Here is a 144179-nt window from a genome sequence, read left to right as displayed (position 1 = left end):
AGAGCCCCTGGATAAATTGTATTTTCCAAGGTTAATTAAGCTGTCTTGAGCTTCTGCATGAAGTGGGGGGACAAACTGGCACTTTGCAGCGTTTTCTGAAGCCTGCTGTCGACATTACAGTCCCTGCTGCTTTTAGCTGTATCGATCGGATGCCTGACCTGTAAAATCCTTGAGGGCGAAAAAGGCTGCAAGCTTACTGGAGCTTTCCATGGAAGCTTCAGGACAGCTTGTGTAGTCAAGTACAATTACCTGTCCCTCCAGGAGAGCCAATTAGTTCACAAAGAGCTGGAGCAGAACAAATGTTTGGTGTGTGATTTTAGAATCTTTACAGGGTGAAGGCAAAGGGGGACGGGAAGGGAGGGAGAGCTTTGTTCTCCTCATTCTTTTGTTTCTAATGGTATCATGATTGTCCAACTTGTGTGACAATGTCTCTCTCTCTCTCTCTCTCTCTCTCTCTCTGTGTGTGTGTGTGTGTGTGTGTGTGTGTGTGTGTGTGTGTGTGCAAGTCCTTGTGTGTCTGCAGATCTCCGAGAATCTGTTGAGCAAAAAGCTATTTAGCATTAGACACGATTAGAAGAACAACAATAACTGGTAAGAAGAGTAGTAATTGCAACAACAATGGTTTTGTTCCAAATCCCTGATGTAAGGAACACTTTACAACTAAAGAGCCGCTTGCTTACAATTCTGATATTCTGCAGAACTTCCACTGGCACTAACCTTTTGCTAATTCTCACCCTGTAGACCTGACAAGTAGGATTAGAGTGTATCAATAGCTGAAAATAAAGCTAAAAGCTAGTCCTGTTTTCTCCTTCATACTTTTGGGTAGAAAGCGGTTAATATGATTTTCTGACATTTGGTGGTCAAAATAAGAGCAGGGCACTAATAACCTTTTGAAATCCTCTACCAATTTTTTGGTAGAGAAATCAGATGGTTAGTTTTGTCAAATTCCAGGCAAAGAAGAAATTGTTCAATAATTTCTCAAGGGTTAGACCTTAGTTGTAGCAATAGTGTAACTCCTACAAAACACCAGTGGGAGACATTGTTGATGACTGGGATTTAATTGATGAATGGAGAACCAAGAAAACTGCACATCTAGAAAATAAAACTGTACAGTGAAAGGTAAGACATCATCTATCACACAGCTATCTTGGCTACTTTATAAGTAAGCAAGCACAGGAATGCAAAAGGTTTTCCCCCCCTCAATTTCTCCAAAATTTCCCTTTTTGTTACAGTTTCTAAAACACATTTTCTTTCATCAAACTGAATGAGAAAAAAACAGGAGAATTTCTTTATTCGGTCTTTAATCCAAATGCATTTCCCCAAATTTGGAGTTATATCATCTAAAATGACACAGGTCACTAAGAAATGTCTTAGTGGGGTAATGAATGATGAAACACCAGTAACTGCTTTTGAGGCTTTGAGTTTTGTCCTTGTGGAATGAGACATTCAGTTTTAATCAAAAGTTTACTGTGACTGCATTCAATAACTTTGTCCAATAGGTGGCATTATTCCATATTCTTATTTCTTAGATTCTGTGATTTTTTTTTCTCTCTCTCTCTGTGATGTTCTTTGGAGAAGTTTCTGAAAATTTCAGGCCTGTAATGGAAACTCATGGCCCTGAAACAATTTTCATATCATTAATAAAAGGTTGTTCCTTTCAGCTAGTACAATCTGTAGCTTTTAGTGTAATTAGAAATTATTCATAAAATAGACATCATGTTCTAATGCATGACAAATGTTTCCTCTTGTTCATTTTGTTTCATCTATAATCATAATGATCCTAGAATTGCATTGACTTTATGAAGGCTGTCAAGCAATCACTATAGCCAACACATCTTATATGTCTCACCCTATGATAAAATACTAAAAAAAAAAAGTGAATGTCTTTCTGTGGTATAAATACATTAATAATCAAAATCATATTAGCGTAGACAATGAGCCTTAATCTTGAGATAAAAACATTGAGTAGTAAGAAAATGAGACAGAGATTACTAAAAAAAAAAAATTCTGTAAAGATATCCCTTCTAAATCACAATAATGCAAGATGATGAAATGTATGTCATGATACCACACACTGCCTACTCTCAGAAATTCACAAATTTGAATGCAGATATATATTTTTTATATGCAAATATAAAAGGGATGGAATTTGTGTCATGATGTATCTTTATCACTTGTCCCCCAGTGATGAAATTTATCCGGCTCTATCCAGATCATGCGATCCGGTAGCGCTGGCAGTGGGAGCCTCCGCCCACCAGCCCGGACATCATCACATCCCATTTTTGGCCCTCTGTGCAAGCTCAGAAGGCTCTATGCATGTGTGGAGGAGGTGTGCAAGCTCACATTTGCAAATTGGTAGCAAAGGTAAGTGAATACCACCCCTGTTGTGCCCTCTTGTCTTCCAATTACAAGTTTAATGAATGAAGGTTCAGGATGATGTTTCTCAGGATAATGTTGTAGGCTCTGAGAGCTGAGGTGGCGCAGTGGTTAGAGTGCAGTACTGCAGGATACTTCAGCTGACTGCTAGCTGCAGTTTGGCAGTTCAAATCTCACCTCTTGTTAGAAAACAAAAAAATATTCTGGCAATATTAGCTACTGTTCAAGATATAAATACTAGCATAGAATTATTGTTTTCATCCATAATTAAATATAACATTGGGGTCAGAATGACTGTTTATTTTGTTATATAATAAAAGTTTCAATCTTAAGATAACTATTTAATATTAAAGACTGTTGTTTATTGTGTGTATGTGTGTGCATATATATGTGTGTGTGTGTGTATGTGTGTATGTGTATATATTTTATTATCTGTATGTGTATATACATGCCTACACACCAGTGGTGGGGTTGTTCCCGGTTCGGTCTGGTTCAGTTCTTGTGAACTGGTAGTAACGGCAGCGGAAGGCTCCGCCCACCCACCCGGACGTCATCATGAATGATCTGTGCATGCTCCTGTTGCAAACTGGTAGCAGAACCCACCCCTGGTACACACATACTAGCATTATTACATGTTAATAAAATAAAAAATAGATAAGCAGAAAATTTAACAGGAATTGAAATACTGAAAAATAGATAAAGAAACAAAAGTAAAAACAAATTATTGCGTTTCTAACTTCTCCCTTTATATACATCTGCTAATTTACAAAGTAAATATTTACAAAGTATAAATATTTAAATCATACTTCCAGTAGTTTTGACATTTTTCACATGGCTACAATATGTGGTAAAATGTTCTTTTTCTTTCATGACATTTCCAACATTTATTACTGCATGAGCGGTATCTCAGATATTTTAAGATTTTCTCTCTTATCCCATGGTGGCACAGTGGTTAGAATGCAGTACTGCAGGCTAGTTCTGCCCACTGCCAGAGTTTGATCCTGATCAGCTCATGGTTAACTCAGCCTTCCATCCTTCCGAGATCAGTAAAATGAGGACTGAGATTGTTGAGGGTAATATGCTGACATTGCAGACTGCTCAGAAAGTGCTGTAAAGCACTATAGAGTGGTATATAAGTCTAAGTGCTATTTCTATCTCTACCTCTAGATGCTCCTTGTGGGCAAGTAGAGGCATATTGATATGTGTGCAGAGGTAGCCTTATTGTTGTGGTTCCAGCCCACCCCCCGGCCCTGCCCCCTGCCAGAGAGTGACTCAGAGAGTGAGGGGGGAAGGGCTGTCAGGGCTCCCTTCTGCAGGGCCGGCTTCCCTGGCTCAGCTCCAGGAGCCAGAGGCAGGCCAGGTGGAAAAGGTGACAAGGCCTCTGTCTCCTGTATCTCCCTTCGCCCAGGAAACACTTCCAGACCCAGCTGGGGACAATCAGTCCTGGCTAGATCCCAGGTTTCATAGACAAGAGAGGCGGGAACAACAGAAGCAGGGGTGGGGCAGGCCGAGAAAGTGCTGAGTCACGGAGCCACACCCCACAGGGTATAAAAGCAGGAGAGGCTGCTATACTGCTTCATGACAAACAAATCAAACTGCCGAGAGAACTTGAGCTGAAGTGCTGTTTATTCCTGACTTCCTGATTGACATGCCGGCATCAAGAAAGATAACAGAAAAACTTTGGCAGACACTCACTGGGTTGCTGCCAGAGCTGATAGCTGCCGTAGACTCAATTGCTGGCTAATTGAGTCATTTCTCATGCCTCCCGGACTGCAGTGGGGGGACAGAACACTTATTGGCAAATAAGAAAGAAATAAACTTTGATTCTGCTATATAATATATATGGCTTCCAACTTTTACTATGTAGTTAATGAATTAATGAATTTCTTCATTAACAACCTCCTGGTCTTACAATAAAAACAGCATTTGGAAGCAGATGTCCCATGTGCTCCATGATCAGAAAATAAATAAGTCCTGCCCTCCCTTAGCAATCAAGAAGTTGGGTGGTAGTGGTGGGGATAAATGAAGAAGGACTTGAAAATATGGTGCTAAATACATTTTGTCCTCCCTGTTATACTTTAAACTCAGATTGATTTTGCAAAAGAGCTTCAAATCCTGAAAGATTCTGGTTGGAAACTTAATAAACGGTTCCATGGTGTGCAAATATATCTTCCTATTGAGCCTGTAGAACACTCAGTGAAAATTGAAGTAATAAATGATAGGCTCTTATGTTTTGGGCCAATTTGTGAACAAGCTCTTCTGTTCACTATTTGCAACCATAAATAATATGTGCTTCTTTATTTGGCTTTCCCTTTGCCCTTCCCTTTAGAATTGGGATGGATTGGTTTCATATCCACAATTTACATTCTCACTGGGACTAGAAATGCATTATATTGACTTTCAGGAGTGCCAAGCTCTTTTGCTTGCAAAGCTTGAAACCCCCTATCCTGGATTTCCTGCAAATTTATATTAAAAAAAAAGATTTTAGGCTGTGGCTACCCTGAATCCTTTTTTCTCTCCTCTATCCAGTTCAGGGTTGCACAGTCTCTTACCTTGGGTCCCTCTCTGGAATATCTTTCTTATTTCCTGGGAAGCCACAGTGCTCCTGTGGAGCTGCACATTCAATCACCCCTGACCATTTCAGCTTCCTTGGATCAAAAATTGTCCCATGATGTACTGTTTCATCCAACTGAAGATTACAAAAGTTTTAATTTTATATAGATCATTTTACAATATTTAAGAATTTATGAAATATTTTAACCATTTTTTTCCAAATACTATTTGGACATATTAGTATATGGATGTAGATATTGCACTGTGAACCCATAATGATCTACAAAACAAACAATCACCAGATAACATTGATGAAATCAGGCTAAAGTAATTCATGTTTTACTAAACCTTTGGTAACTGGAAGCTGTCTTTGATAGTATTATAGTAACCATAGTGCCTCTATGTAGACAGAATTTTTCTTTGGGATACAAAATATGCAGGACTGCTGTCATACTTGTGAAATTTTTTTCTTTTAGTTTTAGAAAGTTAGCCTTTTTTTAAAAAAAATGGATTGCCCCATTTTATTTATTTTTTTAAAAAAGAGATCAATGAATCAAAGCCCACAAAAACAAATAAACATGCCCTGTCTTTTGTTCAGTATCAAGATGTAATATCTGGCTGAAAGAGAAATGGGAATACAGTACTGCCATTTTCATCATGTACTTCTCCTCAGAGCAAAACCACTGTCAGGAAGAGACGGGCCAGAGGGTTTTACATAGAAGGAAGCCTTATACCAGGTCACAATATTGCTCATTTGACCTAGAATTGTCTTGCTCTGATTGGCAGCAGTTCTCCAGCTACCCAATCCATTGAACCCAGACAGGTCAGGGAATCCAGTTCTCTGCCTACAGACACTCTCTCCCATTGAGCTATCTTTCCTTCTTTTGAGGGTCCAGAAACAAGAAAATAGCTTTGTTATTTGCAGAGAATCTTTTTCACATCAGCGTGTCTGGTACAGAGCATCATGAAATATTTGGAGGCTTTTTTACAACTTATGGTCTATTTTCAGACGTACCATATTGAACTGAAAGTATGGAGAAATTCACTTGTTTGCATTTTAATTAAACTTACCTAAACAGAAATGTAAACTGGATGCAACCATCCTTCAATTGTCATACTTTTCTGAATTTTGTGATGCAAAACATTAACATTCAGGAAAATAAATGTTAGAATAATATCCTTGAACCTGAACTGAAAGTGTTTAGCTCACATCTGGTAAAGAGTCATAGAGTAACTAGCGTGTGCCTACAAGTGCCACAGGTCCATTGACATCACATCACATAGCATTTTCTTCCATTTTGTGTATCATGGGCCAGTTTGGCTTCTATCAGATTGAGTTTAACTTTCACTAAATCTTTTTCTATGTCCTTCAGCCAAGTGGATTTTTTGAAGCTCTACTTCATAACCCTCAAGACTTGATTTCCCGAGCAATCAGAAAGGAAGTTATGAAGTGGCCTTGCAGCAGATTTGTCCAAAATATCATATTTGATGCTTCTAATTTCATCAGCCACCACAGGTTGCTTGTACTGTCTACAAAAAACATGTTGTGTCCACAAACATTAGATCTCCACAACACAAACTTCCACTCCTTAAAACTTGCTGGAAGACACATCTCTGTTCTGCTCTGTGCAGATATTGCAGTAATACTTTAATGGTTTCAGGTATTTTGTGATGGATTGAAATCCTTAATATTTGGTGTAGATAATGCATTTGGGGGGAAAAAACGTTAACAGCAATCATTTTGAAGCAAGAGTCAAGATTCCATATCATAAAGGAGCGCTGCTAGTATTAATGATAGATAGATGTGCATTTCCATGCCAATGCTTATGCTTATGCTGCCTTTTTATCAAAGGCAACATACAGGAGTTTTGAAAGCTGAGGGGTAGCCTAGCTCATTGATTGTTATTAGCTGTGGCAGCTATTTTATGTTTTTGGACTACTGACACAAGGTATTTAAATTGTTGAGCTCTATCAAAATAGATGTGTGAATACCTTGGTCTTGTCTTTATTGATAGTTGAGCTGTATAGAGTTTTTACATTTGGATTCTTTTTCACTGTCTGCAAAAATCACATTGTGTCCACAAATATGAGATCTCAGTTCTGCTCTGTACAGATGTTGCAGGTATTTTAAGGATACCTATCGGCCTTAAAAGAGCATTTAAAATATCAATGCAGTACTGCAAGGAAGGCCAGGTAGAAATCAATTATCCAAAAATTAGAATCATGGCATTTGCCAAAGGCCCAAGAGCTACTCCTAGATCATAGATAGCCACTAGACTGAGCACATCTCCTCTTTCAAATATCTTGGAAAAATCCTTTTTGCTGACAATAGGAAATCCCTCAGGAACTATGCTGCTGAAAATGCACAGAGGAGATTAACTGCCATTCTTAAATTTCTTAAGTCAAGATGTAGCCTACTACTGTATATGCTGGTAGCACCATTGGAAGCCAAGCCAATAGACAACATTTTTCGGATGCCCAGCTGGGTCCCACTCTCCAATTTTGTATCATTAGAATTTATACAATCCAAAATTGTAAGATCAGCACTTCAAGACTCAAATTGTGTTTCTAATGTCACCTTGTGACATTAGACAGAAACACAAGCCTGTCTGAGACAGGCTTCATGAAAGTGGAGGCTAGAGTGTGGGTGACCATATTCACTTACTGGCTCAAATTATTCTTTATTTCTCCTTGGCTTGCCCATTAACTATGAGGGATAATTTTCATTCCACACGGAAATAGGCATTGGTATACAATCAGGCCAAAATACTCATTAAGCAGCATGTAGCAGATACAGAGTGCCCAATTGGCTCTAGTCAGGACCTCAGCCTTTACGGTCTATAAATCCAGTAGGTACTCTCCCTCCCCTGTGACATACTTAACTAAAATTGAAGTTCCTAAATACCAGAGAGCATTATCATACCCTCAGCTGTCCTTGAAGGCCAATTCAAGAAGATTCCTCACCCAGAGGTATAATACCTTGCAATTCTGGACACACAGAAACAACAGAGCATGAATTTCTCCAGTGCTTGTATTACAGAGACATTTATACTTGCATCATCCCACCATTATTAATAGCCAGGACAATTCGATGGTTCCCTGATACTTTTAGATGCCAACCATGTCACAACATACAATGCTGCCAGATTCTGTGCAGCAGCATTCCAAATTTAGGGGATGATGACTTGCCATAAACTAGGCCTAGTGAGCACCTAGTTCACAAATTGGTTATGTATCAGATATAGATATAGATATAGTCTTTCATATACTAAATTTTTATGCTTCCCTATAGTCTAAGGCTCCTGTCCTTCCTTTAAATCTTTATAAGCTTTTATGAACACATTCTGCTTTTCAAAGTTTCTTTAAGACTGATGTATCTTCTATGTTTTCAATTGACGGAACCCTACCTCCTTATGCTGAGCTTTGACTGTAATAAAGATTTGATTTGATTAGATCTGTGATGAATTCAGGTTGTCCAAAATTGACACCCTGTTGATTGGCAAGGATTTTCCACATGACTACATAAATCACAATATTGGACAGCAAGAGAGAAGTAGGGTTCCTGCCTAGGCAGGGGGTTGGACTAGAAGGCCTCCAAGGTCCCTTCCAACTCTGTTGTTATGTTATATGTTATATGTTGTCTCAACAGTAAATATGGGGAGGGATATGGACATTTGGCCATTAACATAGGCAGAACTTTGTGACCCCTATGTGTCTGCTGCAGGAAGTGTCATGTTTTAACCAGCACAACTTCTGCTGTGAGAAATTTCTCATTGGAAATGTTGCTACAAACATAATGTATACCATATAAACATGAATAATACTGCAGAAAATTGTTTGCAAAATATTTATACATCAAAGAAAAGTATATACTGTAAATGCAGATGAAGAAATGGAGTTGAAAATTATTTCTTATTTTATTATGATCCAACTTTCACTTTAAAAAAATTGCAAATGGACATACCAATGGGATGAAACAATCTTCAGAGCAGGACAAAAATATTGAAAAAAATCTGAAGGTGATAAGATTTATCAGTTCCTATATTAGGTACATCCAACACTCTTTATAACTATGTTACCTCAGAAGTAGCAGCAGGCAACCATATTTGCAGGGAATCTTGTGTACCATTAACAGTCATCTTACTGTTGATAAATGCTCAGAAAAGTCTGGATTTCCCTGGAGCTTAATTTGAACACTATTGAAAATAAAAATGGCATCAGCATTTAGGAAGAGAGAGCTTCCTAAAAAAAAAGAGAGAGAGAGAGAAAGAAGTCCTGATTAGCAATATTCTCCTATTAATGGAGTCTTTTGGTATAATGGAATATGGTATGGCCATTTTCTTTCTTCTGAGGTCCGAATCTGAAGGATGGGTATCAGATTAAGCTGATCCAGAGGTGGGCTTCACATAATTTAACAACCGGTTCACCTAGTGCGGAACCGAAAATGTGAACACGCATATGTTAAAAAAACTAGTTTCAAATTACGAGAAGCCTTAGTTTCAGTTTATTCTTCATTGTCCAGATGCCACCTCATATATACTTTGTCCACTTCTGAATACCATTGTTAAGGTATTGAGATTTAAGAGCTGACCAGCTGTAAAACTGATGCAACTGTAAAGCTGATGTGATGTAAGGCTGATGCAATGAAAATGAATCAGCATTGGTATAGCCAGTTTTAGACTATGAAGCGTCCACAAAAGTCTTTACCACTTTAAAAGGTGTTTATATAACGCAGCCAGGAGAAGACATATTCTCTCTCCTAGTGTCCAGTTTCCATTGCTAAATTCTCCGTGTAGAGTTAAGAGAAGATTGAGTGCTTGTCAGGTATTTGCCACAGATATTTTTGTATATGTCTTGTATAAAAAACCACTGTTACACGTCTTAAGTCTCTGGATGCTGTGTTTTGCTCTTGGGTTGTCTCCTACTAGCAGTCATGCTGCAAACGCTCTGACAATCATGTTTTAAGGAGGATTAGGAAATGCTGGACTAAGTTCAGGAGAAAAATGAGGATTATCAGGAAATTAACATTTAAGATTTATGAAATGATTGAAAGAAGTGGGTAACTTAAAAAAAATGCTATATGATAACAGTCCAAGGCCTACGCTTTCATTCTTGAGGGTAGTATATGGAAAAACTGGCATATACGTTACAAAAAGGCAGATTCCAAATGAATATTGGAAGATATTTCCTAATAATGTGAGTAGTTTGACAATGGAGCCAATTATCCAGAGCCAGGGTGGATTCTTCATTGGATGTGTTTAAACCAGAGGCCAATCACCTGTAGGTTGTTTTAAGTTGAATTCCTATACTGAGCAGGAGCTAAGACTTCATGGTCTAAATCATCATTTCCCAACTTTGGCAATTTTACGATGTGTGGATTCCAGTTCCAGAATTCCCCAGCCAGCATTCTGGGAGTTGAAATCCATACATCTTAAAAGTTGCTGAAGTGGGGAAACACTGGTCTAAATGGTCCCTTTCAACTTAGTGATTCTATTATCTTAAATCAATAAACTGCATGCTAATCAGGTAGAATATTACTATCACATTATACTATTGCTACTTTGAAGAGAAATTATCAATCATGATTCATTATTCATCCACATATAGTGTTATGAGACATACAGTATATTATATATGACTTACTGCAGAATTGATTTTTCCCAGGCCTCTAAATAATTATTGATTTAAGTGATTATTTCACATGTTTGGAGGTTTATATTAAAAGGATAGTAATAGAAACTATCCCTAATCATTGATATTTCTCATCAGTGCTTTCTCCTGTCCATCTTAATCAAAAACTCCTAAGATATCAAAGAGGCTGTTTTGTATTTGGCACAAAGGAAATAAAGTGATCCTACATATCAAGGGTGTTTTTTAATCCTATTAAAAATGGAAATCTCACCAATGAAGTGACAAGAGGCTAAAAATAGAGTTGTGCTCATACAATTTGCAGAACAGAATAACAGAGTTGGAAAGGGACCTTGGAAGTCTTCTAATCCTACCCCCTGCTCAAACAGGAGACCCTATTCCATTTCAGACAAATGGTTGTCCAATCTTTTCTTAAAAACCTCCAGTCCTGCAGCACCCACAACTTCTGGAGGTAAGTCGTCCCACTGATTGTTTTAACTGTCAGGAAATTTCTCCCTAGTTCTAGGTTGGTTCTCTCCTTGATTAGTTTCTATCCATTGTTTCTTCAGGTGCTTTGGAGAATAGTTTGACCTACTCTTCTCTGTAGTAGCACCTTAGATATAGAAACCCTGCATACAAATCTTTGATGGCTTCTTACTTAAATGCAGACAATAGGGTTCATCTTCTAATTCCTTAAAAACAACCTCAACTACAAAACATCACCTTTGGCTCTTTGGCAGCTCTTCCTCTTGCAGACATCCAGTGTAGATCTAAGAAAACAGGTATGAGAATGTGATACATTTTTCATTCATTATAATCTCAGATATTCAGATATTCCAGGTAGAGAAAGTGGGCAGGAATTGAAGCCATCTAGGAATATCTGTGCTATCAGGTGGTTATCCCTGCTCTTGACAAGTGGCCAAGTCCCCATTGCAAAGATCTTGTACTGCAATTTTGTTACCTGGCTATGATTTTAGCAGGGCCAGAGAATTCTTGGAGCTGGAAACAGAACACATCTGGAGAGCCTAGGTTAAAGAACATTGCTGTTCTTCAGGATGCACTACCTATCAGTGCACTGAATCACATGGACTTCTCAGAAGATATGTAGGACTCAAGTGGCATATGTATACATGTTGCATCTGTCAAAATGGTGGGGACTTTACAGCCAGATATATCAAACTAGCTTGCTGCAGTATTTAACATGATTGATTGCTGTCTTTATTTATTCTATACAAATTCCGCAACTTTTCCAAACCCTCCAAGCGGGACCAAGCAGAAGGCCATCCCTTGAATTCCTGTTTGTGTTATTACCATCTAATGAATTCGGTCCTACAGCAGGTGTCAAATCATATCCGTTGTTTTGCAATCGACTCTGAATAGAAGATGTATGACTCCTGCAAATGAATCTAATATGAATCTAATGAGCAGTAATGAGCAACTGTTTTGTCATTATTGAGGCAACCACTGTGATACTAATAAACTCTCATTTTTGCTCTTTAGAAGAAAGCACTGGCCAGGATTTATAACATGGCCTTAATGTCCCCAAAGCCTGAGGCAAAACAGCAAAGTGAAACCCCTAAACTGAGCATAATTTAGTCATTTTCTATCTGGCAGGCCTCTTATTTTGTCTTATTAAAATGAAGCCAGTTTTATGCCTTTTGAGCATCCTCTGGCTTGAAGGGGAAAGATGAAGAATGATTGTCCATTAAAGGAGCATAAAGTTAAAGAGGTGGGCATTCTGCCTTAATTTCATTTAATGTAAATATAATCATTGTCTGCCTCTGTATTCAATGGCCCTTTCAGAGCCATAAGGAAAATAGTGTGAACACACTTAGGAGGGAACATTTGGGGTCCTGTGCTTGCCTGGGCATCTTGACATGTTACTCACTGACTGGACCAGGAGAATCAGTGATAGACATCAAAGATGGATATCTGTGTCTCTCTACCACTAAATAACTATGCAGAATAGATTTAGTTGAATTATTCTGAAGAAAGAGATCGGTCTGACCAGAAAAATCTTGGTGTCTCTGGTCTGAGGTTCAAGGAATCAGCCATGTAATCCAGGGTGGAGTACCAGTACTGCATCATACTATATTATCAACATGAACTTTTCTCATACTTATGTCAGATGAAAGGTTTGTAGGCAAACTGCAAAATATTTGGAAGCTAACAATGAAAAAAACTTGAGGTCTGAAGTATTTACTTAATTTTGGCAGGGAGGGGAGGGAATATGTTTAAAAATCCCATAAAATAGCTTGATAGCAAAAATGCTGCATGTCAGTTAGGAAAGAAAAGTAAAAAAAAAGAATACGGCCATGATATCCTGCTCGATCTTATTTCAGGGAAGTGTTGGAGGTTTCTTGGGATCATGAATGAAAGCAGTGAGTTAGCTGTGATGTGCAGACACTGTGCAGTATTTTGTTGCAAATATATTTTTTAAATATATGTATTTATATGGCCACCCTATTTCCATAAATATGACTTCAGGTAGTATATAACAATAAAACCAGAGAAAAACAAAATTATTCTTAAACCAACAATATAAACAGGAACGAAGCTAAAATTGACGTAACACCAGACAGTTAGGGTTCCACCTCCCAAACAACCAGACTCCTGACACAGTGCCTGAAGGGAAAAGTATGCTTTTAGATCTTTTTTGAAGACTAACAGAGTTTGTGGCCAAACACATTTAAGAAGAGAGACTGTTCCAAAGAGAACTCATCACAGCAGAAAAGGAAATGAGGAAAAAGTAGAACAAAAATTATGTAAATAAATAAATCAAAGTGTTGTCCTATATTTTTGGAAATGAAAATAAGGTAGGGATGGTGGGCACCTTTTGAATGTTGACAGTATACAATGAGTACTCTCAGAAAATATCCGGGCAAAATATACCATTTAACACACTATAAAATAGAGGAGATTGCTCTCTGCTTCTAATCAGGATGCTCTCCTCTATCCTGTATCTTTGTTATAGGCATACTTCAACTATAGTACTGAGCTGTAGCTATCCACTCTTTTATTTTCTATGAATGAATTTGAACTTTTTAAATCAAAATAATACTAGAAGCTTGCACCTTGCTCAAGTTACATAAAAAAACCCTTAACAAACAAACAATTAAGTAAAATACTACAGATATAAATGCCTATATAGAATACAAATCAGAATCTTTACTGACTTTATGATACCTATATATATTGTTGTGACAAAATATATATATATATATATATATATATATATATATATATATATATATATATATATATATATATATATATATATTTTCTGAGGTTTTCACGGGTGTTTGTATATAGGTCTTTGGTTGTTCGGGTTTTCTCCCGTGTAAGATTGGAAGTGTCTTGGCGACGTTTCGACGAAGTCTCATTCATCATCTTCAGGCTTCAGCTTCGTGCTTCTGGGAGCAATGTGTGATCGCAGCTGTTTCTTCCTTTTAACTGCTAGTGGGGGTTTGAACTGATTGGGTGGGAGCTTGGCTGTGCTCTGATTGGATGGGGTTTTTTCTGTGCTCTGATTGGATGGGGGTGTGTCCTGTGTTGGTGGGGGCTTGGTTGTGCTCAGTCTAGTCTGTGCTGCAGGGGGATTTGAGCTGGTGAGCTGCATAGCTGTTGTTTGGCTTTGTGGTCGTGCTACATCTTCATAGTGGGTGTCAGTCTGCTGCATGAATGGATTGGAGGGGTTTGAAATGGCTAATGTTGCAGCTGCGGTCTGGCTTCTGGTCCTTGGTCGTGCTTCATGATCAGTGTGGGTTTGGGTCTGCTTTCTGGATGGATGTGCGGTGGTGACATCCTGTGTGGACCTTGTGAGTGTGGGTCTGGTGTCATTCCTCGTGTTAGGGACTCGTTTGTCAATAAGGGCGGGTTTCCAAATGGCTGGTAGGCGGGAGGTGTCATCTCGTTTGTTCATGCATGAACAAACATGAACAAACATGAACAAGCATGAACAAACGAGATGACACCTCCCGCCTACCAAATAGACTCTTAAATTAGTCTAAAAAGAGGGAGGAGCCTCTAAATTTCATAGAAAAAGAATTTGAGCGGATGTTACATTGCAATGAGAATTTTTCTAACCTGGAAGAACTTCTTCATATTTTTGTGAATACAAAAAGAGAAAGCTGCTTATTGAGTATCATTGCTGAGAACATCTAACATCCTATTTTATTTTCCAAGATGAAGAAAACTTTTGTTATAAATTATATTCAATTCAGAAGACATTAAATGCTCAAGAAACCTGCATTCTCAGCCAGGTTATTAGAAACTTTCTCTATTACATTGCATTATATGAATTATATTAATAACAATATAATTGTTATACATATTGGGAAATTGGATGGCCCGCAAATCACTTAGTATACTTATCCCACCAGAGGAAATGTTTGCATATTTACATGTGCAAAGTAAGTTTGTGTACCCATTTGCAAGGTAAAACAAAAGCTGTTGGGCATGCATACACATTAACTCTGTGGACAAACCTTTTCCAGGTTTAGGGCATAACCATGTCATACATGGCCACAACTGTCTTTACTGAAAAGATGGACAACATCCAGATTCCATTACTTTTCTGCTTATCTTGCTTCCAAGTATAAATTATATACATGATAATACAATAATGCCATGTTTTAAAAAAGAAAAGACAGCTGGGTACCCACCATTATAGCCCGCAAGTAATGTCCTCGAAATGCAGTTCCAATGGTTTTCCAAAAGCTAAGTGCTAGCCCTCCATCAAAAAAATAATGCTTGTGGATGGTGCAGAGCATTTTCCCTATGCAATAAAATGAGACTTACTGTAGAGATTTGTTCAGAAGGTTGAATGATTCCACACAGGGTACAGCTGTTTGTTTTACTGCATGATGCACTATATACACATTGAACTACTGAATGGAGAACATATTGCTGGCATTTAAGATATTATTATAGACACAGTGGTGTAATTATATGAGTGGAAGAGCCAAAAGAAGGGGGAACAGGAGGAGGTATTGCAATAACTACTTTCCAATATTGTGAATTAGAGATGTGTGAATACCAAAAGCCTTATTTGCAGCAGACATTCAGAAGTAGTGAAATTCCAGGGTAGGGTGTTCTTCATTCTCTAGATGTTAGCTTTTGTAGTCAAGAGTGGGGAAAATTACAGGATAAAGATAAAACAACATGATAAACTCGAGGTGTTGCTTAGACAACAAATGTCTCACATATAAAGGAGCATTTGAACATTTACAGAATTCACAACCTAAAGCTGCCTGAAATTGGAGAGACTTTTAGAGTTAAGTATCTGGGTATCTGGACGCGGTGGCTCAGGGGCCAGGACGTTGAGCTTGTCGATCGAATCCCTAGTGCTGCCGTGTAACAGGTGAGCTCCCGTTATTTGTCCCAGCTTCTGCCAACCTAGCAGTTTAGAAAGCACGTAAAAATGCAAGTAGAAAAAATAGGGACCACCTTTGGTGGGAAGGTAACAGTGTTCCGTGTGCCTTTGGCGTTGAGTCATGCTGGCACATGACCACGGAGACGTCTTCGGACAGCGCTGGCTCTTCGGCTTTGAAACGGAGATGAGCACCGCCCCCTAGAATTGACAGTGACTAGCACGTATGTGCGAGAGGAACCTTTACCTTTACCTTTATCTGGGTAAAACCAATCTACTTATTGCTTTCTCTTCCTTTGCACTCTTTATCCTCCACCCCCAATGAAAGGGCATTTTCTACAAAAGGACAATCAAAGCTGACACAAAGATCTTGCACTGATTGCTCCTTGATGGCAAGGAAGGTCACATCTAGCTGAGAATCATGGGGTTTGCTGTCCTCTTCAAGGAACATGAAACGAGTCATCTCATTCTCAGCCTTCCTTTCTTCTTCAGACGGCCTGGAATTAGATGGCACCACATTATTTGATTTTGGGAAAGCCATTACCATGTGGTCCATATGTCAGAAAGCCTTAGAAATAAATTTGTTCATAAATGACCTCTCCACTGATGTTCTGTATGCTTTTGCTCCTTGAGTGCTGCGGTTATGCCTATTTCTGATGTGTTGATTAATTTTTAATTTCCTTATTGATATATGTAAGAGTCACCTACTGGGGTGACATATAAATAGTAAACAAACAACAAACATCTCCAGGAGGGAAAAGAATGCAGACCAAATATTCTTTGTAGGGTTTGCATGACGTGATGGTGGTGGTATTTGAAGTGCCCACTCTGCTGTTTTAATGTGATTTTAACTGATTGCTTTTTATGATATTTATGATATAGTTTTACATGAACTGCCCAGAGTCTGTGGAATTGGGATATAAATAAAAAACCAGTATTGTTTCTAAGAAAGAAAATACTTTTTCTGAATTATTTTCAATATGGATAACAGCAATAGCGGACTTATATATGACTTCACAGTGCTTTACATCACTGTCTGAGTGTCAGCATATTTTCCCCAACAATCTGGGCCTTCATTTTGCCAACCTGAGAAGAATGGAAGGGTGAGACAACACTGAGCCGGTCAGGATCGAACTCCTGGCAATTTAAGCCTGCAATACTGGGGAAATTTAAGCCTGCAATACTGCATTCTAACCACTTTGTCACCATGGAGAATTACACATTTTAAAAACTTTATTAGGGCCTTTTTTAAACAATACCTTTGAATAAGAACTGTATTTTTCAGAATACAGTGAACCAAATTAAAATGGTTTTTTTTTAATTTTTAAGTGTTTCCTCTGCTTTCTTCCATCTATGAACTACATAGAAGACCTCTATTCCAGGGGTGGGTTCCAAATCCCATCACTACCAGTTCGCTCGTGCACACTCACGCTTCTGTGCATATGCAGAAGCATCTGGGTGGGTGGGTGGGCAGAGCCTTCCGCCACTGCTGCTACAGGTTTGCCTGATCTGGTGCAAACCGATAGCAACCCACCACTGCTTTATTCCCTGTTATCCCTCTGGGTTCCTCAGAGTGAAGACTTTATGGCTTAGGAAAAGATGAGGATGGAACATGTGAAATGGAGAGAAGGAAGCAGCCAATGTGATGGATATTGTTAACTGCTATAGAAATTGGGGAATATCCACTAAAGCCATTCTAACATGAGTAGGAGTGTTTACCTTTTCCAGCCCTTCTTCTTCAGAGAAGTAGTCCACTTTTAAGTAAGACATTTTACCGAAAGGATGCCTATTGTTGAGAAGCACCTCAGGTCTGTGAGGCTAGAACAAAAGCTAAATTGATGACTTACTTAGATAAACTTACTGTGATTATTCCCCACATATTTAAGAATTTCCTTTTCTGTCACATTAAAACTAAAAGTTGGTTTTGACCTTTGGAATGATTCTGAAATTTGGACCTCAGACTTGGGGAGGAGCACACACATTTCAGAGCCTTTCCTTCCATTAGCAGGAATAATATGTTAGGGTTAAAATCCCAATTTTCTATGACATTTTGAGTGATATTGGAAACACTGAGAAATCTGAGCTTTAAATGAGCCTGATATGAACCGATGAGACTGCACTTTTTGGACTAACATGCAGAGGACTGGAAAAGCTGTTTCTTTTCATAGGTACCAAATATTCTGACACAGTTCATGGCTCCAAATATGTATAAATATTTTTTTTAAATGCAACGTTTGAGAGAAATGTTTAGAAATACATATTTTGAGAAGAAAAAATCTTCATGCTTACTATAAAAATATTGAAATACATATCTGCAATTGACATTTTCATAGTTTTTCTTTTTTTAAAAAAAAAATACTAGAGCACTATTTTAAGCACCTGTGTTCCTAGTTGAGATCTACTTAATATAGCATGATCAAAAGAGCAACCTTTGATGATTGCAACGGTTCGGTCTATACCTTTGCAATGCACTTCTTTCAGAAATGGTTCGATATGCTAATGACTAGGTTGCTGCATTCTACATTAATATTCCACATTGGGTTTGCATGCAGGTCTAGGATTGAAATTTCAAATACAAGACAGAATCAAGAGGCAAAGCACTCTCTGGACTACATAGAACTCCTTAGATATGGCTCCTGTGAGTCTCCACATTTTTAAAGACAAGGTATGTATTTTTAAATATATGACAGAAGAGAAATTCTATTAATTGGATTTAATTTAAGGTAAAGGTAAAGGTTCCCCTCACACATACGTGCTAGTCGTTGCCGACTCTAGGGGGCGGTGCTCATCTCCGTTTCAAAGCCGAAGAGACAGCGGTATCCGAAGATGTCTCCGTGGTCATGTGGCCAGCATGACTCAACACTAAAAGCACACAGAACGCTGTTACCTTCCCACCAAAGGTGGTCCCTATTTTTTCTACTTGCATTTTTATGTGCTTTCGAAACTGCTAGGTTGGCAGAAGCTGGGACAAGTAACAGGAGCTCACCCCGTTACACGGCAGCACTAGGGAATCAAACCGCCGAGCTGCAGACCTTTTGATCGACAAGCTCAATGTCCTAGCCCCTGAGCCACCACATCCCAACTGGATTTAATTTAGTAGCATGTAAATTACAATGAAATGAAATCGAATTCTGTTTTTGTCCTGGCATAGGCAGCTAGTATTTAGAATGGAGCCCCTGTTACACCAATTATGATCAACTCCCCCAGGGGATGCACTGCCAGTTAGAGGAGAATCTTGAGCTAACTAGATCAAATGGTCTGATCTGGAATATAAGGAAGTTACCTGTTTTCTTCCTAAATAGGAAAGTAGATATATTTTTTCTGAAATGCTACAATGTTATGTACACATTATTTAGAAACACAAAAGGCATAACTGAACATTTTGACAATTATCTTTTGGGTTATCTACAGATTTATTCGTAGTTAATTGATCAGCCAGCTAAGATTTTTTGAAAGAATCCATTGACCAAGTCCTTTCTAGTCTCAATCCCTTTCTTCTGTTTTACATAAACAATCAGAGTCACACACAATTGTGTTTAGGATTCTGAATGCATAACACATCACAGAATCTAAATGATTGTCCATTTGGGATAGGGGAAAAGAATGGCGCAAGGAAGAAAAAGAAACTCTTTATAACATCGGCAAATTACTCCAGTGTGCCATTCATATTTAGTACACATTCTCCAAGACATAGTACATTAACTGACTCATTAGCTATTTCCAACCATATGGACTTCAGTTTAGATGGGTCACTTTCATAATATTCTGAGGTGAAGGTCCTTAATTATTGTAATTGCATGATCTCAATCATGAGGCCAGACATGTGAAATTGTGCCAGAGCTTTTCAAATGGGTGTCAGTGCATCCTAGACATTGACAGAAAAGCAGGGCATACTCCTTGGACATTAAAGCCCCCTTGGTACTAGAGGAGTAATTACCTGAAAAGTTTTAGAGAACTTGGTGGAAGCAAGTAAAAAAAAACACCAATCAATGAAACCAAACTGCCAACCAACCAGCATCGTATATGGACAAGGAAGAAAAAAAATCTCTTGTGATTGCCATTTTGAAGGAACACACTCCATGCTTCCCTTGTTGCAATGCTGATGTTCTTTGTACCAGGCAGTGATGTCCCTTGGTGTAATTTTAGCAATGGTATTTTAAGCGCTCTGGGGCTAAAGGGAAAAAGGATGAATAGAGAAAGTGCTGAAATGTCAGTGTTAAATACCACAAGGGTGTCACGCTAGGCAACAGTGTAAGAAGTTACACGTCACTTGCAACTGCTGTTCCAAGTGTAGGTGTGAAACGGTAAGGTTTCAAGATAATTGCACCATTCGTTGTTATCCACAGTTCCAGTCTGAAGTGAGTAGCTAAAAAGCAAAACAATATGTGTGTGTGTGTGTGTGTGTGTGTGTGTGTGTAATGAAAAATATGAAATGGGAAAGAACTTAGCTTCAATATGCTATGCTTTTAATACTGAATAATAAAACGTGTTAAATCAAAGCAACATCCATGATATTCTGTATTGCTTACTATCACCTTTTGAAGCATTTTAAAAATAAGTTATATTCTGTCTAAACATCAGTGTTAGCCAAAGTTCATACACCTGCCAATTACAGAAACATCTGGTGAAAAGAAACCTCCCAGAAGCTGTAGTGGTCACCAATCCCTAAGGCAATTATAGGCAGCTCTACCTAGAAGCTCCCTTCTAATCTTCTCTTCAGTCTCTGCTTTAGGGAAGGACAGAGCTGCTGTTGCTTACTGACCCTCATGGCAGTTCAGAGTCAACTGGAAATGAACAGAAATTTCTATATTCCCCATAGCAAAATGATATTAGAAGGTTGCTGTGCGACCAATATGCAATGGTAGCTTTTTCTTTGTGCCATATACCATTTTTCTTTCTATAGATTCTGGATTGCCTTGGGACAAAATGCCCATGTATTAAGTCTCTCATTTTTTTTATTCTGTTTAATGTTAGCCACTTTGAAAAAATATCCTTTTGTAAAGATGAAATCTAAATGTACTCGATACAACTTTTTAAATAAATTTACTTCTAAACTGAGAGTATTTACCCATAATCTGTAATCCCGAATGCTACAGGAACCAACTCATCATGTTAAGAATTATATAGTTTATCATGTAAACAAAATGTAGTTTGTTAATCCAGGTATATGATGGAACATATTGAGCAAACACAAAGAGTACATCATTTACGGAGATTCTCAGTCATCCAGGTCATGGTTGTCTCAAAGGTGCTGTTCAAAAGGCATCTTTTGCTTCTCAGTTCTTCAGAAATTTCTTGGATGAGAAACGAAATGTTTTTAAGGAAGAAAAAACCCAAGAAAGTCCAGTTGCCTTCTGAACAGCATCTTTAAGCAAAGAATACATTATTAGCTTTTAATCACATTCTTTCTTCAAAGATGGTGACTGGTTCAATCCTAGCCTGACATTCTAAGCTTACCTTTCAACCTGGCATAACTCAGATGTGTTGGGTCTCTAATTTCAAAATTTACCTGCTGGAAGTTATAGTTACAAAATAAGACATTTTTTTGGGGGGGGGAAAGAGAAACTTCTAGCTTTGCAGCAGTTTTTCTTTTCTGTTTTTATTTTTTTACACATATGAATGAATCCAAATAGCAGATAGGCTACTCAGAACTGATTTGACTGTTTATTGTTCCTGAAGCTTCAGCCAACATATATAGCACTCCTATTTCCAATTTTATCTTCACAGGAACAGCACTATGAGATACGTTGAACTAAGAGGCAGTGACTGAAGCTACCCATTCATTTCCATCATTGAGAAGAGGAACTTGGAGCTCCAGCATCTTAACCGTGAGCTAGAGGGGCAAAACAGACACATTCAAAGACAACAGGGTTTTTTACTCATAGTCTATATATAACCTTGTCAACTAGAAACACTGTTATATATTATGTTGGACTTTTTAAAGAAACACAGGGGGAAAAGAAAGAAAAATATTTTAGCCTGAGTGGGTAACATTGTTTTAGAAAATCAAAATATCTGGATTTATGAAAAACACTGAGGTCTTTTTTTTCTTCTTCTTCTCTCCTCTGCAGGGAGATAATGTAACTCAATGTAAGCAGTTGCAGCTCTGCCATCCATTTTGTACAGCCTGTGAGATCTGCAGCTGACGTTAGTGATGACCCAAAAAGCCACCATACTTCATTGATGACTAAGGATTGTCATAAAGGCATAAGCTGTGCTGGAGGTCAGAGCAATTTTTCAACAACAACAACAACAACAAAAAGGCTCTTTAGAAAAGTGAAAGTCTACAATACAAAAATGGCCATGCTGCATGTTGGAAACACATTGGGTACTATGAGTAGAAAAAATAGGGATTTCCCTCTTTTTCAAGTAAGCTATTGTGAAAGTGATCTTGCACAAATAAATTATAAAAATGAATTATCTCGTACATCATTTAGAAGGAATCCACTGTGGCATGAGGTGAAGATGGCCTCAAGCTAAGATAGCTTTAGGATTAGACAAGTTCAAGGGAGATGAACCTAAACTATTAGATACATTGGCTGCACCACGTTCAGAAGCTTTATATTTCTGTGTACTTGCTGTTAGGAGAAAGAAGGCAGATGATATCAGACTTCCTTATGTTCTTAAATGAGTGACACTAAACTACAGAGTTCTATCCCTGCCTGCTTCAAAGCCAACTGCATTGAATTTGGTGGATTGCAGCAATATTTTCAAGCAATCAACAAACCCCCATCTGACCATCATAATATATTGATTTTCACCAATTTCTTCTATTTTCTTCCAAATAACTATATGTAATACATGGAATTAAAGTATTGAAAAATATCATTTAGTCTCTCAAATTCGGCTCCCAATTGGTGAAAAATCCAAATGAAAGCAACTGTATTAGCTGGTTTCCTGCTTCTGTTTGAACAAATCCAGTAAAATTCAGTATCTCTCAATAATTAGTCCCACTGTTGACTTGTTCTATTAGTTCTTTCTTAATTTTTAACCTGTATCTTCTTTTAACCTATAACTGTAGTCTTAAAATAAAACTAACAGATCATGGCATGCTCCTTAGTAATATTCCTCTAGGTTTTTGATATCCTTTTTCTTGACTAAATGTATCCTCAGTTCCTTTAGTCTCTCTTTGTAGCACTTACAGTAGTTGCTACCCCCAATTGTAATTCTTGCAACTTTTTTACATTTTACTTTACTTTGAAATGCAATGCCCAGAAATGGGCACAGAACTTGAAAAGGGCATAAAAATAATGGAACCCATAGTTATATATCCTATGATACATAAATAGCACGTCCATTGATGCAGCTTGTAATAGATTCTTTTTAAAACTGTATCCAATTAGATTGACTCGAGAGGGGCCATTTTGTCTAGTGGTTAAGACCTCAGGCTAGAAACCAAGAGACTGTGAATTCTGGTCTCGCCATAAGCATGAATGTCAGCTGGGTGATTTCAGGCCAGTCTCTCTCTCAGCCCATGAACTCAGGCTCAGACAACAAGCTAGTCCATCAATTCCTGTGGCAAAAATGGATTAACACTCAGATGATTAAAAAAAAAGACAGAGAGCTGAATTTGCAAGAAAATGCTAGGAAGAAAAACTATTAGACTGATCCAAAATCAAAAGAGACACAAAAGTGCTGGTGGTTTCTTTAGAGCTCCTGGTAAAGGAGAGATTTTTATTTTGTAAAAATAAACTTATAAAAGTGTTGTGTGGGTGCTTTTATTGCTACTTCTAGACTAGTACTATACTATGATAATTACTCTTACAATATGCCAATCATCTTCAGTTACTGATATTAGGACAATGTTGATACGATATTATTAATATTCGATTAATATTATATATTACTCTATTGCCTATTACAATCCCCTATATACTATGCTCTATACTATTACTGTTATGCATCAATATTTATTTTTCTTAAGTCTGCCTGGCTTAAGTCCCCTGTCTTTGAGATTTATTTTCTTTTTCTATTACCAGCCAGTATGTAGAGCTCTTCCACCTTTTCTAACATTGTGCTTTGTCTTGCTGTGTTGCTATACTTTTCCTCTCTTTTGGACTGCCCACTCCTTCTGAAGGAAAATGTTTTCTTTCCTTTCTTTTTTTGCTGGTAGCTGTGGAGCTATGAAACATGTCTCCTTCCACAGCTGTGTCAAAGTTGCAGCTTTATTAGCAATTCTGCTGTGCTGATGCTGGAAAAGCTAAAATGGGAGGGAAAGAAAGCAGTAGAAGTACCAGAAATTTAGTTAAACAGCCTGCTCTTCCACACAACCTAAAACTGCATATGGCTTTATTGTAACTTTACATGTCAGTCTACAACAGCTTGTTTCACTTAAGTTTAGACAAAATAATTTCAACTTATTTCCAATGAAATTTTTTTTTTCTGTTTCTTTTGCTTTACTATATTTGTGGGTAAATATACAGGATATCAATCCTTCTTGGGCCTGCGTTCTACAAAGTTGTGAGGGTTGTAACTCCTCCTGTTGTTCTCTTCTTAAAAATTGATCTCGGCACTGGTTTAATTTTTTTTAAACTTGCATGGGGTGATTGTAATATGCCTGTAATGCATGTGTATGAGGGTAGATGGGAGTAATGTTTTTTGCTGATACTACTCCAAAGTTCATATATAGAATCCTGAACTGGAACAGGATTCTGTATCTATATATGGACTTTGGAAAAAAGAAAAAGTAAGTAGATCATTGCATATTATCTTTCATAAATTGACCATAATAGATAAATTCAACATTTCAATATACTTAGCAATTTACATGGTAGCCTTATGTAAACAAATCCAGAGAGTAAGTAAGAGTTATTTCCTCTGCCAGCTTGCTCTATAGCAGGGGTCTCCAACCTTGGCAAGGTTGGAAACCCCTGTTCTATAGGGATTGGACCAGAACAGAGAATGCTTGTTTTCTGGGAAGGCCCCTGTCACTTTATAAAGGGGTGAACTCATGTCAGTCAGATTCATTTAGGATCCTCTTTTTGCTTCCATATAACGGTCTACACTTTCTGGGTTGCAAAAGTCCAATATGGCCACAAAATGTCACCAAGATCACCAATGTATGGTATTTTACATCCCATGCACGTAATTCTGCCTTTTTAATCCTCACAACTATGACGTCAATCTGGCTGAGGGGTAGCCATCTCTCTTATGCTACAAAATCTCAGTGAAACAGGATATACACAGGCAACTGGTATGAATCAGGTAGCAACTGATTCAATTTCACATGTTGCAGGGATGAAAAAAAACTAGAAAGAATTTATATGTAGTAATCATGTATTAAAATAGTTTCATGATAGGCAAAAGGAGCAGTTAAAACTCTTGAGAAGTAGAAAGCTTGATTACTGCAATGCACTCTATCTGGGGCTGCTCTTGAAGACCATCTGGAGACTTCAACTAGTCCAGAAATGCAGTGGAACCAGCAGTGATGAGCATGCCTTGGTATGCCTATGAACCATCTCTGATTTCTGAGCTGCGCTGTTGCCATTTTGCTCCCATGTGCTGGTTGTTACCTTTAAAGCCCTATTTATTATTTATTTATTTATTTATTTTATTTGATTTTTATACCGCCCTTCTCCCGAAGGACTCAGGGCGGTGTACAGGCATAATAAAAACCGACCATACAATATACAGGTTTAAAATACGAATTAAAAAACTTATTAAATTAGCCCAGCAATTAAAATTTACCATACTAAAAAACCCCGATTAAAATTAATAAATTCAACATTTAAAAACCCAATTTAAGCCAGCCCCGCGCGAATAAAAAGATGAGTCTTGAGTTCGCGACGAAATGTCCGAAGGTCAGGTATTTGGCGTAGGCCCGGGGGAAGCTCGTTCCAGAGTGTGGGGGCCCCCACAGAGAAGGCCCTTCCTGGGGCCGCCAGCCGACATTGTTTGGCGGACGGCACCCTGAGAAGTCCCTCTCTATGGGAGCGTACGGGTCGGTGGGAGGCATGCCCTAACTGAATAGGATCCCCAATCCTGGTTATCTCCAATCCTGGTTATCTGAGTGATCATCCATCTCCTACCTATAGCATCTGCCCCATCAATTCTATCCTTCAGAGTTGGCTTGTTCAAGTCCCGACAATTAAACAATGTCATCTATCGAGATCCTGGAAAAGTGCCTTCTCTATAGCAGTGGGTACTACTCTCTGAAGTGAAGTTTCCCTCCACCCCAGATTTAGATGGCTGCCAGTGTGCTGTTGATTAGAAGAGTTGGGAAGACCTGGATCTTCAACTAGGCTTTTGGCCAGTGATTGTCTGGCCCCCTTGACGTGATCTCCATTTCGTACTTGCCATCTTTGATTTATTAATTTGACTGTCATTTAGATCGGGGTCTCCAACCTTGGCAAGGTTGGAAACCCCTGTTCTATAGGGATTGGACCAGAACAGAGAATGCTTGTTTTCTGGGAAGGCCCCTGTCACTTTATAAAGGGGTGAACTCATGTCAGTCAGATTCATTTAGGATCCTCTTTTTGCTTCCATATAACGGTCTACACTTTCTGGGTTGCAAAAGTCCAATATGGCCACAAAATGTCACCAAGATCACCAATGTATGGTATTTTACATCCCATGCACGTAATTCTGCCTTTTTAATCCTCACAACTATGACGTCAATCTGGCTGAGGGGTAGCCATCTCTCTTATGCTACAAAATCTCAGTGAAACAGGATATACACAGGCAACTGGTATGAATCAGGTAGCAACTGATTCAATTTCACATGTTGCAGGGATGAAAAAAAACTAGAAAGAATTTATATGTAGTAATCATGTATTAAAATAGTTTCATGATAGGCAAAAGGAGCAGTTAAAACTCTTGAGAAGTAGAAAGCTTGATTACTGCAATGCACTCTATCTGGGGCTGCTCTTGAAGACCATCTGGAGACTTCAACTAGTCCAGAAATGCAGTGGAACCAGCAGTGATGAGCATGCCTTGGTATGCCTATGAACCATCTCTGATTTCTGAGCTGCGCTGTTGCCATTTTGCTCCCATGTGCTGGTTGTTACCTTTAAAGCCCTATTTATTATTTATTTATTTATTTATTTTATTTGATTTTTATACCGCCCTTCTCCCGAAGGACTCAGGGCGGTGTACAGGCATAATAAAAACCGACCATACAATATACAGGTTTAAAATACGAATTAAAAAACTTATTAAATTAGCCCAGCAATTAAAATTTACCATACTAAAAAACCCCGATTAAAATTAATAAATTCAACATTTAAAAACCCAATTTAAGCCAGCCCCGCGCGAATAAAAAGATGAGTCTTGAGTTCGCGACGAAATGTCCGAAGGTCAGGTATTTGGCGTAGGCCCGGGGGAAGCTCGTTCCAGAGTGTGGGGGCCCCCACAGAGAAGGCCCTTCCCCTGGGGGCCGCCAGCCGACATTGTTTGGCGGACGGCACCCTGAGAAGTCCCTCTCTATGGGAGCGTACGGGTCGGTGGGAGGCATGCCCTAACTGAATAGGATCCCCAATCCTGGTTATCTCCAATCCTGGTTATCTGAGTGATCATCCATCTCCTACCTATAGCATCTGCCCCATCAATTCTATCCTTCAGAGTTGGCTTGTTCAAGTCCCGACAATTAAACAATGTCATCTATCGAGATCCTGGAAAAGTGCCTTCTCTATAGCAGTGGGTACTACTCTCTGAAGTGAAGTTTCCCTCCACCCCAGATTTAGATGGCTGCCAGTGTGCTGTTGATTAGAAGAGTTGGGAAGACCTGGATCTTCAACTAGGCTTTTGGCCAGTGATTGTCTGGCCCCCTTGACGTGATCTCCATTTCGTACTTGCCATCTTTGATTTATTAATTTGACTGTCATTTAGATCGGGGTCTCCAACCTTGTTCCCTTTAAGACTTGTGGACTTCAATTCCCAGAGTCCCTCAGCCAGCAAGTCTTAAAGGGAACAAGGTTGGAGACCCCTGGGCTAGAGGACACGCGCAACTAATCGCCTCGCTGACCGGCCTGTCGCCTTCACACCGCCGTTACTTTAACCACGGACTAATAACTTTCGGTGCCGCGTCACGTGACTGCCTCGGCCGTGTACGCTTTTTTCTGATAGGCCGCCAGCCGCGGCAGAGGAACCACACGGAGAAGAGGGGAAAAAAAGAAGCAGCGCCGAGCGCGTGGGAGAGAGACGGGGGCGTGGCCTTACTTCACCAGTGGGGTAAGTGACGATACGGCCCTTCCACCGCAAGGGAATGGTGGTGCGCGGGGCGGGGGGGGCGGGATGGGATTTGAGGGGGTGTAGGAAGTAAACGGCTGTCCTTGTGCCGTTGTGGGGCCCGGGGAGGACTGTTCTTCGCCTTAGAAGTGTTAATGTGTGGGGCTGCTGCTCTTCCTCAACTTCTCCTGTCCTCCGAAGCGAAGAGCTTTCCGCGCGTTCTCCCCTTGTCTTGACTTTTTGCAGTTTTGGGCATCTGAGTAATGGTGTCAATAAACATGAGAGTCAAGGGGGAAAGGCAACTGGCCGCTGTCCCTATGCGCAGCTCCACGGTCGAATTCTGCTCCATTTGTGGTTTTTCTTGGTCACCTCCTCAATTAATCCTGTCTTGCCTACTCGCTGTTTACAGGCTTAATGGAAGTGAAGTGAGTCACCCGGATTCGCTGAGAGAGAGAGTTGGGAGGCCATATGAAGTTTCTTAAATAAGTAAATGTTTTTAACGTGTCCCGTCCCCAAATAGTCCTCAGTCCTGTTTAGAAGGATATAACCCGAGAAGTTATTCCAAAGTTCTTGGTGCTTTCTTCATATGTGTAAGCTATTATAGATACTGGAAAGCTGGGTAATGAATTTTCTCTTTTAAGGCTGCTGCTGGGAGTAGTGTATCGTAAATGTAGCCTCCATAAAGATAGGAGTTACGTTGGCGTTGATAGGAGCACAATGCCTCCCACCTGTTTTTTGGATGCTATGTAGGAATACATGTAATCTATTCCCTTATAATATAAGGGAATAGACTACATATAAGGCTTATATGGAGGACAGAGTTGTAAGGAAAGCTTGACTTACATATTAATTCCAGGGAATCCTTCAAATTCCAAAGCCATCTCTTGCACATGTTTCACCCTGGGCTGTTTCTTTCTTGGTGGAAGGGAATGTAGTTGAATATTGAGATATTATTGAATATTGAGAGCTATATGAATACGTTCAAACATTAATATATCTTTTATTTATATTTTATCTCTGGAGGCAAAGCACATTTCTTTTTAAATAAAAAAAGTAATAAAATACAAGTCATCTATAACAATGTACTGTTTATTTTTAATTTCAAACTTATCTACAGTACAAATCATTATTCAAATACCCTGTGGATATAAGTACTCACAATTTTCACTTATGTAATTGCTAGTCCAGCTGGCCTGGAGTCATGATTGCCTTTAGTTTCATATGGAAGTCAAGAGTTTTGCAAAAATAATAATAATAAAAAGTTAACAATTCCTGAAACGATAGCCATATTGCCTTGGGACCATTGAAGCTGGAGTTTATCATTTCTGGGAAACACTATGTCACACATACTTTTAATCAATCTTGGTTTTGTTTTTAAATAATGTCTTGCCCAGGTTTGAATGAAAGAAGCAGAGTTGTTTTGCTTTCTAGAATTTGAATTTTTGAATTGCCATTACCATTTTGTGAACTTGGTCTTATCACTTTGTTTTCAATTGCTGTCACACAGACATTAAGCAAGTGAGTTTTCTTCTACTTATTTCCATGGCAGGAAAAATGCCTCACCCTCCTCTTTAAAAAAACAACAACGAAAAACAAACAAACAAACCAAAACCCAGATGTTATGATATAACTAATGAAAAGAATAAAATGTTCACCTTTTTTTTCCAGGCTAAGAAAAAAGGTTGAAAACTTGGGTTTGGGATTTTGATACCAGTCTTGGAATCAAAACCTCCCCATTCCTGTAGTGTGGGATTAATGAAAGTAGAAGGAAAATGTATCTCCTCACATTTGTTAACTGATCCCTTTTCTTCTTGCATCTTAAGAGGGGGGAGAATCCAAGCATGCAAAGGTATTAAAGATGCTTTTTGCTGTGAGCTTATTTTAAGTCTTGACAATGTGCTACTTTTGGCTGCCTAGTCAACATGGGTTTAGAGTACTGAAACCAACCATGCATTGTATCAAAATCACTCACTTTATCTGAAATGCTGTAATTACAGGTAAAGTATAAGCAAGCAGTTGTGTACATAAAGACAGCTGAAAAGTATAATAAATTGATAATACTGCCCAAAACAACACAGACAATATTGCATGATGCTCAGTTTCAATTATCTTAAGGGGTTTTCAGATTTTGTCTCAAGAAGAAAAGACTGCCTATTATTCATGAGAAACAAAGTTAGACAAATGTACACTGAAGTGGGGACAGATACATTGTTACCAAATTTATCTAACAAATGAAGATCCATCAAAACATCACTGCTAGAATCAAGCCAAATGCTTGTAGTTTACAAGGGAAGAGGTGTTATTTACTAAAGACATCTGGGCATATTCACTCTAAACAGCTGAAACTGACAAGGCAAATTATCACTGTTATATACTTATTATAATATTTGTATTTCTCACAACTCAAGGTGATTTTTATTATGGCCAAAGCTGCCCTTTTCAATTATATTCAGCAAGGACTTCTTATATCATCAGCTGAATCACTTTAAGGTGTTACAAAGAGGCTAAGCTTGCTGTTATCTGTATTATGGTGGGTTGTTTTTTAAAAAAAACCCACTAAGAAGTCTATAGAACTTCTTAGTTCTATAGAAACAGCATGTGCTGCTTTTTCTAAGAATTGTCTTTGATTTCTTATGTTCAGGCATAATGCCTCCCAAAAAGGAAAAAAACAACCTCCCAGATCCTCTTCAAGAAGGAATAATATTGACGGATACCCACAAACGGAAATGGAGGTTGGGTCCTATGTTTGCTTATGGAGGATTTGGTTTGGTCTATCTAGGTAAGACATGTAGTATGAAATATTTTGTGTGGGAGACTTACTGCTTGGAATCATCCCTCAATGTAACTAGGAAATAGATATGTTCTTTGTCCACCACCCCTTTGGGAGGTGGCTTCCTAGAAGTCCGCTAAGACATCTTAGACACTTCATATGTGAATATTGAGCTTTATATTTTGTCTGCAAAAGAGATTTAATATGTTATAAAAAGGACCCCACTTTATAAAAGGAGGAAAATTATACTTTCCTGAATAATAATTAGGATTTAAAGGGCCTCCTTCCAAAACCTTTGCATGTAAATCATGAAATCAGACATTTCCTGTTTTAAGGGTCTACTTTTGTTTGCAGCCTCAAATAGCTGAAAGTTTTTATTTAAGTTACAATACTTTATCGTATCTTGATAAAGGAACTTTGAATCCTTGATTTGAATATGAAATTGAGTCATGTTGTTTTTCTGATTCAGTATCAGATTGTGCTATTTTTAAAATTGCTGTTCCAAACCAAATATTGTAATAAATAAAAACACATAATTTTTGAATATTCCATTCTTATAAATTTTATTAATTTGTAATACAGAATGAAAACAAGTAACAAATATTTAGCATAAAAGAGAGAGAAAAGAAAGAGAAAGAACAAAGACAGTGATGCAAAAATCAAAGAAAAGAAAAAATAAAGAAGTAACTTCTTATTTTCTTTTACAGCCATTATAAGTATAAACATAAGATCTCTAACTCCATGATTACAGCATTATGTACATTTTCTCAATATTTTTATTCTAATTTTCAAAACCATATAACATCATTTTTTCTGTTTCTTGTAAAGAGTCAATAATGGGTTTTCAATCATCATTAACTTTTAACAATGTCCTATGGTATTTCTAGTTAAAGGAGTCAATTGGACTATCTCAGCAAGTTCCACGATATTCACTCTCCATTTCTTCCATTGTGGGTAATTTTCAAACACTTCTTTATATAATTGTACTTCATAGTGCAAAAGAATCCAAAGATTGATTATTCTGTTGGTTCTACTTTGCCCCACAAACCCTGCTTCCAGAGTTGAGAGTTGTGGAGAATTGATGGGGAACTTGTTCAGGATTGGTTTCAGCATGGTTATTTCTCTCATTTGCACTTGAGGAAGAAACCAAGAGTATATCAGATAAGATTAAAGAACTGGCACCTTAAATGCCAGATGGATAGTTTACTAGGATTAGTACCCAGGCAGAAGCTAGCAAATGTTTTACTTTCCTTGATTAAAATAATTTTACATTATACAAATATTCTTGCCTTGCTTCAGTTTTGCAGTACTAAAACTTGTTAAACTGATGTTTCCTTAGTCTCCAGCTTGAGTACTAAACAGTTTCATGCCCATTTAGCTTTATTACTGGTTTGAGTAGAAGTGGAAGAGTAGGACAGGAGATATATGTAAATAAGATTTCCTTGACCAGAGGACTTTCAGATTTATTTAGTTTGTACGTCTTGGCTTATCAGATGGGAATTCTATATGTTTTTCTAACACATCTGGAGGGCACCTGACTAGTGAAGGGTGATACAAAAAAAATGAAGGAAAACGTAAAAGTAAATCCTGTCTTCCTAGCTGTTACTTTGTAAAAGTAGTAAAGAATTTGGGGGGGGGGGGGAAATCACTAGAATTGGTACTTTCTGATCTTGGGATGTCTGCAGATTATAGATATTGTGAAGTTAGCATATAAGTAAAACCCATAGGAAATTATTACTCTTCAAATTTTTATAACCACAGCATGCTCACGTACAAACCTCCACTTTCTTGAGGCCATCTATATTTGCAAAATGAGTATTTGTTGCCAGAGCTCCAGCAGTGGCAATGAGATCAGCTGTGGACAAGAGTTGGGAATTCTGTTTAATTGCCAATAGGCACTGCTTTCCTCTTCCCTCTGTGTAAACTTTGCCTGCAAAACTGACTCCACAAGATGTACTGCAGGCACTTTTTCCATTATTCCAGGAGATGATTGCTACACAAATAAACTGTTGTACATGGAAATTTGTGGGTTCCAGCTGGCAAGCAAAACCAGCAAGTTACTTTGTCGGACTTCTGGGTGCCATGGTGCCAGCTTATCATTGTGTGGAGAGAGGGAAAAAAAGCAATATTCTCCAGAAGTGTGCTCTGATGTTACTTTTGCATGTGAAACTAACAAAAGCTATGGGGAACAGCCATAGCTTAATGGCAAAACTCATGCTGTGCAGGCAGAGGATACTTTTTTTTTCTTATCACAAAGCAAGACCACTTTCAGTGGTTAATACTTGATTAGCTGTAAAAGATGTCTTATTCTGTATAAAATGGATGCATTGGGCATCTTTTTATTAAGGTTGTTTGCACAAATTAAGAAAACCTTGTGTTTATACCGGTATAACCAAACCAATATTGGGTTTATTTATAAAGTAAGTACATAGATAAAATTGAAGAGAAGTACAAACAAAAGATTAAAACATTTAATTTGAACAGCTAGATGTTATTATTAGATAGCCTTGTCATATCCTGCAAGTACATCTATCAACTTTTTCAATGAATGTGATCAAAATGATAGAATAACATGGTAGGGCGAACATGGTAGCCAATTTCTTCCCCTTTCAATTATTCTGTATCCTGATTTGGATTTCAGCTGTTTATATTAATATATTCTTTATTCAACATTTACTAACTTACTTTGACCAGAACTTAAAAATCATGAGGTTATGTATAGGTTAGAAAAAATTTGTATAGAAAGACAATGTTAACTCGATTAGAATTAATAGTTGAGTTTCTAAAAGGTGAAACTGAAATGATATCTGGAGAAGATCCACTTGGAATGGGCCTACCATGAATCATGTCAAATGAATACTAGTGCTTCTTCATTGGGCATCATTGGACATATTTTCATGAAGCATGGGACAGAAGTTATGCAAAAGGACTAATTAGACTGGAGGTGAATTTCAGTATCCCATTGGAAGTCATCCATTTCATATTGTAAGTTAAGAAGAGGAAAATATGGATATAGCCGATATGGGGATGAGAAACTACTTACTTCTGCTCAGAAGGCTTAACATGTAGGAATTCTGGATTCTGAATCAAATGTTCCTTTCCCCCCCTAGATCTGTGGCATTCCCAGAATTATCCAGCCAGCATAGTCTTGGTTGAAAGTGATGGGAGGTGAACTCCATGTTTCTAATCACATTCATCTTAGGAAAAGCTGTCTTGTTATGTGCATGGGGAAGCTTGCTGTTCCAAGTCTGTTCTAGTCCATTCACTGAATAAATTGAAGTCAAACTGGTGACTTCCTGGCATACTACTTTAAATCTTGTAAAAACAAGAATAATATTAATGATAGAGCTTTATCACATATTATGAAGAAAGCAATGAAAAAATACATTATTTCATTTATAGTCAAACTCTTGTTGAAGAAAAATGCTTTTCCAGGTGTTAATATTTGTGCAGGAATATAACTACATCTTCTCTTCTCTTGTTGAGTTGAAATTCAGTGCTAGATAAAGTGGCTCAAGTCTTCTATAACATTCTCTGCCTCAATTTTATCTTGCAGGTTCCCCTTATCTTGATGTTCCTGTAGAAAACAATGCTGTGTATGTCATTAAAGTGGTAATTATTACAACTTTAAAAATATTGCCTTTTTATTGTTTCTAATTCAGGGAAGAATGTAAGGGGAGAATTGCATGCTTCCCTTACATTTTTGTTTATTTGAAGTGAGTGTATTCTTTTAGACAGAAGATTCACAGAACATCTTAGAGCAAGACAGTCCTTGCTCTACCAGTCAGAGTCTTAAGAAATTACCAAAGTAAGGAAAAAGAAAATGAGAAAAGTTAGCACAAGGTATTACCCTGATTCTGGTATTTTACTAATAGTTGTTATAGGAAGTTTTGGTATTGTGTTGTTGGTGATCTTGCCTTTTGATGAGGACTTTTGTGTTTCAGCTCTCTTCTTATGTTACATCTGTCTATGTTGGTGTGTCAGGCGCCAAAAACAAGAAAGACACAGTGATCCTTCCAACAATTTCTTTATTGTTCCTCACCTATAGACATCATCTTGTCAGTCTAAAGCAGGCTACTACCTACATGAACATTTACTTTGGGAACTGTTAGAAAAAGGCTGTCTTCACCCTCTTTCTCTCACACAAACTATCTGAACTGAGTTGGTCTCTTATTCCTCTGGAATGCAGACCTTTCATCTTGGGAATCCATCCTATTACATTCCATCACATGATGTGTGACCTGGAAAACATACAGTGAGCTTTGTATGCTCTGCTCTGGATCTTGTGACCAAAAAAAAAAAAAAAAACCCACTTAGAATGGAGTACTCAGTAATATTCCAATCCACTTTCCATTTAGAGATGGATATAGCTACTGTATTTTTCAGACTATAAGATGCACCTTTTACCCCCCAGAAAAAGGGTGAAAATCTGGGTGTGTCTTATACTCCAAATGTAGCCCCACCCAGCTTCTCAAACGGAGCTTTCAGAGCTGAAAAAAGCATCAGAAATGAAGCTTCAGAAAAGAAGCCCCCAAACAGAGCCTCAGAGGCTTTTTTTCTGAAGCTGTTTCAGAGGCTTTCAGAAGCATTAAAAGTTTTTTTCTGAAATGGAGTTTCAGAAATTTCAGAGGCAAAAAAAAAGCACACACACAAAAAAAGCAAGGCACAGAGCTCACAACCAAGAACCTATTGCTAAAATTCACCTCTAGAACAGCTGATTGGGGGTATTCCGGAAGGCCGATCTACCTGCCAATCAGCTTTTTTCTTATTTTCCTCCCCAAAAACTAAGGAGCGTCTTATACTCCGGTGCGTATTATAGTCCGAAAAATATTGTATTTATTTATTTTTTGAATAGCTATAGCCTCCAGCTTGTTCATTCCATCTTTTTTTTTTTGCTAACTTCTTCTACCAAATCTGGCTCTGCTGTGTTCAGGTTTTGGAGTTACTGTGCAATAAATAGATGGGCAGAGTTTGAGCAACTTTACTTAGTGTCTTTCCAAATTCGTTTGGATTGGGGGGAAAAATAATGGTATATTTAATTAAAATAGTCTTTTCAAAATTACATGGGAAGTTTACCTTTATCTCCTTAGTACAATACTGAAACATTTCCTATTGATTAATAAGAAGTCAGGGATACCTGATTCTCTTGTGCCTTTCTCCATGACCTGAAAGACAAAGTTATCACAACAGAAATTACGAATTTCCTAGAAGGACCATGCAGGGCAAAATCAGTCTCCCTAAAGACGTTTCAGTTATCAAAGTCTCCCATACTAGTGATTTCATTTCTTTTTAAAAATTCTGTAATGTGTAAGTTGGAAGGCATTATCCGCACTGGGGTTATACAAAAACATAGAATTATTATTTTTTTCAATCCAGACAAAAGGTCTGCTTTACAAAATTCTGCCAGACAAGCCAAGCATAGTTAAGCAGAACTGGAGCCTGGAATGCCTTGGTTGTTCTGGATTTCAAATAAAACAAAATCTAGATGGGATGATTAGACAAAGCTAATGTGTGGTTGTCCTTTCTCCTCATATTTGATCAAGCTCTACTTCTTAACACTTTCCCTATTTATGTGTAACGCTGAATTATATGTAACACATAATTGACATGAAAAATTGTGCTTTTTTATATATATCTGTATAGGAATATCTTGAAAATGGGCCCTTATTTTCAGAACTGAAATTCTACCAACGAGCTGCAAAACAGGAACATAGTAAGTCCGCAACAGAAGTGTCCTATTTCAAGCTACTATTAATACTTTTTCAGGAATAATTGCTTGGGAATAATCACTTATGAAAATTTAACCTTTTTTCAGTGTTACTTTTAGCAGATGTACCTAATGTGTATATACATTTTCATAACATAGTATTCTGATATTTCCAAAAATCATAGTTATGTTTTATTTTAATTATTATTTTTATTAATAATAATTAATTATTATTATAATAATTATTTTATTTATTTTAATCTAGATTGAAGAAAATATGACTTCTGTAACAGAATCATGAGTGCTTGGAATGCTTTACCTGACTCTGTGGTCTCTTCCCATAATCCTAAAAGCTTTAACCAAAAACTTTCTACTATTGACCTCACCCCATTCCTGTCCTATTGTTTTTCTTTTCTTTTTCCTATATATATATATGCTTATACCTCCTAATATTTACTCATATATATGTTTATATACTATATAATCTTTTTGTATGATACTTACATATATTATATTACAAAATAAATAAATAAATGAAAATAAATAAAATATTTTAAAAAAGAAGCTGGACAGTTTTAAAGAACCTGCTTTCCTCTCATCTTTTGTCAGTCAAAAAATGGATGAAGCTGAAACAACTATCGTTTTTAGGCATTCCTGTTTTCTTGGGATCAGGCCAAGTCAAACATCTTGGTAAAAGGTAAGGAAGACATTACAATACAGCAGAGCTGAACAAGAATTCTGGGGTAGGGAATTTTAATAGACCTTCCTTGAAAAAAATGAGGAAACACTTTACAATAATGTCAAAGAAGGATATGCTTTGTGTAACATCTTGGAGATTGCTGCCACATTAGGTGGATTAATATCTACCTGTATTTTTTGGAGTATAAGACGCACCTTAGTTTTTGGGGAGGAAAATAAGAAAAAAGCTGATTGGCAGGTGGATCGGCCTCCTGGAATACCTCCAATCAGCTGTTCTAGAGGTGAATTTTAGCAACAGGTTCCTTGGTTGTGAGCTTTTTTTGGCTTTTTTTTCTGCCTCTGGAACATCTGAAAACTGTTTCAGAAAAAACTTCTTTTTAAGCCTCTGAAAGCCTCTGAAACAGCTTCAGAAAAAAAGCCTCTGAAGCTCTGTTTGGGGGCTACTTTTCTGAAGCTCTGTTTGGGGGCTTCTTTTCTGAAGCTTCATTCAGAGTATAAGACACACCCAGATTTTCCCCCTCATTTGGGGGGGAAAAGGTCTTATACTCCAAAAAATACGGTAATATAGTTAAACAAATCAGTTTATTTCACTCATATACATTTGCTTTTGTTGTTGACTTTTTATGTAAGAGCAGTATGTTCTCATTGTTTTTCTTTATGGTCATACTATATTAGTTACAGATTTATGGTGATGGAAAGATTAGGAGAAGATGTTCAAACCATCTTTGAAAGACAAGGGAGAAAATTTAACAAGGAAACTGTTCTGCATATTGCGATACAGGTGGTAGGTATAAAACCTCAGAGTAAACCTGGGATGGGGATCAACGGACCTTTTTAAGTACTATCTTGCATTTTTAAATGATCTTTGTTTAATTTTGCTTGAAAGAATGACTACAAAGGAGAAGGACTTTCTCCGTCCTTCTCTTCCTCTGATGTAATGATGTGAAGCTAATTAATTAAAGCTTGAGCTGAGCATCTGCATTTCATATTTAAAAGATATTTAAGTCTTATTATTTATTTATTTATTTATTTATTTATTTATTTATTCACATTTTTATACCGCCCTTCTCCGAAGACTCAGGGCGGTGTACAGCAAGTAAAACGAGAATAATCCAAAACCATTTAAAATATCATAACAAAATTAAAAATCTAATTAGACTGCTGTATGCTTAAAACTATAAGGTAAAAATACAAAAGATAAAAACCCCTATTAAGAAACCCGCTAAAATCCTCAAATATTAAAATCAATCAATCAGGCCAGCCCCGCTTGGTGAAAAAAGAAAGTCTTGAGCTCGCGTTTAAAGGTCCTAAGATCAGGGAGAAGACGGAGTCCCACCGGCAGCTCTTTCGACAGAGCTGGGGCCCCCACAGAGAACGCTCTTCCCCTGGGGGTCGCCAGCCGACATTGGTTGGCTGACGGCACCCTAAGGAGGCCCTCCCTGTGAGAGCGCACTGGACGCACCGGACAATGGGAGGTAACTGGCGGCAGCAGGCGGTCCCGTATCATGACTTACATATATTTTTATTACTTGAAATCTAAAAATTGGCTATTAGTCTCTACTCTCCCCTTTTAAGCGATTATTCAGACTACCAAAATATAGTATTTATGTTTAATTAAATTGTTTACTTTGGCTTTTCATTGGATTAAGAAATGTTTTTCCTTCAAAATATGGGTAGTCCTCAGCTTACAACAGTTCATTTAGTGACTGTTCAAAATTACAATGTCACTTATGACTGTTTTTCATATTTAAGACCACTGCGTCTTCCCCATGGTCAGTGATCAAAATTCATAAGCTTGACAACTGATTCACAGTTATAATGGCTGCAGTATCTTGGGGTCATTTGATCTCCTTTTGCAATCTTCTGACAAGCAAATTCAATTGCGAAACCAATTCACTTAACAACTAAAGTACTGAATTAAAAACTGCAATGATTCACTTAAGATCTGTTGCAAGAAAAGTCATAAAATGGGGCAAAATTTACTTAACAAATGATTTCGCTTAGCAACAGAAATTTTGGGCCCAGTGGTTAATTGTAAGTTGAAGACTACCTGTAATATTTCCCTTCATGTATTTAAGAAAACTTGTTAAGTTTTTAAATAATATTGTGGGGATGGTTGTAATATAAATACAAATACTGGTTTCCTTTGTAATACAGCATTTCCTTGCCCACTAGCTAGATGCCTTGGAATATATTCATGAAAATGAATATGTGCATGGGGATATTAAAGCAGCAAATTTACTTTTGGACTACAAAAATTCACATGAGGTAAATAAATATATTGTATCCCCTATCCATACATCTTATTTTTCATTGTTAAATGTTTTTTGATTTTGCAAAAAAATCAGGATGGTGTAGACTTGGTTGTTGCTTAAACTGCATGCATTGTTGCTAAGGAGAAGAAAGCATGTGGGGGGGGGTTGTTTTCTGATTCAGATGAAATTCACAGTCTGATTTACAAACTGTTGTTCTGTGTAGTTGCTCAATGATGTGATTTGTTACCAAAACTTTACAAAACATCTGAATCTTTAATGGCTTTAAGAATTAAATGCCTTGTTTATATATGTGAAGGAAATTGCTCTATGTGCTCATTTTTTTTTCCATATAGATACATTGAAATCAACATGAGAAAATGCACATAGAGCTAATTAGCATGCTGAAAATGCATATTTTACCAGTTGAAAAAGTATTTTACTTCTATTTGCTTTTTTCATAATTGACAAATTGAGAGGCTGGTGCCGGTCGCCAAATCTAGTGTTAAAGGCATCCATGGTTGCTGGGTACTTTGCTTGTGGCAGACTTACTGAATAAACTTGATTTGCCAAAGAAAATCACAGTGATAGGCTCAGGAAATTCCTGCCTTAAAAAAAAGTACTTTTTCATTGGAAACCTTTAAGGTGGGAATCTATAGATTCAGTGTTCTCAAACTTCATTAATTTTGGTAGCCTCTAGTGAGCAACCATGACTGACTCAGATTCAACCATGTTATTCCTAGTTCTGATTGCGGCATAGTCTTTAATGACTATTTTCAAAATGATGGTCTCAACAAACTCTGTTGAACTACTGCTTTTGAAATACTGACATTGGGTTTTTTTGTATTAAGTCTTACAGGACAAGATCCATTTATTCTTTTAAGTAGGAGATAGCCCCGTTGTTCTGTGCCCTCCCAGATTCAGCCATGCGAGCTAGCTAAACGAGCCAGTAATTGAGTTGACAGCTGCTATCAGTCCTGGCAGGGAATCTGCAGCTGCCTGCCAAAGTCTCCCTTATCTTGGGGTTGCTGGGCAACCAGGAAGTCAGCAATCCAGGCCAAATGTTCAGCTCAATTCTCCACGAGTCAAAGAGTTCAGCTCACTTCTCCACGAGTCAAATAGTTCAGCTCAATTTTTGCTCGTCACAGAGCAGAAGAGCAGCCAGGGCTGCTTTTATACTCTGTGGGGTGTGGCTCCGTGACTCAGCACTCTCTAGGCCTGCCCCACCCCTTCCTTTGTTGTAGCCGCCTCTCGTATCTCTGAAACCTGGGATCCAGCCAGGCCTGGTTGGCATCAGCTGGGTCTGGAGGTGTGGCCTGGGGGGGGGAAGAGTCGGGGATGGAGGCCTCATTATTTCCTCCACCTGGCCTGCCTCTGGCTCCTGGAGCTGAGCCAGAGGAGCCGGTGCTCCAGAGGTAAGTCCTGATGGTCCTTCCCCCTCACTTTCTGAGTCACTTTCTGGCAGGGGGCCTGGCTTGGGGGGCACAGACACAACACCCGTGAGCATTAATATGCACTTTAAATATAAAATGTATAGTGACTGCTTTAATTTTGCTTTAAGATAATGCAAATTACTCTATAGATAATAGTGACAGAACAAACATAGTTAAATTTTGAAGTGTACAGTTAGGCACTTAAGTATGTTTTGCAATGTAAAAAAATATAGGATACAGCTGTGAGACTTGTGTGCTGAGTAATCCCTGCAACTTCAACAGAGAATGATTTTGTCTCTGCATGGGACAGCTGGATCAGGCTCCCTGCTTACAAATGCCCCAGAAGTCAATCAGAACTCCTTGCCCCCAGGGATAAATGCTTTGGGAAGATCAGGTTTTACATCTTGTGCTGCAGTTGATTGCCGTTTTACTGCTAATAACGCTGTCATTGAATTCTGCGGCCTAATTAAGTTGGCCTCCTAATACACTGGTGATCCAAATTTATTACTGTGCTAACAAAGCAATACATCTCATCAGGTTTATATGGCAACTCCATTGACTAAAAAAAATGAAAAGTGGAATACTTCCCATGTTATGTTTTTCTTCAAACTGTGTTCTACTACCCTGTGGATACTTTGCCTTTAAATATAGTGAGTAAAAAACTTGAACATGGATAATTGAGGCATGTATGTGAATATTTAAAAACACATTTTTGGTTTCCAGAGGTCATTGTAGAGCTTTCATTTAGAACATGTTGTTTGGAAAGCTGTTGTATAAACAGGTAAGCAAAAGGGCAGGATATTTTTTAGTCTTTTGTGTATGAATATTCCCAGTACTGCATTTTCCCCTCTAACGGATTTGAAGGCAGTTGTTTGTAATTTATAATTTATAATTTAGGGCTATTAATAGTAATTTATTGCAATAATACAAAAAAAGTGGTTATAATTCTCTTACTACTTAGTGCTATGCAATAAAACCAAGCATATATTGTTTTATAATAAAGAATTTTTATCTGATAAAAGATTGGTGTTTGTGAATTCTAAAGATTTAGGTTGGATTCTCTGTGCATGTATAAAATTCTCACTCATGAAGAGTCTTTCCCTCTTTCTTTTCTTCTATTAAGTATTCCAGAATACATAATAGAATAACAGAGTTGGAAGGGACCTTGGAGATCTTCTAGTCCAAACCATTGCTTAAGCAGGACATTCTATACTATTTCAGACAAATAAATGCCCAATCTCCTCTTAAAAATCTACAGTGATGGAGCACCCACAACTTCTGAAGGCAAGATTAATTGTTGTCAGGAAATTTCTCATTTCTAGGTTGCTTTCTCCTTGATTAGTTTCCATTCATTGCTTCTTGTCTTGCCTTCAGGTGCTTTGGACAATAGCTTCACACACACACACACACACACCCATCTTCTTTGTGGGAGCTTCTTAGAAATTGGAACACTGGTACCATGTCGCCCCCACTCCTTTTTTTCCAGATAATATGAGGAGAGAATTCCAGTGTTTTCTTGGCTATTAAGCTCAATCTCAATTCTTGTTCATTCCACAAAACATAGCAATTCAATATGAGAAGCTTTCCTCCCCTTTATGAAAGAAAGTATAATGCAGAGGACTACTAATGAATGAGAATGTTTTGAAAATTTCTAGCAATGTTATCCTGTACCAGAGTGAATGCCTTGCAGAGGGAAATCAGCACTGGACAAGTTGTTTTCAAGGAAGCTTGTTTTTTGTTACTAATTTTATTCTTAAGGCATTCTTAATTTCTGAAGGCATGTCATTTGAAAGCTTCTAATCAATTCCGGTTTTTGTTATTAAGCCTGAGTATTCTGTAACTGTGTTGTCACTTGACGTATCGTGACTTTTTTCCCCTTCACTAAACTGGGCGTGGGTGTGGCCAGTGTGTGATGCATCCGGTCCTCAGGGTGGGAGTTTGACAGCCCTACTTTAGGCTTAATGCACTGACTTCCTCTCCTCTTCTCGGTAGATTAGATTAAATAATTACTCCCTTGTAATTGAGATAATTATATGGAATCCTTTTGTTCCATTGTTTACATTGCTTGTCATTTAAATAAATTTAAATTATGGGTGGAGTTTGTATGAGCTTGGATGCAATATATAACAAAATCCTCCTCATGTCAACATTACACTGAAATTAAGCTACATCTTAAATTGATAGGCTCAGTAGTATAGTTGCTTCACATTGATATGATGCATTATTGTCTTCTGGCTTGGCTAGGTTGAATACTAAGCAAAGTGAATCCACGAGAAAATGCAAGAGCAAATAGAGGAAGCAGTCAGCCTGATAAAGCATTTTGCCTTTTCTGAGAATTCCAGATGCTGCCTCCAATCTTCAGTCTTTGTATCATAATCTCTGGCATAATCTGAAAAGAACAATCCAATGAAATAAGAGCATTGTGCTTCTAGTGTCACATTCTCAATATGCATAGACGATGCTGCAACGAGAAGTGGTATTTTAAAACATGCTACTTCAGCCGTCCCAAGACTGCAAAACTTGCCTGAAGCTCAGAGAGGAGCTAATCATTTTAACAGAATAGGTTACAAGATAACTTGCTTATTTCCCTTTGGCTTTAAAAAAAAAAGATCAGACAAAGCGCATCAAGAGCACCATAATTAAGAGTAAGATCATTTCTTGAGATGTTCATATTTTTTAGGACAGGAACCTACCTCTGAGGAGGAACAAAAATAGTTAAGGAGTGATGTAAAAAGTAGTTTCTCCAGCATAGTAGATGGTAAGTTAGAACGGTTTCCCACTTCCCTCTTTCCCAACTCACAACATCCACATGCTAGCTGTGTGTGAAAACAGTTATTTCCAAACTGTGTTGGGTATGTACGGTATAAGGATAGTCTCTCAAGTTCTGCTAACAGGGGTGTCAAACTCGTGGCCCGTGGGCCAGTTGTGTCACGTGCTGGCCCCGCCCCCACCCAGTTTAGTGAAGGGGAAAAAAGACCTGATACGTCCCGTGAAACGCGAGTTTGACACCCCTGTGCTAAATAGTTTCTCATTAAGGTGCTAAAGTCATTTTAAAAGTTCTAATAACAATTGTTGAATTTTTGATATAAAATATTTCCTTCATCATGTGGATTTGTAAATGGATTCTTGATTGGCACCATTTTTGCCCTTCATTAAGAGCCATATAATATTTATTAAATTTATATACTGCCAGCTTCATTCTTCTACTATCTATTAATGCTTTGAAACACTTCATTGAATGAAATACAGCCTCGATTTCATTGAGGGCCACATGAGGGTTATGTTCGAACTCTGGGAGCTGGGGGGCGTGACTGGGGAGGCGTGGCCAACTCCACATCACCTGCAATGACCAAGTGCTAAGGCAGGACTTCCCTCAGACCCTCCCTCACTCACATTATAATCTTCCTTCCTTCCTTCCTTCCTTCCTTCCTTCCTTCCTTCCTTCCTTCCTTCCTTCCTTCCTTCCTTCCTTCCCTCTTCATTCTCCTTTCTTCTTCCTTCCCTTCTTATTTTCCTTCCTTGCTCTCTTCCCATCTTTTTCTTTGTCTTTCCTCTTTCATTTTCTGCTTTCCTGTCCCTTCTTTCATGCTCAAATGCAAAAGGGGAAACATTTCTCCTTTTTTTTGGTTTTGTTATTAGTTTGTTTAGCTAGCCATCTACCAGCGAAAAGGAGCTCTGCTTTGGACAGGTCCTTTGCTGTTTCCAGGGTGGCTGCACGGGCCAGATCTAAGCATCCTGTGGTCAGGATCCAGTCTACAGACCTTGAGTTTGACACCCCTGAAGTACAGCAACAGTGTAAAATTGGAGAGACATATGCAGCCCACAAAAGCTTTGAGTGCAATACTCAGAGGTTCCCAGAAGATGCATCTGATTGTAACTTTTACTATGACAGAAATGTAAAATTATCAAATACAAGAATATATTTACATCATGTTCTTTTTGAGGCAAGTAGAGTTATACAGTAGCACAAAAAACTGTAAAAATAGTGAGCAGAACAAATCAGAAGCAAGAGATAAGAAAGAAAAGAAAATCTTAATAAGGTTCATATTGACACCATTCAGTATATCCCTTCATACCCTGCAGCTATACATACATCAATTCATAAACACTTTTTTTTTCTTATCTCTTTTTTGGGGATCTCAACACTATCCAACCCCGACCTTGATACTTTTCAGCATACCTTTTCGTGCTTGGTAACTAACTTTGGTATTGAATTTATTATTTCTACTCCATGTCTCTTAGGTGACATATTTATGCCACTATGCTTTTCTAAACATACTCAACTCTTTTGAGTGTGTCTGTACATTGTATGTATCAGCTAATTGATGGGATGTAGGCAATAGTGGACTGTAATTGTTATTGTTTTAATGCTTTCGAGACAGCATTGACTCCTGGACAAGTCCTGCAGTTTTCTTGGCAAGATTTCAGAAATGGTTTGCCTTGCCTCCTTCCTAGGGCTGGCCCAAGGTCATTTAGCTGATTAGAAGCCTAAGGCAGGAATAGAACTCAATTTCTTGAGTTTTAATCATACGCCTTATGCCTTATCTACTGTACCAAAGTGCTCTCAGTCCATTGGTTTGCAAGGTATTATTTAGAGATCCTTGCTTGCATGAAAGAGTAAGTTCACTCTAGGCTTTGGTTGCTCATGCAACAGGTAGCCCAAGTTTTGCCATAACTGATCATACTGTCCATATCATTCACAAGAAATGACTATGGTAATCTAATGTATTTTTTGCTTAATTTGTTATATTATCTTGTGTTAATTGAATGTGGAATGAAAGGAAATTAAATTACATTATTATCCTGGTTCTTCATCTTTACACTGTTATTTAAAGAATAACCTTTGAAACACGATGTATAGCTTGGCCTGGATAGAGATGCGCGTCTGGGATTTACAGGGGTGTAAGCGCAAGTGAAAGAAGTGATACTTTCCTATAACTTTTTCTTTTCTTTCTGCCATTTCATTTGTATGAATACATACTTCCAAGATCTTTATTTTTTGTTTCTTTATGGACGGCTGTCCTTTGAAGACCATTTGACGGCCGTCTCCAGGAGAGCTTTTTACCAGGTCCGCCTGGTTCGCCAGTTGCGCCCCTTCCTGGACCGGGATGCCTTATGCATGGTCACTCGTGCTCTCGTGACATCTCGCCTGGATTACTGCAATGCTCTCTACATGGGGCTTCCCTTGAGGAGCACCCGGAGGCTCCAGTTAGTCCAGAATGCGGCTGCGCGGGTGATAGAGGGAGCCCCTCGTGGCTCCCATGTGACACCACTCCTGCGCAGACTGCACTGGCTGCCTGTGGCCTTCCGGGTGCGCTTCAAGGTTTTGGTAACTATCTTCAAAGCGCTCCATGGCTTAGGGCCGGGCTACTTACGGGACCGTCTGCTGCCACCGATTGCCTCCCACCGACCCGTGCGCTCTCACAGGGAGGGTCTCCTTAGGGTGCCGTCTGCCAGGCAGTGCCGACTGGCGACACCCAGGGGAAGGGCCTTCTCTGTGGGGGCTCCCTGTGGGGGGGAATGAACTCCCCCCAGGACTTCGTCAACTTCCTGACCTTCGAACCTTCCGCCGCGAGCTTAAAACACATCTATTTATTTGTGCAGGACTGGACTAGAATTTTAATCTTAAATTTAATTTAATGGGGTTTTATCAATTTAATTGTAATTTTAAATTTTGGCCTATTTAAATAAGTTTTTTAATTAGTGTTTTATCTTGTATTATATTTGTATTTTTATCGGGCTGTAAACCGCCCTGAGTCCTTCGGGAGATAGGGCGGTATAAAAATTTGATTAAATAAATAAATAAATAAATAAATAAATTTTGCAAAGTTAACCTGTGGAATTTACACAAAATACTGCAGTGATCACTAACTTGGATGGTTCTAAAGGAAGATAGGATAAATTCTCGAGAACAAGTCTGTCAAGAGCTGTAGTCTTAAAAAGTCTAGGGCAGGGTGCCCCTTGTAGACTTTAAAGTATACAGCTGTTGTTCTACCAAACTATTAATAGTGGCAGCAGGCTGATATAATGTGTGATGCTAGAATTTACTAAGGAGGAAATACTAATTTTGCCTCTGAATCGAGAATAGTATGTTTCTAAATACCAATTGCAGGGGAGCAATGATAGGAAGAAATACATCTCCATCTTTTACCTGCAACTAGTTGCTTCTGTGAAAAACAAAATTTATTTTATTTTATTTATTTATTTGTCGAGTACGTATTAGATAATATATATAAGTATAAACATGATTATGAATACATGAAATGGATACGAATAAAAGGGGACATTAGGACAGGGACAGTAGACACGCTGGTGCTCTTATGCACACCCCTTACAGACTTCTTAGGAATGGGGTGAGGTCAACAATAGAGAGTTTAAGCTTAATGGGGATTTGGGGAAGAAACTACAGGGTCAGGTAATGCATTCCAGGCATTGACCACTCTGTTGCTGAAGTCATATTTTCTGCAATCGAATTTGGTGCGGTTTACCTTAAGTTTGTATCTATTGTGTGCTTGTGTATTATTGTGGTTGAAGCTGAAGTAGTCATTGACAGGTAGGACATTGTAGCAGATGATTTTATGAGCTATGTTTAGGTCATACCGAAGGCAGCATAGTTCTAAATTTTCTAAACCCAGAATTTCAAGTCTGGTGGCATAAGGTATTTTGTTGCGAGTGGAGGAGTGGAGGACTCTTCTTGTGAAATATTTCTGGACACGTTCAATTGTATTAATCAATTGTCCGATATGCAGTGCAGGTTCCAGACAGACGAGCTGTATTTGAGAATTGGTCTAGCAAATGTTTCGTATGCTCTGGTTAGTAGTGTAATATTACCGGAGAAGAAGCTACGCAAGATAGGTTTACAACTCTTAATGCCTTTTCGGCGATGTTGTTAGATCATTTGATATGAGTACTCCAAGGTCCTTGACATTCTAAGATGGGTCTTTTCCTGGTCTGGCTGAATTATTCTTGCCCTAATTCTTATAGTGGACTGAAATATGAAGTGCAAATAGAGAGTATACTTCCTTTAAAATTTGATATTATACCTGCGGAAATGGAAAGCATTAAGTTGGGGAAGTAGGTGAAGAATAGGCCAAAACAGGACTTTTCTCTTTCTCTTAGCCATTTCTTCCTTCTTGCAAAATCTTACTCTGCTCTAGAAACAAAATGTTTTAAAGTAGAGGTCTTGCATTCTGTGATAGTTTATAAGTTTAAATAGTTTTATTTTTGTAATTACATGTTTATATGTTAACATTAACATGTTTTTCTATTAAATAGAAAAAGTTAAACTAATTAAGAAAGAAAATCTTACCATAAATATATCAAGTTGATTTTTCTCACAATGTAAGTGCCATAAGATAAAAAAATAAGATAAGAGGTCAGTTGGTATAGCTTAGGTTTCTGTCCTTATACTACTGTTTTGTTTTAATTTTGCTTCTCCCTCCCCCTCAGTTTAATTATGTCCAATAGTTGGAGACTTACCTGGACAAGTTCCTGTGGTTTTCTTGGCAAGGTTTTTCAGAAGTGGTTTGCATTGCCTTCTTCAAGGGCTGAGAGAAAGTGACTGGCCCAAGATCACCTAGCTGGCTTTGGGCCTAAGGCAGGACTAGAACTCACTTTGTCCTGGTTTCTAGCCTGATGCCTTAATTACCACACCAAAGTACCACTCTGTTTTGTTAATCTCTGCCAAATCTAGGTATTGTAGAATCTACCTTTTTTAGAATGACACTGTTCACTTTAGGATGATAAGTGTTCACTTTGGGGGATGGTAGTGGCTTAGAAAAGTTCTGAAAATCAGCTGTTCAATGGTAGAGAGAAGCATTCCTTTAGAATACTTTCTGGAGGGAAATTTGGTATGTTAGCGCAATGGCTGTTTGTGAAACTTTTCTTGCCTGTAACTGAACTTATTTCAAACTTGTTGCAGGGCTGGTTGTTGAAAGGTGAGATCTGTGTGTGAGTGTGTTTTGTGAGAAGGAAGGCTCCCATAAGCAGCATGAAGAAAGATAAAAGACATATTGCATTTTATGATGTCTGGATGCCCACCTGGAGAGAAAGGAGCCTAAGAACAAAATGTGATTTTATTCTGTATTGCTTGGAAATAAGGTAGCGCGTAGAAGGCACACAACTTAGAAGGGGAAAGTAGCTGTTAATAGCCCCCAGATGTACATATTTTATCCTGAGGTGCAATTTGGCTTAATAAAATGCAGATCTAACAGTGTCCTTAAGCCACCATTTTCTTCTGGCTTAATTAGAAAGGTTATACTTTTTCAGAGGACGAAAGCATCATTCATGTCTCTGCTCATGTCTTCCAGGTTTATCTTGCTGATTATGGACTCGCCTACAGATATTGTCCCAGTGGGAACCACAAAGAATATCAGGAAAATCCTAAAAGGGGCCATAATGGTACAATGGAATTTACCAGCATAGATGCACACAAGGGAGTAGGTTAGTGTCTTTCATCTCTTTTCCTCCACTCCCCCTTCCTCCTCCCCACTTTCAAACACTTCAGAAATTACTCTGAATTTGTGAAATATGGGAGCAATGGTGGCTCTCAGTAAAGTTGAAGTAGCTTTCATTTTTTGCATGTGATAACTTTCTGTCCTATTAAGATGAATGTAGTTATTTGTGCTATTGTGAAAGGTGAACTTTTTGTTTTTTGCAAGCATAGGTCTTCAGAATATTTCTGGAATCCTTCACTATGGAGTTTGTACTGTGTGCTTCTTAGGCCAGAAGTCAGTTCCATGCTTCGTCTGGGCTGCTGATATGTAAAAAGAATGATTAATGGTCTGAATGAGAAATACTGAACCATACAACTACAGGTAGTCCTCGACTTACGACCATGACTGAGCCTAGATTTTATGTTGCTAAGTGAGAAATTTCTTAAGTGAGTTTTGCCCCATTTTACAACTTTACTTGCCACATTTGTTAAGTGAGTCACTCCAATTGTTAAATTAGTAACATGGTTGTTAAGTGAATCTGGCTTCCCCATTGAATTTGCTTGTCAGAAGGTTGCAGAAGGGGAGCACATGACTCCAGGACATTGCAACTGTCATAAATATGAACCAGTTGTCAAGTATCCATAGGAAAACCACATGACTATGGGGAGGCTGCAGAGGTCATAAGTGTGAAAGATGGTCATAAGTCACTTTTTTCAGTGGCGTAACTTCAAATGAACTGTTGTAAGTCGACGATTGCCTGTAGAAGTCCCTAATATTATTTTTTTATTCAATGTTTTTATCTACCTTTTTTTTCTCCAGAAGCTCAAGGCAGTAGAAAATACTCTCTCCAATTTTTATCACATAGCTACATCCCCTTGATTAGTCTGAGAGATAGTGATTGGCTGTCACGCATGAATATGTAGAGCTCAAACTAGCTATTTTATTGTTCTATGCCTATTTTACAGGAATCTGCCCAAACTGGCAGTTTCTGCCCGGGAAAGCTTATCTAAGGCTGAAAGGCATTGCTCTCTTATGTTTATGTAATGAGTCCAGAATAATTCCCCACTTGAATCCTCTTCCTAACTCAGGTGTTTCTCTCCAACATTGGCCTGTAGTCCTCTGATATCTTCAACTTGGGTCTTCCCACTTCAGCAAAAGAGATTTTATGCAGTGTGGTGCCAATTATTGTGGCCATGCTGATTGGGGACTGTGAGACCTCTAGTCAACTACAGTTGACCCTGACATACATGAAAGCCTACATTAAGTTGATCCTTAGGCCACCTGTCTCTTCTTTTCCAAGTACTCAGTGACTAAATTCATATCTTTCTGAAATCTCTTGGTAATTCTCACTGCCTAGCTATGAGAAGAAAGAAGAAATAAGTTTCTTACATATTTAAAAATATTTTAATTAAAAATTGGAAACTGACATGTTGAAAACCGGGATAGCTCAGGCAATAGAGAAGCCTGTTATTAGAACACAAAGCCTGCAATTACTGCAGGTTCGAGCCCGGCCCAAGGTTGACTCAGCCTTCCACCCTTTATAAGGTAGGTAAAATGAGGACCCAGATTGTTGGGGGGGCAATAAGTTGACTTTGTAAAAAATATACAAATAGAATGAGACTATTGCCTTATACATTGTAAGCCGCCCTGAGTCTTCGGAGAAGGGCGGGGTATAAATGTAAACAAAAAAAAAAAGCAACACACTCTCATATCATTTTTTCACCCTCAGAGGACTGCTAAACTTCCTTTGAAAACCAAATGGGTTGTATAAAGATTACTAAAACATGTAAGTAAGGATGGCTGTATCCTACTGATAGATTGGTTATTTATTTACAGGATTTATATGCCACTTATCTCATACAGAGTCTTTAATCAGCTCACCACAATCCCCGAAAACATGGTTAGAAACAAAAGTATTCTTTCCCGCCATATCAAACATCCTTGCAGCTCAACCCCCATCCTATCCTAATGCTCAGGGAAAGAGCCAACTCTTTAAAGGCCCCCACCCCAGAAGGCTAATTAAGGGTAGGGATCCCTCTGATCTCAGGTGGGAGACTGTTCCAATGAGTTGGGGCAGTCACGAAGAAGGCATGCCTCTGAGGTTGCATCAGGTGGGAAAAATTGGGGGACAGGACCTGGAGTTGAAAGTCCACCCATTTACCCTGGAAAACAGAAATAGATAAGGAAGAGGTAGGAAGGAGTACTGGAGAGAAGTGGCTGATAGCATGCTGTACTTGGTCATGACAACCTCTTTTTGAACAAATAATTCCCCCCTCCCATTTTGTGCAAGAATCCGCAATATGTTTTCAAAATTTCGAAAGTATTTTATGAGATCAAAAATGTGAGGGATTCCAAGTATGGCTTGATTGATTGAATTTGTTTCACTTCACATATGCTACATTGTTATTCATTCAATGAACTGTTGTCAAGTACATAATGGATAGATATTATCTGTGAACCTAGTCATTGTCTCATCAGCAGTTGTGTAGAAGGACTGGTTTCCTGATATCCATACTATTTCGATTGCTCTTGTCACTGGATTTGAATTCCAAGGCAACCAAAAATATAATGAATTCAAAAGTTTAAACACAGGTCAGCCTCATTTAATGACGGTAATTGCAAACAGAGTTTCTGTTGCTAAGTAAAGCAATCGTAAAATGTAATATATGGCTGTCATTTAGCAATGGAAGTTGCAGCATTTCCAGTTGCTGTCATTAAGCAAATGTTGGAATGTTGTTAAATGTGATATGTGACTATTTGCGACCGCCTATTGGCTTCTCCACTGACTTTGCTTGTAGGAAGCTGGTAAACAAAGTTGCCAATGGAGGCCAGGTGACCTTGCAATGTCATGATTATGCATTGTTCACCAAACACCCAGATTGTGACCATATGGTTATGGAATGCTGTGACAATTTTAAGTATGAGGAGCAGTTGTAATTACCACTTGTTCAGCATTATCTTATATTCAAATGGTCACTGAACGGTCACTGAATGGTCATTAAGCAAAGACCATTGATATATGTTGACTTAGCTGAAAATGCACAATATCACTTCTGAAATATAAAGGTAAAGGTAAAGGTTCCCCTTGCACATATATGCTAGTCATTCATCTAGGGGGTGGTGCTTATCTCCATTTCAAAGCCGAAGAGCCATCGCTGTCCAAAGACGTCTCCATAGTCATGTGGCCGGCATGACTAAATCCAAAGGTGCACGGAACGCTGTTACCTTCCCACCAAAGGTGGTCCCTATTTTTCTACTTACATTTTTTACATGCTTTCAAATTGCTAGGTTGGCAGAAGCTGGGACAAGTAACGGGAGCTCACCCTGTTTCGTGGCACTAGAGATTCGAACTGCTGATCAACAAGCTCAGCATCTTACCCACTGAGCCACCATGTCCATTCTGAAATATACAATAGGTTAAATGACCATAGCATTTACACAAACCTTCTAGAAAGTTAGAATTTAGTCATGCTTCTCAAGAAACAGACTGGAGAGGTAAGCTTCCATAGTAGGGATTATTTGGATACTTAGAGCTTAAAAATAAGGCTGTTCCCTAACCAGAGTTAACTGGTTTGATATAAAGCTTCTCAGTGTGTCCAGTATGCACAAACAATAGGAGAATGCATCACTATCACATGCTGTCTTCTACCTGACTTAGTTTCCTATCTCCTCATATCAAACATTCAACTACAAAGCTTGCTAATCTTGCAGTCCATCATTTTGCAGTTATTAGACTTGGTGATTGTTTCATTTACTTCTTCTCTTTCGCTGAGTCTGTGTTCAAGATTGGTCTTCTTTCATATTAAACTAGTTCTATTACTCTCATTGTTCTATAAGCTATGTGAAGTGTTAACTTAAAAAAAACTTTTTTTTCTGGTAGACTTTCATATATCTTACTTATTTAAACTCACTTTGATGGTATTGGAAACACATTTGCAGGTAAATTACATACATAGTCCTTTTATTGGGTATTGATTGTACTGCCGTGCATTCCAAGGCAGACTTAATTCAACAATTCCCTAATTAGTTAAAGTCATAACCTGTGTCTTGTATTCATTTACCATTAATTAAACCTCAGCTGTTTATTACACTGCAGTCCAAATTCAATAGCCAGCCCAAAGAGCCATACAAAAGGAGTGGAAGGTCAATATTGAAAATATATGGTATGGCGTAGGTGTCCCTCTCCCCCCCACAGCTTGCATTGCTTGCAATCAATAATGGTCAATGCAACACGACTTTCTTAGTTGCTATGTCAGCAAGACACAAAGTCAATTCTCATGTTATGCTAGTATGAAAAAATAAAAGTGATTATTGATAAAGTTTGACTTTTGTTTGAGATTCTTGGTCTCTTTCAATTCTACCTAGAAATACTTCCTGCTGTGCCTATATGACATTATCTGTTTCTTTCTTCATTGTCCACCTCTGTATGATTTCCTTTAACCATCTTACAGTCCACATTCCAACTTAAGACAGCGTAAATCAGTCTTCTCCAAATTTATTGAACTTTTAATAACACATTTCCAGCTAGCAAGTCACTTATGGTACAAAATGCAGAATTTCTTTCTTTCATGTCCCTCATCTTCTGCAGCTCACTGGAAGGGAGAAGGGAGGGGAGTTGTTTCTGCAAACATTTGTAGTTGTTAATAGCTCCTGAACTGTTATCTTAAACTAATACTTTCTAACGAGTTTTGCTTGGCGCAAACAACTATATATTATTGCTTTTTCTATTAAAAGGACCATTGACCATGTAATGTAGAAGGCCTTGATAATTTGCCAGCACTGTTAAGACCTGTAGTCATTTAAGGCTGGTCATTAGGAAAAATGAAATGGGACTCTTGTGCCTCCCTGATGCTGAAACAATTGCACTGTTTGACCTATCAGAAGCATTTTGGACTAAAGAAGCTATAATGGCCAAGCAGTTCCTGACCCGGACAATGGGGATAAGGAGAATGAGAATCTGTTGTCTACTGATGCTGTGCTTTTTTTTAAATTGTTTGTTTTTTATAGAGCTGGGGAATCCTTATTTGCTGAAAAGCAACTCCAATATTTTATGCAGAATTATTGATTGAAAAATAGGGATTTGTAGCCACTGATTGGGTGGCTATCCCTGTGGCATTTGCATTATAGCTTCTAGTTCTGTGGTCTGTCGGGTTATTTAATCTGTTAGTTTTGCAAAACAAATAGTACATGTATCTTCCAGGGTCTATAACTTTTGAGAGCTAAAAAAATGTTCAGGCAAGTAGATTTTCATTTTGCAAAACAACAGCATTTTCAAAATATCAAATCCAGTGTGGTATTTAACATTTTGAAATTTAATGGCAGAGTATTTTGTGTAGAGTATTACTTGTTCCCAAATTTTTCTATTGAAGATGCTTTAAGTGAGAAACATTGTTTTTATGTGGAATTGGGTTTCTGCAGAATAAGATAGGATGCCAAAAGAGTTAAAAGGCCTTGTAGAATCACAACCGGCATATTTATTTTGTTATAGTTAAGTCCCTACAGAGAAATTGTTCTATATTTTAAGGAAAAATTGAGTATGTATTCTGACAAGAGAACATTCCCACAGTGAATGGGAATGCACTTCTTTAGTGCAGAAGTCATTTTCTTTCTGTTTCTGTAGTTGTAAGCAATTGAAGCTATAGGGAAAGATGATGTATTTTAAACTCTGACTGCAATTTGGAGATAGTTTTTAATTTTAGCTTCTAAGGGGATAAAACTGTTTCTCCAACATTTTTTTCTGTGACAGTAGATATTAATAAATATTGGGTACTTCCAAATTCTATCTGCATTTAGTATAATGCGGGTGGGGGGGAGATGGCTTAGCAGTTAAGATGGTTATTTGCTGGAAACCTGACAGCCCAGGTTCAAGACCTGAGCACCATGCAATGGGGTGATTTCCCATTCCTGCCCCAGCTCCTGCCCACCTAGCAGTTCAAAAGCATGCAAATGTGAGTAGATAAATAGGTACCACATCAGTGGGAAGGTAACAGCATTCCATGGCCTATGTGTGTTTGTACACACACACACACACACACACACACACAGATACACATACACACACACACACTATCCACATGCCATGAAAGCAATCCTAGAATATGAGCTTTCTTGATTAGTTAATTTAGAACCAACTTTTTTTCTCCTTCCACCCCATCCTTTCCTACACTGAATCAAACATACAAAGCATAGGAACTGTTGTGGCCTGTCAGCCACTGACCCTCCGGCAGCCGAATCAGATGGGGCAGAGTGGGAGTAAGGGCAATCTGAGAGCTCTGAGGGGGAAGAGGAAATGGAGCTGTCAAGAGATAGAGAGGTGGAGCCTTGGCTGTCCATTAGCCCCCAGATGGAGAGTCAACAGCCCCCAGGTCCGGAGGTGGCTGATGAGGAAGAGGAGGAACAGCTGGGCCCTGTACCTGATGTGTGAATGCGCAGAAGGCAGAGAGGAGAGGAGAGCAATGGGACTTTCTGGGCCAGTCCTCGGGATGGAAGAGCCACCGCTGCTACCTAAGCCCCACCATAGCTCTGGGGATAAAAGGCAGGGAGCAGAGACGAATAGGTGTGGCAGACAACTATTCATCTTTCTGTTGGTCAGCCACTGATAGTCCGAACTGAATCCTGTCTGGAACTGTATTGGATTTCTTTCTTGGAATCTGCGGCGCTGAGACTCAGGCATGCCTTCAAAGGGAGTGTGTGTGTCTCTGCTGCAGGAAAAAGAGCAAGCGCACCTTCCAGGACTTCCGTTACAAGTGTGGTGTGAAATAGAGACTCCTGGTATGTTGGAGTCATTTCAGGAGGAAAGGGAGTGAGCTTCGCTTTCCACAGGCACTTAGAGACTTCATTAGCCTGCTGTGTGTGTGTGAGAGAGAAGCTCTTTGCCGGGGTTTCTGGTGCTCCTAAACAAGGAATGTTTCATTAAAAACAGCGTGCTTGTCGTGTTTGGGGAACTGGGTCAGAACAGGAACTCTCATTCCTGATTGTACAATTCAAGAATCCCATGTGTCAGAAGAGACACTATTGCAATGTCCTTCCTGTTAAAGACTACTTCAGCTTCAATCACAACAATACAAGAGCAAACAATAGATTTAAACTTAATATTAACCGCTTCAATCTTGATTGCAGAAAATATGACTTCTGTAATAGAGTTGTTAATACTTGGAATACACTACCTGATTCTGTGGTCTCTTCTCAAAATCCCCAAAGCTTTAACCAAAAACTGTCTACTATTGACCTCACCCCATTCCTAAGAGGTCTGTAAGGGGCACGCATAAGAGCACAAACGTACCTACCGTTCCTGTCCTATTGTTTCCTTTCACTGTATCCAATTAATATAGTTACTACATACTTATGCTTATATATATATATCTGCTTATATATTATATAGTTATTTTCATGCTTATGCTTATATATACTGTTGTGACTAAAATAAATAAATAAATAAATAAATAAGTAAATAAGTAAATAAATAAATAATAAATAAATAAATAAATAAATAAATAAATAAATAAATAAATAAATAAATAAATAAATAAATAAATAAATAAAAAAAAAAGAGGAGCCAGGGCCAGTCCTATCATAGCCACAAAAACAGCAGCCACATTGTAGGAGGAATGAAGTCTCAAATACAGTCTCCTTAGCCTGCAGCAGTAACTTCCTGGAGCCATACTTCCCCAGTTTTCAGGAGGTTCCTACCGTTTCAATTGGTTACCCTGTAGGAATCTCTCTGGAGGGGTTGGAATAGCAGGAAAAGAAAGGATGTTGGAGGGAATGGCAGGCGTTGTTAGACTGTTCCTATATAGTGCAAACAGAGCACAGGCTTTTTATACAAAAAAATCCCACTCCAATCACTGGTTTACCTAAGTAACAGTCCTGTATGAATAATGCTGGGCTGTATGCATTAGCAGATCAGCTTATTATAGGATACCCGCCTGTGTTCCTAAGATGAGAATAAAAGAAATATTTCTGTTCTGCATGCATAACTAAGGTTTGTTTGGCCTTTAAAGCAGAATTATGACTATCTTGTGATAAATACAATAAAAACAGCTGAAAACTCATAAAAATGCTGTTTAAGTAATAAACATTTAGCATTTCTTGCTCCTGTTTCTCCAGATTAAATTTCTTGTCCTTAAGACCATAGCTCTAAGCAACTATACAATTGCCTTATTTTTATCATGGAACCTGACTGCATTTTATTGAGCATTCATTTTTTTGAAATGCTACACTGTGAAAATAGTGTTGCTTTTTCCTGCTTGTTTCTTGATAATTAAAGAGAATTATACCTGTATCAAGCATGCCTCTTAAAAATTTGTTACATAGTTAGTAGTGTTAAAAAGTAATATTTGGGTCAATGCTGTGTATGGATTTTTGTAGATTTTCTACTCAGTGAGGCATGCAGTCAATACCTAATTTCTCAGGAGATATACTGCACTCAACGTATCGAGCTTCTTTTAAATACTCTAGGCTCTGCGTACCAAGTGCATAAGACTGGTTTTAATTTGCCATCATTGATGGACATCAGAGGAGTATGAACTGTCTGAATTAAATTTGTTCCAGCATGTGTATATCAGAGCAGGATGGTAGGTGAGACAATTCAGGTGCCGCCTGCCCTATTCTATTAACAAATGAATTACAGGACTGATGTTAGCAGCTTTACTCTTTCTCTAAAAGAGCTGCAAATCAACATCTCATTATGCTTTATTAATTTGGGAAAACAGCTCCAAAGCAGGCTTGTTCGTAGCTTAAAATATGAGTATGGCAGTTCCATATATGGAGTTTAATATGAAATTCAGCCTTGTATTCAAAACCACATTCGGTTGTGAAACAGCCAAGTTGGAGAGGAGATGCCTTTGTACAGTCTCATGTAGTTTGAGATAAATTTATTATGAGGATTTTTTTTCTTTGTATTATTTCTCTTTATGAAAAATGTACAGCGTAGCTTACAAAATTAAGACAATAAATAAAATGCAGATTATACAAGGTTTTGGAATGCAGAACAAAAGCAAAAAGCAGATTAGAACTGGCACAGCTGTTTTTTTTTTAAAGCATATTGACTAGATTACTACATTGACTAGACTAGTAAATCAAAGTAGAAGCATACTGAATAAATATCATTGTTAAAATATTTAAATGCTGCTTTTCTGGGGCAGGGATTGAAAAGCAGTATACATAACAAACTGTATAAAAATAACTAATATAATATCAAGATGACAAAAGCTACATAAGGTATTATTAAAATCAGTATCGTAAATTAAAAAAATGTATGAAATTTGAAGGGAAAAAGAATGTGGATTTATCCATGCAAATTGAACTCATACTGACTAAATCCAAGTGTCATGAAACCATTCATTAGATGGCCATAGCCAAAATTTCTGGCTCTATCTGTTTACTTTTATGTTGTTATCTTGAGATTAAAAGGTTAACATTTATTTATAGAAGAAGCTGTGAAAGAAATTTGCTTAGCTAAATTGACTAACCATTGTATTTCTTGGCTAGTAATATGGTTGGTTAGAAAATATATTTTATTTAATTTGTCTTTTGATTTATTACTAAATTTATATCTTGCCTTTCTAGTATTTTAAGGCCAATGGTTCTCTATCTCAGCAATTAGTACCTTGGATCACGGAATTCTGAGATTTGAAGTACACAGATCTTAATATTGCTGTGGTTGAGAAACACTGCTTTAGGAGGTCTTTGACTTTGTTTTTCATTGCATTAACATTATTGTGTTTTATTCAATTAAAAAATACTGAGAATAAAACACAATAAGATTAATGCAATGAAAAATAAAGTCAAAAGATTGGTGAAAGAGATGTATTTTAACATCTTCCTAAGTGGCGAGAGAATGAAGGCCAAGAAGTGAATATAATGTGTGATTTAATGGTCAGATGAAAAACTTCCTTTCTAAAGTACTTAATGAGGTTCTAGTAGGAGAAAGATCTTAAAGAGGTCCCCTTCTACTGATTTGAGTAACAGGGCAAATTCATAGTAGAATATATATATGTGTGTGTGTGTATGTGTGGTGTGTGTGACTATAAAGGCTACCTATGGAAAAAATGTGAGTTGGTTTATGAGTGTTGTATAGATATCTGAGCTCTTTTTTTATTCATAAAGTAACAAAAGTTATTATTGGGGATACACTGAAAATGTAGGAAGCTTTCACTTATCGGAGACAGTGAGGTAAGAGTGAGAAAACTTTCAGATCAGCCAATTGCTTGAAGTGTAACATTTGCTCTGCCATTCACTAACAGAGAAGCTGTTTTGTCCAGCCGCCCTGATTTTAAAGTAAACAGAGATCCTTGACAGCAAGAGACATCCTGCATGATAAAAACTTGTTTTTAATTGAAAGTATGCCCCCCCCCATTTTTCTCTTGACTTAATTGCATACTGAAGCTATGATTTAACTGAATTTATGATTCAGTGAACATAATGCAGAGATAGGCAGAACATTTAGGTGATTTTCATGGTGATGGTACAACACATTTTTGGAGAATATATCACCAGTCTAATCACAGACTGTATTGGTATCTCCTCCAACCTGATACTGTAATGTTGCAATAGAGAAACTGGCTATGAGGGAATAGCATCTGCCCAGCATTGCACTATAAATTAGGTATGGAAGAGGGTGTTTTTTTTGGGGGGGGGGCTTTGTGGAGAGTTGCTGAATTTGTTACAAGAATCCAATCTTGTAGATGAGCAGCCTGATGAGTGTACTCTTCCTTGGAATCCCCCCCCTTTTTTTTGCATCTCTCTGCAAGTATGGACAGGATTTTCTAGCTGTGATATCAGAAGTTTGATGTGCTTTCAGTGTCAAGGAAATATTAAAATAAGCATGCCTTTAATGCTCTGTTTTCTTTTTGTATTAAGCTTATTTGCTTAGGCTTTTGCTATAGTTTTAGGTTATTTATTTTTATGTCATTTGCTCTTTTGCTCAAGTAAGCAAAATATACTTTAAAAATAAATATAGTCTAAGTTTTTTTTTTTAAAGTTCTTTAGAGAACTGATTTCTACTGACCATAAAGATAATTCTGTCCCATTGAGAAATATATTGTAAAATATTTCACATAAGGCCCCTTGCAGATAAGGAAACTTTATACTTAATAGCAGTGACTTCTTGTATCACAGTTGTTTCTTTATCTGCTTGGTCACAGACAAAACCAAGGCAGAATTATAAGAGGTAGAATTTACCCTTCCTCTTTCTTGGCCAAATTTTGATCCATGTAGAGAAATGCTTACATACTGATGTCATCAGAAGGATTGCTGGGCATTTTAAAACTGTTGCCCGAGTTCATTTTCTTCATTTCTATGCAAAGCTGCACCTCATCACCTCATCACAAGCTTCCTAACAAACAGGAAGCAGCAGGTGAAGCTAAGCAAGATCACATCAAATACCTGTACAATTAGCACAGGGCCCCCCCAAGGCTGTGTGCTCTCCCCACTTCTCTTCTCTCTGTATACCAATAACTGCATCTCCAATGATCCATCTGTTAAGCTACTGAAGTTCGCAGATGACACAACAGTGATTGGTCTCATTCAAGACAATGACGAATCCGCATATAGACGAGAGGTCGAACGACTAGCCTTATGGTGCAACCAAAACAATCTGGAACTGAACACACTCAAAACCGTAGAAATGGTGGTAGACTTTAGGAGAAACCCTTCCATACTTCCACCTCTCACAATACTAGACAACACAGTATCAACAGTAGAAACCTTCAAATTTCTAGGTTCTATCATATCGCAAGATCTAAAATGGACAGCTAACATCAAAAACATCATTAAAAAGGACAACAAAGAATGTTCTTTCTGCGCCAACTCAGTAAGCTCAAACTGCCCAAGGAGCTGCTGATTCAGTTCTACAGAGGAATTATTGAGTCTGTCATTTGCACCTCTATAACTGTCTGGTTCGGTTCTGCAACCCAACAAGAAAAACACAGACTTCAGAGGATAATTAGAACTGCAGAAAAAATAATTGCTACCAACCTGCCTTCCATTGAGGACCTGTATACTGCACGAATCAAGAAGAGGGCCGTGGAAATATTTACAGACCCCTCGCATCCTGGACATAAACTGTTTCAACTCCTACCCTCAAAACGACGCTATAGAGCACTGTACACCAGAACAACTAGACACAAGAACAGTTTTTTCCCAAAGGCCATCACTCTGCTAAACAAATAGTTCCATCAACACTGTCAAACTATTTACTGAATCTGCACTACTATTAATCTTCTCATAGTTCCCATCACCAATCTCTTTCCATTTATGACTGTATGACTATAACTTGTTGCTGGCAATCCTTATGATTTATATTGATATATTGACCATCAATTGTGTTGTAAATGTTGTACCTTGATGAACGTATCTTTTCTTTTATGTACACTGAGAGCATATGCACCAAGACAAATTCCTTGTGTGTCCAATCACACTTGGCCAATAAAAATTCTATTCTATTCTATTCTATTCTATTCTATTCTATTCTATTCTATTCTATTCTATTCTATTCTATTCTATTCTATTCATTCCATGCCAGGATTGCACTATTTCTGAAACTGTTGCCAACAATAGATTGTTGGAGATTGGAACAGCTTTAATTCCAGGAACAGGGCATGTGTTAAACTCCTAGCTTTATCCCTAGCACCTAGGTTGAAAACAAAATGGCACTAAAAAGCACTAAACAGTGGACAACCATTTGTCTGAAATGGTATAGTGATGATATAGTAATGAAATACTCGTGCAAGGGGTTGTGTTAGGTCCCTTCCAACTATTATTCTATCTTCTATGTTAAATTTGAAAACAAAAGTTCTCAACTTGCTGAATTCATTGCCACTTTTTGGGATAAGGTAAAAGTGGGTTGTAATATGTAGAAATTTAAAGCGTACATCTATACTGTTAAATGACTACCACACAACAATTTTTATTTGGCTTAGAATTATTCAGGAGAACACTTCCCAAAGGAAAAGTTAAGCAGTCAAAAATAAACATTCTACACTTTTAATTTCACCCATTTTAAAAATAAATTATTTGGGAAAAACTATTGGTCTTTAGAAAATACTGTATCTATTTTTCATAGTTCTAGTTGAAAAAGCCTATTTGCCTACATAAAGTGACCATAACCTGATTCTAAATGAAAGTTAGCTTTTTGTTAGCAAAATATAGGCTTGCAAAAGTGTTAGATTATAGAGAGGGACATTTTTCAGACATGAAATTATTCAAATTGTCATTTTGTTTATGACATCTTAAAATAACGTAACATGTTATTTTCTCCTCTTATGTACACAGATTTACCTTTTCTTAAGAATAAAAATTGGGAACTCCAGTATTTCTGTTTCTGTTCCTTATCTTTGACAGTAATATTTAGTATGTAGATTTTATCAGAGTTCTATTGAATATAGGAAACAGCAACCCTTTCTCTTTTTCCTAAAGATTGAAGAATTTAGAAAACATGCTAATTTCCAAAATATTGTGACTCCATAGGTTGTTGTTGTTAGCTGCAAAGTCATGTCTGACCCATCATGACCCCATGGACAATGTTCCTCCAGGCCTTCCTGTCCTCTACCATCCTCTGGAGTCCATTTAACTCATGCCTACTGCTTCAGTGACTCCCATCCAACTACCTCGTTCTCTATAGGTTAACTTGAATATAAAATAACAAAAAGAAATAATGGGCTTGTACATTTAAAATTTGGAAAATCAACAATACTTTTTGCATTCTTGCCTATTTACAGAATTTCATAATCCGGTACTTGAACAGCAGTTAATATAGACAAAACATGTAAGAATTTATGTGCTTTCATCATAAAAAAGAGCTTTGCATATGTGCAGGAATGGATTTAGTTCTATTAGACTAGGCTTCCATATTTTATAGTCAAATATTGTGTTCCAGAGTCACCTGAGAAATTTTGGTAATGAAATACAGAACTTGTTGGGTCAGTGATGGGAACATCCTCTCTGGGACATCAGTTTTTTGCAGCCTCTTGCATCCCATCCTGGATCTAAACTGTCAGGTTCCTAGTGCAGAACTATGAATTGGAAAAAACAGGCTTTCCTGATACAGAGACTTCCAGATATTTTGGATTATAAATACTGTCATCTCTACTAGGCATGGATTTTTTGATTTCTGTAGTGTTATCCTCTCCCCATTTGTTATTGCTAAAGTTGAGAACGTTTTGAATGTACGTACAATGTATATATTCATTCAAGTATAGAATTCTGTCTTTTGTTTAGAAAAATTTAGAAAAGAAAGATTGTTACATGTTAGTGTGTGCATGTGTGCCTTGCTTCTCTTGCAACGCTAGCTCACGAGTCTAACTAATGTCTCCTGGATTCTTACTTTATCTTTAATGAAGTGTTTAGATGCATGTTGCTAGAAAGAGCCTTTGAAAAACTTACATATCTTTAAGATGGCTTGCGGTTTATACTAGCTCTGCTATTAAATTCTACCTACCATAAATGGTTTGCTTTTAATAATTTGGAAATAAAGCTAGATTTAAATTGAATGAACACTTCAGTCAAAAAGAGCCAAGGGATTTATGTTTTCAAGCTATGTGAAAGCATTCCTGTCTCTTTGTGCAGATATTTTGCTGCTCAAGTTGTAAGCCCACTAGAGGGCACTGTTGCCATGCTGTCGGCCATCAAGCATCTCTGGTTTAGTGGAGCAGGAAAGGCCATCACTGTTTAGTCTGCTCTCGAAGGGTCTCGGCATGACCAATGTGGACCCCATGGACTTCCTGGAACATGTGTTAGCAATTTAGGAGCAGACATTTATTTCTTTGTTTTACTGCCTGGCTCTTGGAAAAAAGTGTTGGTGCCGGGTTATGGGCTGTCTGGATCATGTCAGAGGCCATGGGGATCAAGTTCATGTGACAGGGCAAGCAAAGGGATGGAGGAGGTGAGGAAGCTGCCCCTCCCCAGGAGCAACAAATCGCTGCCTGTCTGTGGACTGCAGCCAAAAGACAGGCCTTGCGGAGTTCCTGGGACAGCTGAAAAAACACGGCATAATTCTGCCCGATTCCCTCTTTTGCTAAACTAGTGCATTAGTTTTCTTTCTTTCTTTCTTTCTTTTTTTTTAAAGAGGTGGTGGTGGTGGTGGTGACGGGGAAGCTAGCTCAGTAATAATTTCTCTTTCCTCTTTCAAACCATCAATTTAGCACCATCCCGAAGAGGAGACCTTGAAACCTTGGGCTACTGTATGTTGCAGTGGATCTGCGGAAGTCTACCCTGGGAGCGGAATTTGAAGCATCCCGAGGCTGTGCAGGCTGCAAAAACAAAGTAAAAAAAGTGTTATTTATTTAATTACATGTTCTGCTCTAACCCAGCAAAGCAGAACAGGTTGAAAGGATGGGATATATATATGTATATGTGCAGGGATCACCCTTTATAAAGAATCAATTCCTCCTCATCCCCCCCCCCCCCAAGAAAAGCCTCCTTCAGCAAATCAAAGCAAATCTAAGTATAGCTGTATGAAATAAAATACATTTTTGGATGGAAAGCATTGGCCCCTAAGTTACATTTCTGAAAGAATTGCAAGAATACAGTCAACATTAACAGTGCTTATTGCTCTTATTTTAATTAATATTTGATCGCCTTTTGTAAAAATCCATTGGAAAGCAAGCTCCTTATTGCTGAGGGAGTTGAATGGCTTCCCTCTCCTTTTTTGTATTATCTGTGCTAAAGGACAGCAGCTGGCAACTTTAATGAAGATGACAGGAGAAGGTTCTGCTAAGCTGCCTGGAGGTTCACAGATGAGGCCTTTCCTTGACAAAGCACAAGGTTTTTTTTTTGTAGTTGTTGCTCTACCTACAAGCGAGTGTGGGTCAGATTGTGACCAGATAACAGTAATGCAAGGAAGAGGACCCATGTGTGGTTGTGCTTGTGTTAGGCTCCAGGATTAATCCCCAAGGAATGAACTTTTTTTAAACAAGCACAGCCTAGATTGTGAGCCTTCTGAGGAGCCTCATAAAGTCGACATTCTGACTAATTTTGCTGCAAAGGTGCTATAGGTATTCACCTACACTTAGATCCCATTTGTTCTACAAGGAATATATTCTTATGAAACTTTTGAAACTTATCTTTCAAGGATAGGGGTTACATGCTGTCACAACAATATTGTGAGATGGCCAGTTGCTTAAGTCTATCCATCCTAACTCCCATCTGTTTTCCACTACTCTGTAGTGCATATCTCTTTAATTTAAATAGATGAAATCCGTCTGTACAGGAGTGTTTCTTGACAGCCTTAGATACTAAGACAGCTGAGCTATCTTAGTGTCTTGAATCTTAGTGTTTTGAATTTTTAAAATACAAACTAAATACAATCCTGCAGCAAAGTCTCATTGAATACAATTGGACAATTATTACTTGCAACTACAACATTCTATTTATTTGCGAGACTTTGTATAATTACCTTTAACTTGAATGGAACACATGTTTGCATGTGGCATTGATTAACTATTGGATAACAAAAAGGTTATTGATAAGTTGCTGTAAGTTTTATTTTTAAGATCTTGGTACCTTGCTTTTGAATGCAATTTTATTTTCCCCATTTATTCCCTTCTTTTTAAAGGGTATTTTCAGAAAGGCCATTCATAAGTGTGAAAAACAAAAGGAAACTGGAATTCCACCTGCTTCCTTTCCTTAAAGCATGTAATTATCCCCAGCAAAATGGAACTTGTGTGGCAGGCTCTCTGCCCTTACTGTGGGACCTAAGTAAGTGAATTATTGGGCCCCACACAGGCAGTTTCTTGGCTCATAATATACCAGCTATGCTGCAGTGGAGGGTTACAAGTGGCAAAGGCAGCAAAGTTTTAAATAGGGCAAGTCACAACAGAGGTACACAATAGGGATGGCTTGTTCTGAAGAAATCAATCTGCACATTCAGTTTGGCACTGGCTCTCTGCAGAGAGAGGGAGGGAGGTTAGCCTGCAGGCTGCAGATAATACAGATTGTATCTGTAAATGTTGACTTTGTACAGTATTGTTTAATATTTCCTCCTTTAAAACTCTTGATCACTACAATTCCCCACTACCTGCCTCTTAATGCAATTCAGTATTCAGTCAATGTTAAAAATTATTAATTCTACACTCAACAGTTAATCCCATGAAAGGATGGTACATCTCCTTTCCAAAGTCCCTTTACCATATACATGTACATATATGCTCTTTGAGATTCTTGATATTTTACTAAAAAAGATTAAATATCATTTCCAATGTTTATCTTGCTAATGTGGATTGAAGAACAAATTATAGACCCCGTTTTGAATGCCCAGATTTGATTATTCTCAAGTTAATAACTTGGGTAGTTATAAATTCTCCATTAATCTGATTAACTAGAACACTTGGTATGAGGCAACATTATATAAATTAACTAGCCTAATGCAGAGAAAGGTTTTGTAAATCTGTATATCTCTTTCGCCTCTTTCAATTCTTATATGAAACATCTTTATTTTTATTAGAAGGGGTAAATTTTATGTCAGATAAGATGTAGTATTAAGCCAAATGACTATATTGGGTATTTGACAAGTCAATTAATTGGATTTTGGGCAAAAGAAATGAAGAAAGCATCTGCTGGAGAATTTGTGAAGCTAAAGTTGTCTGGTGTTAAGCCAGCTTTTTGCCAAAGATGGCTTTGGATTCTAGCATGCATTAGGCTTTCTGGAATGAAAGGAATTATTAGCTTAAACAACAGGAGCACCCAGATTTGGTACTGACAAGCTAGTCTATTTCATTTAAATTATTAGTACTGCAGATAGTTCTCTGTTAATAATGACAATTGGTACTGAATTGGAATTGCACTAAATAACATAATTCTATAGTGTTATGTCATGTGGCCACATCGTTTAACAATACAGTTACAGTTGCTGTTGCTAAGCAAACACTGTGCAAATTGTTAAGTGAGGACCTCGTATACTGCTTCCTGCTGATTACCCATTGACTGCTTGTGGGAAGCTAGCAGGGAACATTGGAAATTGCCTTCATGTGATTGCAGCCTGCTGGAATGTTAAAATTGTGAGCCAGACACTGAGTGTCCAGATCACTGTCATGTGACCGCAGGGATATTGCGAGGGCCAGAACTGAGGATCAATCATAAGTACCGCTTGTTTAGCACAAATAGTGGTTAAAAACACCTGTACTTGGAAAGAAGCAGCTCCTCATAATTTGGCACAACATGGACCACACAATGGGGCATGAACATAATGTGGTATATAAGATTTTTAAAGCAATTAAACAAGGAAAGGCTGAATGTCTGTACAGGTAGTCCTCAACTTATGACCACAATTGAGCCCAAAATTTCTGTTGCTAGGTGAGACATTGGTTAAGTGAATTTTGCCCCATTTTACAACCTTTCTTGTCACAGTTGTTAAGCGAATCACTGCAGTTGTTAAGCTAGTAATACGGTTGTTAAATGAATCTGGCTTCCCCAGCATAACATTTTGTTTGTTATATTTGCCAAAATCTTGACCTTGTATAGGTATGTAAAAATCTTGACCTCATATGGGTGTGTATTGTGGTGACTGGTGCAAGGTCTAGCCCTCTTATCTGGAGTTAGTGTTCACACGTGACCTCTGATGAAATGGATTGTTGGCTTGATCCTTGTTCTCCTGGCATTTTAGGGAATCCAGGAATTAAAAGTAATCAAGTTTAATATGTTACATGAAAATAACTGATAAGTCTTTAACTGGTGAAGCATATTGGGTGGATGGGATAGAGAGAGCTGGATAGAAGAAAGTGGAGGCATATCTGATTCTTGAGATTCTAAAATCTCTGCCCATGGCAGCTCTCATACTGGACACTACAATAGTAGAGTCAGAGAAAAATGAGAAGTGGATCAAGAGGAAAACTTAAGCATCCATCAACTTCTTTTTTTCCAAATACTTTTCTTGCTATTTTCCCAGGGTCTGCCATGCATGTCTAATCTAAAGCTGCATAAAAGCTGAAGTAAAGAAGTTGTTTTCATGGTGTATTTTCCTGTTATCCCTGGAATATGGGATAACAGGGCTAGAATCCAGAAGACCCTGAGTTCCACCTTAGGCACAAAACCAGCTGAGTGACCATTGGCCAGCCTCTCTTTCAGCCTTAGGAAGGAGGTGATGTTAAACTTCTTTCAAAAAACCTTGCCGAAAAAAACTGCAGGGACTTGACCAGGAAGTTGCCAGGAGTCAGAACTGACTTAAAGACACTTAGATAGATAGACAGACAGCAGTAAGGAAGGGAGGTTGATAAACATCAATTGCCTTGCCCCACTTTAATAGAAATGCTTTGTACTAACAAAGATATTGTTGGGATAACTATATCTAGTTGTCTACCTCTGATTTAACCAGTTGCAAATAATTATTTGAGCACTCTTAGTATCTGTTTTCAGACCTGACAAACATTCAGCATACATGAGCTTTTTTTAAGGGAGCAGATTCTTACATTTAGAGACTTGCTTGCACATGGCCTATTCTTTTATTCTTTTGGCTAGTATGCTTTCCCCTCCCTCATACATCGCTTCGTCCATATCTAGACTGTAGGAGGTGTTCCGTTTCTTTTCACAGTAAATTTAGTGATATTGTGGGGGTTTTTTAAACTGTAGGACAGAACTTCCTATCAAAGTTATACTTAATTACTGGCCAGTCTTGTTCTAAAAGAAAGCAGATGCTATAGACAATAGGTCTGTGGTTGAATCTTCCTCATATTAAATTAAACAGCCTGGCTAGGTGGCTCAGTGGCTAAGTTGCTGACCTTGTCGATCAGAAAGGTCAGCAGTTCGGTGGTTCAAATCCCTAGTCTCCTGCGTGAGCAGAGGGTTGGATTAGATAACCTCCAAGGTCCCTTCCAACTCTGTTACTGTTAAACGATAACTTAAAACTGCTGAATTACAAAAGTTTTTTTTTCCATTTCCAAAGCTTCCAAGAAACAAAGATCCATGCGAGCATTTAAACTGGGAAACTGATTACTGTGAGAAATGGTGATCCATCTCTCTTTTGCTTGATGTGCTCAAGCAGAGGCTGGGCACCCTCTGCAATGGATCCTTTCCTTTGGATTCCTGCCTTTAAGGCATAACAGAACTGACAGTGATCTAGACCAGAGATCAGTACAGTACATTCCAGTAGTAAAGGCTAAATAATAATGTGTTTATTCTGGGCTACTGAAGTTGTGTATGGGAGTGTTTGTGTGTGTGTGTGTGTGTGTGTATTTGTTTTAGCACAGAAAGATGTGGATGTTGGGGTGGATTAAGCCTGTATAAGCAAGCAATTGACAAACATGTTGACTTCAAGACAGCTTCTGAATAGTGTGACACTTACCAATGGTATCAGGATAGTAGGTGAAAGCCACTGGAAACTTCTGTTGAAAAAAAGCTAAAATATTGGGACCTTTGAGGTCCATTTTTGGTCTGCCTCTTTTTAAATATTTTAATTTTTCCTGTTAAAAGTAATCTTTTAGAGAAGATTTGAAGGCTGCGATAAGCACAAATCCCAAGGTTTTCTCAGTCCTTACCTTGTAGAAATAATTTAAAGGGTAGAAGAGGCACATTGGTTTGATTCATAGGTAGGCATAATCTTTGCTATAGCATTCTCTGCTATACAAAAGAATGTACAGTTTAACTTAGAACTTTATTAAGCAAGAAACACTTTCTTGATTTGGTGCAATTTTGGAATTACCTAAGATTGGTATTCCATATACTTAATTGAGAATAAGCCTCACTGAACTGAATAGACATAAATAAGAATAGCAAAATTATCAAATACCATCAGTATATAACATCTATTTAAGAGCAACAAGGAGGAATCAGGTGAACTCTTTAAAATGTGGCTATTAATAGGAAAGAAAGAAAGCTTATCCTGGGAGGAATTTTTTCTCTTACAGTTACAAAAGATTTGGCAGGAGCTCTTGTGAATTTATTTTCTCGGCCATAATTTTATGTAGTCTAATATCTGTCTGTAAAGAGTTAATATAGAAGAGAGGGAGATTTGCTAATTATTCTTGGTTCCCAAAGAATTTGTTAGCTTCCAAAGGGAGGATTACCATTTTGCCCCCAATCTCATAAGTGGCTCATTCTTATGGTTCTAGGCTTCTTGATGAACTGCCTGATTCAGTAACAAGGTGGGCTCCTGCAGGAGAAAACTGCGGTAAGTGTAAACACATGTGAGCATTATTATATTTCTCCCTTGAGGGTGGCCACTCAAATTGCCTAGTTTATGACTCCAAATGGCCAATATTTCTATTTCAAACTTGGCTTGAAAATGCTGAAAGGTGCACCTTCACAGTGGAGGAGAAAAGGATACGCTTCTGTTTCCTCCAAGCTTATCAAGCTATCGACCTGGTCAAAATCGTTTTCCCTTGCTTTCCTGCTTTTGCCTTCAGCTGGGCACAGCATACTGCAATGCCTTCTAGAGAAGGGGTGTCAAACTCTATTTCATTGAGGGCCACATCAGGGTTGTGTTTGATCTCGGGGGGCTGGGTGATTGTGGCCAGGCTGGGCATGGCCAGCTCGATCTCACTCTGGTCAGGGGCACCTGTGGCCCGAGTGCTCTGCCAGCAAAAATGGAGCCCATCCAGCCCATGGGCCTTGAGTTTGACACCTTTTCTAGAGCTACCATGAATGAAAAGAATCTCTTACACCTTTCATAAAAGTGAACTATCCTTAATATTTGGCCTTGGTTTGGTCACCTCAAGTCAAGTTGATTTGGTGTTTTTCTAAAAGAAGAGTGTGATGTGTACTTTATAGACATGCCATAGAGATGCTTCTTTCAGTGAGAGATGAGGGAATAGATGGCTAATGCTATTTTTTTTTTGTAAAATACCAAAATCCAACAATAGCTAGCTTATTATAGTTTTGAAAGAAAGTTAGAAACAAACGGATACTGAATACCATATTTATTTTTGTCTTGTTAAAAAACAGTGATGCTGCTAGATTGATATCTTGCTTCTGTTTGTTCAGTTTAACTTGCTCTATGATTCTGAGACAAAATGTTCACACAAGAAGTTAAAATGCAGTAATTATATAGTATATACCAGCATACTGTTCAGTTTGGCGAAGCCTAAATTATTTTGTTAAAGACATTTAAAGCTTATTTGGAAAGAATGATTCTGCAAAATGTATGTTGCTGCAAAATATATAGGTTATTTAAGAGCACTTTTATATTTCCTAATGATTGCCAATATGGAATTTGCCTTTCTTTGTAGGAGATGAAAACTGGTTCAGTATTGATACTGAGCCTCCATCACAATCACAAATCAGTTTCCAATCACCTGGCTAAAATCCCATAAACCTGCATGTGATAATGGGTGGGGTTTTTTTGTTTTTTGTTTTGGTCCCCATAATTGTATAGTAAATAGCATTTACCAAGACACACTTGAACACACTTGTAAGTTTATTTATTTATTTATTTATTATTTAGACTTTTATACCACCCTTCTCCCGAAGGACTCAGGGCGGTGTACAGCCAAATTAAAAATATACAATATACAATATTAGAACAACAAATTAAAATAACATATTATATAATGGCCGAAAAATTTAAAAGTTTAAATGTAAAACCGTCAAATTGACCCCAATAAAACACAGTACCCCAATTTAAAATTATTAAAATTCAAATTTCAGAATTTAAAAATTTAAAGTTAAAAATTAAAAATTAAGCCAGTCCCGCTTGAATGAACAAGTACGTTTTCAATTCACGGCAAAAGGTCCGAAGGTCAGGTAGTTGACGCAAACCAGGGGGAAGTTCGTTCCAGAGGGTAGGTGCTCCTACAGAGAAGGCCCTTCCCCTGGGGACCGCCAGCTGACATTGCTTGGCGGACGGCACCCTGAGAAGACCCTCTCTGTGTGAGCGTACGGGTCGGTGGGAGGCATAGGGTAACAGCAGGCGGTCCCGTAAGTACCCGGGCCCTAAGCCATGGAGCGCTTTAAAGGTGGTAACCAACACCTTGAAGCGCACCCGAAAGACCACAGGTAGCCAGTGCAAACTGCGCAGGAGTGGTGTTACCCGGGAGCAGTGTGTGGCTCCCTCAATCACCCACGCAGCTGCATTCTGGACTAACTGAAGCTTCCGAGTGCACTTCAGGGGTAGCCCCATGTAGAGAGCATTACAATAATCCAGATGGGAAGTGACTAGAGCGTGAGTGACCGTGCATAAGGCATCCCGGTCAAGAAAGGGGCGCAACTGGCGAACCAGGCGAACCTGGTAAAAAGCTCTCCTGGAGACGGCCGCCAAATGATCTTCAAACGACAGCCGTCCATCCAGGAGAACGCCCAAGTTGCGCACCCTTTCTGATGGGGCCAGTGACTCGCCCCAACAGTCAGCTGCGGTTGCAGCTGACTGTACCGGGGTGCCGGCATCCACAGCCACTCCGTCTTGGATGGATCATAAGCTTCCTAACAAACAAGAAGCAGCCGGTGAAGCTAAGCAGAATCACATCAGATACCTTTACAATTAGCACAGGGACCCCCCCAAGGCTTTGTGCTCTCACCACTTCTCTTTTCTCTGTATACCAATGACTGCATCTCTAACGATCTATCTGTTAAACTACTGAAGTTCACAGATGACAACAGTGATTGCTCTCATTCGAGACAATGATAAATCCGCTTATAGACAGGAGGTTGACCAATTAGCGACTGGACCAATCTGGAACTGAACACACTCAAAATCGTAGAAATGGTGGTAGACTTTAGGAGAAACCCTTCCATACTTCCACCTCTAACAATACTAGACAACACAGTATCAACAGTAGAGACCTTCAAATTTCTAGGTTCTACCATATCGCAAGATCTAAAATGCATACCTAACATCAAAAACGTCATCAAAAAAGGACAACAAAGAATGTTCTTTCTGCACCAACTCAGAAAGCTCAAACTGCCCAAGGAGCTGCTGATACCGTTCTACAGAGGAATTATTGAGTCTGTCATCTGCACCTCTATAACTGTCTAGTTTGGTTCCGCAACCCAACAAGACAAATACAGACTTCAGAGGATAATTAGAACTGCCGATAAAACGATTGCTACCAACCTGCCTTCCATTGAGGACCCGTATACTGTATGAGTCAAAAGAGAGCTGTGAAAATATTTACAGATCCCTCACATCCTGGGCCCAATGAAGTTGTTGAAGTGCTGTCCCGGTGTTTGGAAGCTGTATGGGTCTGGATGGGGAGAAACAGGCTCAAGCTTAATCCCTCCAAGACGGAGTGGCTGTGGATGCCGGCACCCCGATTCAGTCAGCTGTTGGTGGCGAGTTACTGGCCCCAAAGGATAGGGTGCGCAACTTGGGTGTCCTCCTGGATGATCGGCTGTCGTTTGAAGACCATTTGACGGCCGTCTCCAGGAGGGCCTTCCACCAGGTTCGCCTGGTTCGGCAGTTGCGCCCCTTCCTTGATCGGGATGCCTTATGCACAGTCACTCATGCGCTCGTTACCTCTCGCTTGGATTACTGTAATGCTCTCTACATGGGGCTCCCCTTGAAGTGCGCTCGGAGGCTTCAGTTAGTCCAGAATGCAGCTGCGCGGGTTATAGAGGGAGCTACGCGTAGCTCCCATGTAACACCGCTCCTGCGCAGACTGCACTGGCTGCCTGTGGCCTTCCGGGTGCACTTTAAGGTGTTGGTTATGACCTTTAAAGCGCTCCATGGCTTAGGACCTGGGTACTTACGGGACCGCCTGCTGTTACCACACGCCTCCCACCGACCCGTACGCTCTCACAGAGAGGGATTTCTCAGGGTGCTGTCCGCCAAACAATGTCGGCTGGCGGCCCCCAGGGGAAGGGCCTTCTCTGTGGGGGCTCCCACATTCTGGAACGAGCTTCCCCCGGGTTTACGCCAAATACCTGACCTTCGGACATTTCATCGCGAACTCAAGTCTCATCTTTTTATCCGCGCGGGGCTGGCTTAAATTGGGATTTTAATGTTAAATTTATTAATTTTAAACGGGGTTTTAGTATGGTAAATTTTAATCACTGGGCTAATTTAAATAAGTTTTTTAAATCGTATTTTAAACTTGTATATTGTATTGTCGGTTTTATTATGCCTGTACACCGCCCTGAGTCCTTCGGGAGAAGGGCGGTATAAAAATCAAATCAAATAAATAAATAAATAAATAAATAAACTGTTTTAAATTCTACCCTCAAAACGACGCTATAGAGCACTGCACACCAGAACTAGACACAAGAAAAGTTTTTTCCTGAACGCCATCACTCTGCTAAACAAATAATTCCCTCAACACTATTGAACTATGTACTAAGTCTGCATTACTATTAATCTTCTCATTCTTCCCATCACCCATCTCCTTCCACTTATGACTGTATGACTGTAACTTTGTTGCTTGTATACTTACAATTTATATTGTTTCCTGATTTATTTATTTATTTTGTTTGTTTACATTTATATCCCGCCCTTCTCCGAAGACTCAGGGCGGCTTACAGTGTGTAAGGCAATAGTCTCATTCTATTTGTATATTTACAAAGTCAACTTATTGCCACCCCCCCCCCCAACAATCTGGGTCCTCATTTTACCTCCCTTATGAAGGATGGAAGGCTGAGTCAACCTTGGACCTGGTGGGACTAGAACCTGCAGTAATTGCAGGCAGCTGTGTTTTAATAAGAGGCTTCTTACAGCCTGAGCCACCACGGCCCTTATTTGCTTATTTGTACCCTATGACTATCATTAAGTGTTGTATGTTATGATTCTTGATGAATATATCTTTTCTTTTATACACACTGAGAGCATATGCACCAAGACAAATTCCTTGTGTGTCCAATCACACTCTATTCTATTCTATTCTATTCTATTCTATTCTATTCTATTCTATTCTATTCTATTCTATTCTAAAAAAGACATGTCTACTTCCTTAAAGTCATTTGTTAGGAAAACTTTCTTTAAAGCAGTTTTGAAATGTTAAATGAATCAATATGAGTACATATGCTATTTTAATTCCAATTTCCCTTGCTGGAAGCTCTTGAGTATCTGTTTTAAGTGGCTTGAATTATTTGGTGTAATCAGCAAAATTAGCCACCTCCAGATTATGAACAGCAGTGGCATCAGTACTTGGTAATTCAAGTAAACAATGTCCAATGTCTAGCAGTCTCCTTTAGAAGAGACTTGTTGACACTTTTAGAAGAACTGGAACCTAGTGGTATTGTTTCTATAAAACAATTATTTTCCAGCAAGGTTTGTCCTATTGGCTTGAAAAGTTTTGCTAATGTTTCTAATAGTTCACTTGAAACAAATATTAAACTAAGCACCCTATCACTTCTTACATTGCTCCTTAAAACCATTAACTATGGTACTTTTCCTGGATTAAAGATGAATTTTCCTGTAGTATTTTTTCTAATAGAGGTTGATTTAAGGACATGTAATACTGTTAAGAGATCAGCATTTATACATTTTGACTTGTCTGTGGCTGAATACCATCTGGTCCTGTCAACTGAATTTCAAGGAACTATTTATGTCACTATTTCAGAGTTTCTATGTGTATTAATTCAAATATGAATATTGTCATACATTTCCAGGATAATTCATTTAGTTTCTCTGCAGTGTCTTGATAATTTTTTCATGTCCCTGTCTCCTTTACTACCCAACCGTTTATAACTTCATTAGAAGGTATTTCTATAATTTTAATCATTAATGCTCTTAGTCCAAATTGGCCCACAATTATTATGTTGTTTGTTGTAACCCATATTATGCCCTTGCATGCTTCCTGAGTTTATATTCCATTCTCTTGTTTTTTATAAAGGATTTTTTTTTATTAGTAGCTTGTTCGATGCTTCACAGAAACTACTTTGGTGGCTTTTTTGGGCTTAATAATATTATCTAAGTTGTGGTACACATTCTAGCAGGGTTTCTGCTAGTTTGAAAAACAGCAAGCATTCTGTGGAGATGGTAGCCTTTCGTTTTTGTTTTTGACAAGTTTCTTACCCTGGACGTCCCTATTTGACAAACCTGTTTCCATTTGATTTACTAACACATCTTATGAAATAAAAGGATTAAGATGTCCTCAGGTTGATCCCATTTTTGATGACTAGGCAGGTTTTTTTTTGACAATAATATTGATGTAGTTTCTCATTGCCTTCTTTTAGAATTTTTTTAAATGTCCAATAAGACTAAAATTCTCTGGTATTCTTCTCTCTGAGCACTAAGCAGGGCTGAGTCTAGATAACCTTTTTAGCCGAGGAAGATTGGTCGGGTGCTGCTGTTGGCTGAGAACTTATTTCACCTTCTCATTAGGCTTTATATCTTGCTTCCCTTTGTTCAATGGATAACTGTATGAAAACAATTATTCTGAATATCTCCTTTATTAGATGTGGAATGCACATTTTGCCATTTTCTGGGAAGATTACTGTTTCCACTTTACATAAAATATCTCATTTTTAATGTAACATTCAGATAAACCTAACATTTTTGGTAGGTTGTTTGTTTGTTTGAAAAGGTTTGCAATATAACCCTGAGTGGCTCACAAGAACATAATAGTTTATTTATAATCCCACTTTTGGAATTTGTTCTTAAGTCGGAAAAAAAACCCTATGCTATAGGTGTAATAGCAGCCACATCGATTGCATTTTTGAATGTTAACACTACAAAAATGCAAGGAAGTCAAGAGATCATAAGGCAAGTTATAAGAAGACAAAGATAGCATGATTTGTACCTTGGATCAAATAGCCTCGACTGCAAATTGTGAATGTTTATTTTCTTTACACTGATGAACAACTATGTGCTTGTCTCCAATTCTTCTCAACTAGGTTAAGATACTAAGTAAAGGGTTTGCTCATATATACTCACCTTTATTTTAAAGGTATACACTTGAGTTTCCTATCCCTACCCCCCATCTTTTTTTTTGGTTGTTTTTGTTTACATTTATATCCCGCCCTTCTCCGAAGACTCAGGGCGGCTTACAGTGTATAAGGCAATAGTCTCATTCTATTTGTATATTTTTTACAAAGTCAACTTATTGCCCCCCCAACAATCTGGGTCCTCATTTTACCTACCTTATAAAGGATGGAAGGCTGAGTCAACCTTGGGCCGGGCTTGAACCTGCAGTAATTGCAGGCTACTGTGTTCTAATAACAGGCTTCTTAATAGCCTGAGCTATTCCGGCTATTTTTTCTTTTCAGATGTATCCTTCTAGAATAAAATCTGGAGTTTAGTATTACTAGCCCTATGCTCTGAGTTTGTACATCATATTTAAATATGTTCATGTTACATGGCATGAAATAAACTGGTGTGTTTGTGTTTATTTGTAGTCTTGTAGCAACATCAACTTTTTCAGCTACTCATTCCAAATTGTCAAGTAACTATATTAAGCTAATGCACATCTGTTTAATTGGTCAGTAGAATGAACCTAAGTGGGCCATGATGTAATCAGTGGTTATAGTGACATGAAAAGCAATATAAACTTTGCATTATTTCTTTGAATTCTGTGAAAATGCCTGATAAAATACGTGTATTTTGTACAATGGAAAAATCTATAGTTGTCACCAAGGCATTTGATTAGACAATGTTGAAAGTAGAATGAGGGACTAGAGAGATACATTGCTTAATCTAGTAAATTCTTGTAGGATTAAAATTAGATTATGTGTGTTAACTGGTCTGTTGTTTTTTTCCAGATGAAATAGTCAGATTTTTTAAAAATGTCTCTAATTTAAGATACGATGAAAAACCCCAATATGAAATATTGAGGAACATCCTTTCGAATGGCCTGGAAGAAAAAGGAATTTGTTACAAGGAAACACTGGATTTAACCTCTGTTCAAACCTCTCTAAATGAATGCACAATTCACCACAGGAAAGTAAGTAATGAAACAATAAAGGTCAAATCTAAATAAATAAGGGGTAATAATACATCTTGTAAGGATTAGTTAATTTTAAATCAAATTTAATATTTGGAGAAATTAAACTTGTGGAAGGAGTGTATGAAATGTCTTTTTCAAATTATTCCTTTTAATTGCTGAATTGAAAATGTGATAATTTTTGAGGGAAACGGAAGAAAGAAAAAACAATAGAGGTAAGGATCAAAGAGATCCCCGATATGTCCTTAGCAGATAATAGAGGCTGACTCAAAAGCTACATAGGACCAAAAGGACCAGGTTTGTACATAGATTGAAGATCTCCATGAAATATCAAAATAGACTAGACTGGAGAAAGCGGCAGTAACCAATCATGCTTTCAGAGGAACAGCATCAATATTTCCATGAAGTCGTTCAGTACTAAGCTTGCTTTACAGGAGTTTCACCTTGGAAGAGCTTCAGATTATTGCTAGAGACAGATTAAGATGCTGAGCATTTGTCAATTCAGTCACTTGGGAGTAAAAAAAGGACTCTGTGTCACTAAGTAAACTGTAAAGTAGATTATGCTACATTTTTAAGCATATTGATATACTTATTATTATATATTATTATACTTATTATTATTACTTATTATTATTATATTGATATACTGACCATCGTGTTATAAATGTTGTACCTTGATGAACGTATCTTTTCTTTTATGTACACTGAGAGCATATGCACCAAGACAAATTCCTTGTGTGTCCAATCACACTTGGCCAATAAAAATTATATTCTATTCTATTAGTTTCTGATTTAAGGTATGGAACAAGCATTGTTCAGTGTTAAAGTGCTAAACCTTCAGATTAGATAATCTAGTACATTATTGAATTATGACATTTTCTTGGATAGGATCCAAAACAGAAAATCACACTCAAGTTGGGGGATATTGTCTTCCTTGGAGCAGATATGTTTAATTTCATTTTCTTTCTGCATAATATAGTTTGTATTCTGTGGTATTTGTGAATAATCATGAATGCCAGCAACTTTCCACAGACCATATTTAAAGCAGTTACTTTTTATTGTTCCAGCTATTTCATGTTCTCTACCACTAGCACCAACCTCGAGATTTTATTTTTTAGCCGTATTTTCATTCTTGCCTTCCAAAAGCTCTGTACTTGGATTACGATATGCGTCTCAATATAAATTAACTGTGATACCATAGTGCTACTTATTTTTGTGTTATTGGAAACTTGCAGTAATAGTAGTAGTAATGCAGTAACAAATCTTTATTATTAATCTTGGATTAATATGATTAACAGCATTTCCCAGCCCCAATTAAAAACATGAGATGGTTGTCTCTTGCCATATGGGTAAGTCTGAAGTCTTTGTTGATGAGTATTCATTAAGGCAAGGTCAAGATGTCATTCAGTTTTAATATCCCTAGTGAACTTTGGACTGTCACAATAATATGTTAGTCAAAAAATGTGGGATGCAAACTGAAGTGACTGATCGGTTGTAAGATAAATGGTGTTCCAAATCTTAGTGCACAGATGGTTTTGATTTGCTGAGTTTTGTAGCTGTTGCAACTGAAGACATAAAATAGCAGCCTAGTCATAAATTAGCTCTTTGGAAGCCAAACCTTGGCACCAAAGCTTTACAACCTTCAATTAGTAGCAAAAGAAGTATTTGAATGACTCTGGTATTGACATTGGTAGGTCTGCATAGTAATCATTCCTAATAGAAGAGAATCTCTGTTTGAGGGGCTTTTGCATGGCTAATTAACTACCACTGAGAATATGTAATTTTTTCATGATCTCCCGATTGTCACCTTTCTCTCATGATACAATTACATTTTATTGTAGCAAGTGCCTTTGGAAACCCAATTGTCAACACTATTTACGTTGTGCAGAAAAGCAGAACAAAAGTTCATGTTTAATAAAAAGCCACTGGATTTTGATCTTAGTAATTGCCAAGACTTTTTTTCCCCCAGAGTTTTATAGACTTTGGTATTTTTTTCATCACTTTTTCCACAAAGCAAAAAGCCATTTCCTTGCTGCTGTGGTTGCCATTTAATCTAAATTAATTGGAGCAGCTTCTTTTTGTATCTGTGATTGGTACAATTTTCTAAAGTTAATTGAAATATGCACATTTTTAATTAAGAAATCTGCTTTTTGACAAAGTTTACTTCTTTCATCTGTAAACACAGATCTAAGTTATAGTCACTGATTCTGTTAAAGATATAGCAATATCTTAAAATTCTTAATAATTCTACTTTAAAAGCTCCTCTTGGATCATAATCCTCTGAAAAAGTGTCCAAGGATTTATAGGAACTCCTCATAAAATGAAGCAAACTTCTATTCTCAGATTCAGCCTCCTGCCTCCTCATTGTTCTCCAAGCTTTTCAAGCTTGGGAAATCTAAAAGTTATAAAATGCCAGAACAGCACATCCAAAGATTCACAAGTCTTATCAGTCTTCTCATGTTTAGAACTTGGGAGAAAATTTTAGACCAATTTGCCTGCAATGGGAAGTTCTTATTTGAAATATCAGAAAATAGTTTAATACCATTAAGTGATCCTTATAGTTTTACAATAACTTCTTACAGTAGCAGGACACAGCCTGCATAAATGATGTGTTGTGATATAGGTTGTAGTTGGATATGGATACATAAATATATATATACATACACTGGGTTTCCCAAAAATAAGACCCTGTCTTATATTTTTTTGAACTCTGAAATAAGTGCTTGGCCTTATTGCCATGCGCTCAAAAGCCCCATTGGGCTTATTATCAGGGGATGTCTTATTTTGGGGAAAACAGGGCATATACACACACACACATATACACATACATACACAAAATATAGAAAAACTATCAATTACTAAGAGTCACTTGATAGTGAAATTGGCATTGTATAAACTTGATTAATGAATAATAAAATAAATTAGTGGTGGATTCGGCTGGGAACAAGGAATAGAATTCTAGCCACAGGCTGTGGTCTACAGACATCTTAGGCATGCCTAAGGGATTTTTTTTCTTTGAGCTGCTTGTTTGTATGTCACAATACACCTGCTTTTAAAGCTGAATTTTGTTTCAGTTGTGCTTTTGCCATGCAGGATTGCAGTGGTAAGGGGAAGGGTTTTCAGGGAAACAAACTTAACTTCATCTGTTACAATTATTTGCAACAACAATTATATTAATAAAATATAGTCACAACGGATATTCTGTGCTGGTATAAGGCAGTAAAACTAAAGGTGAGGAAAAGAAAATTAACAGCACCACTTATCCAGATGTAATACCTATATGATTTCAATATAGGAATGGGTTACAGAATTATGTTAGGCAGTGATTAATCTAAAAATGGAAATCTTACTTTCTGTGGGTTAGCTTAAAGCCTCTCTTAGGTTACAGTGTTGGCATCAAGCAAATCTTGATCTTGCTGTGTGCAAGTACATATAAACCCCATGACAAAAAAAAAAAAGTCAATTGTCACAGCTTCTGTTACTATGTGTTGCTAAAAACAAGTCTATTTTTTATAGAAAGCTTCCACTAATTCCAAATTTGATATGTGGGGTCTATTCTTAGTCACTTTTTACCAATGCAATTGCTTCAGGTCTGTTCAAACAGAGAAAAAGAGATCTGCAATTCAGATTTGGGATTGAAGTAGGACAAATAATCTTCCATATTAAAGTATTGGAATATTGAATAATTTATATAATGACAATTTTGTACCAGCTGTATTTTACTTTATTTTAATACTTTAAAATTTGTAGCTTGCTATGTCATATATGATAGAAAATACAATATAATCCATTTTGTCTTGCCCATAACATACAAAAAAGATGGAAGAGGATGCTTCATATTCCAAATATGGAGCAAGCAGAAGCAGATATTTAATAATACTGGCAAGAGTTTATAAAAAGTAATTATTCCTTTAGTTTGTTATATATGTCTGGTGTTTGTCATAATACAGTAAATCTTGATTAAGCAAATAAAAACATAGGGTTGCTTCAGAGCGGAATATTTGTTAAATGATGAACGGGGTTTTTCTAGCCTAGAAACACTTATATGAAAGAAAAACATCTTTACCAATAGCAGTGAATTATTTCCTCAAGTCATTCAATTTTAGCAAAACTCAGATTCTGGATATCCGCCAAGCAATTACCCTATTTCCCCCAAAATAAGACATCCTCTGATAATAAGCCCATCGGGCTTTTGAGTGCATGGCAATAAGGCCAAGCACTTATTTCAGGGATCAAAAAAATATAAGACAGGGTCTTATTTTCGGGGAAACACAGTACATTAAAATTAGGCTTGTATTGGTGTGCTGATACATATGGGGTTTGATACCTACTTAGATGATTTTAAGATCTCTGGCTTGGAGTATCATTTTATTAAAAAAGACTGGTATAAAAAAGAACACAAACTCATTACCCAATTAAAACATTCCTTTTTTTCCTGATATTTGGAACAAAAATTTAAATCTATTTTGTAAAAATAGATTTAAAGAATTGGAGATGAGAAATCTTCGCCCATTCTTGGCAAATAATTCACAACTCTTGCCTCTTGAGTGGAATACTAGAATTGGAGATAAACATTTAAGCGTTTGTCTCATCCAATGCATTTTATTTGATGGTCTTAGTACATTGCCAATGCATCCTACTTTATAATTCTTACTCCATCTCAACATTGGTATAATTTGCTAATCTTTCCCATTCCTTTTGTAGGTTGCACAGCACAAATGCATTTTGCAGCTGTTCGGATTTCAATTTAAACAGCCTCCTGATACATGTAAACCAACAGCTTTAATGTAATAGGAAAATTTAAAGGAAGAGGCATAAGGAAATCAAGATATATTGCCTATCAATGTTATAAATAAATAGATTACATTTAAAAGCTTAGAAAAATCTTTGTTAGTATTTTCTCATTTGTGACACTGAAATTAAAATACAGTATGATAGTTATTGACAAACTTGGTTTCACCTCTACTAAAGGTTACTAAGTCACCTCGATTTCTCTAAAAAATACTGAAACAATTTTTTAAAAAAAGTAATGCTGCTTTAGGAAAGCAAATCGTAATAATCTTAAATAGCTGCTAATTTCATAAAATTTGTCTAGTCCTTGCATGGCTGCATTAATTTAGCAATGCTTTTTGTAGTATTGTGCATGATCTATTTCATGTTAGGACTCACTCACGTTCTTTTAACATAAAACTAATTCAGTGGATGAAGGCTGAAGCAGTACTGTATCATTTCATGGATTGCACTCAGGATGGCTTAATTTGTACATTTAATAGGTTCATTTGCCAATGCCGACACTGAAGCAAGTTAAAGGACAAGAAAGCCAACTAATAATAATAATAATAATAATAATTTAATTTGTATACCGCCCTTCTCCCGGAGGACTCAGGGCGGTGAACAGGCAGATAAAATAAAGACAATACATTCAATAAAAGCAATATTATAAAAAACTTATTCCAATAGCCTAAATTTAAAATACAATACAAAATATAAAATAAACCCCAATAAAATCCATATTTAAAACCCTATTAAGCCAGTCCTGCTCGAAAGAATAGATATGTTTTAAGCTCGCGGCGAAAAGTCCGGAGGTCTGGAAGTTGTCGAAGTCCTGGGGGAAGCTCATTCCAGAGGGTAGGTGCCCCCACAGAGAAGGCTCTCCCCCTGGGGGTCGCCAGCCTGCATTTTCTGGCTGACGGCACCCTGAGGAGGCCCTCTCTATGAGAGCGTACCGGTCGGTGGGAGGCATGTGGTAACAGAAGGCGGTCCCGAAGATATCCCGGTCCTATGCCATGGAGCGCTTTAAAGGTGGTAACCAACACCTTGAAGTGCACTCGGAAAACCACAGGTAGCCAGTGCAGCCTGCGCAGGATCGGTGTTATATGGGAGCCACGAGTGGCTCCTCTATCACCAGCAGCTGCATTCTGAACTAACTGAAGTCTCCGGGTGCACCTCAAGGGAGCCCCATGTAGAGGCGTTACAGTAGTCCAGGCGAGAAGTGACGAGGGCATGAGTGACCGTGCATAAGGCATCCCGGTCTAGAAAGGCGCAACTGGCGGACCAGGCGAACCTGGTAAAAGCTCTCCTGGAGACGGTCGCCAAATGATCTTCAAAGGACAACCGTCCATCCAGGAGAACCCCAAATTGCGCACCTCTCCATTGGGGCCAATGATTCGCCTCCAACAGTCAGCAGCGGTTGCAGCTGACTGTACCGGGATGCCGGCATCCACAGCCACTCAGTCTTGGAGGTTGAGCTTGAGCCTGTTTCTCCCCATCCAGACCCGTCGGCCTCCACACACGAGACAACACTTCAACAGCTTCATTGGGGTGGTCAGGGGTGGAAATGTACAGCTGGGTGTCATCCGCGTACAGTTGATAACTCACCCCAAAACCACTGATGACCTCGCCCAGCGGCTTCATATAGATGTTGAACAGGAGGCGAGAGAACCGACCCTGTGGCACCCCACAAAGGAGGCGCCTCGAGGTCGACCTCTGCCCCCTGCCAACACCGTCTGCGATCGGTCGGAGAGATAGGATAAGAACCACCGGCACGGTGCCTCCCACACCCAATCCCCCAACCGTCGCAGCAGGATACCATGGTCGATGGTATCAAAAGCCGCTGAGAGATCAAGGAGAACCAGGGCAGAGGAATAACCTCTATCCCGGGCCCTCAGAGGTCATCCACCAATGCGACCAAAGCTGTCTCAGTGCTGTACCCGGGTCGGAAACCGGACTGGAGCAGGTCTAGATAGACAGATTCATCCAGGTACTGGGGTAACTGGTGTGCCACCACACTCTCAACAACCTTCGCCACAAAGCGAAGGTTGGAACTGGGCGATAGTTACTCAAAACAGCTGGGTCCAGGAAGGCTTCTTGAGGAGGGTCTCACCACCGCCTCTTTCAAGGCGGTGGGAACAACACCTCCCTCAGAGAAGCGTTAACAATCCCCTGGAGCCAGCCTCGTAACCTCCCGGGTGGCCAGCACCAACCAGGAGGGACACGGGTCCAATAAACATGTGGTGGCGTTCAGCCGCCCCAGCAACCTGTCCATGTCCTCGGGAGCCACAGGGTCAAACTCCTCCCAGATGGTCTCAACAAGACTAGCCTCCGTCACCTCACCCGAAACTACCCAGTTTTGGTCCAGACCGTCCCGAAGCTGAGCGATTTTGTCAAACAGATACCTGCTGAAATCCTCAGCACAACCCTGTAAGGGGTCATCGCAACCCTCCTGGTTAAGGAGGGAGCGAGTCACCCTAAACAGGGCGGCTGGGCGGTTCTCTGCTGACGCAATGAGGGTAGAGACATAGGCCCGCTTGGCCTCCCTCAATGCCACTAGATAGGTCTGAGTAAAAGACCTAACTAGTATTCGGTCAGCTTCGGAACGGCCGGACCTCCACGCGCTCTCTAGGCGTCTTCTCCGGCGTTTCATCTCCCTCAGCTCCTCGGAGAACCAAGGAGCTGGTTGAGATCTACGCCGGGTCAGACGCCGCAAAGGCACGACACGGTCCAAGGCGCCCACCGCGGCCTGTTCCCAGGCCGCAACAAGCTCCTCGGCCGAGCCGTGGGCCAGATCGCCAGGGAGCGGCCCAAGCTCCATCAGGAACCTCTCCGGGTCCATCAGTCGCCTGGGACGGAACCAACGTATTGGTCCCGTCTCCCTGCGGTGAGGAGCAGCGGTCCGAAAGTCCAGACGAAGGAGGGAGTGGTCTGACCATGACAGAGGTTCAATGGCTAATTCTCGTACTTCCAGACCACTCAACCACTGTCCAGAGACAAAAATCAGATCCAGTGTGCTTCCCCCGACGTGGGTGGGGGCATCAATTAATTGGGTCAGGTCCATGGCCGTCATGGAGGCCATGAACTCCCGAGCCGCCGTTGACGACACACCGGCTGATGGCAAGTTGAAATCCCCCATGACCATAAGCCTGGGGGTATCAACTGCCATCCCGGCTATCAACTCCAGCAACTCGGGCAGGGCTGTTGCCACGCAGCAAGGAGCCAGAGCTAGAGAACAAGGAGTTTTTTAATCTTAGAAAAACCACTGCGCAAATGAAAAGTAGCCAAATACAAGATAAACCAGTACTGGTTAGATTGAATAAGTTTACTCAAGCTTCAGTGGTGAGTTTGTTATGTTGCATTAAATTGTTTGTTAAAACCTTGTTTTTTCATTTTACTTTTTTTCTAGAAGAACATGAAGTATAGATGATAAATGGAAATCAAGTATGTATTTGTAGTGAAATATATATTTTCCATGAATATGGGAATATTGCTAGAAATTACTATCAAACATAATATTGCTAATGCCCCAGAAAGATATTACCAGGGTTAACAAACTATTAAGAAGAAATATTCTGTTCCATTATAATTAGTATGGTGTTTCTAAATTTAAAGGCTTCCAGATTTTTACTCAAATGTTCTAAAATTTAAAAACTTCATTATATATTACTCAGTGCAAGATTAAGATAACCGAGCTTAAATTCATATTGTCCATATAGTAAAGTCCCTACAATTGTAAATATTTAATATTTCAGTATTGTGACTTATAAACTACAAACTAGTGGGTACCTAGAGTATTTAAAGGATATTTAAATACAATGGGTGTTTATGCAGTGCTTCAGACACCACACATTTGGAAAATTGTAATTTTCCGTGATGATATAAACTAAAAATGGTCTGCAAGAAATAAATGGAAATGTTTGATTGCATGTGGTTGGGAATGGGAACAATCCTTAAGACTTGTGTGTTCTCCACACTTTATAAAAGTTCGCATGTTAGTTTTCTAGTATATGATTATTCACAAAGTGCTTGTTTGAGACAAATTCCAGTCTTGTCCAAGTGAAATATCTGTAACTCCCTAGCCACAGTTTGCAGCAAAACATTCTTAACAAAAGACTCTTCAGATACATCTTTTTGATCATTCCACTTTATTGTTTTTAAAAAAGAAAATCAATGATGTGTTTACTATTTTTCGTTAGCTTTAGTAATGTAAGGGAAGAACAAAGGGGAAAATACTTAGACAGCCTCTCTAGCAACAAAGTACTGAACACTTGCTCTTAGACAAATTGCCACTAGTAATGTTTTGCCTTCTTTTTCAGGACTATGTAAAATCATTGCCCTGGACAGATTCCTGCAGTTCTTTCCGGAATTTTGAAGAAAATTGTAGAGAAAATGGAATCACATATTCAGTAATCCATCAACCAGAACATGTTCGAAGTCTGACTAGCTCTTACACATGCTGCCCCTCTCAGATTGGAATGCATGGAAAACTGTTTCAGTATATTGTGGCCATTGTTGTCCTTGTCTTCTTAATAATGGTCTCTCTCTATTTCCTTTGAAGTGCTCAGGAAATGCAGTTATCCATTTGTATTCAGATTTTCTTAGTAGATATTTTCAGTGTGATTTGCTGGAATAAATTTGTTTCCAAAGCAAAGTTATCTTTTGTACAGATTAATATATAAAGTTGCTTACAATATTTTTCAGTATGTTACAAAAACTATCAGATTTTAAACATTTGAAATATACACCATTCCCAAAACTTCCAACTTTAATGCTTTGTACACTGGGATGCACTACAAGCCTATAATGAAGTTTCCCATCAATTACAATTGTATTATTTTCAAATTTATTTGGAAGTATTTTTATTCATCTTTGCTTACCTTACTACAATATGGGCATTCACCAAATATGACATTAAAACTTTGCCGACTTGAAGGAAGCCCACGTAACCACTGGAGAGTAAAATAAGGTATTATTTGCTGCATTTGAAGATAGATGATAGCTATGAAAATGTTGCAAACACGATAAGCATCTCTCCTGTTCAAGGCTTTAAATCAAGAGTACACTCTGATCCAACATATCTCTCTCTCTCTCTCTCTCTCTCTCTCTCTCTCTCTCACACACACACACACACACACACACACACACGTTATCTTCTCTGGGAGTGAAGTTGATTTGCTTAAGAGAACCAATTCTGATAGTTTGGTTATACTTAGGGTTACATTTGTTTTAAAAATAATTCTAAGACTCATCTAAAAGTAGAATTTGCAATAATTACTTAAAAGATTGAGAGATAAAATTAAAAGCAAACAATGATGCATGACAGTGAGCAATAATATTCTGTATCAGTATACATTGTTGTAAAAATCTACTTGTTCTCTACTAAGCAATTAAATTCCTCTTAGTTTTAAAGTAGTACAGCTATTGCATGGAGTAAAATACCTAGAACAAAGACAATATTGAATGTTTATGGTAATCATACCTCATATAAACAAACTTGATGAAAAGATTGGCCACAATGAGAGTCATCACAAACCTGGTCTGGAATAGCCCCATCCAGACGATAAGCATAGCAAATACCACAATCCATAGAGAAGTCCTTAAAAATATAAAATAGAACTGTATTAGTGAGGTGGCTGGGTTTAGTACATGCACTGCACCCAAACCAAAGTTCATCTAGGATTTATGAAAAACAGAAATAGCACAGGTTATATGATACACTAAAATAAACCAAATTACATGATGGCTGAACAGCATTTCTAAAGTTCATCAATTATTTTTTTTTTTTTTTTTTTTTATTCAAAAAGTTTTTATTAGTCAAAAAAGGTTTATACAAATACATATCAGATATGGTAAATTTTCAGTTTTCTTATCTAAAATAAGAATTTTACTCAAATTTTTTAACACATACAACAGCCATATGGCAAGCAGGTGACACGAAGTAGCTAAATTTACAAATTTTAAAAACGTAATAAAGAAGAGTCAAGAATAAACAGAATATCGTACAAAAGAGAATAAGGAAAACCAACACAATCCCAAATATCTTTATCACTTCCTAGTTTTGGATCTCAGAACTCTGGGTTCAGCCTGACCCAACTCCAGGGCCGCAACAGCGGCAGCCGCTTCCGCCCCATGATCTATAACCTCCCCTTCTTCAATTCCTGGGTCATCTGATTTCCAGGGGGCTGTGTGGTCCTCCACATTGGCCGTGGCCTCCAATTGTACTGATTTTTTTCGTAATGCCCTCCCGGAAAATCATCAATCCCTCTGGCATCAGCCATCTGAAGCCCACTCCCTTCTGGTACAATTTGCTTGACAAAAAGTAATATTTCTTTCTTTTTTCACGTACCTGTCTGGGAATCTGCCTCAGAATGGCTATCTCCCTGCCCCTGTAAATCAGTGCCCCACTCCTATGTTTTCTAAGAATTTCATCTCTCGTCTCTCTTCTCACAAATTTGACATGAACCTCTCTGGGAACTGCATGCGTGCGTGCATATTGCGAATTAACTCTATAAACTCGATCCACATCCCAATTCATGAAATCAACACCTCTCCCAAGAAATTCTCCCAACAATTTAGTCACAACATCTCTCAAGTCTTCTTGGTCCACTTCTTCCAAATTTTGAAACCTAAGGAAATAAGACATTTTATCCATCTGTAGTCCAAGCACAGCATTGCCTGTCGTCTCCTCTCTTTTCTGCACTGCCCGCATCTCACCCTCCAAACCATCCACTTTCTGCTTGTTTTCTGCTGAAACTTGCTGAGTATCCTTTAAATCCTTTTGGATAGTCACAATTTCTGCTCTTATTTCATCCAATTTCTTGTCCATATTAGATAACTTTTCCAAAATTCTCTCCATCTCTCCAGCAGTTGGTCTCTGACCTTTTGCCATTAAGGGGAAAAAAAAAATACAAAATCCTCAGGCAGGCACAGTATCCTTGTAATTTCCTCCGGATCCACCAGGGGGCACTCACAGGAGCAACGAGTCCAGAGTACAGTTAGTCAACCAGGAAGCCGAAGGGAAGTGATGTCATCAAAATTCTCATAGTAAAGGCGGAAGCTGGACGCCACCACTGTTCCCCAGAAGGAGGGGGGGCCTCAAACCTTCCCTCCTAAATTTCTCCATCACCTCTTCTCTCCAGAGCTCCACAAAACCGGTAATCTTCTTATTTTAAGTTCTCCTCTCTCCAGAATAACTCGTGCTCCTTCCAACCGCAGGGGAGAAAAACCCCCGCACTCGGAGCACTCCACTCACGTTACCGATATTCCCTTCCTTCTCCTCCTCAATTCTTCTCCGTTCCTGTTCACCACCAGGCTGCTGCAGTTATAAATCAATGCCCGGTGTCACGGGCACAGCGGCCCAGGCGACGACCAAAATAATGGCCGCGGCCTGTGGCCTCCGAACCCCGCCAAGCCTAGGACGCGCCAGCATCGGTCCCCACAGTCCTGTATGTCGGCTGGGAGACCCCTGGCGAGCCGTCCGTGCGGCAGGTGTCCTTTTCGGAACACCTGGCCCCTGAGGGCCTCGGCGGCGGCCGGATTCGGGCGCTGGAGGCAGGAGAAGCCTTCCAGACGTCCGTTGCCACTGGACACCGGAAGTCGTCTCTCTAAAGTTCATCAATTATGTCAAGTTGTAATACATGTTAATATTTTCTTTAAAAAATCATATACTTTGACATTAATTTTATCATTTATATAGCACTGTACAGTATAACTTAAGAGTTTATGAGGCAAACTGGTTACTTATAATTGTGTTTTCAAGTAGCCATCTATGAATTTATATATACGAATTATACATTTGCACGCAACCTGTTTACATCCTCTATGGCTTATGCAATGTTTTTATGGGAGTCATGCCTCTGCTGAATCTCTTCCTATCTAAAACTGACAGTGAAATATGAGAGGAACACTGAGATCTCCGAGTATCAAATGGAGAAGGATAATTGGTTATCCCGCCCACCCTGCTGCCACCATTAAATGTTATGTGCACATGGTGTTTCTCCTGAATCAGAAAAGCCCTGGGAGACTCCCACCTAGCTCAGTCCATAAAAAAGGCAAAAAAACAGAAAAAAACTTGCTAAAGCACAAATATACACCAAGTAAATGGCCCAGCAGAAGCGGAGTCAGATAGGGAGCAAAAAGCTTTCTAAAGGTTTACAAGTCCTTGGTCATAACACAAGGACTACCTGTATTCATAAATTAACTGAGAAAAGGAATGCTTTTCCAATGGCTTCATCCCTCTGAGAACAGAACTCCAGACAATATTATTGGATAAAAGTGGAAGGCTTCTTCCAAGATAGATAGTTCCCCTGAAAAATTCTTAAAAGGCAATTCTAATGGTCAAATGTGTACTGAAGGTCCCAGAATATACTCAGAGATTGTGAGAGGACATTATTCCTTACTTAGCTTGTATCAAAGTTTGATGATTGAAACTATTTATTTGGGAAATGCTAAGAAAAAGACCCTGAAAAGCCAAAAACAGTCACTGGATACTGTTTTGATTATTAATTCAAATCTATAGAGCTGCCCGTCTCCTAAAGGCAATTCTGGACAGTACACAACTATAGATAAAACAAAGTGTAAAAAGAGTAAATGCAAATATAAAATTTTATAAATATAAAAACAAAACAAGAATAAAATATCACCAAAAAAATGCAGGTAGAAAGTAAGTTTTTTTCTCCAGAGGGAATTAAATGATACTTCAATTGGTAATGAGAAACCAGAAGAAAATTGTAGTTATCTTGCTTTGGTATATTAAAATGGACTTTAGGAGAAAAGAACTATCTGGGCAAAGTGTGGAGAATAAGATCTTGGCAGTAATGAATCCCGCACCAAGTCTTGAACCAGAGACAATCGAAGAAAAATGGATAACTGGTAAATCCAGAAATGAGGGATCTGCAAGAATACAGGGCTGTTGTGGGTTAATTAAGAGACTTTCTATTCTGTTTGGAAGCCTACGGGGGAGGGTATTTTTAAGCAGTTTGGATAACTTATTGAGCAATTTTCCTAATGCTTATTATTGGCAACTCCAATATAGCAGTGTATTTGGGATACCAGCAAAGAAAGGGATCTTAAACCGGATTGTGACTAAGCTTTAGGGCACCTTTCTGGGAAAGGCTCTAAAGCTGGGAAAGATAGAAAAAAATAAAGGCTGACCAGCAGCAAGGCAGATAGTTACAGAGGCAATGAATGCACCATTGGACAATCTGAATAACCAGATTGGAGACAAATTGTTATGGAGAAAATCTATGAGTTGACAAAGATTGAAGGCACATACTAAAAAGAGAAATTTCTGAAACATGGTAAGGAATTTGTTCCCAAAAATGGATTATAGATGAGAGAAACTATTGTGCCAAGCCCATTTTGTGCTGTATCCGATTCTAAAAGGATGCTTCAGGGTTTAGGGGTGTGAACAAAACAGCTGCCTGCAATTTTTTTAAACAGTTACACCTTTTCCCAGAATCAAAGGGGTGGCCTGCCATAGTAACCAAACAACCCTACAAACAGATCCTTTAAGGAGCTGCAGCCTAGTACAATATTTTTTCTACATGCAATCCAAATCCACTTTTTAATTTGATCTGAACCACCACGGAGTTCATTTTGTAAATTGCAAGAGTCTAGGTTGTATCCATTGGGGGAACGTTTGCTATGGAATGAAACCTTCAAGGTCATATGTGAATGGAGTCAATAACCTATATCCCACAATCCCTTGCACATGAAACAAAGATATATAATTGTTTTGAAATAGAACAAAGGGAAGGAAAAGGAAAATTTCTAAAAGAATCAATAATTATTTCTAAAAGTGAATGTGCTATTATACTATGTTAGTGAAAAATAAAACTAAAGGGATTGAAGGAAGCATGCTTTATTTGTGCATGTCTCACATGGGACGGAGCTCCTACCAGGAAGTCCCATTAAGTTCTAGATTGTTCTGATCAGGCTCTTGTCTTATCCCATGTAAGATAATCACAGAGCTACAATGAAGAACTAGTCTTAAACTTAATTGGTTAAAATACACATTACTGTTTCTAATTAATTGTGTCTTTTAAAACAAGTTTAAAGGTTTTAATCAGTATTTATAAAACTGGTATATGGTAGCCACCATTTTAGATAAGACAGTGTTTTTTTCTAAGATAGTAGATATATATGCATCACCAGAGGCCATCTAGAAATAAGTATTCTTTTTTCCCATCCAATGTTTTATTTGCATGCAAATTTAACTTTTTGTATTCTTCTTTAATTAACTAAGATCTTTCAATCAGCTTATAGCTTACATTTTATCACTCACAGGATGATAAAAACAATGAGACCCAAGGCAGGATACATGGACAAATATTGCCTTTATGATATTCTACTACAGATTTTCTAGACTGAAGATAGGAAATCATAGCATATAAAGATTCAAATGGAGCTTTGATTAATCTCAAGCAATTCCTTTCTCAACTGATCTTGATGTATACATCTTTTTATAGGAAAGGGCATTAGGTGATATGAAAGCTCTCAAATTACGGTGACCTACCAATGTGTTATTGCAGAGTGTCACATATAATATGTGCAAGATATTACAAATTCTTCATGAATAAACAACATCATAAAATGATACTGAGATATTCCAAAATTATACCCAGTCAGAGCATTTACAAACCCGACATTCTACGGGCAAGGAAGAAACTGTATCTTTCCCGATTTTTTATTATTATTATTGTCATTCACTGTGAGCAAATTCAAAAAAATAAATCTGAATAGGAGGCCAACTCCAATAATTAAGATGCACTTTACAGTTAGAAATTTATGGATTTTTAGAGTCCACAGGCCTTCCTGCACAGCTACCCAACATAAATAGATCATAATTTATTAAGCCTGTTCTCAGAATTTTCCAAAATAAGAAAGAATAAAATGGGCAGGTAGATGGATGGAAGAATGCGAACTTCTTTCTCTGAGCTTAGTGCACTTTCTCACCTGAAACAGATTTTTTATATATATTTTTGTATTAAATGTATTACGTTTAAAATTAATTCTGATACCAAACACCATATATATATTGTTTGATATCAGAATTAATTTTAAATGTAATACATTTAATGAAAAAAATGCAAAAAGCCTACATATACACACACCACTCCAAATCTCCTTGCATGCGCAAGATGGCGCGGCGCTGAAGATTTACCTTCGGCGATCGGGCGGTTCTCCGAGGATGGCGACGCCTGGACCGCCTGCCTAGCTGCCTGCCTTTCCCAGCCTGGTGCATCATCTCTCTGGCAGCCGCGGGAGAGGTCTTTGGACCTTTTTATACCCGCGGTTGCCGAGAACGAGGCTGGGACGGCGGAGCGGTGGATTGCGGCGGCCATGTTTTCCAGGCTTAAGGAGGTGGGGCGATGAGTCAGCTTGTCAGTCTGTCGGCTTTTCGGCCTGGAGTTTCGGCCTGGAGTTTCGGCCTGGAGTTTCAGCCTGGAGTTCCAGTTCTGCCGGATTTTTAGCCGGGCCGTTGGCTTCCTCTCAAGCAGGGAGGTTTGGTCACGATCTGGGACGACCTGGATTTTCCATCCTCCACGATGTTGGAGTTTTTCCGGCTTTTCCGGTTTTCCCGGCCTTTCCCCTGTTGCCAGTTTGCGAACTTGGCCCCTTCACATCCTCCGGCCTCCTGGGGAGGCTCAGCCATTTGGACAGGCTTGGCCTCCTGGAAGGAGAAGTTTCGGAGAGATCTGGCTTCCGGGATGGTTGGATCTACTAGGGGGGTGTTAGAGATGGAGATGGAGGTAACCCCCTGGACGGTAGTTTTCTGGCCATTTTTGGAAGCAGATGTTGGAGGACTTTGGGGGAGGCGACGGAGGTATCTTTGATCTTTGATTTGTCCCTGTGAAACCATCTCGTGACTGCTGTAATTCCAGCTATGCCTCCCCCCTTGCCATTTGAGATCTTTATGGCTGGGACTGGCCCTATTTGGGCTATTGGGGGGAGGCGTGAGACTTGCTTGGGGACAGAGGAGGACATGTGCCACGACCGATGTACCCCCACCCCCGTTCCAGGATGTCTGGATGAGGCTTGGGCAGACTGCCATCTAGACTGTCCTCTTTGCTTTGTTTTTCCATCTGAAGCCCATCCTCATTTTGGATTACCATCATATCATGACACTTTTGCCACTCGGAGATGGACCCTTTGTATTGCCGATTTTATATTTTATCTGTCTATCTTCAGTTGTTATGCGCTACTCAGCTTGTGAACTCTTGCGCCTGCAGGTGCCCCGCCTGCAGGAATGGCCCTCCTCGTTATCAAGGGCCGGCCTCCATGACGGGTCTTGGGACCCACAGAGGTGGCATGCGAAAAGAAGAGCCTGTGGGGTTTTTAGAGAGAATTTTAAGGGTGGGAGGTAAGGCGGGTAATGGGGTAACCCGTCGGGTAGGGGCCAGTTCCTGCACATGCTCATGGCGGTTTTCTCTACCAGGTTCGGAGGTTAGGGGAGGAGTGTGTTCCTATCTGTGAGGGTGGTTCTATTGACACGGTAAGTGGGAGAGGCAGGTATGGCGGAAGCGAGGGTCATATCAAGTTCCGGGAGCGCGTGCTCGATGTCTGAAAGCGATCACGCGCTCCGACCCTTGACTTTTCCCGTTCCCCGGATGGTCAGGATCCTCAGAGCTCGGGCCTTCGGTTGATGTTGTGCAATGCCCGGTCCGTGGTGAACAAAGCCCCCCTTGTCTGTGATCTTATACAGGGGGGTTCCGCGGACCTTATGGGCATTACGGGGACCTGGTTGGGCACTGAAGGGGGCCTGCCCCTTATTGAGATGTGCCCACGGGTTTCCGTGCGTTCCATCAGCCGAGGCCCAGGGTAGGTGGGGGTGGCGGTTGTGATTAGAGAGTCTAGAGCCGAGGGAGACCACTGTACCTCAGATTGCCGGGTGCGAATGCCTCTTTGTGAGATGGGGTCGTAGGTGTCAGATGGGTTTGCTGATCACGTACCTGGCTCCTTGCTGCGTGACAGCCGCCCTGCCCGAGCTTCTGGAGATGCTGGCTGGGGTGGCAGTTGAGACCCCCAGACTTTTAGTCATGGGGGACTTTAACTTGCCATCTTCCGGCTCGTCATCGACGGCAGCTCGGGAGTTCATGGCTTCCATGACGGCCTTGGACCTGACTCAAGTAGTTGATGGCCCTACTCACATTGGGGGTGGCACTCTGGATTTGATTTTTCTCTCTAGTCAGTGGTTGAGAGATCTGGACTTAAAGGAAATAGTCATTGAACCTTTGTCATGGTCAGATCACTCTTCTTCGCCTGGACTTTCTGACCGCCATTCACCACCGCAGGGAGGCGGAGCCGACACGTTGGTTCCGCCCAGGCGCCTGATGGACCCGGATGGGTTCCGGACGGAGCTTGGGCCATTTCCTGAGGGTCTGGCTCACGGCTCGGCTGAGGAACTTGTTGCGGCCTGGGAACGGGCCGCGGCGGGGGCCTTAGACCGTGGCGTGCCTTTGCGGGCTCTGACCCGGCGCAGGTCCCAACCGGCTCCTTGGTTCTCCGAGGAGCTGAGAGGGATGAAACGGCGGAGAAGACGCCTAGAGAGTTCCTGGAGGTCTAGCCGTTCGGAAGCTGATCGGACACTAGTGAAGTCCTATACTAGGACTTACCTAGTGGCATTGAGGGAAGCGAGGCGTAGCTACGCCTCCTCCCTCATTGCATCGGCAGATAACCGCCCAGCCGCCCTGTTTCGGGTGACTCGCTCCCTCCTACACCAGGGGGAGCGGGACGACCCGTTGCAGGGACGTGCTGAGGAGTTTAACGGTTATCTATACGATAAAATCGTTCAGCTTCGGGATGGTCTGGACCAAGATTGCGGTGATGCGGGTGAGATGCTCGAGGGCGGTCTTGGTGACATTGTTTGGGATGAGTTTGACCCTGTGGCTCCCGAGGACATGGACAGGTTGTTGGGTAGGTTGAATGCCACCACGTGTTTACTGGACCCGTGCCCCTCTTGGCTGGTGCTGGCCACTCGAGAGGTGACACGAGGCTGGCTCCAGGCGATTCGACCGCTTCTTTGGTGGAGGTGTCTTCCGCCTGCCTTGAAAGAGGCGGTGGTGAGGCCCTCCTTAAGAAGCCGTCCCTGGACCCGGCTGTTTTAGGTAATTATCGTCCGGTCTCCAACCTTCGCTTCGCGGCGAAGGTTGTAGAGAGTATGGTGGCATATCAATTTCCCTTGCACCTGGATGAAACTGTCTATCTAGACCCGTTCCAGTCCGGTTTTCGGCCCGGCTACAGCACGGAGACGGCTTTGGTCGCGTTGGTGGATGATCTCTGGAGGGCCAGGGATAGGGGTTGCTCCTCTGCCCTGGTCCTATTAGACCTCTCAGCGGCTTTCGATACCATCGACCATGGTATCCTGCTGCGCCCGGTGGGGGGGTTGGGGGTGGGGGGGACCGTTTATCGGTGGTTCTCCTCCTATCTCTCTGACCGGTCGCAGTCGGTGTTGACGGGGGGGCAGAGGTCGGCCCCGAGGCGCCTCACTTGTGGGGTGCCGCAGGGGTCGATCCTCTCACCCCTCCTGTTCAACATCTACATGAAGCCGCTGGGTGAGATCATCAGTGGTTTCGGTGTGAAGTACCAGCTGTATGCGGATGACACCCAGCTGTACTTTTCTACACCGGACCACCCCAACGAAGCTTTCGAAGTGCTGTCCCGGTGCCTGGAGGCCGTACGGGTCTGGATGGGGAGAAATAGGCTCAAGCTCAATCCCTCCAAGACAGAGTGGCTGTGGATGCCGGCATCCCGGTACAGTCAGCTAAATCCGCGGCTGACCATCGGTGGCGAGTCATTGGCCCCGATGGAAAGGGTCCGCAACTTAGGCGTCCTCCTGGATGAACGGCTGTCTCTAGAAGATCATTTGACGGCCGTCTCCAGGGGAGCGTTCTACCAGGTTCGCCTGGTACGCCAGTTGCGCCTTTCTGGACCGGGATGCCCTATGCACGGTCACCACGCACTCGTGACGTCGCGCCTGGATTACTGCAATGCTCTCTACATGGGGCTCCCTTGAAGGGCATCCGGAGGCTGCAGTTAGTCCAGAATGCGGCTGCGCGGGTGATAGATGGAGCCCCCCGTGGCTCCCGTATAACACCCATCCTGCGCAGGCTGCACTGGCTACCTGTGGCTTTCCGGGTGCGCTTCAAGGTGCTGGTGACCACCTTTAAAGCGCTCCATGGCATTGGGCCGGGTTACCTATGGGACCGCCTACTGCTACCGAATATCTCTCACCGACCCGTGCGCTCTCACAGAGAGGGTCTCCTCAGGGTGCCGTCAGCGCGGCAATGTCGTCTGGCGACGCCCAGGGGAAGGGCCTTCTCTGTGGGGGCCCCCACCCTCTGGAATGAACTACCCCCCGGTCTTCGTCAGCTTTCGGACCTCCGGACCTTCCACCGCGGGCTTAAAACACATTTATTTAATTGTGCAGGGCTGAGCTAAATTTTAAATTTTAAATTACTGGTTTTTAAATTGGCTTTTATTCTATATTTTTAATTTTAAATCAATAGGTGTTTAGAATAAGTTTTTTAACTGTTTTTATATTTCTTACATTGTATTTATGTGTTTTAAATGCCTGTACACCGCCCTGAGTCCTTCGGGAGATAGGGCGGTATATAAATTTGATAAATAAATAAATAAATAAATAAATAAATAAATAAAAGGGAGAATAGTCCCCATGTAGAAGTAGACATTTTTTAATCATCTACAGTCTCTTTGAAAAATAGTTATAACCAAATATGTAGTATTCAAGCATGGTGAGCATAAAAAGTATGAGATAACTTACCGTTTTTTCTAGAGCTTCTCGAGATGGGAAATCAATTTCTAAAATCTCTTTTAAATTTTTTAATAAACTATTTTCCGGGTTCCTAAAAAAGGAGGAAATACTATTATAATTATGTTAATTAAATTATGAACCAAACATATTTACAAGCAGGTATACTTACCACATCTGTATATTGCTATTCAGCTTGATTTTCAAGGGATTTACCACTGAAAACAAATTATGCAGAAGTTTACATTTTTCACAAGAAAGCATTATTTTTCAGAATATCTAATCCATGAAGGAGTGGTAGTTTTATAGTTCATAGATGGCTGCTTAATTTTGCAGATAATGGATTCATAATCAAGAATGTCTTTTTTTCATTCATACACAACTTTTCTCACATTGAGTCACAAAGCAGCTGACTTCATAGGACAAATTATAAATTAAATAATTAAGATAATAATGACATTTTCAATGAAAGGAATGTCTTGTACGTGTTCTCAAATTCAAACCAAAGAACTGCACCACTATGTAATTTTAATGCATGTGCATCATGTATGTAACGTATCTTCAATATTCATTTTTTCAGTATCTCTACACAATGTTGTACATGTGAGTATGAGAGTTTGAATAAATTGTCTTCATTTTCAAGGATTTGCTGCTGCTTACATTAGATATCAGATTTGTTTCAGAATTATTTGGAGCTGAATTCATCAAAATACACATAATGAAAATTTATATAAACCGATATGCACATCTGACATAGACTTGATAATGTGGCTCCAAAATTTCTCAATTTAGATATTTGACTAAAAATAATTTGATCAAATTTCTGAAGGAATGCTTCCAACTTTATTTATAATATCATTATGAATTTTACCTCCGTCTCAAAGAAAATTAGATAGCTTCAGAACATTTCTGCATGAACTTAAGAGGCTTTTTCCATATTAATTTGGAAACTCCAAAATTTGTACAACTTGTCCCAGAGCTTCACTCAACCAATCTGATTTGAATGGCTATTTTGCTTGAAGTCAAGTGACTTCTTTACGTGAACTGTAAATTGTCACTTTTTTCAAGGGTGTATTTTAGAGGAATGATTTGATCAAATCATCCCACTGAAGTTTGCACAATCCCACTGAAGAAGCACCTCTGATCTTGATAAAACATCTAGGTAATTTAGTCTTCTCAATTCTGTGCACTTATTGCTGCCTTCACACAAGAACTGAATAATCAATTTGCTTTTGATCTGTCTAATGATAAAAGACAGACAGGAAAAGACAAATATCCCTGCATTAAAACAGAGCTCAAGTCTTCTAATGGGAACAAGGGGCAAAAAAGGAAAAAATGGCCCCATTAGAATCATAAGAACTGTCCCTTGAGAAAAACAATTTCGTGGATAACGAAACAGTGAGAGAACTGTTTTGCATAGCTTACTTTTATTCCTATACATGTGTGCTTTAAAAAATTAGATTCTTGTGGTTCACTAATGTGCTAATTTACAAATCAAGAATGCATTCACAGACCTCTCAACATTTATGACATAATTAATCTGCATTAAATGATGCCAAGAATCACTTCTTGCTTAAAAATATGTTAAGTGCCTTCCTGGGTCATATAAATCATTTAATGATCTAAACAAGTAGCAGATCCTGAGTGGCCTATTTTCTCTCCATTTTTGATGCAGTAATATATTTAGAAGGAGGAGAAAAAAGTAGTTCAGAATATTTGGAAGGATTATGGGTTTGACCTGAACACACACTTTAATAAGGATTTTGAATATTACATATCATATATTCCTTACAATGTCCATAAAATGATATAAAAGAAAAGTGAGAGCCAGATCAATTTATTGATAAATCCCTCTGGGAAGCCTTTGAAAAAAAATGCTTTCTAACTTACAAGTTCTACTTGAAAACTTGGAAAAAAGGTTTGATAAATTAAGAACACTTTTAATTCAACCCAATGGCACTCAGATATAAGCAACATCAGTTAAACCCAACTTACAATTGGATGGATTGAAATCTAATTTGTTGCTGGCAGATTTGAAGGGAAAGGAGCCTGGTTTGAAAATTGCAGGCTGGTTAGAGAAAGACATGAATTCAAAAGACCTAGAGATGGCAGAACTGTTGAGTGATGGATTGGACTTTCTTAAGATTAATGGAGACTGGGGAATGAATTTATTATATCCAATCAGAAAACAATTGACAAGAGATGTTGCATTTCAACTTATAGGAAATTCTTTGAACAACAAATGCTATGGAGTGTCTGTGGGGATTTTCAATTATCCAGGTTGTAATTGTCTCAAAGGTGCTTTTTTCTTCAAAAGGCAACTGGACTGTTTTTTCCTTGAGGAGGAAGAAGAAAATTCTCTTGGATGAGAAGCGAAGTTTTCTTCTTCTTCTTCATGAAAAAAACGGTCCAGTTGCCTTTTGAAGAAAAAAGTACCCCTGAGACAAATATTGTGAAAATATTTAAAACAGAGATTTATGACTTTGGGGAATGAGATGCAATTGTTGGGAAAGATTCCAATTAAAAATTTAAGAAAAAGTTTTATCATTAAGAATCAATCAAGGATATTTGATGCTAGGTGGATCAGAGATGATTGTAGGGTAAACAGAGGTGTTGAAGTTCATAACATTGTGAGACTGCTTTGCGGGGCGGGGCGGGGGGATTATTATTACTGAAATATATTTATCAGTATTCAACTGCAGGAACAATATATGTTTGTGTTCTTTATGCACATTTTTCCTTGCCTTGTATAGTTTTTTCCTTTTCCTTGGAGTTTGTATTTTAATTTTGTGAATAAAAATTTAAAAAATCACCAAGAAAAGACCTGGACATAGAAATAAGCATAGTGGCAGGGAGCCATCCACTTCCCTCCAGTCATAATTATATTGCCAATGTTGTCCAGTAGTTCTGCTATTATTGTGGCATGAAAAGTGATATATAACACTTTATAAAACATGTTCTGCACATGACATGTCTGCTATTTTGCAGTTAAATGCATCCAAAACAGTGTAAATTGCTTTATATATTGAATGTTTAATGATTTTCTGAACAATATAGAGAGAATTTTATAAAAATTTTGTTGATGTTATTCTGTATTGCTTGCCTGAAACAAATATATTCAGTTTACCATGCGTAGAGATTAATTTATACTAGCATAAAATATTAGACATTGTAAGATAAGCCATCCTACCATGGTCAGCTCCAAGAAAGTAACATTCAGGAAGCATGGTAGGGTGTCTGGGATCTACCTCTATATTAAGTGAAATGTTGCTTCCTGAAACAGATACATAAACATTAAAGTATATAACTATCCAGTCTATATTTTTTTTAAAAAGGCATTATTCTTAATTGTACAAATGTTGTGCACAGTATTCCAAAACTACAAGAATTACAATTCCACATTTGAATTCAAAATACTTATCTACCACTTCTAAATCTGTATGTGAAAGTGACTAGACTTTAGTATCTTAGTATGTAACAAATCCAGATTGACTCGACCTTTCTACCTACTTCCTCCTTTTTATTTCTTAATATTATTTGAAGTCATTGATCAACTAGACATATTTTAGTACATTTGAAATGCATGTATTTCTATAAAAATACAGTAATTAAGTATAGTTAGTTCAAGTATTCACAAAAATTACATGTGGTAGGTATATTAGGAAACCTTTCCTTCTGTGCTATAAAAGCTGATCTGAAAATATAGCAAGTATGGTATATATATGTGTCTTCCAAAATGAAAGGTTTGCTGAAAAAAGTAATCGTAGCTTAGTTTCAGTGGACTAGAACAGGGGTCCCCAACCTTTTGGACCTCAGGGACCACCAAGTTCATAATTTTAAATCCTGTGGACCGCTAATACAAATCCAGTGCGCCACTTGCTGAAGCACCTGGACTCCCAGTGATGGGATGGGGTCCTTCAGGCACTCTCCCTCCTCTCTCTTTCTCTCTCCCCCACTCTTTCTCTCTCCTTTCTCTCCCATTCTCTTTCTCTCCCCCCTCTTTCTCTCTCTCCCACTCATTCTTACATTCTCTCTCTCATCTCTCTTTCTGATTCCTGTGCCGCTTCAGCGAGCGCTCCTCGAGAGACAAGAGCTTGCAGGAGGCCGATCTGGTGTCTGCAATGGAGAGCAAAATACAGCTGCTCCCCAGACCAGTCGCCATTTAATCTTCTGAGTCCCAAGCGGCAGCAGATGAGGGCTGCTTTGCGCCACTGGCTGAAGCAAATATACCGAGGCCGCGCAAGTGCAAGTAGTGCTTTGCTCCTGCAGCTTCCAGCCATCGCAATTGCTGCTTCGGCCTGCTTGCGCTGCCCCTCCCCCTCCCCTGCTACAGCAACAGCACTATTATTTCATTCCGGATGGAGAGGGCTGTGCTCCTTTTTGTGTGTTGCACCATCTGCAAAGTTGCACATTGCATGTGCATCCCAGGGCAGAGATTTCCAGCCCCGCCACAGCTGGTCCCATATTCCAGAGCTGTAGTAGTTACACTCACAGGACTGGCCCATCGGTCATCCCAGAGCAGCTCTTCCACCAGGGTGCACCAGCAAAAATACAAAGATTTCTCCACGGACCACCAAAATTTTCTCACCGACCACCAGTGGTCCATGGACCACCAGCTGGTTACTGCTGGACTAGAGGGGATAAAACTTGTCCAAGCAATACAGGAGTGGGAAGTTGTTTGATTGGATAACTACTTTGTTTCTATAATCTTTTTTTAAAGGCACATCCCACAAAAAAAGTGGAATATAAACCAGCTGGAAGTTATGACTCACAGTTTGAAAAGCTCTGTAAATAGTTGTTATTACTATTAGCATTACTAACTATACATAAAACATAATACCAGGGTTAATGAAAGATTTCTTCCTCAGTGAAGTCATAGTCTAAATTTTGATGTTATGTCTAACAGAAGGAAAAAGGTCCTTTAGTAGAAACATGATTTCTTAAAGTTTTGTTTAACCTTTAACCACTAAAGTTCCTAAGCAGTTGTCTTTTTTAATTCCTACCAATTGCAATCCTTCGCCTTGTAGAGCTCCTTGTGGGTTTCTCTGGCTCAAGAACCCAGGTCTTCTCATCAATTTCATCTAGAACATCCCAAAACTCCTTCAGTGATTCTAATGCTGCCAAGAACTGACTGTGAATGCTCAGTAAGGAACTCTAGTATGGAAGGAAATTGTAAGAAATATTATAAGTGGCCTTTAAGAAAGCAATACAGAAGTACAGTTTATTAACTTTTTCAACTTTTCAAAATCTAGCACACAATTATAAAACACATATATTACAATTATACATAATGCATACATGTATAATTATATATGTATATTACAATTAATCTTTCAATCCTTTTTAAAAATATTCACTTTTTAAATCTCTTTTAAAATATTTCTACTTTTTTACATTTAAACTTAAAACTATTCAGAGTACAATCATGTAGCAAGTAGGTTCTTTTGTATTTAATGAAGAATCCCTGTGAATTAATAAGGAAGTAACTTGCAGCTTTACTTTTGCAAAGCACCTTAAAATTATTCACATGCAGAATTCCAAGTAATTTAAAATGCTAAAACAACTAAAAAATGTACTGCAAATCCAGTATGTCTCTATTTAAAACTGTCTTCTAACAATAATTGGGGCCTATTTTTTCTAATTTTTCCTCATTAAATCTAACACATTTCTAAATAAACAGAGATTCTGAAATTCAGGATTAATAGGGGGAAATTGTATAGCATGCATCTCCAAAAAAGAGAACACCAAACTTTTTTCCCTCAAAGTTACAGCAGAAAGATGCCTAGTGTTTTAGCAGTGGAATGTGTTCAATAAGCAAAGCAAAAATTATACTTTTATGAGGAATATACAAACATGGATCTTTTCATATCTTTTCTTCAAAATTTCAAAAAAAAAAATAAGTTGTGGATTGTATAAAAATGGCTCGGGTGAGTTTTTAGGATTTTACACTTGAAAAATATTTTTAAAAGGAAGGACAGAGCTTGAGAAAGAACATGTTGGATTTATTCTCCCTGCTGTTATTAAATTATATTAAAGTGAGAAAGCACTTAAGCAGAAAAGTGTGAATACTGCCAATCTCAAAATGTAACGCTTATTATCTTTAAAAGCATTTTGTTACTTTTATAATACCTGAAGTGATATAATAGTGTCAGTCACTTAACCAGATCTTACAGCATAATATCTTCATCTTAAGTACTATTATTTCCAGTATTTTAATAATTTTCACACTGTCTTGGAATGTGATCTTTTGTGCTCTGATGACACTTAAATTAATAGCATAATTTTCTGGTACTTGCAACAGTTGCTTTCCATTTTGATTTTTTACATTTTCCTACCTCATATACAGACAAATCCTTTTAATAGCCATTTTTATCTTTTTCTTTAGGGAATTCAAAGGAATTTTTAGTAAAAATAAAGAGACACCAAGGGATTAGAATTTTGAAATCCAATTAATTTTAATACTAATTGCAATTTTTCAGTGATGTTCCTTGAAAGGTAGCAAAATCTTAGAGTGATCTGCTCATCTGATCTTATTTGCATGTTTCATTGATGTTGTAGTTGCCTTTCCATATGCATATCTGAATCGCTATGTTAAAAACATTTACACTACTTTGTCATGCAAATTATAAAGAATTTATTCCTAATTTTACACTTCAATTAGATCGTTTCTGTACATATTCCCTTTAAATAATTTACATGTGTTCCATGGCAAGAGATTCAATAATGAAATAGCCAATCTGCTGCCTCATGATTTTTAAGATAAGAGTGTTATTTACTTAGCATATTTATAGTTGCCCCCTAACTTTATCTCAAGGCAGTGAATAAACTTTGATATACAATATCCCTCCTACCCAAACTAATATGAAAATAATTATATGTATTTCTCTAAAACAGTAGTGCAAGTGAAACTCTATTGAACACATTGTATTTTAAAATAAGGCACGGCAAGAAGAAAATCCACAAAATTTGGAGGTTAATTCTAGAAAAGGTGTAGACATTTAATGAATTCTTAGAGAAATGGATTAGATTGCTGGAGTAGGATAAAGAACTTTTTTGTTCTTTTTCTACTTCAAGGCATTCTGTTCCATTTAGTGTATCTGCATGCAGTCCAAAATTTCTCCAATAATTTCAAAGCATGCATGATCCTATGCTCACTTTTAAAAAAAAATTCCCAAAGTTCTAAGGGCATATTGGTAACATGTATAAAATGTTCATCTGTATGTTAAACTCAATGGTAAGCAAATTTGAGAAGCAGGTTGGTTAAGGCATTAGGCTAGAAACTGAGAAAGGTGACCTCTAATTCTGCATTGGGCAAAAGCATACTGGGTGACCTTGGGCCAGTGACTATCTCTTAGCCCTAGGAAGAAAACAAAGGCAAGCCCTTCTGAAAAACTCTGTGAAGAAAACTTGTGGTGGCTTGTCCATACAGTCTCTAAGAATTAGACATGAATGAACAGAATGAGGAGGGGAAACAGCAAAAAGTAATCCAAGGGCAGAAATCTGAAGTAACCCTAACTGTTTTCTCAACATTCAATTTTTATTTTATGGAATGTGAAAGCTGAGAATCTTTAAAGAATGCTACAAAAAACAACTGGGTTACAAGTGGAACATTACAAGAATGGAAAGGGGCAATTTGGTGGTAAGATTTTTTTTTTTTATAAATGCAAAGATGATTAGAATAAGAGCAAGAGCTTCTGGAAGACAAACTATCTTTAAATCTTAAAAAATAGTCTGAAGTTGCCATTTTTGAAGCTGATTTTCAAAAAAATAGTTTTTATGAATGGTGATGGGACTTTGGTTCCTAAAAAAATATGAAAAGCTGAAATAGATGCCCTGCTGGTCACTTAAAAAACAACAACAAAACACTTCATTTCCTCTTCTCCCTTACAATTATCTCTCGAGAGAAATAACTGGTATTAAACTATAATTTGCATTAAATAAAGCTATAGCAGCCACCACAGGATACAAGTTGTTGCCTCATAAGTATCTGAATATCCTCCATTTTGGGGGTTGGGGGAAGAAATGCACAAGTGAAATTTTGGTTATTTTGCCATCAAAGTTCAATACTGGCGTTATTTCAGTATGAGACCAAAACATCAAACATGTCATTAAAGGCAAAATCATGAAATTGTGTCTTACTTACAGTGGCCCTGTCATGCAGGGGAATTTTCACTGTAGAAAGCAATTATATTTGGAAGAGTTAGCAGGCCATCAAAAAACACAATAGCTGGACACCATAAAAGCTGACACCATCCAGAACATAGAGAAACTCAAAGAAGTTGTACAAGATCAGAAGATGTTGTACAAGACCAGGCCCATAGAATTGCCAAGTATTGGGCAAGATTGAATGAATAACATCATTATCACTCCAATATGCTGAGGATGACGTACTTGGCTCAGGGGACATGTTGCACATCACTGATTTACCTTATTGCAGATTTAATACATTGATATTGCTTACTCTTTCTTTTTATCAAAAAACTAGAAAATCATGTCATAAAATTTTAGTACTTTGAATCTGGAAAAAATATAATTTGCCAACATGAATGAATGAAGTTTTGTTGTTGTTAGTTGCAAAGTCGTATCTGATTCATCACGACCCCATGGACAACGTTCCTCCAGGCCTTCCTATCCTCTACCATCCTCTGGAGTCCATTTAAGTTTTAACATCATGTATATTGCTGCTTACTTGAACCACTATCATGTTGGGCACACACTTAGGGCCCCAGGCTTGACCACCGAGTCAAGTCTTTAAGGCCTTCTGGAAACCAGACATCTAATCCCCAGAAGAATGATACAGTGCAGTTACCCCTCCTGAAAAGATCCTGGACATTGTCAGCTGACACCCCTTAGCCAGGGGTGAAATGCTACTGGTTGGGTCGAACTAGTAGTTAAAAAAAGCTACGATCCAACGATCACCTGTGCTGTGCAGTTTAGCTTTGCTAGAAAGCAGGATTTCCTACTTTCTAGCAAAGCCAAACTGCGCGCCACAGCTGATTTCCCCTCCCCCGCTATTCTATTTATCTTCCCAAGCCTCCTTTTGGTGTGTACTGTGCATGCATGCACATGCAGTATGCGCCAAAAGGAGGCTTGGGAAGGTAAGTAGAACAGCAAGGGGGGATCAGCTGTGGCACACAATTTAGCTTTGCTAGAAAGCAGCAATTCCTGCTTTCTAGCAAAGCTAAACCATGTGGCACAGGTGATCGTCGGATTGCAGCTTTTTTAAACTATCGGTTCGACCAAACGGGTAGCTAACTACCAGTTTGCCTAAACTGGTAGCATTTTAAACGTGCAGTGCGCATTTGGCACACACTGCACATGTGCACGCAGCGCATTTACTGCACACTGCACACATAATGCATTTGGCGCGCATGCGCACACACAGCGCGCATGTGCAGCCAGCAAACCGGTAGCAAACTGGTTCAGATTTCACCCCTGCCCTTAGCAGATGGGAGCTGGACCGTGCCCCTCCTGCCAGACTGGATAGGGGTGGGTATAAAAAAACAGGAGGAGATGGTTGGTCAATTTACTTGGATTTTTAAATTTTCTTTAACATATGCTTACATTTCAAAAATTATAATGGAGTGGAGCTGTAAAATGCACTCAAAAGGTCATCAAAATAATTAGGATTTATAGCAATTCCTGTCTGAGACAAGACAAGACTGGTTTGAACTAACAAATTCACACTCCTGCATGGTTTCTATTTGTTCAGCTCTTGTCCACCACCAGTATCTTTTCAATTTGATGCCCTTCAGAGATGCTGCAATTGCAGTTCCCAGCATGGTCAAAGGTTTATTGGTTTAGTTTCCATCAGCATTTTATAAGCGAACAATTACCTTTATGATAATTTTGTGAGTTTTTAAAAAACTCTTATTTAATATTTATACCAGGAAAGTCTCCAATTATGTAGAGGCCACTCTACCACATCTTGCTTCCAAACTGATTGGCATATTACTAGATGAATGACTATTTAAAAAAAGTATAATATTGAAAAGTCTACCTTTTAAAAAAACAGCTTTTCCATCTAAGCTTACATAAAAAATCAATGCTGGGAGATATACCTGCTATTACCAACATATTCATTATTCATAGACATTAGAACATCTTAAACAGCATTTGTGCTTCACAATCCATTAATCTGTAAAAGCTTCCAATGATTTGCAATTCTTTTAGATACCAAGCCACATAACTTAAGGTAAAAGTCCATGGACAGAAGGTTATGTGAAAATATTCTTTTAAACTAAATAATGGTGCAAACAACTTACTAAATAGGAATTATCCACTTCATTAGTTGGAACACTGAATAAAAAACAAAAGTAAAACATACTGTACCAAACAAGACTTGGCCCAGCAAGAATATGGATTAGATAACCCTCAAGTTTGCTATTAATTTATTCCTTTTTCACATTTGTTTGGAAAATTATTTTCGTCATTTACTTGAACTGGAACCCTTTCTCCAATATCTCTCCTGATTCACACATTGACCAAAAAAATTAGTACCACATTTCAGTTAAACATCTCCAGCTGTCAGACATGTTGTATATATATTATTGATTTAATATTCAATAATTTCACTGAAGACTTAAGTCATCAAAGGTAGAAATCCTCCATGCTTCTTTAGAAAATCCAGTATTATGTATTTTAGTAGAACTAATTTGACTAAAAATTCAAAGGAAAAGGCAGTGCCTTAACCCATGAATAAATACCTGCAGTAATTGGATATGTTAAAAAATGAAATAGATAGCAAATGAATTTTGCTAATTAGACAAAAGAAAGTCTGTAACTGAAGTAAGTAGTTGTACTGGGACTTGTCACTGGAAAGCTCTGTATATATGGCTACTGGAACAATGGCAGCAGCCTTGCCCTTGGTACCGATTTCTGACTATTTTAAAATGTCTCCTTTGCATCAGAATCCACTGGCTGCTGCTGATCCTGCTGTGAGACACCTGCACTGGCTACTAGGCTTGTCACGATGCACAAAACCCTACCATCTTCAGCTTGACATTGTGCACGTTATAATTATTCATCCAAATGAATATGTCAGAGCAGCAGCAGCAGACCTCTCATCAGAGCACAAGAAAAATACATCAAAACATTATCAACCCAGCAGGAAGACAGGGACCATAAGGAAAATTACCCATTTTTAATACAGACGCCATAAAGCCATGTCTATTATTATATAAAAAGCAAGAGGGGGGAGAACCACCATCAAGCTTTGAGTCCAAAAGTACTGGTGGAACACGAAATGAGAAACAGATGTTAGGGGGAAATCAATTATTATATCTGAAATCTATTTAAATTTTCTTAAAAGTACTAGTATTCAAATTTTGACACTTGTCCTCTTTGAGTTAAGGATCCTGTCAACATTTTCATTTAGATGACCTACAATTGTTAGCATTAAATACCCATCAAATGTTAGAATATATATGCTGAATATTCAAAATACTAAGAACAAATGAGAATCTGCCAACAAATAGCTCATTGAACATATACAAATCTTTTAATTTGGGGGAAAAAGTTAACCTGTTAATACATAGATCCCTTTGGGCATAAGCAAAGCTGCACAAAGTGAAAAAAAGAAGTAACAAAGCAAAAATAAACACGACTCATTACACTTGTTTTCACTTATTTGATACTTATTCATTCCATGCAACAGACCACATTTTATCTATTATCTTTTTACTACCATTTGTCTAACTTAGTCTCGATTTTCCCATCTTTTGCCAATTTCTACTAAGATAGACAAATCTATCTACTTGCTGTGTTTTTTCCTGTTTACATATAACTTGCAATTGTTCACTTTTCTTTGTCAAATATGACTACTTTGGTATTTGATACATTAGTTTTCATATTCCTCCTCACTGTGTCCTACAATCTATCTAATATTCACTGACAATCATTCCAGTTCTTTAACCAGCAACGTGGAATCATTTATAAATGAATGGAAGTTTCCCTTACTGTGAAATACTAATCTCATCTACTCCAAATGTTCTGGACAATATGCTCTTGATAATGCACCCGACCCTTTGGATAAGCTAAGATAACTGTTTTCCAAACAAATTCTTCCCAGTTGTTGTGAGATGTAGTCTATTCCCTGCCAAAACCCTTCCTGTAGACAATGTAAACCATGGTCTAGGGATCCAAAGTTTTCTGTACGGCACCATCTCTTGGGCCAGCAGTTTACTTCTAGAATCCTCTGCTCCCACATTGGATGGTGACCTTCCATAGGAAGTACAGATGAGAACTTTGTATGTCCCCTTTGTCTTTTCTGCTTAGTTGTTCATAAGTCCTATATGTAATATAGGATCTGAAAGCACTATTACGACTCAACTTGTATGGGTGCCACAGAGTTTGGCTCTCTTCCTACTGCTATTGAAGAGCTAATAAGAGAAGATCATGTCTTGTTATACGAACAGTATTGTTAGTATGGTAAGGTTACCTAGTTATATTTCACCAACCAGATGAAGCTGGAAATGTTTTAAGTATATACCTGCTTTTTGAGACTATAAGTCTGGACAAGCAAACACAAGTTTAGCTAAATACCAGTAAGACAATCTACAGTTTTGTCCAAATGAACATCTTGGCTCAGGATGGCCCTAATGATAGCTCTAGGCAGGGATGCCATACTAAAAAAGCTTCACGTCATTGACTTTGGGATAATTCATAACTCATGGATCCTACTGGAACAGCAGGGGAAAGCTATAGCTGGAGTGTGGGATATCTTACCTACATTCACTATTTGATAGAAAATGCATAAACAGGATGTTAAAAAGTTGAGATTTTAGTGTAAAGTAACACCAATACTCTATTCTGGTTAACAAGTCTAATTAAGGCTGGTTTTGAGCTACATGATGTTATATAGCTTGGCTCAGAACACTGTAGGAACCATCTTCTCAGGATGAAATGTGTCAGGCTGATCTGACTATGAAAGGAGGAAGCACACAGGGTCTTGTAGCATTTCCCAAGAAATTATGCATACTCATACTATTTTTGGCAGGCTAGGATCTCCACAGACTACCTTGCAAGTCAATAAATTGTTGCCAACATCCAACCAGCTAGGAAGTACATGCAGTACACACCAATTTTTTATTTGTTAAACATGGTAACAAACTATATACATAATGAATACTTTTACACAGAATTAAGATGTAGTTTTTTAAAAAAGTTCTACTCTAACAATTAAATCTTCACTATTTCATAGTGAAGTAATATGAATGTAGGCTTGATATTATTTGAGAAGATATGCTTATGTTTTACATAGGCATGCACATCCACACAAAAATACCTCCAGTAAATTATAAATTATGCTTTGGAAGTTTTATACCATGATTCTTTTCACAGAAAGATATTTACTGTATTAATATGTTAGTACTTATGGTATCCCATATTTACAGCACTTGACCATTATTTTATTTATTGTTGTTAAAATATTTATATATCACTTATTTGAAAAGCTAAAGCAGTTTATACATTAGTAAAATAAATAAAAACTAGATTAAAAACAAAATAACAAAAAGAATTTATTGAAAACAAAATGCAATATTATGGAATTATGATAGGCTAAAAATATATAAAAAGGTGAGTTTTAAAACATTTAAGATATTAATATTGGGCCTGATGTAACATTGAATGAAATGTCCATTTTTAAAGTGTTATATTTGAAAATGCTGCTATTTTTACCAATTACAATTTAAAATTAAACAGCTTGCTTTTTTTATTAGGGTGTATTTGTTCAGCTTATAAAATTAACAAGAAAACTTTAATGAAGTAGTTGTAGTTTTTAAGAAAATGAATGAGATTATCAGAGGTTTTAATAGGTCCTGACATAAATATTCACAAAATTTACCTGTATAAGGATTTTTTTTCAAATTTACATTAATATAATAAGGTAAAGGTAAATGTTCCCCTCGCACATATGTTCCCGATTCTAGGGGACGGTGCTCATCTCTGTTTCAAAGCTGAAGAGCAAGCACTGTCTGAAGACGTCTCTATGGTCATGTGGCTGGCATGCCTAAATGTCAAAGGCACACAGAACGTTGTTACCTTCCCACCAAAGGTGGTCCTCATTTTTCTATTTGCATCTTTACGTGCTTTTGAACTGCTAAGTTGGCAGAAGCTGGGACAAGTAATGGGAGCTCACCCCGTTACGCGGCACTAGGGATTCGAACTACTGAACTGCCGACCTTTCGATCGACAAGCTCAGCGTCTTAGTCATTGAGCTACCGCGTCCCTGTATTAATATAGTAGACAGCCTTAAAGCTTAATGTACTGTATTATGCTTAGAAAACAGATGCTACTGAATTAGAAGGCTGGTTATATCAGGAAAAAGAAAGAAAGATTATCCAGCTTTGAAGCTACAACCAGAAAGAAACCATAGGTTAGAAATTTAAGGCTATGTTGGCCAGTGGCATAGGCTTAATACCATAAGTGATTGTGAACTAGAAACCAAATAAGGTGATTAAATTATAATTTGCTTTTTCAAGAAAAAGGGAACTACACTGCCAATTCTCCATTGATTAGAAATAAAACCCAACACATGGTTTTGGAAATTATTGTGTTATTTTAACATTCAGTATCTTGAAATTACATATAGCATAAAGCTACGTGTTTCAGACTTTATTTAAAAAGTATGTGTGCATCAGGGCTGAAGATAGATAAGCTTTTCTGTTCTTGTGCTGCTCTCTTTATACCAATGGCATAGTAAGAACAATACCAAAAATGTTCATTATACACTATATGAAAAAGATGGAAAAAATAAGCATTTTGCATTCTTGCCAGAGGGGGGCATCCCATTAGCAGCAGATTTTTAATTGTGTGAAAATAGTATGGTTTGCAAGAATCTATCTTTAGCAACATTTTCTACCAGGATAAGATATAGCATTCATTATGTCATAAGTAATTTCTGATTAGCTGTATCTTGTAACTATTTCTGCCTGTCTCAGGTGTATCTTATTAAAGGTTCCAAGTCATCGTTATATATTCACAGAATATTTCTAAAGCTACGGCAATGCTTGCTGAGGATTTAGAAACTGTGATATGCTTGCATTCAAGTCATCAGACCTATTAAGAAACAATGAGACTTTCCAGTAAACTCTGCAATTAACTTGAACAAGAAAATGCAGAATCTGAATTACCATAGCCTTAGAAGCAGAAATTATATAATGCTAAAGTGCTTTCTGAATGGTGAACATCTAACTGGTAGGTTGTCAATAGCCCACAAACACTTTAATCTGTTTTGCCCCAGAAGTACATCTTGCACTATCAGTTTTTTATTGCAGCTTTTAGATTCTATGTACATCCTCCTTTATTTTTGTACAACTCAAAGCAGCATACCTTCTGCCCCCCCATCACCCCCCTCCCAAACACACAATAACCACCCTGTGAAATAGTTTGGTCAGGGACAATGAGTAGCTCAAAGTCACCCAGCTGGTTTGCACGCCTAATGGAGGGCCAGAATTTATATCTTCTGGGTTTCTGGTCTAGCACTTTGGCCACTACACCAAACTAGCTCTGTGTCTCAGATTACACCTGTTTATTTTTAGAAATATTAATATGAGATTGGAGATAATTTTGCCACCACAGAATAGATTTAGAAGTAATGTTACACTAATGAAACAAAAGTTCAGTAACCACTTGGCTTGTGAACAAGTCCTGTTGAACACTTGGATATTCATCCATAAGATTCAAGGGAAGAAAAATTCTTTTTTTTGGTTTCAATTTTATTTTACTCAAAATGGTGAATAATTGACATACAAACATACTCTTAAGCCAGGAACTTATTTTATGGTTCACTGGATACTATACCATTTATATTACATTCAAGATTAATTTAATTGAATTATTGATTCATACAGTAGAAATTGTTAAAACTGTATATTAGATATGAGCCTAACATCTTCTAAAATACATACATACTTCACAAGGCAACAAATGGATGGTTGCTTACCTGTGGGGTCCAGGAAAAAGAAAACTGAACTGGTAAGTCAATAGAACAGTCTGGTTGCTCTCTGGGATACTGTCACAGAAAAAAAAGAACATCCACAATGGTTATTCCTTACAAGAATTTTTTGCAGAAAAGCAAACAATAGATTGAAATAAATACATTACCTCTTTTTCATAAACAGAAAAGCCATTCTAATTAATTAAATTTATAATTAAATAATTAATTAAATTTATATGCCACCTGATTCCCAGCAACTTCTAAAATACTGTATAGAACATAAGGATTTTTCCAAATATTTTCCTAAATGTAGGAACATATTATTTAAAACTATTTTAGATTAAACTGTAAAGAATTTCCTTATAGTTGGATTTCTATAGCATTATTCAGAATTCATCCAATTCTAATAAAAACATATTTTACATGGTATTTTAAAGTTGCTATTTACCAGTAAGAATGAAAAATGTTTCCAATGCAAATTAAAAAAAAACTGAGTTGTCTAGCTTCACGGAAGCTATCATTCACATTCTACTACTGATTTCATTAAGTGCATGTCTGTGTGTCAGACCATCATGGCCAAAATTGTTGGCACCCCAGAAATTTTTTCAGAAAATCAAGTATTTCTCACAGAAAAGTATTGCAGTAACACATGTTTTGCTATACACATTTATTCCCTTTGTGCGTATTGGAACAAAACAAAAAAGGGAGGAAAAAAGCAAATTGGACATAATGTCACACAAAACTCCAAAAATGGGCTGGACAAAATTATTGGCACCCTTAACTTAATATTTGGTTGCACACCCTTTGGTAACCCTTTCAGTTATTTGGAAAAAAATAACTGAAATCAGCCACATTCTATAACCATCAATAAGCTTCTTACACCTCTCACCTGGAATTTTGGACCACTCTTCCTTTGCAAACTGCTCCAGGTCTCTCTTATTGGAAGGGCGCTTTTTCCCAACAGCAATTTTAAGATCTCTCCACAGGTGTGCAATGGGATTTAGATCTGGACTCATTGCTGGCCACTTCAGAACTCTCCAGCGTTTTGTTGCCATCCATTTCTGGCTTTTTGACGTATGTTTGGGATTATTGTCCTGCTGGAAGACCCAAGATCTTGGACGCAAACCCAGCTTTCTGACACTGGGCTCTACAGTACGACCCAAAATCCTTTGGTAATCCTCAGATTTCATGATGCCTTACACACAGTCAAGGCACCTAGTGCCAAAGGCAGCAAAACAACCCCAAAACATCATTGAACCTCCACCATATTTCACTGTAGGTACTTATGTTCTTTTCTTTGTAGGCCTCATTCCGTTTTCGGTAAACAGTAGAATGATGTGCTTTACCAAAAAGCTCTATCTTGGTCTCATCTGTCCACAAGATGTTTTCCCAGAAGGATTTTGGCTTACTCAAATACATTTTGGCAAACTGTAGTCTTGCTTTTTTATGTCTCTGTGTCAGCAGTGGGGTCCTCCTATGGTCTCCTGCCATAGCATTTCATTTCACTGAAATGTCGACAGATAGTTCACGCTGACACTGATGCTCCCTGAGCCTGCAGGACAGCTTGAATTTCTTTGGAACTTGTTTGGGGCTGCTTATCCACCATCCGGACTATCCTGCGTTGCAACCTTTTATCAATTTTTCTCTTCTGTCCACGCCCAGGGAGATTAGCTACAGTGCCATGGATTGCAAACTTCTTGATAATGTTGCGCACTGTGGACAAAGGGAAATCTAGATCTCTGGAGATGGACTTGTAACCTTGAGATTGTTGATATTTTTCCACAATTTTGGTTCTCAAGTCCTCAGACAGTTCTCTTCTCCTCTTTCTGTTGTCCATGCTTAGTGTGGCCCATACAGACACACAATGCAAAGACTAAGTGAACTTCTCTCCTTTTTATCTGCTTTCAGGTGTGATTTTTATATTGCCCACACCTGTTACTTGCCCCAGGTGAGTTTAAAGGAGCATCACATGCTTGGAACAATCTTATTTATCCACAATTTTGAAAGAGTGCCAATAATTTTGTCCAGCCCATTTTTGGAGTTTTGTGTGAGATTATGTCCAATTTGCTTTTTTCCCTGCCTTTTTTTGTTTTGTTCCAATACACACAAAGGAAATAAACATATGTATAGCAAAACATGTGTTAATGCAATACTTTTCTGTGAGAAATACTTGATTTTCTGGAAAACTTTCTGGGGTGCCAACAATTTCGGCCATGACTGTATGAGTGCGTACATGTGTGTGCATTCACACAAACACACAGATACATTTTCTCTCTCAAAAATTCTGTTCCAACTGATATGAATTCTGTACATTCAAATGAGCACAACAGCAGCAATAAAACAAATATGGCCAATACTAAGAGATGTATTGATTAAAATATCAATACTCTTACCTAATTCACCTTAATATAACTCATTATTAAACTCAGAACATCTGATATGTTTAGAGAAACCAAAGTTAAATATAAACACAATTTAAATCTTCCGAAATAAATCTACCCAAATCTTGGATACTTGCCAGCTACTACTTTGAATAATGTACTATTCTGCTTTGTTTTTAGTCTCCCTAACTTAATTCAGTAGTAGACCACATCCAATTGACTTTTATGGTAATGAACTTCAGTTTCTCTGTAACTTTATATCTGCCTCTAGTAATCTCCCACTGATTCTTCACACCTGCTCCTCATCTAGGTTACACTCAAATTTATTTTCATTTCTCTGGCTACTTGGTATTCAAATTTGCACTTATATTTTATTATGTATACTATGTTTTATGTTCCCTGCTGTACTTTCCATTTTAAAAACAAAAGTTTTATGGCTTGCAAAAGCTCTTATGCTTTGTTGTTATGATATTTTCAGTCAGTTGCATTAATAACTTTTGAACAAGCGACAAAATAGAAAGGGAGTGATTAAGGGAATTCATCTGAATCACAGATGAGAAGCCATATACCATTTTTTTCTTCTGCAAACTACTTTTTGGATTTGGAAAAATAAATTAAGTTACTTTAAATATCTAAATCTTGTGGAAAACAATACTATATTTAAATAAGGAATCTGTGAATTTTCAGCCTTTCATATATTAGAAAAAAATCTCAACTAAAAAAAAGTATGGCAATAAATTAGTGTGAAAACCTGTAGAAAATATGAATTTGGTAGTAGATAATTCAGCAATATAAAGGATTTATTCAATTGGAAGAATAACAGGAACATTCAATGAAATTTACTGTTTATTAAAAGTCCAATAATTATAGTTCGAAAGTACAGATCTTAAGTTATTGGTTACTAACTAATATAAATATCTTACATTTCTTCTGAATACATTAACTTATTTATCCAATATAATTACGTGTGCACGCACACACACAGACAGACAGAGTACATATGGCTCATGTGTATACCTATATATATATTATTTTACATTATTTTACATTTCTTATTGTAATTGCAAAATTTTCCATAAAAATAATTCTTAATGATAAAAATGTTGTAAGAAAATTAGTAGTTCCATGTCTTTGTAAGTTCTACTTTTAATTTAAGAATTACAATATTAACCACCATTATCAAATATGTATCCAAATATGTAACCTACATGTATATCATTCAGACATTCCAAAGATTAAAAAGTAATCATTTCTTTTAGTATCATTTCATTCTAATGTAGAATTCTATAGTATCTATTTCTTTAATACAATATTTTTAATAATCCATCCACATATTGATCATCAATTGTGTTGTAAATGTTGTACCTTGATGAACGTATCTTTTCTTTTATGTACACTGAGAGCATATGCACCAAGACAAATTCCTTGTGTGTCCAATCACACTTGGCCAATAAAAAAAAAAAAATTCTATTCTATTCTACAATATTTCAAACAAAATATCATTTAAAGTACTGCTTCATTAATTTGAAAGGTTATTTTGTCTCATTTTACTAATATTATACATATCTGAAAATGTTTTATTCTAAATATTTTTATATTTAGTTTCCCAATCTGCAAAATATGAAAACTTCCTTTTGAACACAAAATATTTCTTTATGCATATTAAAATTACATTGGCTATAAACGTTGCTAAAGTAATTGTTGGAAACAGTGTACTCCATATAAAAGGTTAGCTTCTCAGTGAAATCTGCAGTACCTAATGCTAGAAAGAAAAATGAGGTAAACATTAAAAACTTAAATGAGGGCTTCAAATATAGTGCCCCAATTCTAATCAGTGAATTCCTACTCCTGAAAAGTATGGCATGAACACAATTCCCTCACCTGCCCTTAGAGCATCATAATGTAAACTTTTTGTTACATTACAAAGTAGTTTCTTTCATTTTTCTTACAATACAGGCAATCAATGCCATAACTGTATTTATCAATTCATCACTATGGAAAGAGGGAAATAAAATTCTATGTACTCTCTTCACATTATGCATGATTTTATAAATCTCCACTAGGCTTGTGCCTGTAAACTGTGGAAGCTGGGGGAAATCAGCATAAGTTAATGGAGGAGGAAGAAGCAAACAGCAGAATTGTATCAATTTCCTTTCTAAATCCACATAAAGTTATTTGTTCCATTGAAGAAACATAAAATAAATAAGGGATTCCCTAAATTGACATTTTATAATTTTAGAATACTTTAAGACAAGACGGTATTTTAAGTTTATTGATTTCAACGAGAATTCAGTTTAACATATGCTTAAATTTCTTCTTTTGAAATCAATAGTATTTGAATGTATTTCACTTTGGCAAAATTGTCCACAAAAAAAAAATATTGCTTTTGTTTCTTTAAATAAATGTAACATATGAATGAATTGCTCAGAACATGTTACATAAATTACTTCAAATCAAATTCCCATGTCATCAAGCACACGTTTCATATATTAATTTTCTCCAGTGGCAAGTTTAAATGCCAGACACATTTTTAAAAAGGACAAACACAATTGATCCTTTCATCACTATAATCTTGTGAAACAGAGTTGATTGATGATCATGAGTTTCGACTAGATACTTGCATAATCTGTTCTTAGCAAGCTGCAACTAAAAAAACTTTCCAGCCAATATTTTCATCTTGGATAACATAAAGCAAGAATATAAAAAGAAACTGAATTTGAATGTTCTTGGTTTAAGTACTGTTTTGTAAGTACTGCCTCAAAAGGCATAGACAGCATTTTAAAACTTTATTCCATAATATTTAATTAAATGTACATAAACATATCGAATTAACTTAAAAGATTTCATTCAAGTGTTTGCTCTTCATATTACTGATTAGAAAAAAAAATGACAAATTAAGAAGACAGCTATTTCATCTGAAAAGCACTATAAAGTGCTTTCTGCAGCTGATCTAGACTACAATCTTACCCACAGTTTTGCACTTATGAACAATTATCTAAAACCAAGCCTCTGCTTTGTGAGCATGCTTAGTTAATAAGGCTATCATAAAGCTATATAACTTACTTATTTTAAAGTATTTGTAGACCACCTCTACTCAGATTCTGGGCAGTGGGAAAAAAAAACAGCTTAGCTTAACTAATGCCCCATCTCATCCCAAATTAACATCAAAGCCATAAAGCTAGCTAGCTAGCCAGCCGTTTACAGAGTCCTTGCTTAAGGGCCCTAATTGGGACTAGGGGAGGGGAGGGGCAGAAGGGTAAGGCAAAGAAGAGATTGGAGAGAAAGATATTGCAAGGCAGTAAGCTGTCTGTTGTTCTACAAATCAAGACCAATTAAATTGCACCAGCAATGGTGAAGGAAAAAGGACTACCTATAGAAACTACTTGCTTTTTTCCCCCCTTCCCTATTTCCCAATCTCTCCAGCAGAGAAGAGATTGGAGAGAAAATAACTTCTAGAAAGCTTCTATCCTCTTGTTTTTCAAATATAGAAAAGCAAACAGCTTACATTTTTGCAATCCTACCCTCTACTGTCAATCTGCTCTGAAAGGAGGAGGGAAGGAGAAAAACAACCCAGGTCAGGCATTGGCAAGTCATACTTATTGTAATAGCAATCATGTGACTGAGAGACATTACAAAGGTCATAAATGGGCCAAGAGAAGTTATTTTTTCATCACTATTTCAACTTCAATTAGTCACTGAACAAATGGTGGTTAAGGAAGGGCTTCCCATACTGATATTTACTTCAGAAGAGCTTCTCTAGATGGCCATGCCAAACTGGCAGAAGTACCTACAATAAAAAATGAAGAAGCTAAATACTTTGGGACTTTAGAATTCAAACCAACAGGCACCTACCACATAAAATCCCAGATTTAATAATTCTGAATAGTGGCAGTACCTGGAGACAGCAGATTAAAAAAGAAAGAACTGGAGAAGGTAACAAAATGCAAATGCCTTCAAATAGAAATAGAATAACTGTGGCAAAAAAGCAAAGGTAATACCAATAGTAATAGATGCTTTGGGTGCAATTCAAAAACTGGAGCATCACTTGAACATCATTGGCATTGACAAAATAACCATCAGTCAATTTAAAAAGACGGTTTTACTCAGAACTCCTTACACCCTGCAATGACATCTTTAACACCATCAAACATCAATAACCGCCTAAATCAGGTCCCTGGAAAGGACTCAATAGGTGGATACAAATGCCAAATCCAGTCTGAACACCTGGGTATCTGTGAAACGAAGTATAATAATGGATGAAGTCATGGTTCTGGTTAGAATATCTAAGTAGAGGCTGTACTTGTGGGACAAAGGTGTAAAAACCTAATGGTAGATTTGGAGCTGGGAATGCTTCTGGTTTCCAGACAGTTTTATGGTGATTTGAAGATGTAGAGGAAAATTTGGAACAAACTGCTAAGAAATCCATGCAGAAAGATAGATTGTGAATAATCAGTTGAAAGGTAGCAAGCTGCAAAGCGGTCACTATCTGGGGAATTCATGATTTACTTATTGAAATAGTGAGCCTCTCTGACAGGTTTTAAGGGATTGTTAGATAGTAAAAAGGCAAGAGTAAGTGTGATTGATAGTGAATGATGGGAAATTAAATGTTGTCATGATTATTTATTTTATGGTCCCAACAGTTCTGGCTTGTCGGCAAATGGTATCTCTTGCAGAACTTCTAATGCACCATTGTTGCTACTTTGTCATGTCTTTTTAGTCAGTCTGTATAATCTTCTTGCAGCAGTTAACCAAGTAGACCACTGTTTCTTTAGCTTTCTTGCAGAAGTACACTTGCGGTCTAATATTATTGTTATTAAATTTATTTGCTGCTCATCTGGCAATCTATGGCTGTGTGATCAACAAGGGCAGTCACTACATTGTTTTCTCCGTTTCCCCCCAGTTATCTTTGTGGGAAGAACTGCCAAGAACTGGCTGTCACCTCCATCGTTACCCAGCAATGTCTTGGCTGGAAACCATTTCCTGAGGTGTCCAGAGACCCTTTTCAATCTCTTTTCCATAATTTCTTTTCCCAACATCCATCTCCCCATTTGTCATGCAATATATCCAATATATCCCATACCTTTTCAACTCTTACTAAAATACAATCTATTTTGTAACTTGCTCTCTAAGTAAAATAATTGAGCCTTTGATAAATATTTGAAATCCGACTGAATAGAAATAGAAAAACCTAATTCTCATATCACTCTAGAATACTGCCTAGATGGGATCATTAATTCCAAAAGCTAAATCCAGAATTTCCCCTTGGTACCATTAGCTCCTTTATATTTGAAACATCTATATATTTCAATTTTGCTGAATAATTTAAATTGAAAACAAAAGCAATTCTTAAAATACAAATGATTATATATGAATATTCAGCTAATCCAGTGGTTCCCAACTAGTGTGCCGCGGCACTAAGGGGTGCCGTGAGATCTTTTGAGGGTGCCGGGAACTTTTGAGCTACGGAGATTTTAAATATCTATTTCCTTATAAGGGTGCCGGGAACTTTTGAAAGGCTTTCCAAGGGTGCCTCAAACAAGAAAAGGTTGTGCCTCAAACAAGAAAAGGTTGGGAACCACTGAGCTAATCAATAGCCATATAATCTTGTGTGTGATAGTTTCATCAAGTTATAATTTTCCCCCAACATTTTAAAAATTCTTACTTTTGAATTTAATTTCAAAGTGATTTGATGATCCCGACCAGAAGAGTCTTCAGCTTTTAACCTGATGGTACTAAAAGCAGGATCAATAAACAGAACCCTACAAGAAAGAAAACAAGTTCTGAAGTAACTCTGTTAGTAATCCACTTATATTAATTTTTTTAAATATATTAATTGAAAATCATCTATATGAGTCCTTTTTGCTGTTATAAATTTACTGCTGTTAATATGTAAGTAAACTGATTCAATCATATACTTTTTGAGTTATTTATACTATGTGTCAGAACTCATGCTGTGGAAATGATCACCATGTTTCAGTTTTCTATCACTGGAACTTTTGGCATATAAAGTATGCTTCTGTCAGCCTTTATTTCGCTACATATTACACTTCCTGGCAAAATTTTCATTCTTTTTTACAGTTACTTTTTATATACTAATCCATGAAAAAAAGTGGACCCCGCACTTGCAGGAAAATACTATGAAGTAGATATTTAGATATAGCTATATAAACATACACACACACACTACTGGTTTATATTCTTAAGCATATTTCTCACAACACTGTTTTGCCTGGAACTATAAACTAGCTTAACATATGATATTTATATTTCACAGAAAACGTTCTTTCAAACAGGTGAAATAGTCCAGAGACAGAATTATTTTTAAAATTCATTCTAGAGGTAGATATTTTACTATGCAGTACTATATGCAGTACATATTACTGCAATGCTCTCTACATGGGGCTCCCCTTGAAGGGCATCCGGAGACTGCAGTTAGTCCAGAATGCGGCTGCGCGGGTGATAGAAGGAGCCCCTCGTGGCTCCCGGGTGACACCTATCCTGCGCAGACTGCACTGGCTACCTGTGGCCTTCCGGGTGCGCTTCAAGGTGTTGGTGACCACCTTTAAAGCGCTCCATGGCATAGGGCCGGGCTATTTACGGGACCGCCTTCTGCTACCGAATACCTCTCACCGACCCGTGCGCTCTCACAGAGAGGGACTCCTCAGGGTGCCGTCAGCTAGGCAGTGCCGTCTGGCGACGCCCAGGGGAAGGGCCTTCTCTGTGGGGGCTCCCGCCCTCTGGAACGAGCTCCCCCCAGGACTTCGCCAACTCTCGGACCTTAGAACCTTCCGTCGTGAGCTTAAAACACACTTATTTAGGTGCGCAGGACTGGACTAGGTTTTTTAGATTTTTAAATTTTTGAAATTTTAAATTTTATATTGATTTTAATTGGTTTTGGTAATCAGGCTGGTTAGAATAAGTTTTTTATTTGAGTTTTAATCTGTATTTATATGTCCTTTTTATATGCCTGTTAACCGCCCTGAGTCCCTCGGGAGATAGGGCGGTATACAAATGTGATCAATAAATAAATAAATAAAAAAAAAAAAATATTTAAAATGGTAATAGCTAAAATTAGGAGAGAAAATGGCAGATAAAAGTTTTAATTGTAACCCATCAGGGTTATTTCTCTCACCTGCCTGTCCACATAACAATATTTATTTTTCCTTGTCCATTTTGGTCTGCACTAACCACATTAGTCCAGGCAGTCACTACTGAAAGTTACTAAGCTGAGATAGGTAGAAATATAAAGGCTGACTGATCATATCATAGCATATTGTACCTGCTTTTCCAAAACAGAATGATTACTGCTACAAAGTGATATACTGTACACTATCTTTGTATTTATCCTATCAGGTAGGGTATCAGAATATAAATGAACTGACCCTCTAACAATATCCTTCCTTAAAAATATTCTGACTTTCTGACAGAAATCAGGCTGAATTGGAAAGGAGTCAGATTCAATTCTTATAAGCCAAAAGTTAAGCTAGATACCAGTTCCCCTAAGTACAGAGCAAGAAGCCCAAAATACTAATATCCTAAAGTAAAGTGGGAGTTTTGCTCTAAATAATCAAATTCAGAAGAAGAGCTATAAAGTATAAATGATATTAGCTTTTATATAGTATTAAGTTTTTAAACTTTATTAAATATTGATTAGCTATAACTATTTAAAAAGCAAAACTGTAAGTACTGAAATAATCAGAGCAAAATCCAGTATACTGTATATAAATATTTTAAAAGCTGGCAGGTTAACTGTTTGGTATTTGCAGAAGATAATAAACATGAATACTTATTCCATCCCAAATTTTCTATATCTCCGATGAGGCCAGAATAATATTGTGGAGGTGGTTGAGCACACAATTCTTCTGTGTTTTTCAAAGCAAGTTCCTGTTTTTGTTTTTTTAAAAAAAGTTTATTTAGTTCATTTTTTGTGACTTGGTTCCTGTCTGTCTATCTGTCTGTCTGTCTAATCATCTACCAAATCTACCTATGAATCTTAAAATTAAAACCAGAAATATTTCTTCTTATATTCCTGTTCAGTATGACGTACATTACAACTATTCACATTACTCAGAAATAAGCTTGAAAATAATCAAAGTGAGTAGGTGCAGGTAATTGTTCATGTTCATAAATATACAACTACCTGAAAGTAAGCCCAATTCAGTTGGGTTCATTTCTCATAGATATCAATTGGCTGCAATTCTAGTCAGGACAATTTTAGACGGCTAGCAGCAAGATCTCTTGGGTAAAACAGAAAAACCTAAATTCATTAAACTGCTTTTAAACACTTGGCTAGCAACCCCTTCACATTTTAAACAGGTATTATTCCATGCATATATGCATATATATGAAGTATGTATCAGTTTAAAAAATTGTAACAGTCAAACACTCTGGCTAAAAGCACACTTTAAAAAGAAAGGAATCCATTAAATGAATGGCTGTCTTAATGGGAAGATACAAATAGAAAATTCTCAACATCAGCACAATACCTCTAGGAGTATAGTGCAGCTTTTTAATTGCACTTACTTTAAAAAAATGAAGCTAAGAAGGAATTTTGGTGACCATATTGGAGAATAAAAGATAACCTAAATAAGCTAAATAAATTAAAAGTAATCTGATAACAATCTTATAACATATATTATTATTATGTTATCATAACACTGGATTCTTTTCCTCTTATTATTCTTTTCCACTATCATCACCTATGTGCTCAAGATGGCTAAAAATAGAGAAGACTACAAAATCCAATTTCAATTCAGTTTCTAAAAGTTAATTTTTTAAAGAATTATCTGCTATAAATAGTGTTTTTTCTAGGTAATGTACTATGCAAACCACAAACTATGCAGCTTTGCAATGCTGAATTTACACTTCATTTTTTACATTCAATAGCCTTGTGCAGGACAAAACTGGCCTTTTTGTTTTAATCTTTTTTTATAAAATTAAGGTACAAAGATGTGGTTTTCATAGCACAGGGAGGTAAGGGCATATCCTTAGAAAACAATTAACATACAAAATAACAATTAAAAGATAGGCTTTTTCATGGGAGTTAAGGGACTAGTTAACATGAGCCTTACTTGTGCTCTTTATAGTCTTCTTTTAAAGGCTATATGAGTGCTACAATAAGGGAGCAATAAATCTTTAAAATAATTAATAATTTTGAAGTCATAAAATAATGGAAGGTATGAAAAAGTCTATGATAAAAATGTCAAAAGAACTATCTAAAAGGTACACTTATATCACTTTATATGCTGTATTTGCTACAAAGGATATTTTCTTGAATTCTCTGAGCAGAAAAATATTGTTATGCTTTAAAGAGAAAAGTCAAATCCTCTGTAATAATAATTGCACTCTAAACATTTTAAACAAAGTACTATTTACAGACTCAGAAAAGAGAATTAAAAAGGGAAAGCATACTGAAGCAATGAAGTTTGCTACAAATGAAATATTCTTATTTTATTTATGACATGAATGAAAATAGTTCTTGTGGAACCTGTCACCAGACTTAATTTTACTAAAGTTATTATTTCTACTTACCACTATAAAATTGGATTTTATTATTTATTATTATTTAGTTATTAAATTTATAGGCTACCTATTTTAACTCAATATAACAACAAAAGATATACCCCTATATCAGAATCATGGACTGTACATGGTAGTGCTGAAGAATGTAAATATATACATAAGCTACTAGATTCATATAGCTAACTCTTAATAAGCACACAAGGAGGAAGAAAAATGGACGTTCAATACAGGTACTCCTTGTTCTGTCTTATCAATATTGATCCTAGCCATGAAAAACTGAAGACTATTTATTATTAACAACAAAATAACTATTGCATATTGACTATTCATCATCACAATGATTTTATAACAGCTAGTTTTTCAGGAGTAGATTTATAACTATTGACTTGAAAAGTGAAATTTACGAGCAATACAGATAACTATTTCTTACAAGGATTTTACTTTAAAGCATAGGTATTAAAATTTTTAATGAAATGGATACCTTGTTCATTATAGTATTAATGATAATCAACAAATTGGTATCAGTAGTCCTCTGCAAAATTGTAACTCACCAAAATAGTCTTCAACTCTACCATGAAACTGACTAGATCTGAAGAATGTTCCAATCTCTGAAAAACAATTTTTTGTTAATGACTTCATGCAATTTCTTTTTATATTATGCTAGATATGGACTATTTTTTTTTCAACATTTAAAATGAAGTTGAAGACTCACATGAAATTAGCAGTGGCATATAGTTCAGAAGAAGGCAGATAGTTAAAGTGTCTACCTCTTTCTGGATATTGCCAGTTGAATGAATTTCACCATTACCCCACTATGTTTTGTATACACTCCTGATTAGGAAAAGTGGAGATTGAAAGCGTTCATGAAAAAAAAAAATCTGACAGGGAACTAAGAGGTTAAATGCACATCCAAGTAATTCACTAGAACAGGGGTCTCCAATACCCAGTCCATGGACCAATACCAGTCCACGGCCAGTTAGGAACCAGGCCACAGAGCTGGAGGTGAGCTGAAGGCATGTCTTCCACCTCCAGATATGCGGTGAATCTGTAGGGGTCGGGGCTGGGGCAGGATGACAGCGGGGCAGAATCTGTCTTGCCCAGTGCAAAGGTTTCCTGCCAGCTGCACTTGTAACTGGCCTGCCAGTCCTGGGCTCCGTGTCCTTCTTCTTCCTCCTGCTTTTCTGTTACCTCTTCCTCCTGCTCCTGTTTCCTCTTCCTCCTACCTTTTCTTTCTCCTTCTCTTCTTCCTCACTTTCCTCCTCTCCCCCTCCTGGCACCCCAACCAGGCTCACGCTCCCTTCATGCAACTCTCCAGATTTGCAAGCCAAATGTGTGCTAGCCCAGCTTGCAACCAAGGGCTCCCCAAAAGCCTCATTGGTGATCCCCAAGGTGTGTGTTGGGGAGGTGTTTTTTCCTCAGGTTACAAATAGGAGCGGGGAGAAGCTACTTCTCCCCTTAAGTGCTGCATCTCCAAGGGAATCGTTCTCTAGTTTGAACCTTTTCCAAGGCAACTGAGCTCCGTTATGCTTCAACTCGCGTTTCTCGCTTTTGTTTTGATACTCAGGGATACCTCATGTGTTTTGGCCACAGCTTGCCTGCTTCTTGCAGTCTGGTTTGGTGTACGTGCTTGTCTCTCTGTGTGTATGTATTTAAAAGGCTTTCACTACTTGGAAACCAAGTCTTTGCAAGCTGAGGCGGCTGTGTGTTTCGAGTTTTTTTGCAAAGCGGCACTGCTCTATGCAGAGTTGGTTCTCGTTCTCTCTTTCTCTCTCACTCCTTCCCTCCCCCCTTTTCTCAGCAATTCCTTAATGTGCTGGGTCTTTGGTTTTTCTGGAAAGCTGAGTTAGGATTCTTTCTCTTTCCTCAATTCCTTCACACTTTCTTAGAAGCAGAAAGTCATTGGTGTAATCTGGAAAGGAAACACTATGCTGAGCCATTGCAAAGTGCAGGCAGTGGTCATTCACACCTCTTTCTGCTTCCCTGGGTCTTTGAAAGAGAGTTTCCTCTGGAGCAGAAGCAGAAACCCTCTTCCCATGAAAGCTTTTTCATGTCTTTATTCTGATTTCCACACACACATACCCCAAGCAAAAGAAAGCCTTTTCTAGTGAAGGCTTCCCTGTGTTTTTATTCTGATTTTCCTCTGAAACAAAACCATCTGGTGGCAGGCCTTACGTCAGAATCCCACACTTATTTTAATCTGTGTGTGGCCCACCTATTATTTTATTTACCATTTCTGTCCATGCCTCTTTCCCGCACTGCACACTTGTCTCAGTCAGTTTTGGTAATTGCAACATCCTATCTTTGTGAAGCAGGGTTTTCTGCAGTGACAGCAATTAAAACAAGATTACAGAATAGACTGGACATAAGCAACGCACTTTGGATGTTACTATCTCCCATCACCCGCAGGTGACAGTTTAGGTCCCATCTCAGGGCTTTCCACTGATTCTGCGTTATGGTGAGCTGTATAATTATTTCATTATATATTACAATGTAATAATAATAGAAATAAAGTGCACTGTTTATTTATAAAATTTACAATAAATGTAATGTGGTTGAATCATCCTGATACCATCCCCCACTCCCATGATCCATGGAAAACTTGCCTCCCATGAAACCAGTCCCTGGTGCCAAAAAGGTTGGGGACCACAGCATTAGAGTACAAATTTATTTCCTGACAATAATTTTCTTAATATAGACAATGAAGGCTACACAGGTAGATCTAGAGATACAACAGTCAATTACCAAATGTACAAAGTTATGACAGACATCCCAAAAGCACATACGACCTTGTTTCAAAGTTATAATAGTGCTCGTGATCATTTGCCCTTATGGCTGACCACAGGAATGCTGCATCGTCCCTGCCTTCTGCCCTGATGTGACCCCTGCAGTACCTGGGCCTGCTCCCCATGTCTCCTGGAAGCAGTTGTCATTTTCAGTGTTCTGACAATTCCTTGCAGAAAATGGCAATGGCTTTCTGCCCTGATCAGCTGCCCATTAGGAGATTGAAAACCTCTCCTGGCTCTTGCTAGGCTTTGGGAAATCAGATCCTACATGCTAAGGCGGTAGCTTCAGGATAAGCTTCCCAAAACCCTATCCTTGCTTTAAACTCTTCTTTCAAGCATTTTTTGACATTTATTTCCTTATTCAATAGCAGTTCTTATTGTTCAGCATTTCCTATACATAGACATATGACTCCAGAACTGACTTTCCTCCTTCAAAGAAGTCTTCACTGCTGGATTCTCTTTGTCCCTTAGAATTAAGGTCATAATTAGTTGTGATTTTGATAAAACCCATAATCCAAGTACTATGAAACATTTCAATAAAAATCAATATAGCAGTCATGATTTTCAAATAACTGTAGATTATATCTTTTTTTAAAAAAAAAGTTTGAACGGATACCTGCTTTAAAATCAGATGATATCCATGAAGCAATTTTTTCAGATGCCAGCTACATTGAATCCTATAGAAATAAAATGTTTTCATGATTTTATATATATATATATATGTAGGTCTTGGCATATTCGGGTCTTTTCCCATGTAAGGTTCATATATATACATACATACATACATACATATATGCATACACACACACATATACATACATACATATATAACATTGGAAAGAAATTAAACATACTAGTTCATAATTATTTTTAGTACTTTGTGTCTTATATGTTAATATCAACTAGAAATTTTCTATTATATATGTTTATAAAAGGAGAAACACATCTGTATGAAGTGTTATCATACAGCATTTGTAAAACTTCTATAAAGCTTACAGCCAGTCCTCGATTTATGACCACAAATGGTACCAGAATTTTGGTCATAAGTCAAGGCACCCACATGATCAGACCCCATTTTTCAAGTTTCTGAATTGCTGAATCATGCAACAATCATGCATTGTTAATGAATCCCGTCATGTACCGTTCTGTGATAGTGGGGGAAGAAGCTGTGATATTTTATGACAACTGAAAATGCTTTACAGGCCATAAAGCTCCTTTGAGGCCATCATGACTTTAACAACCAGTTGTAAATTGAGAACTACCTATATATGATATATTTAATAAATTTATGCTTTGGAAATTAGTAGGGCTGTGCAGTGTGATGGATCTAAAGCTGAAAAGATACTTCTGAGAGATCATGGGCATAATAATTGTGCAATTTCAGGGAAAACTTGCAATGGTGATACTGGAGCTTCATAATGGACATGGACAAACTGTCAGTGTCTTATCATAAAGGCTTATTTTTCTGCAACAGGTACAGTATGGGGCCCATGCCCACTCCAAAGCACTTTTTTGCCTTGGATCTGAAGCATTATATATCTGTAGAAATAATGCAAACTTTATAGGTTTTTGAAAACTATTTTATTACATTTTATTTTAATAACTTTCATTTTCACACATTAGACTTTACAAGAACAAATACTGTTAGAAAGTAGTATATTGCAACCATTATGAAGAATACTTATGAAACCCTGCTCCTCCTATTTGTTCAATTGAAATATCTGGTATAAGAATTGCTGCAGATATGTAACTATGTTCATGGCACATTTATTTATTTATTTCCTTACTTACTTATTTATGTATGTTTCACATTTTTAATTCCCTCAGAGGTGCTCTGGGCAGTGTATAATTTAATCAATAAAATTAATTAAAACTGGTGTATATTCTTTAACACTTTTTGCCTGTGAATCCAAAATATTAATCTTATTTCACACAGGATTTTAATCTTTCTCATGAATAGCTATTACATAATGTTATAAGAATTCCACAGATTGATTGAAGAAGTCTAAAGCAGATAGAGACACTGTTTTCCAAGTTTTAATGGAAAAGACTGATCTGAATGTGGGTTTAAAAATAACATGCTAAAATAATATGGAAAAGGATGCTACACTGGACATAAGAAAGTAATGTCTTCATAATTCAAAGGGATTATATAAACCATAAACCAAGGGAGTGATATGGAACATTTTTTTATGTCGGATTGCAAAACAGGCTTGTTAAAGCTTTGAAGAATTTTGTGAAAAGGGACAAATGAAAAATGAAAAATGTTCTAAGACAATATTTGAAGGGATTAAATATCAAGACTGTTAATAAGGAATATAAAGTTAGTTTATTTGATCAAGGTTAAAATAGTTATGTTATCTCTGGTCATCAATGAACTTTTGCTAATCAAGATTGAAATGACAACCTTTTAAGATCTGTTAAGTTATTCAGTTTTTTAACAGATGGAATATGGGAAGAAAGGATTATTTGCTTTAAGAAAATTAATTGTTAAAATTATTAAAATTATTTATACTTATAGTGAAGGGGAAAGTTATTTCTTTATATAGTTCTTTTCCTTTTTACTATATTATTTTTCTTTCTTTTTCATTTTTGGTATTTTTTCTTTTCTGAATTTTCTATTTTTTTATTCTTATTTTTTAGTTTGTATTAACTTTTATCTTTGCAATTGTAGTTTAATAAAATTACTATTTAAAAAAAAGCCATCTCAGAAATTGATTTTTTGCTTTGCTTCGGTATAATTTTGTAGAGGTCAATGGCCTCCAGATCTATTTTATGTAGCATTCCTTACTTCATTGATATTTCTCAGGGGCCTTAGATTTTAGTCGGTAAATGAATTCTAAACGCAAGATTTTCCAAAGGAAGTTGGCATCAAATCACAAGTAGGAACAGACACAAATAGGTAAGTCTGTGCAAATAGAAAGAGATCACTTGCGCAAATGAAAAGAAAAAGAAGTTTTGCTCCATGTATAGTAAAGCTGGATTGAGACCAATGAAAAAGATAGAGACCTAAATTAAAAAAGGCCAGGCACTTTTTCTTCCTCCATCTAACCTCCCGGAACAAACTAGCACCCAAAACCCTGCTTTCCCCAACACCTTTCCTCCACCTCACCCTGAATCAGAAATATCAATGAACAAATGATGACAACAATGTCAGAATTTAGAAGACATTCTACCTTTGAGACATCTTCAGACATTTCTTTATGCCCTATTTTCCCCAACTGTTCCCATTTCCTTTAAGGATGCTGAGTTTTGTTATAACTTAATCAAATTTTAGATGCTCAATTTTGTACGTATTTATAAAACTTTAAATTTAAAAAGCCCTAGAAAGCCAAACTTGGGCTGATCCTTAAACTTCTTACACACAGTGTAAAGTATGATTCAACTTTGAGAAATGAGACATACAAGTTATTTTATGACTCAATCTGGCAAGAGTAATGATGCAGTAACATGGGGCTTGACTTGGTAGGAATATCCATACATTAATAAAGAACTTATCAAGCTAGATCTGAGAGAGATTATCTGACAAAATGAGTGCATCTTGATGTAATAGATACATCATACAAATTAACATGTGCTATGAAACAGAACACTGTAGTGCATATCTTACTGTCAAATTGGGAAAGGAAGAAGTTACTTTCTTGGAAGCAACGAAAATATTTTAGTTTTCTAACAGTCAGTTATTACCAAGTATAACTTCAGTTTGATTGATTCTAAGACCAAATACATCTTTCTAGTTATATTTCTGTAGTTCTAGCCCCCAGAATTAGAAAATATTTCCTCATTTCCATAAATTGCATTAAGTGTTCTCAAATGATGACTTTACTAATTACATTTGAGTTAACTAGTATAAAGATCAACTAGTAACAATTCAGTCACTAAAATTGCTGACATATTGAAAATATTTTCAAGTCAAATTAATGATCATTCCTTTTCTTGTAGGAAAATGAAATGATTTTGAAATGAAAACAGTATGTAAAACAATTATGCTCCTTACCTAGCATTTTTCAACTGACCATCCATTGGTAACAATATCTTTATGTGAAAGTCTCTCCCCTGAAAATACAAAATCACATTAGGCATAGTATTTTCAAATATATGTATTTAGCAAAGCCTACATGTTTGAGCATATCAGGGATTTTAAAAGATATGTTCTAATATTAATTTTTTACACTTTTAATTTAATTTGCATTTAAATTCATATATTTAAAACCTACACAGTATATACAATAATAAAATTAATACTGTGGCACTAAATTGTCAATATAAAACAATAAAGATTATTTGCTCAACAACAAGAGAAAGTATAGCAATAAATGGGCCAATAATCAGAGTTTGTGTAGGTTTTCTATATGATTTGATAAAGGAAAGACATGATTGAAAAGAAAAAAGAAACTAGGAGCAAAACCAAGATTTTTAAAATAGTCAATACTGATGAATATAACCCATACAAAGAAGCTCTTTTGGGAATCTTCCATAATTTTTAATAGTGGGAATGGGGTCCTGAGAGAGAATAAGAAACAGTGATCTATTCCAGACCTTGGCATTTTACAGCTCATGGGCTACATCCAAGCCTTTGGCAGCTGGGCCCATTAATCGTGACCCGCGGATCAGCTGAGCTCTGGTTCTATCTCTCTTGGCGCCTGAGGTGTTTCTTGCATACTTGTGCCAGCCCCAGCCCTGCCATGGCACCAGGCACCAGTCACAGCTGAGGGCCCCTTGTCAAGTCCCAATACGGGGCTTGCCATACCGGGGGAGGGGGGGCACGGAGCTGCAACCATTGGAGCTGGCAAGTCCAACAACAAGCAAGGTGGTGGCAGTGGGACATGTCAGGACAGCACCGGCCAACCGCTTGTCAGTAGGCTGCTCTCCTGGCCGGGTCTGGCCATTAGGGGCACCGGCATGCAACGAGGTGTGCAGCCAGCATGAAAAATAGGGAAGCGCCGGCACCGATGGGACTTCCAGCAGCAGCGCAACAAAGCACAACCATGAGGTGACCATGCTCGCCGCCTCCTGCACCTCCAAAATAATAAGATACCACCCCTCAAAAATAAAGCCAAACACTTATTTCGGGGGTTCATAAAATATAAGACAAGGTCTTATTTTCGGGAAAACATGGTATATAATTATTATAATTTTGTCTTGTTTTCCTAGTTGTTACATTATACATTTGTAAAGCTTGTAATTCCCACAAACATCCATATACCTTTTGTCTATGGCTAGCCGAATTTTCACTGTATTGTTTATAGAGATTGAATATGAAAGAAAAGATTAGTTCATACCTCAGAAAATATAGCTGACAACTTAGAATTACATTATGTGTTCAATAACACTTGAATCTACTATTTAAACTGTCATGTGCTAATATTACAGGCTATGGAACTTGAAAACAAATACAGAATGTATAATGTATAAAATCCTGCAATTTCAACTTTCTGCACTCTCATAAAATCACTAAAATTAAAATGTTAAGTTTCCCAGTATAGTTCACAAAGCTCTAATTTGAGAAACTATTAATGCCAAGGTTGGTGATTAGACATTGATTTTTTTAACATTTCTACAAACACTAGAATTTCAAGAAACTTGTCATAATGTAATCAGAAGGACTGAGAAGGATAATTAATGTATCCTATAGTCTTTAGTTTCATAGTAGAGTGTAACTCTCATTTCTATTATATTTAAATAGCCTTTTTTTTTAAAATAAAAAACAGATGTAATTGTGAATTGCAAAGGTCAAATAACTATAATTTGGCATATCATTACTTTTTTAAAATCCTACAAACCCTCCCTCTACTGGAAAAAATAAATGTATTTTTGTACATTAAATGTACAAAATAAATGTAACTTTAAAAATATTAAATGGGGAAGGGAGAATATTTCTTCCCATTTCCCCAACTGCTTTTTTGCAAACAAGGGTATTTTTCCAAGTGTACTTTAAGCTAGAAATAGACAGGTAGTTTAGAAAATGAGTGATGCAAATTATTTTGAAAAGTAGAAAGAAAATACAATAAAAGTAATGTATGCTTAAATAATACTCTTTTCTCCTACGATAGGATAGTCTCCCAATGATAGGTTATTTTTTCCCTTGATACTATTGCTCCCAGCAGTTGTTTCCCTAGGGCTTGTGTTTCTCAACCTCAACCACTTTAACTTCAACTCACAGAACACTGTTGTAGGATACAGGTAGTCCTCGAGTTACAAGTTTTATTTATTTTTATTTATTTATTTATTTATTAATCGTATTTATATACCGCCCTATCTCCCGAAGGACTCAGGGCGGTTCACAGGCATTTAAAACATATAAATATAAATACAGAATAAAAACAATTAAGAAACTTATTTGAAAGCCCGTTAATTAAAATATACAAATAGAACCCAATTAAAACCCATGAATTTAAAACCTAGCTCAGTCCTGCACAATTAAATAAATATGTTTTAAGCCCGCGGCGGAAGGTCCGAAGGTTTTAGTGACTGTTCGAAGTTACAACACAGAAAAGTGACTTATGACCATTTTTCATACTTACAACCATTGCCACATCCCCACAGTCAGTGATCAAAATTCAGATGCTTGGCAACTGACTCATATTTATGACAGCTGCAATGTCCTGGGGAGTCATGTGATCACCTTTTGTGACCTTCTGACAAGGAGAGTCAATGGGGAAGCCAGATTCACTCAACAACCATGTTACTAAGTTAACAGCTGCAGTTCACTTAACAACTGTGGCAAGCAAAATCATAAAATGGGGCAAAACTCACTTAATAAATGTCTCATTTAGCAAAAAGAAATTTTGGGCTCAATTTTGGTCACAAGTTGAGAACTACCTGTATGATTCTAAACCAATAGGCCTTCTTATCCTGGCAGAAAATAAAGAGATCGCAGTGTACCTAATGTGGAGGACAGAACTGGAAGGCTAACAACTTAAGGCTGGGAATCCTACTGTACATGGGTTTTCCAGCGCTTCAAAAAGCCCAGCACTTTTAGGCTGCTTACTATATATACTATGTCCTAAAAGTGCTTTTTCAGGAGGCAACTGGACTTTCTTGTTTTTTCTTTGAAAACATTTTGCTTCTAAGTTGTTAACGCTTGGAACACACTACCTGACTCTGTGGTCTCTTCTCAAACTCCCAAAAGCTTTAACCAAAAACTGTCTACCATTTACCTCACCCCATTCCTAAGAGGACTATAAGGGGCATGCATAACAGCACAAAAGTGCCTACTGTTCCTGTCCTATTGTTTCCTTTCATTATATATACGCTTATATGTTGTATAGTTGTTTCATGCTTATGCTTATATATACTGTTGTGACAAAATAAAAAAATAAAAAATAAAAAAGCTTCTTCAGGTCTGATGGGATAGTGGGGAATGGAAGGATTCATATCCTTGCAGACAGCTGGTCATTTGCATCCTTTTAGAACAGGAGTGTCAAACTCATGGCGTCACGTGATGTATCAGGACTTTTCCCCCTTTGCTAAACAGGGTGTGGGCATGGCCAACAAGAGGCATCTGGCCAACAGGCCACAAGTTTGACAGCTCTGTTTTAGAGGGTTCTTGAAGCACTTGGAGGTTTATCTGTGTCTTCAGGGTCACCTGAGAAATGCTCCCAAATCCTGTGGTCGAGTTTTTCCTCTGGAAATCCATCCCTACTCCCACACTATTCAAAGGGTGTTCATCCCAAATTATATAGCTAAAAGTCTGTAGAGAGTCTCAGTCATCCAGTTCATGGTTGTCCCAAAGGTGCTTTTTCAGGAGGCAACTGGACCTTATTTTTTCTTTGAAAACCTTTCGCTTCTCATCCAAGAAGCTTCTTCTGCTCTGACACATAGTATAAACCCTTTCATTCCCCCACTATCCTGTCAGAGCTGAAGCAGCTTCTTGGATGAGAAGTGAAACATCTTCAAAGAAAAAACAAGAAAGTCCAGTTGCCTTCTGAAAAAGCACCTTTGGGACAACCATGACCTGGATGACTGAGAATCTCTACAGGCTTTTTACTATGTTATGTCTTAGAATAAAATTGGTAAGCCTTAAAGAGGATACTCTCCTCTTCTCTGATACCAGAGATTTATACGACTGTCCTACAATATCTCAGTTTTGTGTGTATGCCATTTGAGATGCTGGAGAGAGAAAAACAGGGCATTTATGAGGTATCTCTTCCATAGGAGGAAGGGCACTTTCTGCAGCCGAAAAGAGCCAATGCAATACTTCCGAAAAAACACAGGATCACAATTCTTAACGATCCCAGAAATCATCAACAGGGTGATTTCCGGGGACCATCTTATCCCTTACCAGCTACACCAGATTCTTGGAAAACAAACAGAAAAAACCACGGATGAACCGAAAATGAGATACTCCCAACTGCTACCGCCACCACCACCCCTCCTCGCCCGCCCCGAGTGTTTCGGTACCTGGGCGGTGACGAAGCCCTCATAGACACTTTTTTCCCGGTTCTGGGGCAAGAGGAGCGGGCACTCGCGCAGCAATGACCCGAATCCAGCAGTCATTTCTCAGCTGTTCCTTTTCCCTTCGCTCCTCGAACGGCACACCCTGGCCCGCCAAAGCAAGCGCATGCGCTTCTTTCTCTTCCCTCGCTAGGAAAACACAGTATTTTTATCAGAGGAAAATACTGTTTTCTGATTGAGCTCGGTTTAGCCAGGGAGAAAACCTTGGAGAAGAATCAGGCAAAAGCACGAAAAGTAAAGTAACCAATAGGAGGAAAGCAATCCCGCGGTCTGTTTCGAAGCAGCAAGTTGCTGCTTACTCCTGATTGGATAGGAAGGCCACAGCGCCGCGCGGGAAATAACGGCCGCACCTCCGCGCGAGGGGCGGGGCTTCGTGAGAAGTAAGAAGGCTCGCCAGGGTGTTGCTTTTGGGCGGTTAGTTTATCTTTCGTCCCATGGGGGTTGTCTCTTCTCTTTCTCTTTAAGGTTGTCTTCCGACCAAATTGGATTGTGTTGAAATCAAAATTTGACTTCCGTCCAATAAAAATTTTTCTTCTGCCATTGGGTGTGTCTCGTCTTCATGAAATAAATTCGTTTTGAAGGGGCCAGACAGTTGTTATTTGTTAACTCTTTAAAGACGCCGTCAGACTGCCTTTTACATCAGTGAGAAAATTGCTTTGCTCTTTTCAAACTATAGTACACTATAAGCTATTTAAAGCAGGGGTCTCCAACCTTGGCAACTTTTAAGACTTGTGGACTTCAACTCCCAGAGTTGAAGAACCCAGCTTCTCTGGCTGAGGAATTCTGGGAGTTAAAGTCCGCAAGTCTTAAAGTTGCCAAGGTTGGAGATCCCAGATTTAAAGCACCCTACATAGAACTGTCTCATGAGAGAAGTTCGAAGGTTGCGCAAGTAGCCCAAAATGTGGGCATCTCCTTTTAAATGTGATTAATGTATATCAATAATTTATAGTACTTATTTATTGCAACCAAAATATATTTACTCATTTCAGTTGTTATGGCCATCCATGTCATAAGACTAACTGAGCACTTAACCCAACCTAAAATACTAGGTATAAGTAACATGTAACAGAAAATAGATAATAAAAGGCATAAAATAGTGATCAAGAATAAATATAGAATTAGCAGATTGGGTATAAGAATGGTCATACATTCTTCATATGCTGAAAATATTATATGGTGAGTATTAAGATATCCGAACATTCTAGGATTCACCATGTGTGGTAATTTAACAGAATAACAGAGTTGGAAGAAAACAGAATAATAGAGTTGGAAAGGACCGTGAAGTTTTCTAGTCTAACCCTGTCCTCAAGCAGGAGACCCTGTACCATTTTGGACAAATAGCTATGCAGTCTCTTCTTAAAAGCCTCCAATGATGAAGTATCCACAACTACTTAACAAAAACAGTTCCACTACTGAATTGTTCTCAGTGTTGGGAAATTTCTCCTTAGTTCTAGGTTGTTTCTCTCCTTGATTAATTTCCATCCATTCTTTCTTGTCTTGCCTTCTGGTGTTTTGGAAAATAGGTTGACCCCTTCTTTGGGGCAGCCCTGCAAATATTGTAACACTGCTATAATGTTACGTCTAGTCCTTCTTTTCACTAGACTAGATACGCCCAATTCCTGCAATCGTTCTTCATATGTTTTAGCTTCCAGGCACTTTTGTTGCTCTTCATACTCTTTCCAGACTCTCAACATCTTTTTTTTAATGTGACCAAAACTGGATGCAGTATTCCAAGTGTGGTTTTACCAAGGTATTATAAAGTGGTACTAATACATTTTATTTATTTTATTTATTTATTTTGTCACAACAGTATATATAAGCATAAGCATGAAATAACTATACAATATATAAGCATATATATAAGCATAAGTATGTAATAACTATATTAATTGGATATAATGAAAGGAAACAATAGGACAGGAACGGTAGGCACGCTTGTGCTCTTATACACACCCCTTATAGACCTCTTAGGAATGGGGTGAGGTCAATAGTAGACAGTTTTTGGTTAAAGCTTTGGGGATTTTGGGAAGAGACCACAGAGTCAGGTGGTGTATTCCAAGTATTAACAACTCTGTTACTGAAGTCATATTTTCTGCAATCAAGATTGCAGCCGTTAACATTAAGCTTAAATCTATTGTGTGCTCGTGTATTGTTGCAATTGAAGCTGAAGTAGTCTTCAACAGGAAGGACATTGTAATAGATGATTCTATGAGTTAAACTCAGGTCATGTCGAAGGTGGCGGAGTTCTAAGTTTTCTAAACCCAGGATTTCAAGTCTGGCATAAGGTATTTTGTTGTATTCAGAGGAGTGAAGAACTCTTCTTGTAAAATATTTCTGGACACGTTCAATTGTATTGATGTCTGAAATGTGGTATGGGTTCCAGACAGGCGAGCTGTATTCAAGAATTGGTCTAGCAAATATTTTATATGCTCTGGTTAGTAGTGTAGTGTTTCTGGAGAAGAAGCTATGCAAGATTAGGTTTACAACTCTTAAAGCCTTTTTTGTGATGTAGTTGCTAGTGGGCTTTGGCACTTAGATCATTTGATATGAAAACTCCAAGGTCTTTAACAGGGTGGGGGTCATCTGTAAAGTAATGTCCATCGAGCTTTATTTGGTGTTTAGATTCTTTTTTCCAATGTGTAAGACAGAGCATTTGCTGGTTGAGATTTGGAGTTGCCAAGTTTTTGACCATTCTGACACAAAGTCAAGGTCTTTTTGAAGGGTAGCTGTATTGTTGGTGGTGTTAAATAGTTTGACATTGTCAGCAAAGAGAACACAATTACTTATAATATGGTCACAGAGATCATTAATGTATAATATGAAGAGTGTTGGTCCAAGAACGGTGCCTTGGGGAACGCCGCTTTTGACAGGAACAGGATTCGATAGAGCACTGGCAATTTTGACCACTTGTTGTCTGTTTGACAGGAAAGCTGTTATCCAATTGTGGAGGGGTCCTGAGATGCCGTAGGATTTTAATTTTAGGAGAAGTTTGTGGTGTACCACTGAGTCAAAAGCTTTACAGAAGTCTATGTAAATTGCATCTATTGCTTTGCCTTGATCAAGATTTGTAGTCCATATATTTTTGCAGTGAAGAAGTTGTAAATTTCATAATAATTTTTTTATGAATCCAAATTGTTTATTAGAGAGTAGGTTGTTTCTAGATGGAGGGTAATGGATTGGTTGATGATAGATTCCATTACTTTGCAGGTGACGCAGCATAGAGAGATTGGTCTGTAATTTTCAACTAGGCTGGGGTCCCCTTTTTGGAAGATAGGGATGACCAAGGCTAGTGACCAAAGTTTGGGAAGGGAACTGGTCATGAAAGCTTTTTCAAAGATTATGCTTGTGGGTTCTCATCATGTGATCTTCATTGTATCCTAGGATTGCATTGGCTTTTTTGGCTGCTGCAAAATGCTGCTTGCTTATATTTAAAGGTGGTCTATTAGAACTCCAAGATCCCTCTCACAATTACTGCTTATTGAGCCAAGTTTCATCTAATCTGTACCTGTACATTTGGTTTTTCTTTCTGGTCTGAGAGGGATGTCTCCAATACTGTAACTATTGGGATTTCATTAATAAATTTTTGTTATTTATCTTGTGTTTTCTCCATGTACACTCTCTTTGGTATCTGTCCTGAAATTTTTAAAGCCAGCAATTATCAATGTTATCAAATACCACATTCTTTTGGTTTAGTCATTTTAACAACAACAAAGTGTTACTGTGTTGTTTGATTTGATTTATTTATTGGCTAATTGCTATCCAAAGATCACAGTTCACAAAAATAAAAATAAAAATATAAAACCAAACTCAGCCACTCACAACTACAATAACACTGACAGCAATATCCAAATTAGAATATGCAATGATATAGGTCAGTCTTGCTTTCAACTACATCACAGTTTAAGAACAATATAAACTGCATCCCATCCAGCAGAGAATAACAAAGATGATGAAGAGGATTTCAGGCTGAACATTAAGAACCGGTTCCAATTTCTTTATCAGCAGAAAAAGATGGACTGAACAGCAGCTTGCTCTCTACTACAAATGTTGGTACTTGTTTCTCTAAAATGTACAGCCTTGAGATTTATCTATCTGCATATACAAAGCTTGATCTTGGCTCCCCAGAATCATTTCTTCCTGGCAAAAGTCCAATAACAACCATATAAATCAGCTGCCTTCCACACATAAAGTACATAGGTTCTCTAATGACTCATTTATATCTCCTTGAATTATATAAAAAAAAAATCCCTTACAGACATAGCTAACAATGTAAGACCAGACCAATCCATATGCTGTACTGATTTTGAAAACCCAAAAGGATGCTCTTAATCCCTTCCAAACCTTGAAAATACTTGGAGCTTTTCCAGACTGTCCAATGAAAGCTTTCTCTTCAGAAACAGCAGGTAGAAATCCTGAAACCATCAAATAAGATCTTTATGAAGTTTTGTATTAACATTCTTTTTTAAAAATGTTTCTGTAAATCCTTTTTCAAAACCTAGTTTTAGCATAACCTTTTTTAACCATCAGAGCTACAGTTTTTCCTACCTTTAACATTTTCTCATCAAAGAACAAATAGATGCTACTAGTAAATTTACATGTAAACATGACTAAAGATAAGCGATCTTGAGAAATCCATCAGTGGGAATCAAATTTTAGAGAAAAATAAGAAGCCACAAATTGAAATAATATATGATATAATCAGGGTAAATCAGGAAAAATGTAAGTGACGGAAGAAAGGAAAGCAGGTTAGAAAACAATTAAGAAAATCCAAATTCATATTTAGGAAGAAACATTTTAAGAAATTAAATAAAACAATTTTGAATTGTAAGGCTCTAATGAACAAACTAACATCTCTGAATACTAAGATGATTAAAAAGACAGTATCAGTAGGAGAAAGATACAAGTTTAGTCTTTTTCGTTTTGACTATAATTTTAATTAGTTCGGCACAGGCAGGGGGAGAATATAAAAACATCATGTTTTTCCTTTTTAAATTTCATTTTGCCTTAATTTTATCCTTTCCAGTTAGTTTTTTTCTCTTTCTCACTTTGTTTTTTGTTCTGTGTAATCAGTTGATCAGAGTAAAGTGATTTTCTTTCAACCAAGTTTAAAATTCAGATTCCAGCAATTTTCTCTTTTTTTATTCTCTGATTCAGTCTATAGATAACTTTTCAAACCTTTTGTTTATATACGCTACTTTCAGTGTTTTCTGGATAATCAATATAGTTTATATGTCTGCTTCCAAATCCTGATCAACAAAGTTACATTCCAGGACCTAAGCAAATAAAGTGTAGCAGATATTTATTTATTTTTCTAATTTATTTACTTATTTAGAAAATGTTTGGCCTGTTTTTTTTTCTTTATTAGAAATATTTCCAAAGCAATTGTACAAAATAAAGACCAATACAATTGTATTAATCCCACATGGATTACAGTAATGTATTGTAACGTATTTTCATCGCCCATCAGAGTCAATTTGTTCTCTGTGTATTCTGTCTGGTAATGTCCATGCCTATAGGATTCATTTTAGTTAAGGAATGTGGTAGCAATGAAAGAATCACTGGACTGGCAGAAAGTGATAAGTCCTGATAAGTGATTATCCTGCTTCATTTCTGTTTTCTAGGCTACACAGTATTTTCCTCCTTATTGTTTCCGATGTTGGCATTACAGTCTCCATCTACAAGCAGCATACCTTGTTTGCATGATATGTTGAACTTGATATCATAAAGCATACCATCTCCTCCTCACCATTGTTAATGTTTAAGTATAAACTTGGATAATTCTCATATTAATGGGTTGGCAATGAAGTGATATTATTTGGTTAGTGAATGCATTGTATCTAAGTACTGCCCTTGGTATATCTTTCTTCACTATGAAAGCAGCACCATTGATCTGTTATCGTTATTGTTTGCATCCTAAGTAGCAAGCAGCATAATCTCCTGACTGACAGTGTCCAATTTTAGGCCATTTCAATTTGCTAATGCCTGTGACTTCAATATGTAGTAGATTCATTTCATCTTTCACTACATTGAGCTTTCACATGTTCATGCTTTGTATGTTCTATGTTCCAATTGTAATTCTGACGTTGCAGCTTCGGTTATTCTGTTTTTGTATGGCAACATCGGCAAGTAGATGTCTGAAAGTTTTCATTCTAACAGTGTTATAAACTCATTAGTAGTCCAAAAGATCCTCAGCTTTTCCTCAGTAGGATATTAAGTGCCATCTAACTATAGAAACCCATTATACAGCATTATATCATCCGTCACTTTATCTTGGGGGCCGGGATAGCTCAGGCTGTTAAGAAGCCTGTTATTAGAACACAGTAGCCTGCAATTACTGCAGGTTCAAGCCCGGCCCAAGGTTGACTCAGCCTTCCATCCTTTATAAGGTAGGTAAAATGAGGACCCAAATTGTTGGGGGGGCAATAA

At 37.9% G+C, this 144179-nt stretch overlaps 2 protein-coding genes across 12 annotated transcripts; one reads left to right on the top strand and one right to left on the bottom strand.

The window, feature by feature from the left end:
• The first annotated feature begins 27885 nt into the window (after positions 1 to 27885).
• On the top strand, positions 27886 to 87454 carry VRK2 (VRK serine/threonine kinase 2). 3 transcript variants are annotated; one of them, XM_058164881.1, is made up of 14 exons: positions 27886 to 28096; positions 30735 to 30872; positions 34420 to 34475; positions 36507 to 36576; positions 37180 to 37267; positions 37945 to 38053; positions 39445 to 39537; positions 49264 to 49396; positions 64530 to 64650; positions 70428 to 70486; positions 77944 to 78125; positions 83399 to 83452; positions 86127 to 86237; positions 87215 to 87454. In XM_058164881.1, exons 2-14 carry the CDS (start codon positions 30740 to 30742, stop codon positions 87452 to 87454), a joined length of 1449 nt encoding a protein of 482 aa, XP_058020864.1. In that variant the 5' UTR covers positions 27886 to 28096; positions 30735 to 30739. The 3 variants fall into 3 exon arrangements, with proteins under 3 accessions (XP_058020864.1, XP_058020866.1, XP_058020865.1); XM_058164882.1 differs by lacking the exon at positions 27886 to 28096 and adding an exon at positions 28244 to 28518; XM_058164883.1 differs by lacking the exons at positions 83399 to 83452; positions 86127 to 86237 and having other exon boundaries at positions 27891 to 28096.
• FANCL (FA complementation group L) lies at positions 87386 to 138038 on the bottom strand. Of its 9 annotated transcripts, none has more exons than XM_058164884.1 (15): positions 137700 to 138038; positions 133294 to 133352; positions 129913 to 129973; positions 128742 to 128831; positions 127065 to 127121; positions 124742 to 124875; positions 122654 to 122750; positions 114617 to 114685; positions 103674 to 103824; positions 101861 to 101944; positions 98843 to 98888; positions 98683 to 98764; positions 88378 to 88494; positions 87776 to 87847; positions 87386 to 87522 (listed from the first exon to the last, which is right to left on the bottom strand). In XM_058164884.1, exons 1-15 carry the CDS (start codon positions 137793 to 137795, stop codon positions 87487 to 87489), a joined length of 1251 nt encoding a protein of 416 aa, XP_058020867.1. In that variant the 5' UTR covers positions 137796 to 138038; the 3' UTR covers positions 87386 to 87486. The 9 variants fall into 9 exon arrangements, with proteins under 9 accessions (XP_058020867.1, XP_058020868.1, XP_058020871.1 ...); XM_058164885.1 differs by having other exon boundaries at positions 124778 to 124875; positions 137700 to 138037; XM_058164888.1 differs by lacking the exon at positions 133294 to 133352 and having other exon boundaries at positions 137700 to 138037.
• Between the last annotated feature and the right edge of the window lie 6141 nt (positions 138039 to 144179).

This window comes from Ahaetulla prasina, chromosome 1, assembly GCF_028640845.1.
Source record: "Ahaetulla prasina isolate Xishuangbanna chromosome 1, ASM2864084v1, whole genome shotgun sequence".
NCBI classification, from domain to species: domain Eukaryota; kingdom Metazoa; phylum Chordata; class Lepidosauria; order Squamata; family Colubridae; genus Ahaetulla; species Ahaetulla prasina.
The sequence above is the reverse complement of the archived record's forward strand: the minus strand, read 5'-3'. Positions and strand labels throughout refer to the sequence as shown.

What these genes read in the sequence shown, in the direction of transcription:
- VRK2 (XM_058164881.1), top strand. Translation starts at nt 30,740, where the DNA reads ATGCCTCCCAAAAAGGAAAAAAACAACCTCCCAGATCCTCTTCAAGAA. An exon ending in AGATGCACACAAGGGAGTAG is followed by an intron (nt 49,397 to 64,529) that starts GTTAGTGTCTTT and finishes CCATCAATTTAG; the next exon opens with CACCATCCCGAAGAGGAGAC. An exon ending in GTGCAGGCTGCAAAAACAAA is followed by an intron (nt 64,651 to 70,427) that starts GTAAAAAAAGTG and finishes TTATGGTTCTAG; the next exon opens with GCTTCTTGATGAACTGCCTG.
- FANCL (XM_058164884.1), bottom strand. Translation starts at nt 137,795, where the DNA reads ATGACTGCTGGATTCGGGTCATTGCTGCGCGAGTGCCCGCTCCTCTTG. An exon ending in CTTTGAAATTAAATTCAAAA is followed by an intron (nt 114,686 to 122,653) that starts GTAAGAATTTTT and finishes TTTCTGTGACAG; the next exon opens with TATCCCAGAGAGCAACCAGA. An exon ending in ATCAAGTTTGTTTATATGAG is followed by an intron (nt 87,848 to 88,377) that starts GTATGATTACCA and finishes TTTACTCTCCAG; the next exon opens with TGGTTACGTGGGCTTCCTTC.